This window comes from Coregonus lavaretus, assembly GCF_964263955.1.
Source record: "Coregonus lavaretus genome assembly, chromosome: 15".
NCBI lineage: Eukaryota > Metazoa > Chordata > Actinopteri > Salmoniformes > Salmonidae > Coregonus > Coregonus lavaretus.
The window spans coordinates 1,668,033-1,812,211 of record NC_140002.1 but is presented as its reverse complement, the minus strand read 5'-3'; the positions used below and the strand labels follow the sequence as shown (position 1 = coordinate 1,812,211).

The 144,179-nt window shown below is 42.0% G+C and overlaps 3 protein-coding genes across 3 annotated transcripts; 2 read left to right on the top strand and 1 right to left on the bottom strand.

The window, feature by feature from the left end:
* Positions 1 to 8,635: 8,635 nt before the first annotated feature.
* LOC311142161 (insulin-like) lies at positions 8,636 to 9,683 on the top strand. Its single transcript, XM_084177752.1, has 3 exons — positions 8,636 to 8,682; positions 9,060 to 9,246; positions 9,384 to 9,683. Exons 2-3 carry the CDS (start codon positions 9,072 to 9,074, stop codon positions 9,530 to 9,532), a joined length of 324 nt encoding a protein of 107 aa, XP_084033878.1. The 5' UTR covers positions 8,636 to 8,682; positions 9,060 to 9,071; the 3' UTR covers positions 9,533 to 9,683.
* A 4,381-nt stretch (positions 9,684 to 14,064) lies between these two features.
* nipal4 (NIPA like domain containing 4) lies at positions 14,065 to 19,716 on the top strand. Its single transcript, XM_084177977.1, has 6 exons — positions 14,065 to 14,632; positions 15,865 to 16,125; positions 17,170 to 17,226; positions 17,696 to 17,786; positions 18,066 to 18,226; positions 18,524 to 19,716. Exons 1-6 carry the CDS (start codon positions 14,434 to 14,436, stop codon positions 19,120 to 19,122), a joined length of 1,368 nt encoding a protein of 455 aa, XP_084034103.1. The 5' UTR covers positions 14,065 to 14,433; the 3' UTR covers positions 19,123 to 19,716.
* A 19,502-nt stretch (positions 19,717 to 39,218) lies between these two features.
* On the bottom strand, positions 39,219 to 125,963 carry LOC311142773 (glutamate receptor 1-like; the record flags this gene model as incomplete). Its single annotated transcript, XM_084178442.1, has 16 exons — positions 39,219 to 39,365; positions 43,813 to 43,947; positions 47,660 to 47,774; positions 50,233 to 50,480; positions 50,624 to 50,822; positions 59,402 to 59,892; positions 63,684 to 63,890; positions 68,522 to 68,632; positions 71,824 to 71,928; positions 72,766 to 72,933; positions 73,040 to 73,198; positions 76,292 to 76,345; positions 77,563 to 77,750; positions 97,631 to 97,870; positions 125,547 to 125,681; positions 125,879 to 125,963. 16 exons carry the CDS (start codon positions 125,961 to 125,963, stop codon positions 39,219 to 39,221), a joined length of 2,787 nt encoding a protein of 928 aa, XP_084034568.1.
* Positions 125,964 to 144,179: the final 18,216 nt, after the last annotated feature.

The following is a 144,179-nucleotide window of genomic DNA, read 5'->3' as shown; positions in this document are numbered from 1 at the left end:
GTTGGTAATTATGAGTCAACGGTGACTAATTACAGTGCTATTAGCTTCACAAGACTGACAAGAGTGTCAGATAGATACACACTTGATCATTTAACTTGAATCCCGAGAATGCAAGCGTGGCCAAACAAAGAGTGACACTTTCAAGGCTGCCAAGGACTGAGAATGAATTCAATGACACCAAGAAAGCACACGTACAGTTTGGGCTTAAAGAAAAACAACCCAATGACATCTAATTACATTTTACACATTTAGCAGACGCTCTTATCCAGAGCGACTTACAGTTAGTGAGTGCATACATTTTTCATACTGGCCCCCCCCGTGGGAAACAAACCCACAACCCAGGCGTTGCAAGCGCCATGCTCTACCAACTGAGCTACACGGGACCACCAGTATGACAGTGGCGCTATCATGTACACTTTTGGCTTAGCTAAGGTCATTGAGTGACCTCATAAATTGAGGCAGTTTCAACTTTGGGTCCTTTTTGTATTTCTTTTTTTTACCTTTAAACTGCAGCAGATCTTGAAAAGAGGAAATGTTGACAGAAACCTATCACTCATATTCTGTATGAGTGAGCCATCATCACAAGTCCCTGGCATTGATGAAATGCCAATCACAGTATCCTGCCCACTGTTAAGATTATTGTGCAGAATAACATGATCAACAACATCTCTACAAGTCATTTACTGAAGTAATATGCTGGTAAAAGCAATTTCGTATGAATCACCTTCCCCTCACACCATCTACAATCGCCTTACCCCATCTCTCTATTCTATTCGTCTTTAAACGCTAAGAACACACACATTTTATTTTTGGTTAAACCCCTGGGCAGAATTCAATGATAATCATTGTGTATAAAAATGTCACTCCCTTAAATAGAGAGATACAATGATATGAGATCATAGAATTAAATTATCTTAGTTACTGTGTGTGATGTGGGAGTGATCATTTAGTCAATATGTAAGATGCTTATTAGATGCCCTGCTGTTTCATGGGCTTTCTCTGGCCTGGAATTATATCATGAGTTATCCTCCATCAAACCCCCTTCATCTTCTTGAGCTTGTGTTTTGTTAGAAAACGAAATGTTATCTTTCGCTAAAGTTCAAAATTAACATTTAATTATTTAACCTTTACAGATCGAAGCACTGACTGTTGAGTTTTCTCAAAACCAATTAAACGTCTGGTATTTTCTTCTAAAGCAGAAAACGGTCAACTACAAAGGATGAAAGAGACCACTTCAATGGAGTAATCATCTGTAATTACTTGTGACACAGCACTCTGCAAAGCAAGGTCACTTTGTCCATATCTGCTGCTATCAATGGTAAAATATTCAGATTGTTATATTTTATCAATAGAACTGGGAAAAAAAGCCTGTCAGCATGTTTGGACCACTCAAGTGTTGCTTTAGCAGTATGCTTAGGGTCATTTTCCTGCTGGAAGGTGAACCTCCATCCCAGTCTCAAATCTCTGGAAGACTGAAACAGGTTTCCCTCAAGAATTTCCCTGTATTTAGCGCCATCCATCATTCCTTCAATTCTGACCAGTTTCCTAGTCCCTGCCGATGAAAAACATAATGATGCTGCCACCAACATGCTTCACTGTGGGGATGGTGTTCTCGGGGTGATGATAGGTGTTGGGTTTGCGCCAGACATAGCATTTTCCTTGATGGCCAAAAATCTGACCAGAGTACCTTCTTCCATATGTTTGGGGAGTCTCCCACATGGCTTTTGGCAAACACCAAACGTGTTTGCTTATTATTTTCTTTAAGCAATGGCTTTTTTCTGGCCACTCTTCCGTAAAGCCCAGCTCTTTGGAGTGTATGGCTTAAAGTGGTCCTATGGACAGATACTCCAATCTCCGCTGTGGAGCTTTGCAGCTCCTTCAGGGTTATCTTTGGTCTCTTTGTTGCCTCTCTGATTAATGCCCTCCTTGCCTGGTCTGTGAGTTTTGGTGGGCGGCCCTCTCTTGGCAGGTTTGTTGTGGTGCCATATTCTTTCAATTTTTTAAATAATGGATTTAATGGTGCTCCGTGGGATGTTCAAAGTTTCAGATATTTTTTTATAACCCAACCCTGATCTGTACTTCTCCACAACTTTGTCCCTGACCTGTTTGGAGAGCTCCTTGGTCTTCATGGTGCCGCTTGCTTGGTGGTGCCCCTTGCTTAGTGGTGTTGCAGACTCTGGGGCCTTTCAGAACAGGTGTATATATACTGAGATCATGTGACAGGTCATGTGACACTTAGATTGCACACAGGTGGACATTATTTAACTAATTATATGACTTCTGAAGGTAATTGGTTGCACCAGATGTTATTTAGGGGCTTCATAGCAAAGGGGGTGAATACATATGCATGCACCACTTTTCCGTGATTTATTTTTTAGAATGTTTTGAAGTTATTTTTTTCATTTCACTTCACCAATTTGGACTATTTTGTGTATGTCCATTTCATGAAATCAAATAAAAATCTATTTAATTTACAGGTTGTAATGCAACAAAATAGGAAAAATGCCAAGGGGGATGAATACTTTTGCAAGGCACTGTAAACTAGTGACCCGCAGTGTTTGGCATTATACCCTGATGAAGACAGCTTGTCTGTCGAAACGTTGGTTATTAAATTATTGCATCTGAGCTCCTAAAATTACAATTTCATTTAAATGATAGATATGTAAATATCTGTCTCCACCTGGTTAGTCCCATTTTAAAAAGCCACTGTCCATTTCAATAATGACTAACATGTAACCTTATTCAATCTGCCCTGGAATTAATTAATCAAGTTGCATTCAAGTCCCTCTTTTGTCCCAAAAGGTTTGGAGGGGCTTCCTCTTGTTTTATGCCAAGCAATAAATGAATTAAAATTGGATTTTAAAATTAATCTAAATCAACATGTAGCCCATAACTATTAAACTGTTTCTTCAGGATATTGAGTTGAGCTGTCTCTCAGCCATTTCCACCATTTGCTACTCGGCAGTAATCTTCGGGATACAAAAAAACAGAACAGATATTATTGGGATTGACGTGGGCTGCCATTGGCTGAACTCACATCCACATTACATTAGTGTAGTCTCTCCATACTGCACATTTATGCACACTGTAAGTAACAGGACCGGAGGGTTGAGCTTATTCACAATTTCGTTATCTTTCTGTTCTCGAGCACAGTGATCCAAGGCAAGGCCATTATATTTCACGCAAACAGTGGTGGAGGAGGTAACATCCCTGATAGCATCTCTAAGGATTGCATGTTCTTTACATGTGAATGTTCCATGCACAGCCGAAGAACATTACACATTAGCTACCTAACCGCCTGTTCCCAGAATGCCTCAAAGTGCAACTAGGAAAACATTCAGCTACACATATAGCATTAATGGAAAACACGATGAAGCGAGTCTCACATAGACTGTACTTTACTTTACCTACAGGACTAGTAGTAAGATCAAGATTTCCCCTGAATCCAAATGACTATGGCTGTTTTTACATATTTGCTTATATTTATCGTTTGTTTGCTGTTTTAAAGTTACATTTACATTTTACATTTTAGAGTTCAAGTTACACTTGAGAGTTGTAAGTGAGGACTTTGTGGAATGTATGTTCTTTAGGTTAGGTTTTACTTGATGTGTTCTCTCCCGTGTGCTGGTAAGGGCACTGATGACAGACAGGTAGGATTCCAGTTGAGGTGGTTTAATAACGCTGAATATGCACAGGCACGGAACAGCACCGCACAGTGTATGTAGTATGGATGGGCTAAGGTACTTAGTGGCCCGGCAACTTGCTTCAACCAAAGTGTGTGTGAGTGTGCGTATGTGTGCGTGTGCGTGTGTGTGTGTGTGTGTGTGTGTGTGTGTGTGTGTGTGTGCGCGTGTGTGTGTGTGTGTGTGTGGTCTGCAAGTAAAGAGAGAAATAAAGATAGAAAAGTGAATGACAGAATACAATCTCCAAATCACATCTCTTATAATCAATATGCGTGGCTATAACATGACTATGATGACTTAATGCTTTACAGGACCACACAGCACAATACAACGTGACTGTGACTGCACTAACTTGAGATCAAAGGGGTGCAGCCTCACGAGCAAAGCACCACCATCTTCAGTACAGGGCTACAACTGCACAACGAATACCTCTAAACAGTGAAATACAATGTAATAGCCATATAATGATGTACCATACACCTATACAACTACAGGGCATATAAACGACGCACTGGGGGGCATTATCCTATTCCCTACATGCTCAACTGGGGGACCGCGGACTGGTCGGGCTTCGACCCCCTGGTATCATATAAACACACATAAGACATGGAAGAATGCATAGAATAGCAGGAAATTAGCTTTAAAACAGCAAATAAAATCTCTGCCCCATACAAAATGTGTAGAATTGCGGGAAATGAGCTTTAAAATGGCAGATGTTCTCTCTAGAAACAAAAGGGGTGTGAACAGTTTGAGGTTGCATGGGTTGCGATTTAGGGGTTTGTTACTACGCCGATAAATGACATTATCCATCCCGACCTTTGCCACCTAAGAAATGTGTGTGACGTAAACACCTGAAAGATATGAAATATGTACTTACATATCAACAACGACGCACACTGGCCATGGCTAACACAATGAAAGCTAACTGGCGGGGAAACACAAGGATGGCTGGAACTTTCTCTCACTTGACTCTCGAGCTGAACTTCTTCTCTGAGCTCGAGATCGCCCAGCATGCTCTGCTCCACTTCACCGGTGGCGGAGCTACAGCTCTGATATGAGGAACTACAAATACTTCACAGTCTTTTGTACAAGAGTATATATATATTTTAATTGTTCTTAGAAAAATGTACACTTACTGTATTGTTGAGACAGGTTTATAAGCGCGGATATCGACTACTACAGTCGATGGCGGGCAGGTATGGAACGCCATTTGGGTCTTTGGGCGTCAAAAAAGATACCCGTCAAATAAGCAAACAAGCCACGTGCCACAATGTGCTTACAATACTGCGTTGGTAATAAGGCATTATTTGTTCGATCTAATGGGAAAACGTCTGTAAGATCAGGATCAAACGAGCATGATCAAAAATGTTTGCAAATATCTTTGATACAGATGTTATTAGCAACTTCTGGGGTACCTAGCTAGCACCAATGGAACCAGCCTGAAAACAATGACCAGTAGAAACTGCAGTCATTTTCAATATTCTTAACAATGATTAAGAAATCCATGTGAGTAAGTATTAGCTAGGTAGCCACTTGTTGTTCTCCTATTGAAATAGAACTTCTGTTCATGAAAAGAACTAGCTAGCCAGCTACTTAACTATTTTGCCCAAAGCTAACGTTAAGCAGCCAGCCAGCTTCATCTGGCTAGTGAGACTTGACCAGACCCGGTTATGTGTTGTGAAGCTAGCCACAATAATGATTAGCCACAATAGTGGAATTTACGGTTTGCCTTCAAAATAGAGGTTCCTATTTGAAAGTGATGCAAATGGTTAAAATTGGTGGAATCATGCCATATTTAGTCTAAATAATGTTAAACAACTTTGGAGTATTGGGATGTGGAGCAATGAAATGGAGTATCAGTCTACTCTGTGACACCCTCAGAACACAACTGTGAAGAATTTACGCAAATATTAGCGTCGTAGCTCTTATTGCTGGACTTTGACTGTGGGAAATCACCTCCCCAGTCAGCTTATTGTGTTTATTGACATTCATATTGCACTGTACAGCCTTATCTAAGGATTGGGGATCAATGAGTTTATATAACAACATTCCAACGTCGTTTAGCATGACCTATTCTATTATGGCATGATTCCACTAATTGTATTAATTTGTATCACTTTCAATGCGATACTTTTATTTTGAAGGCGAACCGCAAATTCCACTATTGTGGCTAATCCTTTTTGTGGCTAGCTTCACATAGGTGGGCCCGACCATTATTAATCAAATAAGAACTGCAGGTGCACGGGACAAAACTTTACCAGCATCATTGCATACGTATCGGTGAACCGCTGTGAAATACGTGTGATATTGTAAAACAATGTGTAATAACTATGTAAAAAAATGTATGAACTTTGTTAAATTATTATGTGACGTGCAGTCATATTCAAGTCCTGATTGGTCAACAAGCTTATTTGATGGGTCAAATAGTGTATCTTTTCTGACATGCAAAGACCCAAACGGCGTTCCATAGGCAGGGCCAGAAGATTGAGGGTTTGAGCTGCACTCCTTGCCTGTTTCATTACAGTATAATAGGGATAGTCCCAATTGATCTCCACTCTTCTCTTTATATTGTACATGTCATTACCACACACTAAATCAGCCACACATCACAGGAGTGGTGCTAAATTACAGACATGGCTCAGTTTGACCTTTCAAGACAAAAATAAACATTAAAGATGAGCCTCCGTACTTAATCAACCCGGTGATTATCAAGCACATCTTTCTTGCAGAAGGACATTTATGGTTCTGTCCTCTTTCCAGTATGCTGTTCATTATGTCCATAAGACTGCCAGCACTTTAAAGAGCAAACTATATTAATCATGCCAATTGGTATATCAGACACTGCTTTTGAAACTTATAGCAAAAGTCGACTTTTTGTTCTCCCTCCCTGAACTCATTTCAGAACGTCCATCAGTCAGGCTTAACGGCTTCGGTAAAGTCTGAGCCCTTTGGAAAGCTGAAAGGGACAACCTAATCGGCTTTATTGGTGTCTGTCTGGAAATAAGTGAGCACAAACCTTACTATGATGGTTTGAAAAGATGTCAGTTTTGAGAACTCAACTGAGACTCTACTCCTTGAGCTTTCGACAATGTCTTTAGAAAAGCAAACAAAAAAAATCCATAGCACCTTTATGCATCATTTGTAGCTACTGACAGCAGACTAGAGAGAGGCGTAAAGGAGAGCCCATAATCCTGGCATGTCAGGCTCAAAGAGGACATTTCCTAAGTCTAAGAGATGAGAGGGTGTGAAGTCAAAGGTTGTGTTATGTGAGACAAGTGTAACACCTACTGGTACTTATCTGTACTGCTGGAAGGGATTCGAATGCAGCAGTATTACGGAAAGGGGATCCGGATGCAGTACATGCAGCAGTACTTCTGGAGGGGATCCGGATGCAGTACATGCAGCAGTACTTCTGGAGGGGATCCGGATGCAGTACATGCAGCAGTACTTCTGGCGGGGATCCGGATGCAGTACATGCAGCAGTACTTCTGGAGGGGATCCGGATGCAGTACATGCAGCAGTACTTCTGGAGGGGATCCGGATGCAGCACATGCAGCAGTACTTCTGGAGGGGATCCGGATACTGTACATGCAGCAGTACTTCTGGAGGGGATCCGGATGCAGTACATGCAGCTGTACTTCTGGAGGGGATCCGGATGCAGTACATGCAGCAGTACTTCTGGCGGGGATCCGGATGCAGTACATGCAGCAGTACTTCTGGAGGGGATCCGGATTCAGTACATGCAGCAGTACTTCTGGCGGGGATCCGGATGCAGTACATGCAGCAGTACTTCTGGAGGGGATCCGGATGCAGTACATGCAGCAGTACTTCTGGAGGGGATCCGGATGCAGCACATGCAGCAGTACTTCTGGAGGGGATCCGGATACTGTACATGCAGCAGTACTTCTGGAGGGGATCCGGATGCAGTACATGCAGCACGCACACTTGCAGTAGTTTTAGGTCTGTTAGAATAAGACTGTCACATTTGGGGATAACATTGTGCAATCTAGAGTTTTCTATAGGAAAATACAGGAGACCGGAGAATACAGAATAAATTATTATGCACTGCACAAACGCCTTTTCATCAGAATACTGGAGGTTGTGGTGTCAATATTGCTGTTGCCTCATTAATACTAACAAAATGTAGTTATGGAACGTTAATATCACGTCACACTGACTGATCCAAGAGCATTTCTATAACATTGCCATGACCATCACAACACAGGAGTGCATCATGGAAGAAGTTGTCACAAAAAAATGACTCTTTCCATCTAAGGTCGGCTAATGGCTAATGTGTCAACATGAAACATCCCACTAACATCACAACAGGACACGGTAAGTACCTTCAACACCAAAAAACTGTTGCTCAGGACACTCATTGAGCCACCAGCTGTCCCTCACTCGCTACCTTTTTCAAACAAACACCTACTATCAGGGGCGCAACTTTGGTTTTAGAAGTGGGGGGGGGGGGGGCATTATTTTTTGTTGTTGTTTATAATCCAGTCTGATAAACACTCCAAACAGCCTACCCGACACTCGGAGGCGTCCGCATGATCCTAAAGCACACCGTTGCCTCATTTTGTATCACATTCCAATTATAAAACTGTGGGGGGGGGGTAGGGGGGGGGGGCTACTATACTGTTATACTGTGTGGCTGAAGCAGGAACAGGTGGGTCATACACAGGCCCACCTGTTCTCTGTACATCTCAGACACAGGTCACATCAGTTACGTCCGATTCACCGGTCCTCCGCTCGGACCACTAATGTCACTTAGTAAGACAAACATGCCTAACGAGGCGAACAATTGGATTGCCACTTACCATTTGATTTTATTGAGCGACTTCTCTTTTCCGCTGACACTGGCAAAGACCACAGGCCCTTGTTCCGAGGCCTGTCTGCTCCAGGGGTATAAAAGGGGGGAGGATCTGGTGTTCTGCCTCAACCAACTCTTCCTTCAGCATTTCTGCTACTCTTCTCCAGAGCTTCTTCACCACCACAGGTAAGAGCCGGGGGTCTCTGTGTTTCACTGGAGGGTTGGGAACGACAGTTGGGTTAGGGTGGCAGATCTTGGGGATGTAGATGCAACTACAATCTGAAAACACCTCGGAACTCTTACTCTTTTTGTTGAACAAATGTATTTCTGTCAGTAATAACTGTATTTTACTCCATCTAGTGAGCTATTCCCGTATGAGTGCTTATGGAAATAACGGTCGATTTGTTGATCTAAGGCTATGGTTTCTTTTAGAACATGCTGAATGACAATATTACCACAGGATATGGGTCGTGCCGTCGGCATTACACAGAAGGAGAATAGAGATGTTTCCCACAGCGTAAGAAGTGTTAACATACCTGTTTCATTGTCTTTCCCTCCTCCAGCCCATTATCAACATGGCCCTCTGGCTACAAGCTGCGTCTCTGCTGGTGCTGCTGGCCCTCTCCCCCGGGGCAGAGGCTGCAGCTGCCCAGCACCTGTGTGGCTCTCACCTGGTGGACGCCCTCTATCTGGTGTGTGGAGAGAAAGGATTCTTTTACAATCCAAAGAGAGATGTGGATCTCCTAACAGGTAAGACACCTCTAGCACTGTCTGAATTCAAAGACTTCATATCCGCTCGACAACTCAACTTGATCTAAGACACACAAGCTCCTTTCCTTGATGTTATGATGCAGCACTCACTCAATATAATTTTTCTCCTCTTGCAGGGTTTCGCTCTCCAAAATCGGCCCAGGAGAACGAGGTTGCCGAGTACCCCTTCAAAGACCAGATGGACATGATGGTAAAGAGAGGTATTGTAGAGCAGTGCTGTCACAAGCCCTGCAACATCTTCGACCTGCAGAACTACTGCAACTGAGGCCTGTCACAGCGCTTCGCCTGCTCTTCCCTCTGCCAAGCTCCACTGCTCAGAGGCAGCATCCCCATCTTAGAGATCTGCTTCAAGTGCAAACAAGAAATGGCTTTAGACATGTTTTATTTTTCCTAGAAAATAAAGTTCTATGACATGAGCAAGGACTGAGTTTTCCTTTTCTAAATGGGGCTTTATATTCGGAGTAGGCTACTATGACTTCTGTGCAATTTGTGGTTCTGATTTTCCAAAAGATCCTGGGTGCAAACCAAATTATAGGCCTATTGTAAATGTATATTTTAATGCAGACATAAATGGGTACGAGAAACACTATTTTCACACCACTTCGATAGAGCTACGACCGGAAGTAACTTTTTGTAGCAGGTTTGGAGAATTTACACAGCAGATTAGGAGGTTAGGAGAATTAGGTAACCCCGTTCCTCTGCACTCTCCACTGTCTTCCAGTCGAAGCTAGCATCCACTACAAGACCTTGATACTTGCCTACGGAGCAGCAAGCACCTCCCTACCTTCAGGCTATGCTGAAACCCTACACCCCAACTCGAGGACTCCATTCTGCCACCTCTGGTCTTTTGGCCCTCCCACCCCTACGGGAGGGAAGCTGCCGCTCAGCCCAGTCCAAGCTCTTCTCTGTCCTGGCACCCCAGTGGTGGAACCAGACTCCCCCTAAAGCTAGGAAAGCAGAGTCCCTGCCCATCTTCCAAATATATCTGAAACCCTACCTCTTCAAAGAGTATCTTAAATAATCCCACAGCACCCTTCCCCCCAAAACGTGCCTTTCGTAAACTAACACTCGCACCCCCCATACTAGTGCTGACTTTGCTGATAGCTACTTTATAGAGGAAAATTGTACTTACTATGACTGTGATATGTAGGTGTCCCACTTAACTGTCTTAAGATGAATGCACTAACGGTAAGTCCCTCTGGATAAGAGTGTCTGCTAAATAACTAAAATGTAAAATGAAAAGGTTTAGGGTTAGCAAAAATGATCTTCTAACCTGCTACGAAAATCACTTCAGGTCGTAGCTCTATCGAAGTGGCATGAAAAGAATGTGCCTCAAATTGGTACAGCATCCTGATGTCCACTATAAGGGACAATTACAAACAAGCTGTTATTTAAGTCTTATTTAATGTGAACAAATATCATATTGTTCTGAAAACAAAACCAAACTATTCCTGAGTTATTTACTTTCTAGAAACAATTTTGAATATCAAACTCACAAAAATGATAATTACATAATTACACACATTTACCTTTCTCCCTCACATATAATGTGCTAATTGAGATGGCAGCCATATTTGAAAAACCAGGAAGAGAACGTTATCAACGTCACACCCCCATACATGTGATATCATTGAAAAGCCCAGAATGCCCTCTCAAAGGTACGGACCAAAAACGAATGTCCTTTAGAGTGGGCAAAAATGAATTGTTGGGTCTTAGGAGGATAATATAATGTTTTTCTTCCATACATTGCATTGTGTGATGAGGTCCTACAGGGCTGCGCTTCTCAAAGTGGACACTGGGGGTCACTCTTCCCTTTGATTTACGGAGACGTCCCTGTCTTGCGAGACATAGATGATGATCACATCAAAAATGAATGGAATGAATCGAGAGGTTTTAGTTAGGTAAAGGTTAGTTTATAGGATGGCCGTTAGATGTCGCACATGCAGCAGGTACTCTTCCTGGGGTCCACATTAAACATAAAATACATGACAGAATAGACAATAACAAAATAAGATAAAAAAAAAAAGATACGAGTCATAGATTGTCAAGACACCAAGAGACAACAAAAATACTTCTTACACACTATTCATGTATACATAGTAATATACTAATATACAGTACATTTAAATTAGATCAATATGATTAAATTAGATAAACAACCTAAAATATTGTAAATATAGCTAATTTGATAAAGAAGCCGTTTCTTGCAAAGTATTGGGTAAATCTCCCGCATTAACCAATGGTTATGTGCAACGTCACCAGAGGTGCGTTCAAGTTCGCTTGAACGTTTGCTACGTTGCGGAATGGTTTGCACTGAACGATACGTTTCCCCAAAACTTTCTTGTAAATTCTTGAACAGTACGTTTGCTCCCATTTGGTGGGTGTGGCGAGGTGTGGCTTGACGCATTCAGTGACGTATTTAAAGGGTGGTGGCCATGCTGACAGCCTTCCCCGAACCCCTCCCTGTTTTTTCAACTGGTCCTTCAGTACAGTACAGTACAGTACAGTCCAGTCAGACCCGTCGCCAGACCTCAGTCTTAAGGGGGGCATATGAAATGCATGGGAGGGCAGGGCACAATTATTATTAGCCTACAGTACGTATATTTAATAATAAATTAAATTATTAAAGCATTTTTGGGGGCGGGCCCGGCCCCCTATGGCCCGCCCATAGCGACGGGTGTGAGTACAGTACAGTACAGTACAGCACAGTTTCCGTTCCAGAACGTAGAAACGTACCGAAAGCAGCCCAGATTGCTGTAACATTTCCCCCTACTCAGACGTTGGACGCATCAACCACTGGTTAGCTGATAGGTAAAATACCTATCCAGACGTTGTAAGAACTGGTAGGCGTCACCAACGTCTGAGCAGAGGAACGCGCCATTGATCAGAAGTGAAGCGCAGCGCTGTGGCCTACTCTTCTCGAGGCCAATGAGAGAGCTGCTGACGGAGGTAATGGGCGGGCCAGACATACACCTGAGCAGGTCAGTGTGATTTGTTTGTGTGCCCCACGCCCCCTGTGAATAATCTGTCGGATCGATGCGAAACGTTTTATTTATGCGTGGAATGAGGAACCCGTCCTGTGTGAATAGAGAACGATCACAATTTGGAACGGATAATTGTACAGGTCTCTTTTTATCCCACTACTGCTTTTTCTTCTACTTCGAGATTTGTTGGATAATAGCCTTAATCAACACAATGCAAGATGTTCATTTATCTGAGGATTCATGCCGAAACGGTAAATGTATAGGCTAATACTTCAATATCATCATATTACTGTAGGCTACGCTACTTAATGGGAAATGGAGGCCTGCAATATTTTTGAATGTTTGTGATTTAGCAACAGTAGGCTTATTTATGAAGGGCGTTATTGGCAGAGTTTGCAGACCAGAATAACAGTTGGGTTGGCATCCCTGAATATACTTAATAGCCAAAAACAAAAAGGTTATTGTCAGAAATGATTTTCTAAACGTCTTCATCTGGAGCAGAACACGTTTTGGGACAAAGCCAGCTAAATTAATGATTTTAAAAGCAGTTGTTTGAGAATATTTTAGAAAGTCAAGTGGGGCTGTTCATGTCTTTGAACTACTTTAATATGCCCGTTTGTTTTTCAGGTCATTCCACTTGAAATGACCATATAATTGATGATTTCTAAACTCATGAGAATAGTAATCGCAGCTGTGTGTGAATAGAACACCTTTGTTGACAGAGAAAACATGTCATTGCAACATACCAGTGTGGGGAAATTGTTCAAATGGTGAGGTCATGTATTGAATTACAGAAACTGTCAGTCTCACTAACATGAAATGTCACACGGATTTCTAAAGTAGGCTATCTTCTTAATTTTTTGTCCCAATGAAATCCACATTTTATTTGACCATTACAATCTTTAATTGGGCTTTGTGTAGACAGGCTAGTGTTGATAACAGACAACATGAATACACTGGTATCATTCTGATAATTGCCATGGATATTACTATTGTGATGTAACAACAATCAGTAATCACATGACCTGGTAAAGCATCAAACATAAAGCATCCACATCAAACATAAAATACATGACAGAATAGACAATAACAAAATAAGATAATATTACATTTAAAAAAAAAATAAGATACGAGTCATATATTGTCAAGACACAAAGAGACAACAAAAACACTTCTTACACACTATTCATGTATACATAGTAATATACTAATATACAGTACATTTAAAGTAGATAAATATGATTAAATTAGATAAACAACCTCAAATATTGTAAATATAGCTAATTTGATAAAGAAGCCGTTTCTTGCAAAGTATTGGGTGGCGCAGTGGTCTAAGGCTATCTCCTGAGTGGCGCAGTGGTCACTGCATTGCAGTGCTAGCTGTGCCACTAGAGATCCTGGTTCGAATCCAGGCTCTGTCGTAGCCGGCCGCGACCAGGAGACCCATGGGGCGGCGCACAATTGGCCCAGCGTCGTCCAGAGTAGGGGAGGGAATGGCCGGCAGGGATGTTGGTAGAGCATGGCGTTTGCAATGCCAGGGTTGTGGGTTCGATTCCCAGGGGGGGCAGTATAAAAAAATATATAATGTATGCACTCACTAACTGTAAATCGCTCTGGATAAGAGCATCTGCTAAATTGGGTAAATCTCTACGTTTGCACTGAACGATATGTTTCCCCAAAACTTTCTTGTAAATTCTTGAACAGTACGTTTGCTCCCATTTGGTGGGTGTGGCGAGGTGTGGCTTGACGCATTCAGTGACGTATTTAAAGGGTGGTGGCCATGCTGACAGTACTCACCCCCTATGGCCCACCCATAGCGACGGGTGTGAGTACAGTACAGCACAGCACAGCACAGTTTCCGTTCCAGAACGTAGAAACGTACCGAAAGCAGCCCAGATTGCTGTAACATTTCCCCCTACTCAGACGTTGGACGCATCAACCACTGGTTAGCTGATAGGTAAAATACCTATCCAGACGTTGTAAGATCTGGTAGGCGTCACCAACGTCTGAGCAGAGGAACGCGCCATTGATCAGAAGTGAAGCGCAGCGCTGTGGCCTACTCTTCTCGAGGCCAATGAGAGAGCTGCTGACGGAGGTAATGGGCGGGCCAGACATACACCTGAGCAGGTCAGTGTGATTTGTTTGTGTGCCCCACGCCCCCTGTGAATAATCTGTCGGATCGATGCGAAACGTTTTATTTATGCGTGGAATGAGGAACCCGTCCTGTGTGAATAGAGAACGATCACAATTTGGAACGGATAATTGTACAGGTCTCTTTTTATCCCACTTCTGCTTTTTCTTCTACTTCGAGATTTGTTGGATAATAGCCTTAATCAACACAATGCAAGATGTTCATTTATCTGAGGATTCATGCCGAAACGGTAAATGTATAGGCTAATACTTCAATATCATCATATTACTGTAGGCTACGCTACTTAATGGGAAATGGAGGCCTGCAATATTTTTGAATGTTTGTGATTTAGCAACAGTAGGCTTATTTATGAAGGGCGTTATTGGCAGAGTTTGCAGACCAGAATAACAGTTGGGTTGGCATCCCTGAATATACTTAATAGCCAAAAACAAAAAGGTTATTGTCAGAAATGATTTTCTAAACGTCTTCATCTGGAGCAGAACACATTTTGGGACAAAGCCAGCTAAATTAATGATTTTAAAAGCAGTTGTTTGAGAATATTTTAGAATGTCAAGTGGGGCTGTTCATGTCTTTGAACTACTTTAATATGCCCGTTTGTTTTCAGTTCATTCCACTTGAAATGACCATATAATTGATGATTTCTAAACTCATGAGAATAGTAATCGCAGCTGTGTGTGAATAGAACACCTTTGTTGACAGAGAAAACATGTCATTGCAACATACCAGTGTGGGAGGATATTGTTCAAATGGTGAGGTCATGTATTGAATTACAGAAACTGTCAGTCTCACTAACATTAAATGTCACACGGATTTCTAAAGTAGGCTATCTTCTTAATTTTTTGTCCCAATGAAATCCAAATTTTATTTGACCATTACAATCTTTAATTGGGCTTTGTGTAGACAGGCTAGTGTTGATAACAGACAACATGAATACACTGGTATCATTCTGATAATTGCCATGGATATTACTATTGTGACGTAACAACAATCAGTAATCACATGACCTGGTAAAGCAATCTGCTATGTAGCCCATTACCTCTGTGTGTTTTGGATTGGTTTCTTTTCACCAGATATTCTGATAGCGCCATACTTTATTGTACATAAATGTCCAGTTATTTACTTAGAAATAACATGGTAATCACACAATAAGATCATAATAGCTTTCATAAAGCTATAAGGCCCCAGCAGGTGTAGTGTAGGTGTGGCGACACGGAGTGCCTGGATACAGCCCTTAGCCGTGGTATATTGGCCATATACTACAAACCCTCGAGGTACCTTATTGCTATTATAGACTGGTTACCAATGTAATTAGAGCAGTAAAAATAAATGTTTTGTCACACCCGTGGTATACGGTCTGATATACCACGGCTGTCAGCCAATCAGCATTCAGGGCTCCAACCACACAGTTTTATAAAAAAGCTATAATGTTAAAAGTTATTCCACTCTGCTTGTTTTTTTCAGGTTCCACAATAAGGCTACTGTGTCCATCTCAGACTGCTGTGTGTATAGTCAATGTGGATGCAGGCCTCCTCAACACCTCCTTCACTGACAATCACAATGCCACTGGGACAGGCCTATCAGACGTCGGCGACAACTGGAGCAGCTATAACTTCTGGATTGGTTTGACTTTGGCGGTGCTGTCGGCCTTCCTGATTGGAGGAAGTGTGATGCTGAAGAAGAAGGCCCTGCTTCGCCTAGCCAATAATGGCCAGACCAGAGCAGGTGGGGGGTCTTCTCAGTTAGGAAACACTGTTTTAAGGATGTGGAAAAACAGAAAGACATCACGTTGCACCACAGGAGGGCTTTGTCCTTATTCTGATCAAAGTTTACGTAGAATCAAGTTTTGATGGGTATCAACTGACAGTCGTTTTTTAAAGTAATCACAAGCCGGCCTCCGCCCAGTACCCTGCCCTGAACCTCAGACACTGTCACTAGCTGGCTACCACCCAGTACTCTACCCTGCACCTTAGAGACTGCTGCCCTATTTACATAGAGTAATTGAACACTGGTCACTTTAATAATGTTTACATACTGTTTTCCCCCACTTAATATGTACATTGAGTGTACAAAACATTAAGAACACCTTCCTAATATTGAGTTGCAGTCTGTCATGAAAAGAGCAGGTGTTCATAATGTTTTGTGCACTCAGTGTATATACTGTATTCTAATTATGGCTCATCCTATATATATCTACTGCTATACACACCTTTTCTATTCAGATACTATCCATACTGTCTATACACACCGTTCACATTCATATATATTTATTTATATTCCAGACTCTGATATTGCTCATTCTGATATGTCTTTTAATTTCTTGTTCTTTTTTAAACTTTTAGATGATGTGTGCATCGTTATTGTATTGCTAGATATTCCTGCATTGTTGGAGCTAGAAACATAGTCATTTCGTTGCACCTGCGATAACATCTGTAAAACTGTGTAGGCGACCAAGAAACTTGGATTTGATTTGACTATGACCTAACGGTATGATATTTCAGCATATCGAAAGAGAACAGTACATCAAAGGTTGTTGTAGTATCAGTGAAACGCAGTCTAATAAAGGGCTCGCTCTCGTGTCAGTTATATATAACGTTCGATTAAACAAGCTGTACTGGCATCAAGGTTTCCTGAGGACAAGAAACAACTTTATTGCCTTCTACAGGAGGGTGTCGAGCAATCAATCAACTTTAATTTGTCATTGATTGATGTTATTGATTTGTTTGTCTTCTATTCTAACGAAAGCCTTGTCTGCTGTGTTTTGTGCAGGTGAAGGTGGTCATGGATATTTAAAGGAATGGCTATGGTGGAGTGGCCTTCTAACCAGTGAGTTTATTTTGTCAAATATATCCTCAATGTTCGCCACAAGCACTATAATGTAATGTGGGAAAATGAATAGTTTTATCATAGTTCTGTCGGGTAGCTAGTAGAACTATACGGCTTAACCCAGGGGTGTTGAACCTCATTTTGCCCCGGGGGTCGCATTCGGTCCTTACTGAGGTCCGTGAGGCTGCATTCGGTCTTCACTGAGGTTCAGAATTTTTTTTGGGATTTCCTTGCTGTCAAAATTAGTAAATACAATTCCTCTAGCCATTGTTTTTGGAATTTTCGATGATCTCTGACTGTTTAGTATTCATTAGCGAGCTGGACAGTCAAGAAACTGTATGAATGTAGGTCCATTATCATTTCTACACAGTTTTTAATTTGGTTTTTGTCAAACGTAACCTCTACTCCCCAGAGAACAAAAGGGATTAGGACTACATACATGTATTTATTCATTTCCTGCTTCCCACAGTGGGTGCCGGTGAGGTTGCCAACTTTGTAGCATACATGTTTGCCCCGGCTACTGTGGTGACTCCTCTTGGTGCGCTGAGCGTCCTTATCAGGTACCATTACCTCTCTGTTCTCTATTAACACACAGCTAGCTTTCACATACATGCACTTCCGTTCTCTCTGGTTCTTAATTTTCCATGACTGTGGAAAATCTCACACCATTGTTATAATTTTGTACCCTTATTTTAGTGTACAGTAACGTGGAAACCTATTAGAACTTTCAGGAGCTGTTGTGTGTCTTTTGTGTAAATGTATCCTCACAGCAAGTCATTGTTCAACAGGTTTGCATTAATTTTCAAATGACTGTAATTGTGGCTTCTCTCTGGACACAGTGCAGTGCTGTCCTCCTACCTATTGGGGGAGACACTGAATCTGTTGGGGAAGCTGGGCTGTGTGCTCAGCATACTGGGCAGCACTCTCATGGTGATCCACGCACCTGAAGAAGAGGAAGTCACTACCCTAAAGCAGATGACTGACAAACTGCTTGACCCAGGTACATTATTTCTATTCATTGACATAGGAATTATTCACACAGCAATTTTTTTATTAAGGGTAGCCCAACAATGAGGTAATGAACATGTCATTTAGAGTAGAGAACTTCAAAGATAACAAAATGCTAACGTCGTTATTGAGCAAATATGTAGACAGAAGGACAGAATGTACTTCTGCACCTGGGAATAACACCTGTCTGTTCTCTAATCACCATCCACCACACCCTAGAGAAATGCTTCTCTCTCTCTGTGCCAAGACTAATTTTAATGGCTCCTGTGTATCCGCTTTGTATCTCTAGGCTTCCTTGTGTTTGCCAGTATCCTGCTGTTGGCCTGCCTGCTGCTCATCTTCTACTTCTCCCCCCGTGTGGGTCAGACCAACATCCTGATCTACATCGGCATCTGTTCCCTGCTGGGAGCCTTCACCGTCTCCTCCGTCAAGGGCCTGGGCATCGCCATCCGCACAGTGTTCTCTGACCCGGCCGTGGTGCGCCACCCGCTCACCTGGATCCTGCTGGCCTCCCTGGTCAGTTCCATCGTCATCCAGGTCAACTACCTGAACAAGTCCCTGGACACATTCAACACGCTGCTGGTCTATCCCATCTACTACGTGTGCTTCACCACCGTGGTGCTCACCACCTCCATCGTCCTGTTTAAAGAGTGGGGTACCATGTCTGGGGTGGACGTGGTGGGCACCGTGGGGGCCTTCCTGGTCATCATCCTGGGGGTAGCCATGCTGCACCTGTTCAAAGACATCCACGTCACCCTGGAGGGCCTGGCCAGCAGAATGTGTCAGCCGCTGGAGGTGAAACGGGAGGACAAACACATCCTCATTGAGAACATGGAGAGCCTGCCTCCCATGAGAGAAGACGCACCCAGGGTCTTTATCATCAGCTGAGAGACTGGCACCCAGGGTCTTTATCATCAGCTGAGAGACTGGCACCAAGGGTCTTTATCATCAGCCGAGAGGCTGGCACCCAGGGTCTTCATCATCAGCCGAGAGGCTGGCACCAAGGGTCTTTTTCATCAGCTGAGAGACTGGCACCCAGGGTCTTCATCATCAGCCGAGAGGCTGGCACCTGAGAGGACTCTCACTTATGTAAATATGTATTTGTTAGTCTTTTTAATGGTAGTTTTATGTAGATTTGTGACCAAAGCTGCTGATGACTAAGTCTATGATGCTGCAGGCTGCTAAATAACCTGTTACTGAGGACCTCTGTCTATGAAGGCACCAGAGAAGAGATTACATTTTTATACAGTTGTTTACACTTGTGGGTGTTTTTAACCTCAGTTAATGACACTACGGGTTGCTGATGACGCTGCAGGCCATGTAGACTGCTGCTGAAGACCACTGTTTGTGATGCATCAAGGTATTTCAAAAGGCTAGGATTTTTTGTTGTTGTATACTTTACATTTTAAGACGTTGACTACATTTCATATTTCTGTTGCCTGTCACTAATTTCAATAAATATTTTATATTTTGTGCCAGCCATTACAGTGGAGAGATGAAGAGGTATTGTTGCTGAAGCTCTCATAGTTAAGGCCAGGGTCAGGGATTGAGATGTTTTACTTCAATACTCCTTAAGAACCGTAGGACCTTAAATGATAACAGAGAGATTAAGATCCAAGCTAAAGTCTCACCAAAACAATGGCAGCCGTTGAAGGAGTAAACATTTACTTTTCTGCCACACCCAGAATCCCCATGCTCCCTTCAATAGGCCCATTCTAGCCTAACACCATTGTGCAGAGACACGCAGTTGATGGCCACACAGTAATATGGGTTTGCTTGAGGCTATCTGCTACATGATGTGAATACAATTTTTCCTGTCCCGTGACCGTAGGCGTATTTGGCACTTGCTCTGGAAGGAATGTGACACACCCGATCAAACTGCCATCGTGCTTCAGTTTTAAGACAGTTAGTTTTACAGACAAATGTGATATTAATTAAGACATTCGTAAATTATAAGTAGCTTTACAAATTGTGAACTTTGAACTTGGGAACCTCAATCTTGACATTTTGATATAGTATACTGTATATTCTGTTCCCTATTGGTCATGGCCTGGGAGTCATACTAAGTGACATATGGGAAGGCTGAGAGATGACTAACCGTGAGGAGTGGGGTTTCACTTTTGGGTCACTTCTGTGTGTGTGTACGTTCTGTGTTTTATTACATTTACATTGTTAGTCATTTAGCAGACGCTCTTATCCAGAGCGACTTACATTATTTATTTATTTTCCTACCCCCTGTGGGAATCGAACCCACAACCCTGGCGTTGCAAACGCCATGCTCTATCAACTGAGCTACATCCCTGCCGGCCATTCCCTCCCCTACCGTGGACGACGCTGGGCCAATTGCGCGCCGCCCCATGGGTCTCCCGGTCACAGCCGGCTACGACAGAGCCTGGATTCGAACCAGGATCTCTAGTGGCACAGCTAGCACTGCAATGCAGTGCCTTAGACCACTGCGCCACTCGGGAGACTATGAATTGAGGTCTAATAGTTCGATCCACAGCATGTAGGATCTAATCATTTTGCTACAGTATGAACACTATAATATTCCTCTTTGCCTACAGGATCCAGGACCACTTAACAATCAAATAAGCATTGGAAATGAAGTCATTTATCCTATATCAGCAATGCTTATTATTACAGGCCCATTGATTGAACGCCAACACAGAACACCTGAAAAAGTAACAGTGCAGTTGAACATTAATTAGTATTCAGTAAACTATTCAATGTGCTTGTTCTGGCTTCCCAACTATATGCTCCTTTCAGCCAAACAGGTTCCCCTGCTTTTTTTTCTAGCAAGAAGTGTGCACCGGTATCTGTCAACAAAGAAGTGTCAGGTGTCTGCACAGAGCAGACTAATTATGTGGGTTGGCTATTAACTGCTGAACTGAGAGAGCGAGAGAGAGAGAGAGAGAGAGGGATTATACTCTCTGAGACAGAGCCCAGGGATAGGTTGCCATAGAGCCTCAGAAAGGTAACAGACTAACGTAATTATCAACGGATGAAGGTTTTAGTGTGTCTACACCCTAACTAATCTACCTATCAGACCTGGACAGAAAATAGTTGTATTTTGTAGTTGATTTGAAAATAACAACTTTTCAAATACAGGAGGTAGTCATATATAGTTTGACTTTTTTTTTTTTATAGAGTTTCAACTAAAAGGTAACTATTTTCTTTGATATTAAAATACTGGTCTCAGAAAACCAAATAATATTTGAAGGTATTTCAATATATGCAAGTTATTTGAAAACAAAACAAAAAAATATTTGATGGCTGCCAAATATTTGATAAAGAACCAAAAACAACAGCAGTTAGTTGAACTAGTCTAAATATATGGTCATAAGTACATGGTTTGGAGGGCTCTTAGATATGAATATGAATATAGCCTATAGCCTAGAATTAAATGCATGAGGGACATGGTATCACCTCAACGTTAGAGTGGACCACTTTTGCAGCTTTTAACAAATATATTTATGTAATTAGTGACATAAGGTAATACAGTAACACTTTACATCAAGTTCTTACACGTGTAGTAACTTTGTGATTATTACAATAGCAACATTGTTACATAGGACTTTATAAATTGCTTTATAATTGCATAATAATGGTTTTATTACATAAGTTGAGTAAGAAATAGTCACTTTTCCTCATGTACGGTAGTTACAAAAACTCTCAGCTCATTGCTATGCAATTAAAATGCAATTACCAAAGTATTATGTAACAAAATGCTAATAAAATGTCGCTCCAAAAGTAATTACAGTTTTATTACACAAGCATAGTTTAATGTAAAGTGTTCTATTAATTCTATTTCTATATTCAACATGCATTTCCAGATTCAACCCAGCCATTAGTTGAAGGCAGCCAAACCAATACTAAGGAAAGGGAAAGGGGCATACCTAGTCAGTTGCACAGCTGAATGCATTCAACTAAAACGTGTCTTCCGCATTTAACCCAACCCCTCTGAATCAGAGTCACTTCCTGAGATCTGTATTCAAATCGTTTTTAAAAAGTAGTCATTTTTTGGGGGATCTGTATTCCAATAGTTGTAGTCACCTCCAACGTTACTATTTATTCCCCCCAGAAATAGTTACTTTCCACAAAGCACAGTTAAAATTATAGTTATCCCAGTTCTGGTAGCTATAACCCGCAGGTCATGTTAGGGTTAATGGGAAGACTAGTGTTACTAAGCGCTTGATTCTATTTGGGAAATGAAGAGAGGGTGTGGTTCCTTTGTTTAGTCACTCACTAACCCAGTCTCACCAAGGTGTGATATGGAAAGGAGAGCATGTTTCTCCAGCCCTCTCCTTGCAATCCCTGTTCCCTTAGGAAAATCATCATCATAATAGAGTGATTAAACATAATACCACCAATAATTAGTTAAAATACTTGTGGTTACGTTCTGTTTTTCACATTTATTGAACGCCATTATTCTGTTCATCATATTTCTTTTATGCCATTATAATGACGACTTTTGAAAGATAATCTAAGAAGTTCCTTGGAGTTGTGCAACAATTATGGTTCATGTTCACATTGTATATTTAATGTTAAGCACACAGTCGGAAATTCAGCTTGATGGATAGCCGAGCTATCACAGCTCCAGACACACTAACGAGACATAATAACGGCGCAAGCAATACACACGGTGTCCACTAGATGGCAATATGCACCCATTCACAGAGCAGTCTAACCGTTCCTCCTCCGGTTTAGACTACTAATTTTCCATACTACCATAGATGACAGTAACATATATATGTTAGCTAGGTTAGTAGATCATATGCAAAAACGTCATAACCTAGGGGGTTAAGAGAAATGTCTACTTAGGGTGTATTAGGGACTATTGCACATACTATTGTACCATCATACTTAGACACATTAGTAGTCTACACATTAGTGACATTGTGAACCAGTCAATATCAGTCAAAGGTCAGGGTTGTGGGGATGCATCAGCCAAAGGTCATGGTTGTGGGGATGCATCAGCCAAAGGTCATGGTTGTGGGGATGCATCAGTCAAAGGTCATGGTTGTGGCGATGCATCAGCCAAAGGTCATGGTTGTGGCGATGCATCAGCCAAAGGTCAGGGTTGTGGCGATGCATCAGCCAAAGGTCAGGGTTGTGGCGATGCATCAGCCAAAGGTCATGGGATGAGAAAGGCTTACTCTGTTCTGTAACAGAGAAGAGAGCTATAGCTGTTGTTGCAGTAGCGTTTGCTTCATTGACCATAATGTAGTGTTGATGAAGTTGATTAGTCTCAGTCATTCATCTGCCAGTGCGTTGGTGGGCACATCACATCCTGTACCTCCTCATGTTTATCAACCAGTTGGTTGCTGCCTTTGATGGTCATTTAAATCCCTAATCTTGTCACAGGGATTTGTCTCACTGCCACTCAACTTGAAACAACATTTTGGTCACAGTAACATGGTATGTTGTGCCTCCCTTCCTTCCTCATCATTCTACTTATACAGATGTAGGATCTTTATTTGATCCAGTTTCCTACAGCAAGAAAATAATCCTGCAGCAACAGGAACATTTATTATTATTATGTGGATTATAATTAATGGAAATGTTTGTAGGGGTTGATACATTTTTCGTAAGGGAAATTTCAAAGTGGAAATTACAAACTTCAGAAGCGTTTTTAAACCTCAAATACACTACAAGTTTTACATTTCCTGCATTGCATGAAAGTTCTCCTAAAACTAGGGTGATCAAATTAAGAACCTGTATGCAGTGACGAAAACATGTTATTAACTGGAAGTGGCAAAGGATTAAATGCATATGCCTTCATAAATCTGTGCCCATTTCCTATTTGGCAGATGCCTTTTGTTCATCGCTCATTGTGTGTTGTGTTAATTACTGTGATCACTCGCCACTGAGTCCCGCTCGGGGTTTCAGCTGCCTTCCACGCAAATGAAGGATGCACAGCAACTAAATAATGAACTAAATTACACTATACCAGTTGTCTGCCTCTGGCTAGAGGGTACCAAGTGGAGAAATCTATGCAATACACTCATAAAGAGTACATGCAGCAACTATATAATGACATGAGGCAGCAAAATGTTAGTTTTAATGCATGTTATATCAAGCCTTTGTGGATGTTATAAAATGTATATGTGGCCTGTGTTAGAAAGGCTTGGCAAGCTTCGGAACTCACAGCTCCATTATATGTTGACAAAAGGCTTACTTTCAAGCCTCTCTGGATGCAAGTGGACCTCCAATGCCACTATAATCTGATTCACTCGCTCTCTGCTTCCTGCATTTCCCTCTCCAAATACAATGAAAAGGCATTAGCCGTTGTGGACCTGCCATCCTAAGTACACAAGGAAGGGGCATTATAGAGACTTCAGTTTGTTTATGTGTGATAAGGTCAATGTGCCCAGATGTACATGTCTAGACTGCCGACGGGAGACAACAGTTTGAAATTTTTTTTTTTATTCATGCACACGTTATGGACAACACAACCTGTCCATGGATCAACTGTAGGCTATCAGCTGTTAGGAAATCTGCTGAATACGTGAAATATAACGTCACCTCATCTTTGTGCATAGATTCCATCTGATAGAGAGGAAAAGGTCCTTGTGGCACGTTTGCTACCATACAGTTTAACACTCAGTTTGAATAAATGTCATAATATTGCCTTCTTAGCACATTGGGCTGAAGTGTACCATTGTGCAACACTGTCAGCCTTGATAAAAAAAAATAAGAGAAACACTACTGACTCTGCAGCTAACAGGCACATTCAAAGACTCAAGTCATGTCGGTAGAATTGAATGGTTGGCATGGCAACATTTCTGGGGACTGTTAAATGGAGAGGCAGAGCGTTTACACTTTGAACAATAAAGTTCTCCTTGAGCGTGTAAAGATACTGCAGTGCCGCCTTGGCCCTTTGACACTGTAGTCTTTAAGGCGTCAGCATTCTTCAGTTGGGCTGGCGCCTAGCAGAACCCGGCCAGCCGGACAGAACCAGTGGGCTCCATGCTCCTTTAAAATACCTTCGCTTGAAAAACGAGAAAAAAAGGGACAATGGTACCGTTTGTCCGTTTTGAGACGCCGTAGCCAGAATTCCTCAAACTTCCTCAAAATAGTCAGAATGAATCTAAGGTAGCTCAAGAAATCTGTCATTAATTTAGACGTTTTTGCCGAAGAGATCTTAGTCACGCAATTTTACATCCATCTAAGATGTTCGGTGCAGTATTGTTCGACCAGCCACAGACAGTTGACTTGATACCAGAAGGTTTCTTTCTAGCCTACACCATCCTGTGCTCTGGGAGATCTGCTGCTTTAGCTTCATTTAGCCCTGGGCCCCAGGCAGGGCTCAGTCCACTCTGCTTTAGCTTCATTTAGCCCTGGGCCCCAGGCAGGGCTCAGTCCACTCTGCTTTAGCTTCATTTAGCCCTGGGCCCCAGGCAGGGCTCAGTCCACTCTGCTTTAGCTTCATTTAGCCCTGGGCCCCAGGTAGGGCTCAGTCCACAAGCTTTTGCTAATTTGTTGTGAGCACTGTTGTTGCCAGAGGTTGACAACACATTATAGTCATTGTTTTATGATGAGAAAGCCAAGTGGAGCCAGCACTCCTCTATCCTGGAGGTCTCAGATGAAGAGTCATTGTTTTATGATGAGAAAGCCAAGTGGAGCCAGCACTCCTCTATCCTGGAGGTCTCAGATGAAGAAGATGCTCTAGCTTAGAAGGTGGGTACTGTAAGCATTGCATAAGGGCACAAGAGAGAAAATGTTTGTGTGAAGTCAACAACAACAGATCTCTCAGCTCCTTCTCCTCCGATCAGATTCCCCTTATCAGCTGTAACAATGCTCCCTGTAAAGCTCCCCACTCAGGGATTTATTCAACTGGAAGTGTGATGGAGAGAGATGGAGAGAGATGTTGAGAGATGTTGAGAGATGGAGAGAGATGTTGAGAGATGGAGAGAGATGGAGAGAGATGTTGAGAGATGGAGAGAGATGGAGAGCGATGGAGAGCGATGGAGAGATGGAGAGAGATGTTGAGAGATGGAGAGAGATGTTGAGAGATGGAGAGAGATGTTGAGAGATGGAGAGAGATGTTGAGAGATGTTGAGAGATGGAGAGAGATAGAGAGAGATGGAGAGAGATGTTGAGAGATGTTGAGAGATGTTGAGAGATGGAGAGAGATGGAGAGAGATGGAGAGAGCAAGAGAGTAATAATAAAGTGATTTATGTTGTTATTATTGGGTGGTATATCAGGAATGGCGTCATTATTTTTTGATAAATACCTGCACATATTCCTGATAGGCACCTTTTCATATGAGCTTTATGGTGTCAAGAATCAGCCAGCTCACTCTGAAAATAGTGAATTTGGGATTGCAGCTACAAACCTTTTCAGATGCAAAGGTGGGTGGAAGAGATGAGTGGGGTCAAATCATTATAGTGTTATTATAGCCCATAGTGTATTCACAAACTTATTTTCCTCACAAAGTGCCTCATTTCAAGTCACTTTACTACCTCTGTGAAGATTTATAACACTCAATAGGCTGTCAGTCCGTGTAAAAGCCAATTCATTCAAATTCAGAGGTTGGCAGTGAGGGTAACTGCCGATAAGGTTTTCTTTGGAGGTTGATGGAGATAAATGTCGCTCTCTAAAGCTGAAAATATTAAGTGCTTTAGAAGATCTCTATTGCTTGAAACCGGGAGATTATTGTCAGTAGAATTCTATAATGTGATCAATAGGGAAGAATGGGGTAAGTTGAGCCATTTTTTTACATTCAGCATCACTACGTAAAGGGAAATATAGTATTCTTTCTAACAAATATATCTAAATATATTTCAGGATGTGTATCCCTGGAAATAATCAGAATTCATGTAAACATAAGGTTTAAAAAAATAACAAAATAAAGTATCTTGGAAGCCTCCTTGGGGTAAGTGGGTGGTGTTGGAAGCCTCCTTGGGGTAAGTGGGTGGTGTTGGAAGCCTCCTTGGGGTAAGTGGGTGGTGTTGGAAGCCTCCTTGGGGTAAGTGGGTGGTGTTGTCAAATGGCAGTGGGCCATGGTGCTGCTAGGTCAAAGTTTAATTCATGGAATGGGGGTGTGCTATATTGTATATGTTAAATGTATTTTTACATTCAGTGTAGATCTCTCTGTTCAATATCACTTACCCTTCCATTTCTTGACCAGTTGTCTGGGACAGGGATGTTTTTTTTTTTTTTTTTTTTTCAATTTGTAGGCAAGTTCTCGGCTTTTAAGACTACTAAGCCCATGAAACTGGTCCGCAAGCTCAGACTCCATGTCATCAGATAAGACCTTGAGTGCCTCTGCTGCTCTATCATAGCCTCTCTTTCGAACAGGTACATGTTCATTGTCTTTTTTGTTAATGTACCTCTTCAGTGTCATTCAGTCTATTTTTTTCATCCCTTGCTGCGGCTCTAATGGACTTCTAATGGACTTCTTCCCTTCCCTCACTTCCTTGGCTGCTCTCTCAAGAACCTCAAGGGGGGCTAGACCCCCTGCTTGTTTTATGTTTAATACACGAGGCATGATGATGTCTGCTCTGTAACAATACAAATGCACTATATTGAGTTTATGTGCATGACACATTGCAAAAATACTATGCATATTATGCATAAAACTGACCGAATGTAATTAGCATTTGTATGGGGTATGGTGGTAATTGGCTCAACTTACCCAAAGGCAAACCTTTTGACTATATTAGCCCACACAGCTACAAGGATGCACTTTCATGTAAAAACTTGTGGTGTATTTGAGGTTTAAAATGGCTTCTGAAGTTTGTAATTTCCCATTTGAAATTTCAGACGTTTCCCTTACGAAAAATGTATCAACCCCTACAAAAATGTAAATGTATTATAATCCACATAATAATTAAAATGTCCTGTTGCTGCAGGATTATTTTCTTGCTGTAGCAAACTGGCTCAAATTAAGATCCTACAGTAGAATGATGTGAACATATTGTAGTTTATAGAGACTCCAACTGATGTATAAAACAATCTTAAAATGATCTACTTTGGTTTAAGTACAAGCATCATGAAACCTATAACACAACCTAACTTGCTCACCACATTTTTCTTCAGACTCCATGAAATGATGACCTTTTCCTAAATATTTGGTCACATGATTAATTTTGTGTATGGTTTCCTAGAAACAAGGGGTGGCTCAACTAACCCATTGGCTCAACTTACCCCACTCTCCCCTACTGACAAGACAACTAACCCATTGGCTCAACTTACCCCACTCTCCCCTACTGACAAGACAACTAACCCATTGGCTCAACTTACCCCACTCTCCCCTACTGACAAGACAACTAACCCATTGGCTCAACTTACCCATTGGCTCAACTTACCCCACTCTCCCTTATGGTTTTGGAAACATTTGGAACTTAACTTACATATCAGCGAGAATTTATTTTCAAATACAAAAGATACACTAACTGTATGCAGTTTTAACACAGTTGCACACGGCTGTGTTTTGAATAAAACATCTTCCTCCCCAGTTGTTTCCCAGTTGGAAATGTGAGTGCAAGGTGGGAGGAATTGTGGTATGTCGCCTGCTGAAAGCTTGAGTTATTTCAAACACAGTCAGGTGGAACTATGCTAAAGGTTATCTTTTGTATTTGAAAAAGTATTTATCGCTGATATGAAAGTTGTGTTCCTAAGGTTTCCAAAACTGTATCGCAAGCGATGATTATTAACGTTTCTAAATGTTAAAACAGCGCGTCGGGATCATAGTTCACATTGAGCAAGCTGTGGTCTATACTTTCAACTGAGAACCCAAGAGGGATGGCTGTATGCCCCATTGGGTTCTGGAGAGCTACACTGGAGCCAACCACGCAAATAGAAATGAAAACATCCTATAAAGAATTATGTCACAAATAAATCAGACCTCATAACAGTATAGGATCACAATGCTAAATAAAGTATCTGCTTTAGTCAGCCAACCATGTCTTTGTCCTTCATAGAAAGTAAATGTTCAATTCAGTTGAGTTCAGTTCCATAATGCCAAAATCCAATTGATCCAGATTGGAGAAATTAAAGGATTGATTTTACCAGTTCAGTGTAATAATCCAAAGGAAATAGTCCAAAGAGCAGAACCCCAAAATATATAAGTAGGCTGTAGAAATAGCCTTCCAGAACTGTGATACTCAGAAGTCAGAAGAATTCCACAAAAGGAAACTTCTCTTGATGCTCAATAAAATTCGGAGAAAGATTCTCACTTGTATGGCAGGAGAAAAACTAGGCCTTCAAACTAATAAGTTGCCTAGTCACAAACATTTCTTAACTAACCAGTCAAAATGGCCATTACCTGACACGCCCACTGCACTTCCTATATCACAGGGCTGTTCCGGTCCTGGAGGGCCAAAACACTTCTGGTTTTCATCCTCTCCTTCTAACCAGGGATTGATTCAGACCTGGGACACCAGGAGAGTGCAATCAACTACCAGGTAGAAACAAGTAACAGAAGTGTTTCTGCCCTGGGCCTCCCAATTGGCCCAGCGGGCTAGGGGAGGGTTTGGCAGGGGGCTTTCCTTGGCTCATCGTGCTCTAGCGACTCCTTGTGGTGGGCCGGGCGCCTGCAGGCTGACTTCAGTCATCAGTTGAATGGTGTTTCCTCCGACAAATTGGTGTGGCTGGCTTCCGGGTTAAGCAAGCAGGTGTTAAGAAGCAGCGCGGCTTGGTGGGTTTCGGAGGACGCATGACTCGACCTTCGCCTCTCTCTCAAGCACGTTGGGGAGTAGCAGTGATGAGACAAGATCGTAACTACCAATTCGATATTACGAAATTGGGGAGAAAAGGGGGTAAAATTACAACAACAAAAAATAAAATAAAAAAAGTGTTTCTGCCCTCCAGGACCGGAATTGAACAACCCTGCTATATCACCTCAAACCTGGGATGCGTTCAGTTCGCTTCAACGTTTGCTACGTTGCGTGACGGTTTGTACTGAACGACCCATTCCCAAAAAACGTTCTTCCACATCCTTGAACAGACTTTGGGGTACCTTTTCTCTGTTTGGTGGGTGTGATGTAGTGTGACTTGAAACAATGAGAGACGCATTTAAAGGGCAGTGGTGCACAAACCAGACCCACTACATCTCCCTCTATGGCCACACCTCAGCTGCAGTTCTACAGGGTGTCCCCCAGGGCTCTGTGCTGGGCCCCTTACTCTTCATTATCTACATCCTCACCCTTGGTCAGATCCTCCGTCACTTCAACCTTGACTTCTACTGCTATGCCGATGACACCCAGATCTACCTCAGCACCAAATCCCATGACTGATGCATCCCCACAACCTCAATGAAGACCGAATGCAGCCTCACGGACCTCAGTAAGGACCGAATGCGACCCCCGGGGCAAAATGAGTTCAACACCCCTGGGTTAAGCCGTATAGTTCTACTAGCTACCCGACAGAACTATGATAAAACTATTCATATTCCCACATTACATTATAGTGCTTGTGGCGAACATTGAGGATATATTTGACAAAATAAACTCACTGGTTAGAAGGCCACTCCACCCTAGCCATTCCTTTAAATATCCATGACCACCTTCACCTGCACAAAACACAGCAGACAAGGCTTTCGTTAGAATAGAAGACAAACAAATCAATAACATCAATCAATAACAAATGAAGTTGATTGATTGCTTTACACCCTCCTGTAGAAGGCAATAAAGTTGTTTCTTGTCCTCAGGAAACCTTTAATCGAACGTTATATATAACTGACACGAGAGCGAGCCCTTTATTAGACTGCGTTTCACTGATACTACAACAACCTTTGATGTACTGTTCTCTTTCGATATGCTGAAATATCATACTGTTAGGTCATAGTCAAATCAAATCCAAGTTTCTTGGTCGCCTATACAGTTTTACAGATGTTATCGCAGGTGCAACGAAATTACTATGTTTCTAGCTCCAACAATGCAGGAAACCATGGAATACAGGCAACATCCACACCGAGCAAAACGCTAGAGCTTCCGCTTTCAAGGAGCGGGACACTAATCCAGATGCTTAAAAGAAATCCCGGTATGCCCTCAGACGAACCATCAAACAGGCAAAGCGTCAATACAGGACTAAGATTGAATCCTACCACACCGGCTCTGATGCTCGTCGGACTACAAAGGGAAACCCAGCCGTGAGCTGCCCAGTGACGCGAGCCTACCAGATGAGCTAAATGCCTTTTATGCTCGCTTCGAGGCAAGCAACACTGAAGCATGCATGAGAGCACCAGCTGTTCCATACGCTCTCCGTAGCCGATGTGAGCAAGACCTTTAAACAGGTCAACATTCGCAAGGGCGCGGGGCCAGACAGATTACCAGGACGGGTACTCAGAGCATGTGCTGACCAACTGGCAAGTGTCTTCACTTACATTTTCAACCTCTCCCTGACCAACTTTGTAATACCAACATGTTTCAAGCAGACCACCATAGTCCCTGTGCCCAAGAAAGTGAAGGTAACCTGCCTAAATGACTACAGACCCGTAGCACTCACGTCGGTAGTCATGAAGTGCTTTGAAAGGCTGGTCATGGCTCACATCAACACCATCATCCCGGAAACCCTAGACCCACTCCAATTCGCATACCGCCCCAACAGATCCACAGATGACACGATCTTAATCGCACTCCACACTGCCCTTTCCCACCTGGACAAAAGGAACACCTATGTGAGAATGCTGTTCATTGACTACAGCTCAGCGTTCAACACCATAGTGCTCACAAAGCTCATCACTAAGCTACGGACCCTGAGACTAAACACCTCCCTCTGCAACTGGATCCTGGACTTCCTGACGGGCTGCCCCCAGGTGGTGATGGTAGGCAACAACACATCTGCCACGCTGATCCTCAACACGGTGGCCCCTCAGGGCTGCGTGCTTAGTCCCCTCCTGTACTCCCTGTTCACCCACGACTGCATTTCCAAGCACGACTCCAATAGCATCATTAAGTTTGCTGACGACACAACAGTGGTAGGCCTGATCACCGACAACGATGAGACAGCCTATAGGGAGGAGGTCAGAGACCTGGCAGTGTGGTGCCAGGAGAACAACCTCTCCCTCAACGTGAGCAAGACAAAGGAGTTGATCGTGGACTACAGGAAAAGGAGGGCTGAACATGCCCCCATTCACATTGACGGGACTGTAGTGGAGCGGGCCGAGAGTTTCAAGCTCCTTGGTGTACACATCACCAACAAACTATCATGGTCCAAACACACCAAGACAGTCATGAAGAGGGCACGACAACACCTTTTCCCCCTCAGGAGACTGAAAAGATTTGGCATGGGTCCCCAGATCCTCAAATAGTTCTACAGCTGCACCATCGAGAGTGATCCTGACAGGTTGCATCATCGCCTGGTATGGCAACTGTCCCTCCTAAAGTGTTACTTTTTATTTTATTTTTTACTTTAGTTTATTTAGTAAATATTTTCTTAACTCTATTTCTTGAACTGCGTTGTTGGTTAAGGGCTTGTAAGTAAGCATTTCACGGAAAGGTCTACACCTGTTGTATTCGGCGCATGTGACAAATAGAAATTGAATTGATTTGAGTTGATCCTGGACTCCACCCTCTGCTTTGACCACCACATAAGACAGACTGTCAAATCCTCATTCTTCCACCTCTACAACATTGCCAAAGTCAGGTCCTCCCTCTCCCGTCCCGCTGCTGAAACCCTCATACATGCATTCATCTCCTCCTGTCTTGACTATTGCAACTCACTACTCTCCGACATTAACTCAAGCTCCCTCCATGAGATCCAAATGGTTCAAAACTCTGCAGCCGACTTCTCACCCACAGTAAGTCCTGGCAGCCGTCACCCCTGTCCTCCGTGAACTCCACTGACTCCCTGTCTCCCAACGCATTGATTACAAGATCTTCCTTCTGACCTATAAAGCCATTCACCACCTTGCCCCCCCCCCCCCCCCCCCCCCCCCCCCCTCCAACTTCCTCCCTCCAGCCAGCCGGGACTCAGAGTCCATCACTATCTTTCAGTCCCTCCTTAAAGCCCCCACCTCTTTGACAAGGCCTACCCTTGTCAAAGAGGGTACGGAGTGACCGGGGCGGAGCCCACTGACTATACACACTCAAAGAACCATGGAACCTTGTAGGTTACAGTGTGGCCAAACAGTGTTTGTTAAGGTAACCTGGGTTACAAAACAGCAACTACTATATACCATAATGTAGGAATTGTAACATGCTGTGCATCCAATCTGAGATGTTCTGACGTGAGGTTGATGAAAATATTTCAAAGCTGATACTCATCAAACATGTTACGCCTGGTGCATTAGATGACGCCAGTCTATCTTCAATGCAAATTGGTTCAGTGGTTGATCCCACAGCCATGGATACAGGTGGTTCTTCACACAGGCAGGTAGATTTGAATCTGGGTGAATCTACAGTACTGACGATGAAGTGCCTGCTGAAACATCCAGGAGGGTCAATATCTCCTATGGTTTCATTTGAAACTCTTCCATTTTCTCTGTTTCGCTCTCGGACATGATAAGGCTATTTAATAAGCCATTTCGTTAATGTAGTGCTGCAATACAGTCAGTGGCTGCCATTGAGTACGTTATCTGTGTGCAGAGATACAGCAGGCTCCCTGAATGACATGTATTAGCGATCATCTGAACTTTCTTTTACAGAGTGGAGTAGATCCACTAAACTATTGTAGTTTGGCAGGTATATGTGCAGACATTGTGTGTACTAGGCCTATGAAACATTGACATGCAGGAAACTATTTAGAGTTAAGAGGTTGCATTTGATTAGATACTATATAAATGGTGATGATTCACTAATGAACCAAGTAATGAAACAACATCTCTAAGTAGAGAAATTGTGATAATAATACCATCTTAATTAGCAGACAATCTAATTAAAATATTTTAAGTACCAAGAGCAGATTGAACCAGTGACTTAGCCCTGTGACACTACAAGACTTTTAATGAGGCAACTGTGTAATGTAATGAGCCGATAACTCATAATTAGGGGATTCTCAACTAATTGCCAGCTTCTTTTTAGCGCCTCTCCTCCTGACGCCAGTGGAGTGATTAATGATGTGTTACACTATATGATGCCCCCAGTTCACAAAACAAAGAACAAAAGGTCGTAGACTTTTGAGGCATATGTCAATTTTGTTTATTTATTTTGTTTGACGAGTAAGAACTCTCACACAGAGAAAATAAATGAACAGAGGGAAACGGAGAGAGAAATTCTAAAACACTCTACCAAAAGGGTACTTCGGCTGTCCCCATAACATAATCCCTTCTGGTTCCAGCGAGAACGCTTTTTTGTTCCATGTAGAACCCTTTTGGGTCCCATGTAGAACCCTCTGTGGAAAGGGTCCTACATGAACCCCAAAAGGGTTCTTCCTGGAACCAAAACAGGTTCCTCAAAGGGTTCTCCTATGGGGACAGCAGAAGAACCCGTTTAGGTTCTAGGTAGCCCTAAGTTTGCATTGTGTCTCTGAACCATCAGGATATTTCCTGTGTTTGGTATTAAGTGAAAAAGGTCTGGGGTTTCGTCCGACAGCACATTGCCTGGAATGGTCAGCTTTGTGGGGGAAATGAGACATTTATTGTGCTCAATAGGGAAGAGTGGGGTAAGTTGATTCATTTTAAACATTCAGCGTCACTATGTAAAGGGAAATAAAGTATTATTTCTAACAAAGTTATCTAAATACATTTCAGGATGTTGTGTATCCCTGGAAATAATCAGAATTCATGTAAACATAAGATTTTAGAAAACATAGCTTGTCCAAGAAAGTGGTCTCTTGGAAGCCTCCTTGGAGGGATGCAACTCAATATTAGGAAGGTGTCCTTAATGTTTTGTACACTCAGTGTAGATCTCTCTGTTAAATACCACTTATCCTTCCGTTTCTTGACCAGTTGTCTGGGACAGGGATGTTGTTTCGATGTGCCAATTCCTAGGCAAGTTCTCTGCATTAAATGCTACTAAGCCCATGAAACTGGTCTGTGAGATTCTTAATATGTTTATCAAGCTCAGACTCCACGTCATCAGATAAGACCTTGAGTGCCTCTGCTGCTCTATCATAGCCTCTCTTTCGAACAGGTACATGTTCATTGTCTTTTTTGTTAATGTACCTCTTCAGTGTCATTCAGTCTATTTTTTTCATCCCTTGCTGTGGCTCTAATGGACTTCTAATGGACTTCTTCCCTTCCCTCACTTCCTTGGCTGCTCTCTCAAGAACCTCAAGGGGGGCTAGACCCCCTGCCTGTTTTACGTTTTTATACACGGGGCATGATGATGTCTGCTCTGTAACAATGCAAATGCACTATCTTGAGTTCATATTCATGACACATTGCAAAAATACTATGCATACTATGCATACAACTGACCGAATGTAATTAGCATTTGTATGGGGTATGGTGGTAATTGGCTCAACTTACCCCAAGGCAAACCTGTTGACTATATTAGCCCACACAGCTACAAGGATGCACTTTCATGCTAGGTTTAGGACCTCATATTGCAGCTTATAATCATTTCATTCATTCATTTACGTCATTTAGCAGACGCTCTTTCCAGAGCGACTTACAGTTAGTGAGTGCATACATTATTTTAATTTTTTCATACTAGCCCCCCGTGGGATATAATGACCCCAACTGATGTATAAAACAATCTTAAAACGATCTACTTTGGTTTGGATACAAGCATCATTAAACCTCTAACACAATCAATTCATTTGACTTGGTGAACATCAGTTTTTTGGACCTAACTTTTTCCATGTGATTTCTTCCGTCACAGACTCCATTAAATGATGACCTCTTGCTAAATATTTGGTCTAATGATTAATTTTTGTTCGTGGTTTCCTAGAAACGAGGGGTGGTTCAACTAACCCTTTGGCTCAAATTATCCCACTCTCCCCTACCCCACTCTGGTTCAACAGGAAGACTCACAGCACAGCATGTGAAAAGAACAGCATGGAGATACTGTATCCACTGTAGCGAAAGGCAAACACGCTACCCTTCACGCCAATAGGGTTAACCCACTCGGTGGGAATTGTAAAGTGGCTCATATAGCGAGGATCGCTACACTGTGTACTCAACACCAAATACACGTTCCTGTAACAGTACTCACCTGTGGGGAAATCAAGGGGAGGGAAATGACGAGGAAGTTTTACTCTACGTAGCAACGGATCCACTTGATACCTCCGATTCAAGAGACTCCATCAGGACATGTTTTTTTGTGGACATTCTAAAAGGCAATCTTCGAACAATTACCCTTCTTCAGTTCACTGATTTAATGACACTGTAGAGGTAAACACAAGGGGAGTCTCTCTTTCTCTCTGTCTCTCCAGAACTATTTTCACTCCATAGCCTCACAATCCTATTCTCTCCAGACCAAGCAGAGCGCTGAGCAAATAGAAAAGACAACCAGGAATGTGGTTACAAAAGTTTAGAATTTATTGAGAGCACTGTTATTCAACAAAGTTTTCTTTACCCACCTATTGAAATCCAAATCTTGCATGAGTCTTTTTCTAAAAGCTATCTCGAGACAGAGGTGAACACAAAGACATCAAGGTAGATTTTATCTTGCATTTTGAGACGTAAATTAAACTAAGTGGTGGCAGACCCAAATATTATTTAAAAGGACAATATAAATGTAATCTCACTATAAATGCACAAAATCTATTGGACTGAGAATAGCTTTGAACAAAACTGACTCAACCAGGTCAACTGAATGGAACATCATTTCAACATCATCAGGGTGTCTTACATTACAGTTCTTACCATACAAATGTGGATATTACTTATTTTTTCAAACAACTTGATAAAGGTACAGTACAAAAAAATAACGTTTTAGTTGTGTGACACTTTTTTATGTGCTATGCCAAAGAGGATGACAAATAGGGAGAAAATTCATAGAAGACGATGACTCTTCGAGTCATACAGTAACATATTGGGTGACGGATAGTGACAGATATGATGGATGGCTGCTCAATGGACCATGAGATGCTGTCCCTCACAGTACAATAACATGTTACAGTACAAGCATGACCGTGCAGTGTCAATTGTAAGTGTTCTTGTGCTTGTACTGTTCATGTACTGTAGATCCCAAAAGTTGTGAAATTGTACAATTGTCTTAAATCATATTGCCTTTTTTTCAAAAACACCATCCACATGGTAGGTTTACAAGCCTGAAACATCAGTGGATTTGTAATGTTAAATGAAAATGGCACACCCTAATTTGTGGGCTAATTGTGTCATCTTCTCACACCGTCTCATTTCCAACGCCACTCCGATTAGTCATCTCATTCACGTCAAAGATGTTAAACCACTAGATATTGTACTGCCATCTACTTCCCGGCGCATTGGTTATGGAACATTTTCATCTCTTTATCAATGGCTTTATACTTCAACTCTGAACCACTAATGGCAACATGCATCATGAAACAGCAGGCAGAAATGATATTGTCTGTTCTACCTGCGCTCAGTTGAATCCTTTAATCTCGTGTGGCTCAGTTGGTAGAGCGTGGCACTTGCAACAGCCAGAGTTGTGGGTTTAATTTTCACTGGGGACCAGTGGATCTGGATAAGAGTGCTAGATGACTAAATGGAAATGACCTACAAACTGCTGGTTTAACATATTTGAATGACAGGGGAACACACTGGGGAAAATGGTTGGGAAATATGTCATAGCTGCACAAAAAAAAAAACGTATAGTTTTGTAGTCATTTCAAAATGTAAAATGTTTCGTCCATGTCAGGTGTTGGGCAAATTTAGAGAGGAAATCTGTAAATAGGAATTCAATTTCAATACAGTGACGTTGACAAAGGGGCTCGTACGAGAAATAATACAGAAATCATCCATTCCTATGTGATGCGCGAAAACGTTCAGCGGTAGTTTTATTCAGCATACTGTATGCACCTATAGATAGTGTGCTAAGTGAAAGTCAAATGTTTGGAATTGGTAACGCTTGAATCTTTGTGTCACAAGGAACAAAACCACTGTTCAGTATAAGGCAGATGACATACAGTGGGGTTCCGAAATTATTGACACGCTTCATAAAGATAAGCATTAATGACTGTATAAAATAAATAATTCAAATACTGAGCTATATTGTTCACTCAAAGGTCATACCCCCAAGACATGCTAACCTCGTGTCTTCGGGGTGTAATCTTTGACCCTCTGTAACTTTCTCACTCATCATTATTCACGATTCATTCAGGATTATCCGTAATCATGGTAGCATCCACATTGATGTAGAAGTGTTCACAAACATACTCTCTTCTTATTTATAATAGAAAGGACTCCAAAATGACAATACATTATCTACCATTAATTTCTATTGGGTCCAAAATAATCTAAAACACAACCAAAACAAACTGCTAATGCATCCAACAAGTTTGTAGAGTCACAAGCTTGATGTAGTCATTGCGTGCTAGGAATATGGGACCAAATACTACACTTTTGACTACTTTATTTATAAGAATCTTTAGGGGTGTCAATCATTTTGACCCTTGCCTTTTTGAGAGACAAAATGTAGTAAACTTGATAAACAAAATCTCTTTCTCCGAGCTATTGTATTAGTATAAAATAATATAATTTCCTCTTTTTGTTGTTGCATACAATATAGCTCAGTATTTGAATTATTTATTTTATACATTATTGCTCATCTTTATGAAGGGGTTCAATAATTTCAGACCCCACTGTAGCTGTTCATGACTGTTAATGATAGTAGTAGACAGGACTAACTGAATTGTAGACAGGACAAACTGAATTGACATAGTGCAAAAAGTGTCACTATTCTTGGGTTGGGGAAGAGCTTCTCTTTTTTTAGATACACAAAAGTATGCCTTCCATCAAAGTCCAAGACAGCCTTCTTTATTGCAGCAGAAGAGATCCAAATAAACCATCTGTTTAGAAAAGTGATTTTGTTGGGTTGTTTCCATCTTCAGAGTGAGCAGTCAGTGAATCCTATTGGCAGTAGTTCAGCCGCAGTGCAACACCTTCGCCCCTTCCTCTCTTTTCTTTTCCTCTATTTTGTGGGGTCCTGGCAGAGGAAGGGCTGCCCCGTCACATGCCCGCGGCCTGGCTCATGCAGGGGATAGTCTGTGACGCTTTGGGGAAGTCATGGGCGACCACCCGTCCGTTCTCGCCCCCGCTCCCTGTCCTGGTCATCCGGCTCAGGGTGGAACTCAGCATGGCCGCATCGATGATTTGCTGCATGGGATAACACAGGGAGTTACACAACAACAACACATGATAGTTACCCATTAACTCTACTGAACTCTACTGGGTTAATCTACTGAACTCTACTGGGTTAATCTACTGAACTCTACTGAGTTAATCTACTGAACTCTACTGGGTTAATCTACTGAACTCTACTGAACTCTACTGAACTCTACTGGGTTAATCTACTGAACTCTACTGAACTCTACTGAGTTAATCTACTGAACTCTACTGGGTTAATCTACTGAACTCTACTGAGTTAATCTACTGAACTCTACCTGGTTAATCTACTGAACTCTACTGAACTCTACTGAGTTAATCTACTGAACTCTACTGGGTTAATCTACTGAACTCTACTGAGTTAATCTACTGAACTCTACTGAGTTAATCTACTGAACTCTACTGAGCTCTACTGAGTTTATCTACTGAACTCTACTGAACTCTACTGAGCTCTACTGAGTTAATCTACTGAACTCTACTGGGTTAATCTATGGAACTCTACTGAGTTCATCTACTGAACTCTACTGGGTTAATCTATGGAACTCTACTGAGTTCATCTACTGAACTCTACTGAGTTAATCTACTGAACTCTACTTGGTTAATCTACTGAACTCTACTGAGTTAATCTACTGAACTCTACTGGGTTAATCTACTGAACTCTACTGGGTTAATCTGCTGAACTCTACTGAGTTAATCTACTGAACTCTAGTGAACTCTACTGAGTTCATCTACTGAACTCTACTGGGTTCATCTACTGAACTCTACTGGGTTAATCTACTGAACTCTACTGGGTTAATCTACTGAACTCTACTGAGTTAATCTACTGAACTCTAGTGAACTCTACTGAGTTCATCTACTGAACTCTACTTGGTTAATATACTGAACTCTACTTGGTTAATATACTGAACTCTACTGAGTTCATCTACTGAACTCTACTTGGTTAATCTACTGAACTCTACTGAGTTCATCTACTGAACTCTACTGAGTTAATCTACTGAACTCTACTGAGTTAATCTACTGAACTCTACTGAGTTCATCTACTGAACTCTACTGAGTTAATCTACTGAACTCTACTGAGTTCATCTACTGAACTCTACTGGGTTCATCTACTGAACTCTACTGAGTTCATCTACTGAACTCTACTGAGTTCATCTACTGAACTCTACTGAGTTCATTTTCCTTTACTGAGTTCAATTTATGACAGACATGTCCATCGGTAATGCATTAATAAACAAAAATGTACTTGAAACAGCCGTTGTCATTATTGGTTCAGTTACTTGGTATAAAACAGGGATTTGCAAACAGCCAAACCTGACTTCTGTGCTATGTCACTCAATTTATTTTATTCCTTCGTAAACTCTTGTGAAAGATGAGACTGAACTCATTCTCTCTGCTCATTGCTCTCTGTTTATTTCACACAGTGGAGAGCCATGTGCAATAATTGTACCATGCAAAATATGAGGCCGAACCCATAACAATAGCGCAAGCAGAACCGCGAGGCGCTAGCTCCCAGCCTACTCTCTTCTGCATTAGTTTAACATAATGAAACCCTGTAGGCTTGAAACTGGAGCTAATGATCTGGATGTTGGCTTGTACATCCTCAGTGTATAAATGATTTAAATCAAGCACACTTCAATAGATCCCGAGGATTATGCTCTTTCGGCTGATGCAGACTAATTGGTCTACTGGCAGCAGCGATTTGTGGCTGTGATACGTTAAACACAGCAGTTATGTGAATCTGTCTGTTTATGCTGGAGCTGAACATGTACAGCAGTGATGTATCATATACACATTAAGATATCATCATGACATTAAATCACTTCTGTTGCTCATATGCAAAGAAAGTCCCTGGTTTCATGTCTTCTGATGCAGTAAACAACCCCATCTAATTACAGTCTACTGCGTTTGGATGTTCGTTAATTTTTTTTTTATTATTATAAATAAATACATTGAAAAAAATATGAAGCATTAAGTTCATGAGGATAATGAGAAGTTGTAAATGAAAGTCATACACAAGTCTGAACTAATTATCTGGTAAAATGAAAAGATACCCGCATCTTTGATCTAAATAGGAAATTACTGTATACTGTAGCATGATCACATGCATCTGGCAGCTATTATGCGATTGCTTTCAATCAAATCTAGGTCATCAAAGATGGAGATTACAAACAAAAAGGCAGGTGTCTCTAATACCTCAGACGATACAGTACACAACAGAATAATAAATACTGTATAACTAAGACGTGGTGTGACATATTCTCCTCACACACATAACTCTTCAGCACAATTACCCAAATCACAGTCATCTAGTAGCTGTAGGCTCAGTAGCTGATTGCATGGAACCTTTCATTAAAACAGCTCTCTGCCTGACAAAGTGCTTCAGTCTTCAGTCCTATGGTTCAGAGGGATGTACATTATATCTGTAGTTCAGGGGGATGTACAGTATCTGTGTGTTCAGTATCTCTGTGTTCAGGGTTTTTAACAGTATCTCTGTAGTTCAAGTGTTTTAACAGTATCTCTGTAGTTGAGGGGTTTTAACAGTATATCTGTAGTTCAGGTGTTTTAACAGTATCTCTGTAGTTCAGGTGTTTTAACAGTATCTCTGTAGTTCAGGGTTTTTAACAGTATCTCTGTAGTTCAGGGTTTTTAACAGTATCTCTGTAGTTCAGGGGTATTAACAGTATCTCTGTAGTTCAGGTGTTTTTACAGTATCTCTGTAGTTCAGGGGTATTAACAGTATCTCTGTAGTTCAGGTGTTTTAACAGTATCTCTGTAGTTCAAGTGTTTTAACAGTATCTCTGTAGTTCAGGGGTTTTAACAGTATCTCTGTAGTTCAGGTGTTTTAACAGTATCTCTGTAGTTCAGGTGTTTTAACAGTATCTCTGTAGTTCAGGGTTTTTAACAGTATCTCTGTAGTTCAGGGTTTTTTACAGTATCTCTGTAGTTCAGGGGTATTAACAGTATCTCTGTAGTTCATGTGTTTTTACAGTATCTATGTAGTTCAGGTGTTTTTACAGTATCTCTGTAGTTGAGGGGTTTTAACAGTATATCTGTAGTTCAGGTGTTTTAACAGTATCTCTGTAGTTCAGGTGTTTTAACAGTATCTCTGTAGTTCAGGGTTTTTAACAGTATCTCTGTAGTTCAGGGTTTTTAACAGTATCTCTGTAGTTCAGGGGTATTAACAGTATCTCTGTAGTTCAGGTGTTTTTACAGTATCTCTGTAGTTCAGGGGTATTAACAGTATCTCTGTAGTTCAGGTGTTTTAACAGTATCTCTGTAGTTCAAGTGTTTTAACAGTATCTCTGTAGTTCAGGGGTTTTAACAGTATCTCTGTAGTTCAGGTGTTTTAACAGTATCTCTGTAGTTCAGGTGTTTTAACAGTATCTCTGTAGTTCAGGGTTTTTAACAGTATCTCTGTAGTTCAGGGTTTTTTACAGTATCTCTGTAGTTCAGGGGTATTAACAGTATCTCTGTAGTTCATGTGTTTTTACAGTATCTATGTAGTTCAGGTGTTTTTACAGTATCTCTGTAGTTCAGGGGTTTTAACAGTATCTCTGTAGTTCAGGTGTTTTTACAGTATATCTGTAGTTCAGGGGTTTTAACAGTATATCTGTAGTTCAGGGGTTTTAACAGTATCTCTGTAGTTCAGGTGTTTTTACAGTATATCTGTAGTTCAGGTGTTTTAACAGTATATCTGTAGTTCAGGGGGATGCACAGTATCTCTGTAGTTCAAGGGGATGTACATTATCTCTGTAGTTCAGGTGTTTTAACAGTATATCTGTAGTTCCGGTGTTTTAACAGTATCTCTGTAGTTCAGGTGTTTTAACAGTATCTCTGTAGTTCAGGGGTTTTAACAGTATCTCTGTGGGAGTCATATAGGCGGCAGATGTAGATAATAATGATTGCCAAGTTAGAGTCATACATACTGTATGTTATTATATCATAGAGCCTTTGTCATTGCATAAAGGTTATAATAATAAAAAATAAATATAATTAAACGGGTGCTTATATTTGTTCCATTTCACACATGTACACATGTAGGATATTAATTTTAGACAGTTTGTTACAGCAGGAAAATAATCCTGCAGCAACAGGAAATGTGAATTATTATGTGGATTATAATCAATGGATATTTCTTGTAGGGGTTGATACATTTTAGGTTAGGGCAAATCAAGTCTGATATTTTAATGTGTAAATTACAAACTTTAGAAGCCTTTCCAAACCTTGATTACACTACAAGTTTGCATTTCCTGTTGTGCAGGAAGATTCTCATCAACAAAAGAGAGATCAAATTAAGATCCTACATCTGTACAAGTGTGTATTAATATGCACGTGTGAATTGAAAATCTGTTTTTTGCATATCCCAACTCCCCCTGAGACACCTTCGGCGAGTGGGTTCACGGCCAGGGTTTTGGCTGCAGTCCTCCATTTAGCTTACCTTCATCCTCCTGGACTCAATCCTGGACTTGTAACAGAACTCGACCAAGGCCACAAGCATTGCCAGCCCCAGCCCTCCAATCAGGATGTAGAACACCCCAGCCACATTGCTGAGGCTCAGAGCACTGGTCTTGTCCTACAGGCCCAGAGACACAGGGTGAGAATCACCGAACCACGCCCAAGAGACAAACCACAGCACACTAGGATAAAGGAAGTGTAACGTAACCGTTCAACTACTGGTCTCACTACTGTCATCGTGAACTCCTACGGCACATACCGTTAAGTGCACCTTCATGATAAATCAACAAGTTATTGTTTCAATCTCCTAGAGAGGTGCTGACATATCTTTCTAATTGAAGTTACTACGATCAACAACATACTTGATACAGTACATATCTAAGACTGACAGAAACATGCAGAGTCATGCACATGTAACAGGCTTGGCGTGAACATAGCTTTAGAAAGTAGCTGACTAATGTGCATTTACAGGTAACACGTGTCTTTTATATCAGACATAATGTCCAGTCATTCAAAATCACATTTGCATTAAAAACACTTACGTTCATTCCATTCTATATCCCCTGGTTCGTTTTTTGATCATTTACTGAACCAGGAAGTCCCTTGAGATGAGAATCTCTTTTTCGAGGGAGAGTGCTTCACACTATCAGAATGATACAGTGGGGAGAACAAGTATTTGATACACTGCCGATTTTGCAGGTTTTCCTTTTTACAAAGCATGTAGAGGTCTGTAATTTTTTATCATAGGTACACTTCAACTGTGAGAGACGGGAATCTAAAACTAAAATCCAGAAAATCACATTGTATGATTTGTAAGTAATTAATTAGCATTTTATTGCATGACATAAGTATTTGATCACCTACCAACCAGTAAGAATTCCGTCTCTCACAGACCTGTTAATTTTTCTTTAAGAAGCCCTCCTGTTCGCCACTCATTACCTGTATTAACTGCACCTGTTTGAACTCGTTACCTGTATAAAAGACACCTGTCCACACACTCAATCAAACAGACTCCAACCTCTCCACATTGGCCAAGACCAGAGAGCTGTGTAAGGACATCAGGGATAAAATTGTAGACCTGCACAAGGCTACAGGACAATAGGCAAGCAGCTTGGTGAGAAGGCAACAACTGTTGGCGCAATTATTAGAAAAAAGTTCAAGATGACGGTCAATCACCCTCGGTCTGGGGCTCCATGCAAGATCTCACCTCGTGGGGCATCAATGATCATGAGGAAGGTGAGGGATCAGCCCAGAACTACACAGCAGGACCTGGTCAATGACCTGAAGAGAGCTGGGACCACAGTCTCAAAGAAAACCATTAGTAACACACTACGCCGTCATGGATTAAAATCCTGCAGTGCATGCAAGGTCCCCCTGCTTAAGCCAGCGCATGTCCAGGCCCGTCTGAAGTTTGCCAATGACCATCTGGATGATCCAGAGGAGGAATGGGAGAAGGTCATGTGGTCTGATGAGACAAAAATATAGCTTTTTGGTCTAAACTCCACTCGCCGTGTTTGGAGGAAGAAGAAGGATGAGTACAACCCCAAGAACACCATCCCAACCGTGAAGCATGCAGGTGGAAACATCATTCTTTGGGGATGCTTTTCTGCAAAGGGGACAGGACGACTGCACCGTATTGAGGGGAGGATGGATGGGGCCATGTATCGCGAGATCTTGGCCAACAACCTCCTTCCCTCAGTAAGAGCATTGAAGATGGGTCGTGGCTGGGTCTTCCAGCATGACAACGACCCGAAACACACAGCCAGGGCAACTAAGGAGTGGCTCCGTAAGAAGCATCTCAAGGTCCTGGAGTGGCCTAGCCAGTCTCCAGACCTGAACCCAATAGAAAATCTTTGGAGGGAGCTGAAAGTCCCAGCGACAGCCCCAAAACCTGAAGGATCTGGAGAAGGTCTGTAAGGAGGAGTGGGCCAAAATCCCTATTGCAGTGTGTGCAAACCTGGTCAAGACCTACAGGAAACGTATGATCTCTGTAATTGCAAACAAAGGTTTCTGTACCAAATATTAAGTTCTGCTTTTCTGATGTATCAAATACTTATGTCATGCAATAAAATGCAAATTAATTACTGAAAAATCATACAATGTGATTTTCTGGATTTTTGTTTTAGATTCCGTCTCTCACAGTTGAAGTGTACCTATAATAAAAATTACAGACCTCTACATGCTTTGTAAGTAGGAAAACCTGCAAAATCGGCAGTGTATCAAATACTTGTTCTCCCCACTGTATGTGGTTGGTGTTGTGTATTCTAAAGCATTCCAAGACTGGATTCTCATAGAGCGGAACCATGCAAGAGGAAAAGGTCAACTTTGTTTTAGGTTTACTTCATAGGTAGGGGTATCTTTATAAAATATCATTTGATTTTCAAATAAATGCACCAAATAAGGGAGGGCAATTGGTTCGACAAGCCATGGTTGCCATGACATCACAAGAGGGTTTGTGCACATCCGTGACATGCGTAGTCTAGGTTTGGTGGCCGTGTCTTAGGTCTCATCTAATAGCATGCACACTGTCTAAAGACAGAGACAAGGAAAACAGCACTAAAGGAGAGGAGATCCAGTTCTGGAGGAGGACTCGTATAAAGGGCTTTCTCTCCACACCGTCATTTACCCGTGTGTCTCTTTATTTGACTTTGAAAGTTAAAATCACAAATAAATAAAAATTCTATTAATTCAGAAAACTGTGAATACTTTGTCTGTAGATGTCTGTAGAATATCCCAGACACTGGAAAACAAGTGTATTAGCGCTGACAGTAACTGCGTTTTTTCATACACTATACAGTTAAAATTTTTTGGGCTCATCATCTTTAGCTAGACACATTTTGGAGAAGAGAATACAACCCTAGGTATACTTGTTGGTTTAGACGAAACAAGCTATTTACCAAGATCTAATTACGGGCCACTGACTAATCCATAGCAGGTGAGGACACAGCAATTATCACTAAAATCACTAAAGGTGTCTGAGTTCCAGGGCTGACATGAAATCACAGTTACAAGGACACCAGTTTTAGAATAAATGGCAGATTGGAGAGAAAGAGGAAGAGGAAGAGGGAGGGGACGAGGGAACGAGGGGACGAGGGACCTTACAGAAGTGCTAATGCTCAATCTTGGTGTTAAGTATAGGACCAACACATGGACTGACCTTTCTTCCGGAGTCCTTGCTTCCACACTCTCCCTTATCGTACCACCATTTGTTTTTCAGTTTGTCTAAGACGGCTTGCTCATTGAGTTTCAACACCGCTAGGTTTACGGGGATTCTTCAACCAGGAAATGACATAAATAACATTACCCATGTTATCTTATGTTATTCAGCACATAGTAAACAGACACCCCATTATTATGTCTAGATATGTTCTACGTACATGTCTAGACAGATCCAAAAAGAACAAAAGAACACAATCACAACTTGAAACTGTCACTGCCAAAGTGATATGCATTAATACTCCATCTAGCTTTGTGTCCTTTCTCCCCTACTGCAAGATGTGTATTACTATATCACTTTGGGTAACCGGCAAAATGTAAACACTCGGATATGCAAACCTGTCAATTATTGTTGCTCTATAAAGACAGTACTTGAGAAAACGTACACGAAACGGTGCTACTTGGGGATTGCTAATACAACTAATTTGAAAGTGAACGGCACGTTTTTTTTGAAGAATTCATCATACAATATAGTTCCACGTTTACACAAACTAACGTCAACTAGGACGAAGGGGGGATTTGTGATATTGCAGCCGATGTGTTTTTGAAGTTACGTTGCCGGTTACCCCCCATCGTTGTGGTTACCCTGCTAGGTTTCTCATACTGGGGCTGACCTTGGAATCACCTCCCCCGCTGCCGCACTCGCCCTTGTCGTACCACCATTTGTTTTTCAATTTGTCCAACAGGCCCTGCTCGTTCAGTTTTAACACTGCCAGGTTTACTGGGTTTCTTGAAATGATAATAGAATAATACTGGTCAGCATTTATGGAGATGTGATACGTGGTGTGTGGCAGAGGTAGTTCAGAAATAATGTCTAAATAGTGAAAAGGAGGTACTGTTATCAGAACAATGAAAAATGTATACAATTAAGTCTACTAATAATGTGCCTGCCACTGTAAGATAAAAAAAAATGTTGCTAGTTTTGTATATAAAAATAATACTACATGGCTAGACCATGACAGATTTTACCAAGCAAGACAAGGATTCTAGGTAGGAGAACTATACAAATATCAGTAATGTCTTGGATTGGTTGCGTGGGTATGTATTTCAGTTAAAAATCAACTAAAATAAGTAGCTCCCTTGATAAGGAAAAGGCATAAACAGCCAACTTGTTGATTCACTTTGCAATATTCAATTTTCCGTCAGTTATCATCATTCATTGTGTTATTGTTGTGGTCAAGGAGCACTAATCCAAGGTTTTACTGATATTGGACATTGTCCTCCATTCTCTTGTCTTCACCCTTTGCTGTTGCTGGTCCATTATGGACAACCCTCTCATAACTAACATGGTAGAAGGTGCTGCTGAAAAGTAGGTTAATGGAACCATACGTCAGCATGAACCTCAGCAAGCCAAAGCCCTGAATTCTTTCTTATTCAGAGAGGAATGGAAAGAAAGAGGTCAGTCAGCCTAATGGATGAGTAAAATACATCCTCTATTAGGATTAGTAGCATTTGTCTTTGAGAGCGGCAGTTTTCTTGTGATGCGACTGACAAAATAAAGTGATGTGACCATGATGTGGGAAAAACATGTGAGGAATAAAACATGTCAGGAATAAAAACAGGAAGGAAGAAAGATTAACGTTTCAACAGGCAAGGCACGATAAGGGTGGGATGTAATGATGGGCCACATCAGATGCATCGCAATGAAGGACTCTTGGTCCATTTGTGTTTCATGGATATTATGGAGAACTGACCACAGTTTACAACCATATGATGGCGGATAAAGGGTGTCGTCCGAATCTGACATAGCAACATATTTAAAGCTGATGGTTAAGAGATTTTTCCAAATCATCAAAACCAAAGCTCATATAGAATAGTATGCATCTGATGTGACTAAGTTGTTGCAGTTCATACAGTAGTTATTTCAAACATCATTTTTCTACTTTCAACATTACACAAACTATCATTAAAGTGCAAATATAGGTTATTACACACAGTGGCATGGTGTTCATTGTTTGGTTTAAAGTCGTTTTAGATGGTTATTTTTCAAGAGCTCATTTTATACAACTTTAAGACTATAGAATAGGAAAATATCAATCCCAAAGACGTAAATCCATAAAAACACCAATTCACAGAATTAGCTCAAGATTTTAGAAATGTGCGTAATTTGAACCCACAGCCACAGCGTGAGAAGACAATTAAGTGTAAAGACAATTAATCTCAGAGCATGTATGAGGCAGTAAAGCCCAGTCCGAACCAGCCATCACATTTGGTATTGAGTAACTTTGAAAGCCTTTTGTGAAACACCACTCTTTCTGTCACCTTGATAAAGATATTGGTAGACAATAAACTAGGTAAACGACATGAGTGATCGATCAAAAAAGGCTGCTAGGTTGCTAAAGCCTATGTGCTTTGTGAATGGGCCTGTTAATATGAGGAAAATAAAATCTGATTGAACACAGATGCATTAAAAGTGGTGAAACACATGAGTTCCTAAATGTGAACAGCAGAATCTTGCAAAAAAATTTAACTGGGAATAACTAGTCAAATACTGGGTCATAATTGGTTTTTGGTACTAAAATAAAATGTACATTAAACTAAAACCTAGGATTCTAATTCAAGTGCTATTTCTTAGGAAAATGCCGTTTTGATATTTACTACCAAAGTGTACATTTCTAGAAGTTCTGAGATGAAAAGCTGCAGGTGGTAACATCAGGGTGCAATTTAAAGTTCCTTTTAAATAGCTTTCATTTACTATCTGTCAAGACTTAATTTACATTTTCGTAAGAGTTATTACCCCCAGTTTTCTTAGTTATTCCAAGGAGGAAGACATTGCAAAATGGTATTATAACCAGTGTCCGTCTGAAGAAGTAAGGGCCTGAACAGTCATGCTTCCAACATTATGTTAATGATACTTTATGGACTGAGTTGAGACAGTAGGGACACAAGCGTTCTGGACGTCTGGTGAGAGTGGTTACAAATCAGAAGTACAGAATAGTCATCTACTAGCATCATGACTGAAACAGACACAATTTGCATAATTTGCCCATAGATTGTGAATTTATATATAACATTATGCTACATTTATTAATGCCACTGATTATTATTTACTTTACATTAGTGTGATAATTTGAAATGCAATTGTAAACCTCACTCACCTCAAGGGTGCATTTGGCATTCACATGTAAAACACAACGTGTGTGGTCGATCGTCATGGTGACGTGACAAGCCCTACACACTGTAATACCTTAGTGCTGATCCCTTGGGCGTGGCCACTCCGTAACCCTTGGAGTCCAGGTTTCCCCCGACCTTCATGGTGTCACAGGGTTTCCTCTGCTCGATGTACTCATTCATGGTGGACTCCAGCAGGTAGGCATACCTCCCTTTGGACTTCCTGACCCGCACCACGCCCTCGTCTGTGGTCTTCACGAACACTGACGGGTCAGCAGACTTCATGTAGGACCACATCTTCTCAAACACTGCGATTTTTGATCTCTAGGGTGCAAAAACAATAAATGGGTAAAATACTGTATATAGGTGCTCTATGAGAATGTAACCGCCTCATCAAAAACAATTTGGAGTCACTTCATGACAGTTAATGCTTTTCCAGAGTGATGACATCTAGAGCTTCAGCTTACCCTGAAGAACTCTTTGGTGGAGCCTCCGTCTAGGGTACCATAGGCGATCTCCGTCTGCTTAGCCAGGTCCTCAGCACTCTCTATGGGCGACACCATCCTCTCTACTGTGAGGAAGGCAGCCAGGTTGGCCGTGTAGGACGAGATGATGATGAGGGTGAAGAACCACCACACACCACCCACGATGCGACCAGAGAGGGACCTAGAGAGAAGAGAGAGAGAGGAGTCTCTAACGATCCAAACATTGCCATCTCAGATAGAAGCAAAGGAAAGTGGAAGTGTTGAGTGAGGGAAGTGATAAATCAATGCTTCAAGAGTAACACTAATCATTTGTTGGCACACAATGATACATTGCTTTCTGTTGACACTATACGGATAATCACAATCACTTGGATAATCACTCAGTTTCTCACAATGCCACAGGTATAGAGAGATGTGTAGTAATTGCTTTTCCTTGTTTGATTGAGTGTGAGTGTTGTACAAAACAACGAAACAAAATAAGCTCTATCTGTTCACCGCAACATACACTATACGAGAAAAAATAAGCCCCCCCAAAAATGTGCGATCAATCATCGCAATAGTGATACCTTCAAAATACCTGACCCCATTCCAGGCCTGAATCTAAAAGAACTGACCCCATTCCAGGCCTGAATCTAAAAGACCTGACCCCATTCCAGGCCTGAATCTAAAAGACCTGACCCCATTCCAGGCCTGAATCTAAAAAAACTGACCCCATTCCATGCCTGAATCTAAAAGACCTGACCCCATTCCAGGCCTGAATCTAAAAGACCTGACCCCATTCCAGGCCTGAATCTAAAAGAACTGACCCCATTCCAGGCCTGAATCTAAAAGACCTGACCCCATTCCAGGCCTGAATCTAAAAGACCTGACCCCATTCCAGGCCTGAATCTAAAAGACCTGACCCCATTCCAGGCCTGAATCTAAAAGACCTGACCCCATTCCAGGCCTGAATCTAAAAGACCTGACCCCATTCCAGGCCTGAATCTAAAAGACCTGACCCCATTCCAGGCCTGAATCTAAAAGACCTGACCCCATTCCAGGCCTGAATCTAAAAGACCTGACCCCATTCCAGGCCTGAATCTATGCTCTGCTACAAGTGTGTTCTGAACTACAGCACAGACAGCTGCTGCAGTACGTCTGCTCCAAAGATCACAGTGTCGCTAAGAAACAGAGATCACATTTATGAAAACAGAAACACACATTGTTGGATTGTCCTTTGTAGGCTGCACCCACCCAATTAGTATGCATTGTATGAAACAATCCTCTCAATTTCAGTCAGAGCAGGCGTAAACAAACATGAAAGTTGTGTGGGCTGAGGGGAAAGACAGATAGATCTGTAGAAAATGGCGTTCAGCATTGCAGGACCTCTGAGTGTCAATGCATATTTCTCAAAGACGACACTCCTCTTTTGGAAGCAGCAAAGCACTAACTAAAGCAGAGGAATTGTGTGAAAAAAAATAGCTGTAAAAATAGCAAATTGTTGTTCTGTGTTGTTTTATGCAAAACAGAGGATAAGCTGGCTCCAGTATTTGGATTTACCCTGCAAATTCAGGGAGAAGAACATCCTCACCCACACACCTGTTTCCAAATCCAGAAACCGTTCCTCTTGGAAGATTCGCTGAACAAAACCTCCTTTTATTGCCCTGAATCCCTTCTGCACAATGCAGCTCACACACTAAAAGAGAATTTTAAAGCAGCGAGAACAGAGTTAGCACAGGAGTAGAGGTGGGGGGTAGCATGTGAGAATGCCACAGAAAATTCCAGCAAAGGAAAGCAAAAACAATAAGCCCTATCTTCGACTTCAATTCATGACAGCTAGCAGGCACAGCAATCTTTTGACGCCTCTGCACTAGCCAGCCAACAAGCTGATCTCCAGAGAAAGAGCCTGCCAATAGTTTAAGCCACCAAGAACCGGACAGGGGGATTCTCCAGGTCCAGCCACTACAAGCAGATGGGATAAAAACTCTCCATGGTCGTCCAGTTACACCTCCAGCATGTTAGCAGAAGGGAACGCTTCTAAAATGTTAGTTATAATGCAACTAACTGGTAAACAGGGTTGATATTAACGTGGATAGCTATAACACTTCCTTTAAGGAGTCTCCAGAAAAGATGCTGAACTCCACAACATTGCATTCTGTCAGTCTGTATTGTTTGAACAGAACACTGCGTCTGCAGCACACAGTTCAGATGTGACAGGGATCTCTGTTTTTGACAGAACCGTTGTTTAAACACTGTTAAGCATGTCATAACACGGAGGGCGACTGGGTCACCTCTGTACAGGGAAAGGGATGTGAGGCCCGCAGGGGTTGGGTTTGTGTGTGTATGTGTGTGTGTGTCTGTTTGTGTCCGTGTGTGTGTATGTGCATGCCTAGGTGTGTTTGTGTGTGTGTGTGGTTCAGAGAAACAATGTGTACTGTGTGTACTGTTAAAGGAGTACAACGCGTGAGAGTGTGTAAATGTTTTTAGGGATGGCTGGGCGTTGTGTTGTGTTGTGTGTGTGACAGTAGAGTTGAAGTGACAGACTGTGCCTGGGGCAGGAAGAGGAGCGTTCGGGGCATCTGGTCACACTAATCACATCTGCCTGGAGCCTGGAGCTCTGACCCATACACCACCATGTCTCACTGCAGACACACAGGCAGAGGGAACTGGTCCGGGGTTACACACTGACCATTCCCCACTGTGCACACACATACGTACTGTACATATGAACACACTTAAACCTTTCTCTCCTTAAATTGATACACTTTATAAACAAGTATGTGGACACCCCTTCAAATTAGTGGATTTGTCCATTTCAGCCACACCCGTTGCTGACAGGTGTATAAAATCGAGCACACAGCCATGCAATCTCCATAGACAAACATTGGCAGTAGAATGGCCTGTACTGAAGAGCTCAGTGACTTTCAACGTGGCACCGTCATAGGATGCCACCTTTCCAACAAGTCATTTTGTCAAATTTCTGCCCTGCTAGAGCTGCCCCGGTCAACTGTAAGTGCTGTTATTGTGAAGTGGAAACATCTAGGAGCAACAGTGGCACAGCCGCAAAGTGGTAGGCCACACAAGCTTAGTTCCAGTGAAGGGAAATCTACAGCATCCAATGACATTATAGACGATTCTGTGTTTCCAACTTTGTGGCAACAGTTTAGGGAAGGCCCTTTCCTGTTTCAGCATGACAATGTCCCCGTGCACAAAGCGAGGTCCATACAGAAATGGTTTGTCGAGAACTTGACTGGCCTGCACAGAGCCCTGACCTCAACCCCATCGACCACCTTTGGGATGAATTGGAACGCCGACTGCGAGCCAGGCCTAATCGCCCAACATCAGTGCCCAACCTCACTAATGCTCTTGTGGCTGAATGGAAGCAAGCCCCCGCAGCAATGTTCCAACGTCTAGTGGAAAGCCTTCCCAGAAGAGTGGAGGCTGTTATAGCAGCAAAGGGGGAACCAACTCCATATTAATGCCCATGATTTTGGAATGAGATGTTCGACGAGCAAGTGTCCACATACTTTTGGTCAGGTAGTGTATCACCCTGGCTAGTGTCAAGAGATTATATATTTAAAACTAATCTTAACCCTTTCATAACTCGTCTATCTACAGAAACATCTGTATGGCATGCGTAAGTATGAGATATTGTGTCCAGTAAATTACTTTAATGAGCTGTGAAACGTTACAATAACGTTAGAGGTGCAGCACTCATTCCTCCAGCGGTGAAAGTGGAGCGTATGAGGCTGAGAGTGAGATCCCCTCAGGCAAAACGCAACAGCAAACACACATCCAAGCAGACAGGAGGGCTATCTTCCCTGAGCAGACTCTAGTAGTACCAGGGAGGTATGGAGGGAGGTATGGAGGGAAGCATGGAGGGAGGTATGGAGGGAGGTATGGAGGGAAGCATGGAGGGAGGTATGGAGAGAGGTATGGAGGGAGGTATGGAGGGAAGCATGGAGGGAGGTATGGAGGGAGGTATGGAGGGAGGCATGGAGGGAGGTATGGAGGGAGGCATGGAGGGAGGCATGGAGGGAGGCATGGAGGGAGGCATGGAGGGAGGTATGGAGGGAGGTATGGAGGGAGGCATGGAGGGAGGCATGGAGGGAGGCATGGAGGGAGGCATGGAGGGAGGCATGGAGGGAGGTATGGAGGGAGGCATGGAGGGAGGTATGGAGGGAGGTATGGAGGGAGGTCTGGAGGGAGGTATGGAGGGAGGCATGGAGGGAGGTATGGAGGGAGGTATGGAGGGAGGTATGGAGGGAAGCATGGAGGGAGGTATGGAGGGAGGTATGGAGGGAGGCTTGGAGGGAGGTATGGAGGGAGGCATGGAGGGAGGCATGAAGGGAGGTATGGAGGGAGGTATGGAGGGAGGCATGGAGGGAGGTCTGGAGGGAGGTATGGAGGGAAGCATGGAGGGAGGTATGGAGGGAGGCATGGAGGGAGGCATGGAGGGAGGTATGGAGGGAGGTATGGAGGGAAGCATGGAGGGAGGTATGGAGGGAGGTATAGAGGGAGGCATGGAGGGAGGTATGGAGGGAGGCATGGAGGGAGGCATGGAGGGAGGTATGGAGGGAGGCAATTAGGGAGGCATGGAGGGAGGTATAGAGGGAGGCATGGAGGCATGGAGGGAGGCATGGAGGGAGGTATGGAGGGAGGTATGGAGGGAGGCAATGAGGGAGGCATGGAGGGAGGCATGGAGGGAGGTATGGAGGTATGGAGGGAGGTATGGAGGGAGGCATGGAGGGAGGTCTGGAGGGAGGCATGGAGGGAGGCATGGAGGGAGGTATAGAGGGAGGTATGGAGGGAGGCATGGAGGGAGGCATGGAGGGAGGCATGGAGGGAGGCATGGAGGGAGGTATGGAGGGAGGTATGGAGGTATGGAGGGAGGTCTGGAGGGAGGTATGGAGGGAGGTCTGGAGGGAGGCATGGAGGGAGGCATGGAGGGAGGCATGGAGGGAGGTATAGAGGGAGGTATGGAGGGAGGTATGGAGGGAGGCATGGAGGGAGGCATGGAGGGAGGCATGGAGGGAGGCATGGAGGGAGGTATGGAGGGAGGTCTGGAGGGAGGCAATGAGGGAGGCATGGAGGGAGGCATGGAGGGAGGTATGGAGGTATGGAGGGAGGTCTGGAGGGAGGTATGGAGGGAGGTCTGGAGGGAGGCATGGAGGGAGGCATGGAGGGAGGCATGGAGGGAGGTATAGAGGGAGGTATGGAGGGAGGTATGGAGGGAGGCATGGAGGGAGGCATGGAGGGAGGTATGGAGGGAGGTATGGAGGGAGGCATGGAGGGAGGCATGGAGGGAGGTACTGACACTTTCTCACTGCCTTGATCACGCCAGCTATTAGTAAAACACTATTTAATATTAGATTGTCTCTGTGAATGGGAGGGAATTCCATCGGCTTTGCACATGGGAGAACAAAAAGATTAAAGGGATACTTTGGGATGTTGGCAATGAGGCCCTTTATCTACTTCCTCAGAGTCAGATGAACTCGTGGACACCATTTTTATGTCTCTGCGTGCAGTTTGAAGGACGTTGCTAACAGCTGCATGTCTGTGAGGCTAATCATGTCTAATAACTATAAGATAATTACAGATAATCTGTAATCAGTGTGCATTTAAAATGGCACACACAGACATTTACCTCAGAAGTTAAACTTCTAGCAGCATGCTATGTGAAGAGCCCTCTCTGAGTGGCCGTGGTGACATTTACAGAGATCAGACATGTTATCATTAATAAATAGCTGGTGTCTTCCCACAAAGCTGCTCCTTCCATCTCCCATTGCTCTTGTAAAGCCCTTGTTCTTCAAAGTTATGTTTCGATCTGGTTGTTTGGAGATTATCGTCAACATGGCAGGCCTCCTAGTTACTGCATTCTCTGACAAATAGCATCCTGCCAAACTCAGCTGGCCCGGCCAGTCTTTAAACTGTTCTTCCCTCAGAGCTGCTGTCTATATATGACATTTGAGCTGTTTTACTGCAGGTCTGCTCACTGAACACCCCAGTGTGGGAAGCAAGTTGACCTTTCTATTCATATTGACCTTCAGGTGACCTTTCATAGTCCCCCCACCTCTCTGCTCCAAATTAGACTCCCTCAGAGATACAGTACCCTCACGGCACACGCTTTCGCAATGCTGAAGAAGGTACATGACTATACACTCAGTGACCAGTTTATTAGGTACACCACCCCGTTCACCAAAATGGTTCGCTGCTACAGACAGTGAGTTACGTGGCAGTGGCTTGCTATATAAAGCAGGCAGACAGGCATCGAGGCATTCAGTTGCTGTTTGATTGAACGTTAGAATGGGCAATACGATTGGCCTAATCGACTTTTGGGGTGGTATGATTGTCGGTGCCAGGTGCGCCGGTTCCAGTATCTCAATGGTACAGACTGGTGGCGGTGGTGTAATGGTGTGGGGAATGTTTTCATGGCACACGTTAGGTCCCCTTGATGCCAACTGAGCAAAGTTTACACGCCCCAAATAATTCACACTGTTCTGGAGGCAAAAGGAGGGTCCGACCCGCAGCTAGATGGGTGTACCTAATAAACTGACCGCTGAGTGTAGATTCTCGCAAAATAAAATCCTTTCAGTTGGAGAAAAGAGCAGAGGGCAAGACTCCTCTAAATAATTGGAGAGGTGTTATTATAAAACCCATCCTGTGTAGGCTATAAGTATTACCTAGTGTGATGCATGACGGATTAAGAGAGTCACTATGTGTTTGAGACATGAATGTAACTCATCTGCCCTCTGGCCTTATCCCACTGAGTTTCTCCATCACTGTCTGACCCCCTGAGGTAGCATGGAGGTGAATCACCACTATTTGTCAGGTCTTCCCTCCTCTGACAGCTTGAGAGACGAAGTCAAAATCACCAGCCCACCCAGAGGCTTAGACCATGAAACCCAAATGATTCACACAGGAGAGAGAGAGCGAAAGAGAGAGAGAAAGAAAGAAGAGAGAGAGAGAGAGAGAGAGAGAGAGAGAGAGAGAGAGAGAGAGAGAGAGAGAGAGAGAGAGAGAGAGAGAGAGAGAGAGAGAGAGAGAGAGAGAGAGAGAGAGAGAGAGAGAGAGAGAGAGAGAGAGAGAGAGAGAGAGAGAGAGAGACTGCTCCCAAGTCAACTGAGGAGAGGGGAAACTGAAGTGTTAAAACAGAAAACAGCAGAGAAGAGAAGACAAGATAGAAAATCAAAGCCTTTGTAATGATTTCATTTAGAGGAATCAACTATCTGCAGTTCACATCTGTGCCTCATTGGCCAGTATAGGGGGACAGAGAAATGGGAGAGGAAAATCCGCTTCTACAGCACAAACTAAGACAGACTGCTTGGGATGTCCTTGGAACAGACAGCGCTAAAGAGTTCTTCTCCTGATGCTTCACCATTCTGGCTGGGTTAAATTGGATGCATCTATGACAGAGAAAACAACATCTGTCACAGGCAGCTTTCTGCAAATGTAATCTAATTTGAGGCCATTACGCAGCTTTCTGCAAATGTAATGGAATTTGAGCTCATTAGTTCCCTCAATGCAGAAGGATACACATGTCCGCCTAAACGTCAGGCAGTGGCTGAGGAGCCAGCAGTTAGAACAAGCCAAGCGCCCAGGGGCCTTTCTTTATAATGAGGAGGAGGAGGAGGAGGAGGAGGAGGAGGAGGAGGAGGAGGAGGAGAAGGCAGTGGGCCGTCAGCAGGAATGTCACCAGATTGACCTGCACTAATGATCTGGTAATGAATCGCCACATGACTTTATGAAGGAATAAATTGATAATATACACATGCAAGTGTTAACTAAGCCGAGGGGACAGTGGAACATTAAAGAACAACAGAGGCCAGGCGTGAGTCAAGCTAGGCAGGCAGGCAGGGAGGGGCGCAGGACACCGTACAGTATGGTTAGCTGGAAACAAAGATGCAAGGCAGGGAATTGTGATAATGAGAATGGTACTCCTGCCCTGTGGCAAGGGAACAGTGCATAAGGAGCCACATAGATCTGCAGTAGATATGACCAAAGCAGTTGCAATCCAATGTGTCTGCCATTTCCTTTCTACGAGATACAGGAGGCACAATGTAAAGTTATCCGAAAGGGTTCTTTTAACATTAACTCACTGGAAGGAAGGAATCCTGTAAAAAAACGTAATTTAATCTAATTTCTCCAATTCTTCTTTTGAATTTGACATGTCTACTCACCAAGAATCAACATGAAAAATACACCCTATTTTGTGTGCCAATAAAACTACCCCTATCTTAGGGAAACCTTTGTCTCTCCTCTCTGAGTAGCGTCTGCTGATATAATAATTATATCCATGTCTGTCCTGATGAGAGCACAACAACACGCACCTCCAACAGCAGCCTGGACTGGACCCAGTGCACTGGGCCTGGGGCTTGGCTTGGGCTAGGGAACCCCTGACCAGGGCCTAGACTGGACCCACTGGGCCTGGGGCTTGGCTTGGGCTAGGGAACCCCTGACCAGGGTCTGGCCTGGACCCCATGACTGCTGCCTTGGGTTGTGATATGAACACAGGCTCCTGAAGGCCCTGTCCAGTCATACTGTCAGTCAGTCTGTCACTCTGCTCTTGTTCTGTTCTGATCCGATCCGATCTGATCTTGTTCTGTTCTGATCCGATCCGATCTGATCTTTTCTGTTCTGTTCTGCAGAATGCCTCTATATCCTGTCTGCTGATGACTAATCTTCCCTGTCTTCACTGTGGGGTAACTATTATAGTGAGGAAGGATGTTGTTAATGGAAACACTACAGGTAACAGTGGGGTTAAAAAAAAGGTTTGCCTACCTTGGCGAGATATCACAGCCCTGCTGCATGAAGGCGCCCAGCGAGAACCACAGGCTGTTGAATATCCCAAACTCATTGGTGTGCCCCTCACTCTGGCTCTGGCCCTGGCCCTGTCCTTGGCCCTGGTTTTGGCCCGGTTGGGACTGGGACTGTCCTGGCTCTCTCCTGGGACTGGAGGACGACTGCTGGTTGTGCTGCTGTCTCTGCTGCTGCTCTTGACCCTCCTCCCCCTCTGAATCGTCCCCCTGCCACTCGTACGGGCTGAAGCGGCTGACCAGGAACAGAACCACGCTCACACCGATGTAGGCAAACACGATGCACATCCAGATCTCGTAGGCCAGCGGGTCGAGGAAGGAGAAGACCCCAGGTTTGGACTTGGTGGGCTTCTTGATCATGATGGAGATGCCCAGGGACATGAAGGGCTTGGAGAAGTCGATCACCTCCTCTCTCACCAGGGTGATGGTCAACGGGGCTACTGCCACGTCTGCTTTCTAGGAGTCAAGGAGAGAATTACGTGTTCATCTATGTAGCTCTCCCTCAATGTATCATTCACCAACATTATCCCTACACTCAGAAATCCATCTCTGTATTCGTCCTTCCAACAGTATCCCTACACTCAGAAATCCATCTCTGTATTCGTCCTTCCAACAGTATCCCTACACTCAGAAATCCATCTCTGTATTCGTCCTTCCATCCATAAAGACTTCAAGTGGATATGACAAAAGCATTTCCTTAAAGGGGCAATCAGCAGTTGAAACAATAACAAAGCGTTTTCCCAGCCCGTTTTGGTAAAAAGCTGAGGGATGTGGCTGAAGAAATGTTACCACTCTCAAATTCATAGACAGAGCTATGGATGCGAGGACTGACCATCCATGATATCAACATGATAGTTTTAACCATGTTTTGAGGCTGTTGGTTTACATTTACTTTGTTTACAAACAATGGAGTAAATCAAGCTAATATTTTGGGTTCTGATGGGGTACGACAGTTGAACTAAGCTCATGAGGCATTAATAAGCCATTTTATTCAAGAATCAATGGGTCCATAAGTCTAAAAATGGATGTAGCAACTGCAGATCGCCCCTTTAAGGTGATGTGAAGGAATGTAAATAACAAGGATTAGCATTACGCCTCAGTAATAGTAAACTCTGTTCCCATAAGGCAACTTTCTAAAATCACTCTCTCTAGAGAGCTCTGGCTTACATAAACACAGAGCCTTTTCAAGCTGAATAATAATGGATCGCTTTCAAGAAATGTTAGGCTTACAACACTGAGAGAAAAAAATGAAACCCTCCAAGCGAGACTTGATTTGGTTGAGGCCACCCAGCACCTCTGTCATTGTGAGGACAGAACATACATTCTACTGTACCCTAGACCAAACTGTGAGCGTATCTTTCATCTCAAGTTCCTGAGGGCAGAGAAATAGGGTTTGACATGATTCACATGAACAACGGAAGATATGAGAAGTGACAGTTCTGTAAGGGACGTTTCAATAACAGCCTTCCTGGAATACAAATCCAGATACTGTACTGTTGTCAATCTGTTGCCTGTTGCCCAATTCTTTGGTTACCAGACAACAGATTTTGACTATTTGTTACGCTATCACTTCAACACTGCCAGCCTATCAAGGCCCATCTGCATTGTGTGGTTATATGTTTTGACATTGAGAAATCTGGCTGGACATGTAAAGTGAGAGGTTTAGACCTTTGTCCGAATATATCTTACAACTTGTAGGGACGCGCTGTGTCCTTTCTGAAGCCAAGCTGTGAAATACTTCTACAACACAATGTTATTCTTATCACAAAGAATTTATGTCAAACCTACATAATATTGGAAATAAATAAACTGCGCTGCAGTATGTCCTTTGGCTACGGTAGCAAAGGAATGTACAATGTAGTGTACCAGACTTATAAAATAACACAACGGAACAGTATTTATACTAAAGGCCACATTGAATTTGTTTGATGTATTTAGAATGTGACAAACATCCACTAACAAAATCATTGCACACGTATTTTGAAGAGATTTGTTAGGTTAGGATTAGGCTTAATGTCGTGTCTGTTTGAATATTGAATCTTTAATATTGACTGGGGAAAGGCTTTAGTGAAGGTTGAGATAAAGGATGGTACACCGGTGTGTACTGGAAAACTACATTTTAGTCTAAAAGAAATGTGAGATTATGTCTCCCGAGTGACATAATAACATTATGACCTCCCGAGTGGCGCAGTTGTCAAAGGTGCTGCATCGCAGTGCTAGCTGTGCCACTAGAGATCCTGGTTTGAATCCAGGCTCTGTTGTAGCCGGCCGCGACCGGGAGACCCATGGGGGAGAACAAGTATTTGATACACTGCTGATTTTGCAGGTTTTCCTACTTACAAAGCATGTAGAGGTCTGTCATTTTTATCATAGGTACACTTCAACTGTGATATCACATTGTATGATTTATAAGTAATTAATTTGCATTTTATTGCATGACATAAGTATTTGATCACCTACCAACCAGTAAGAATTCCTGCTCTCACAGACCTGTTAATTTTTCTTTAAGAAGCCCTCCTGTTCTCCACTCATTACCTGTATTAACTGCACCTGTTTGAACTCGTTACCTGTATAAAAGACACCTGTCCACACACTCAATCAAACAGACTCCAACCTCTCCACAATGGCCAAGACCAGAGAGCTGTGTAAGGACATCAGGGATAAAATTGTAGACCTGCACAAGGCTGGGATGGGCTACAGGACAATAGGCAAGCAGCTTGGTGAGAAGGCAACAACTGTTGGTGCAATTATTAGAAAATGGAAGAAGTTCAAGATGACGGTCAATCACCCTCGGTCTGGGGCTCCATGCAAGATCTCACCTCGTGGGGCATCAATGATCATGAGGAAGGTGAGGGATCAGCCCAGAACTACACGGCAGCTGGGACCACAGTCTCAAAGAAAACCATTAGTAACACACTACGCCGTCATGGATTAAAATCCTGCAGCGCACGTAAGGTCCCCCTGCTCAAGCCAGCGCATGTCCAGGCCCGTCTGAAGTTTGCCAATGACCATCTGGATGATCCAGAGGAGGAATGGGAGAAGGTCATGTGGTCTGATGAGACAAAAATATAGCTTTTTGGTCTAAACTCCACTCACCGTGTTTGGAGGAAGAAGAAGGATGAGTACAACCCCAAGAACACCATCCCAACTGTGAAGCATGGAGGTGGAAACATCATTCTTTGGGGATGCTGGACAGGACGACTGCACCGTATTGAGGGGAGGATGGATGGGGCCATGTATCGCAAGAGCATTGAAGATGGGTCGTGGCTGGGTCTTCCAGCATGACAACGACCCAAAACACACAGCCAGGGCAACTAAGGAGTGGCTCCGTAAGAAGCATCTCAAGGTCCTGGAGTGGCCTAGCCAGTCTCCAGACCTGAACCCAATAGAAAATCTTTGGAGGGAGCTGAAAGTCTGTATTGCCCAGCAACAGCCCCGAAACCTGAAGGATCTGGAGAAGGTCTGTATGGAGGAGTGGGCCAAAATCCCTGCTGCAGTGTGTGCAAACCTGGTCAAGACCTACAGGAAACGTATGATCTCTGTAATTGCAAACAAAGGTTTCTGTACCAAATATTAAGTTCTGCTTTTCTGATGTATCAAATATTTATGTCATGCAATAAAATGCAAATTATTTCTTAAAAATCATACAATGTGATTTTCTGGATTTTTGTTTTAGATTCCGTCTCTCACAGTTGAAGTGTACCTATGATAAAAATTACAGACCTCTACATGCTTTGTAAGTAGGAAAACCTGCAAAATCGGCAGTGTATCAAATAATTGTTCTCCCCTTTGTATATGTATGCACTCACTAACTGTAAGTCGCTCTGGATAAGAGCGTCTGCTAAATGACTAAAATGTAAATGTAATGTCTAGATGCTTTTTACAGTGAAGATCAAGTTTATAAATTGCCTGGCTGGGCTGATGAGACAGTCAGATGGAACAGAGTAAATAGGCATTTTACCGTCATAGATTTAGCCGGTAGTAACTTGTGGAATAGACACCGGCTGGAATGCGGTTTTAACCAATCAGCATTCAGGATTAGACCCACCCGTTGTATAAAAGGCAGATATTGTACCACATGTGCACCATTTTGGTTACTGCTACTATATAAACCGAAAGAGTGGTTGCATTAAAAATGAGTCCTTGCTATTGGATGAATTCCATGGACTGCTGTGTTGACTGAGAGTGTACAATTAACACATTTCTCCTCTCTCAGAGCCTAGTGTGTTCATGAGATGGTTACTAACCCCATAAACCAGCTCGCCCACCATCCCGTTCCACATCTTGGACTCAGCGTCTCTGGCTCCGTACTTGCCATCCCCTACAATCTCCAGTTTATAAGTATAGCCCACATGCTTGGCGATCTCGGCGGCCAGCTCCACACAATAGCCCTCATACTTATCATTCCCCACCAGCTGCTCATGATTCTTCTTCAGCATCACATATGGAGATTCCTGGGAAACATGAAGGACAACATTGATGTTTGGTTTTCTTGGTTTCCTTCACTCTGCACGCATTCACCATTCATTTTTCATTCATTTTTAAAAGGGGCATTTATAAAGCTTTCCTTGTCCACCTTTCTCTGGGATAATTTACTCCAGGGGTTCCCAGGGACTTTCCTTGATTTGAGGGGTAAAAAAAAGTATATACCGTATTTTTTTTAATTATTTTTTTTGACAATTCGCGATTGTGTGAAATGCTTGATAATATATGTGATATCAATAGAGAGGTATACTTTCTGGGTGATTTAAATATTGACTGGCTTTCTTCAGGCTGCCCAATCAAGAGAAAGCTTCAAACTGTAACTAGTGCCTGCAACCTGGTTCAGGTTATCAATCAACCTACCAGAGTAGTTACAAACAGTACAGGAATTAAATCATCAACATGTATTGATCATATCTTTACTAATGCTGCAGAAATTTGTTTGAAAGCAGTATCCAAATCCATCAGATGTAGTGATCACAATATAGTAGCCATATCTAGTTCCAAAGGCTGGGCCTAATACAATAATACGTTTTGTAGTGATTCCTATGTTGTTGATGTGAAGAATATTTGTTGGTCTGTTGTCACGAATGTTACATGAAGTGGACCAAGGCGCAGCGTGATATGCGTACATCTTTTAATGAGTACTTACAAATATAACAAAACAATACGTGAAGTCCTAAGGTTAACAAAACACAAACCTCTCCGGAACAAGATCCCACAAATGACAAGTGCAAAACAGGCTGCCTAAGTATGGTTCCCAATCAGAGACAACAAGCCACAGCTGCCTCTGATTGGGAACCACCCCGGCCAACATAGAAACACATGATCTAGAACCTGAACATAGAACACTAAACATAGATACTAACACCCTGGCTCAACATATAAGAGTCCCCAGAGCCAGGGCGTGACATCTGTGGTGTGTAATGACGAGCAAACCAGACGCTGCACTTGACACATTTATGAAATTGCTGATCCCAGTTACTATTAAGCATGCACCCATTAAGAAAATGACTGTACAAACTGTTTAATCACCGTGGATTGATGAGCAATTGAAAAATGGTATGGTTGAGAGGGATGAGGCAAAAGAGATGGCAAATAACTCTGGCAGTACAACCGATTGGCTAACGTACTGCAAAATGAGAAATCATGTGACTAAACTGAATAAAAAGAAATAAGAAACTACACTATGAAACAAAGATAAATTACATAAAGAATTATAATAAAAAGCTTTGGAGCACCTTAAATGAAATGTTGATTCATTAATTGAATCAGATGGCTCATTCATCACAAAACCCACTGATATTGCCAACTACTTTAATGATTTTTCTTTATTGGCAAGATTAGCAAACTTAGGCATGACATGCCAGCAACAAACACTGACACTACACATCCAAGTATATCTGACCAAATTATGAAAGACAGGCATTGTAATTTTGAATTCCGTAAAGTAAGTGTGGAAGAGGTGAAAAAAGTATTATTGTCGATCAATAATGGGAAGCCACCGGCTTCTAACAACTTGGATGGAAAATTACTGAGGATAACAACGGACGATATTGCCACTCCTATTTGACACATCTTCAATTTAAACCTACTAGAAAGTGTGTGCCCTCAGGCCTGGAGGGAAGCAAAAGTTATTCCCCTACCTAAGAACAGTAAAGCCCCCTTAACTGGCTCAAATAGTCGAACAATCAGCCTGTTACCAACCCTTAGTAAACCTTTGGAAAAAATGGTGTTTGACCAGATAAAATGCTATTTTACAGTAAACAAATTGACAACAGACTTTCAGCACTCTTATAGGGAAGGACATTCAACAAGCACAGCACTTACACAAATGACCGATGATTGGCTGAGAGATATTGATGATAAAAAGATTGTAGGGGCTGTTTTGTTAGACTTCAGTGTGGCTTTCGACATTATCGATCATAGTCTGTTGCTGGAAAAACGTATGTGTTATGGCTTTACACCCGCTGCTATATTGTGGATAAAGAGTTACCTGTCTAACAGAACACAGAGGGTGTTCTTTAATGGAAGCCTCTCCAACAAAATCCAGGTAGAATCAGGAATTCCCCAGGGCAGCTGTCTAGGCCCTTTACTTTTGTCAATCTTTACTAACGATATGCCACTGGCTTTGAAGTGTGTCTATGTATGCGGACGACTCAACACTATACACGTCAGCTACCACAGCGACTGAAATGACAGCAACACTTAACAAAGAGCTGCAGCTATTTTCAGAATGGGTGGCAAGGAATAAGTTAGTCCTAAATATTTCAAAAACTAAAAGCATTGTATTTGGGACAAATCATTCACTAAACCCTAAACCTTAACTAAATCTTGTAATGAATAATGTGGAAATTGAGCAAGTTGAGGAGACTAAATTGCTTGGAGGAACCCTGGATTGTAAACTGTCATGGTCAAAACATATTGATACAACAGCAGCTAAGATGGGGAGAAGTCTGTCTATAATAAAGCGCTGCTCTGCCTTTTTAACAACACTATCAACAATGTAGGTCCTACAGGCCCTAGTTTTGTCGCACCTGGACTATTGTTCTGTCGTGTGGTCAGGTGCCATAAAGAGGAGCACGAGCTGTCTGTTTGAACTACTGGCACACAGCTCGGATGCATACCCCACAAGACATGCCACCAGAGGACTCTTCACAGTCCCCAAGTCCAGAACAGACTATGGGAGGTGTACAGTACTACATAGAGCCATGACTACATGGAACTCTATTCCACATTAAGTAACTCATGCCAGCAGTAAAATTAGATTTAGAAAACAGACAAAAATACATCTTATGGAACAGCGGGGACTGTGAATCAACACAAACATAGACACATGCATACAAACACACGATAACATATGCACTATACACACGTATGCTTGGATTTTGTGTTATAGATATGTGGTAGTAGAGGCCTGAGGGCACACACTTAATATGTTGTGAAATCTGTTATGAATGTATTGTAATGTTTTTCAAATGTATAACTGCCTTCATTTTGCTGGACCCCAGGAAGAGTAGCTAATGGGGGGATCCATAATAAATACAAATACCAATCTAAAACGACGCATATATCTGCAATGCTTTAGGCTAGAAACAAGTGGTCAAATGCCAGAGGAAGAAGTGCCGCGGTTGCATATGGGAATAACTTTCTAAAGCTGAGGAGTCAAAGACATCTGACTTTGCTTGATAAGTAATCTTATACAATGTTTGACTCTGTCGCTATTAATTGATCAGATCACTTTCTGTAAAAGAGAATAATATAATTTAATTGAGGGTTCATTACCATAATAAAACATATTTGGTAGCAGAATAACATTTGGGGAAAGCATTTGTGACATTTGTCAAATGTGAAAAAGAGGGCCCTGGGGGAAAAAGTTGTACATGGTACGGTATAATATATGAACTTGTTTACAACCATGGGGCTTCACACCAATTTCTGTCAATTGCTTTGTGTATACGAAGGGGCCTTCAAATGACATTATTCATAGAGAGGAAGTGGTCAGCCCCGGGGGTCTGGACACAATCTCACACCTTCTCCTCAGTGTGGGGTGACTCAGATCTGATGGGCAAGCAGCACTCCTGCTATTTCTGGCTGGCCAGGCCAGGATGACTGTAAAGGGGCTGTGTGGAGCTCTGAGTCTGCCCTCCAGGTAAAGCAGAACAGAGCTTCTGTGAAAACAGCCCTCATGGCTAGTCCACAGGTGAACACAACATAGAGTACAATCTGGGAATAGTGGGGCAGAGATAGTTTCACAAGGACAGTATTTCAGATTTAGCCAGAAGCATTTTGAGACACGCACAGGCACCTCCTCTCTCTCTCTCTCTCTCTCTCTCTCTCTCTCTCTCTCTCTCTCTCTCTCTCTCTCTCTCTCTCTCTCTCTCTCTCTCTCTCTCTCTCTCTCTCTCTCTCTCTCTCTCTCCCTCCCTCCCTCCCTCCCTCCCTCTCTCCCTCTCTCCCTCTCTCCCTCCCTCCCTCTCTCCCTCTCTCTCCCTCTCTCTCCCTCCCTCCCTCCCTCCCTCCCTCCCTCCCTCCCTCCCTCCCTCCCTCCCTCCCTCTCTCTCTCCCTCCCTCTCTCCCTCCCTCTCTCCCTCTCTCCCTCTCTCCCTCTCATGTATTATGACTTGATCAACTGGTAATGATAGCCCATTTTAACAGGGATTGCTTAGATGGATGAATGTGCTGTACGAAATAGAAAACCTGCCATTTGGATATGAAAAGTTAAAATAAATTCACTCTCCAATTGATCTGGGACAGTTGCCACTAATTTCTATCCCCGTGTGAATCCAACCTAAAAATCCCTATTTTCCAATATAGCCATATCAAACACAGCCTCACACAGTCCGTGAAACCCATTATCAGCATCCAAACATTGAGCCTATCAGTTAAGCTAGAAGAAGAATCATCACTGAATTATCACAGTGAATTATTGTAATGTTTGTTTATGTGTCAGTTAATCCCATAAGGGATGGGGTTGCCAACTGGTGATTTGACACGAAAATAAAATGTCATTCATTCCTTCATTCCTTCATTCCTTCATTCCTTCATTCATTCCTTCATTCATTCATTCATTCATTCATTCATTCATTCTAGTGAGACTCACAAGGATACTGGTCACTATGTAGGTCCTGTTTTGCAGTCCGAAGAACTCTTCAACCACCGGCGTGTATACCGCTGTGTTCACATAGTTCTCATACTCATTCCAGTAGCCCACCTGCAGTCAGAAAGGGGTACAGTATATCAACACACATCGCGGAGGAAATCCTACACTTCTATTCATATAGTGTAATAAATATTAATATCACCGGCTTATGAAGCACAATTAGCCTCATACACACGTAGCGCGGGCATAAGGACACTGTCCATATCAGATTTTGCATATCGTTTATGAGGCCCCCAAAATATTTATGAACGGCTTTGCCTGATGTCCTTTGTGGTGGGGCTATCTCGTGAATTGATCCGATGTATTTAGGTGAACGGACACCTGGGGGGCGATTGATTTGTGAGTCGCCCTTGGTGCCCACTCCCGTACCCTATAATTCTGTATATTTTTTGTGACTCATTTGTATACAGGAAGACCAGAAAAGCCACATCCCTGATTGGCAGATGAGTGGCAACCCTGATTAGAAGCACCTGCTGCTCATCTGTTGTTCTTTACAAATGCTGTTTTGAATTCAAAGTAAATTGCAACAACAGACTGAAGAAAGCTATAAAAGCCGAAAAGTCAGCGTACGCTACCCCTGATGCAGTAAAAACATTTACAACAATTGAATAATGAAGTAAACTCTGTGACATATCTTTGATTGTGAACCCATTCCACCTCTCTGTTTGAATAAGAACATCCCTTACCTCGTACGGCTAATCCCCTAGCAAGTCCTTACGCCATACTCAGAGATAACCAACACCTCCTACCGTACGTCAGGTCCAGCCTGCACTACTCTCAGGTTGTAAGACTGTCGGTGATAACATTAAAAGAGAGTCATCTTTATGTACAAATACCCTGCATACCAAATTATATGAGGAATTTGCTCCACATACAGTATGCAAGATCACTGAGTACTATAGCCAATGAGCCGCTGGTTGCATTCATGTATTTACACTGATGTGCTGTGCATTTTCTCGTATGAAATATACAGTTGAAGTCGGAGGTTTACATACACCTTAGCCAAATACATTTAAACTCTGTTTTTCACAATTCCTGACATTTAATCTTAGTAAAAAGTCCCTGTTTTAGGTCAGTTAGGATCCCCACTTTATTTTAAGAATGTGAAATGTCAGAATAATAGTAGAGAGAATGATTTATTTCAGCTTTTATTTCTTTCATCACATTCCTATTGGGTCAGAAGTTTACATACACTCAATTAGTATTTGGTAGCATTGCCTTTCAATTGTTTAATTTGGGTGAAATGTTTCAGGTAGCCTTCCACAAGCTTCCCACAATAAGTTGGGTGAATTTTGGCCCATTCCTCCTGACACAGCTGGTGTAACTGAGTCAGGTTTGTAGGCCTCCTTGCTCGCACAAGCCTTTTCAGTTCTGCCCACAAATGTTCTATAAGATTGAGGTTTTGGAAGACCCATTTGGAAGAACCATTTGCGACCAAGCTTTAACTTCCTGACTGATGTCTTGAGATGTTTCTTCAATATATCCACATAATTGTCCTTCCTCATGCTGCCATCTATTTTGTGAAGTGCACCAGTCCCTCCTGCAGCAAAGCACCCCCACAGCATGCTTCACGGTTGGGATGGTGTTCTTCGGCTTGCAAGTTACTCCCTTTTTCCTCCAAACATAACAATGGTCATTATGGCCAAACAGTTCTATATTTGTTTCATCAGAAACATATTTTCTCCAAAAAGTACGATCTTTGTCCCCATGTGCAGTTGCAAACCGTAGTCTGGCTTTTTTATGGTGGTTTTGGAGCAGTGACTTCTTCCTTGCTGAGCGGCCTTTCAGGTTATGTCGATATAGGATTCATTTTACTGTGGATATAGATACTTTTGTACCTGTTTCCTCCAGCATCTTCACAAGGTCCTTTGTTGTTGTTCTGGGATTGATTTGCACTTTTCGCACCAAAGTATGTTCATCTCTATGAGACAGAACGCGTCTCCTTTCTGAGCAGTATGATGGCTGCGTGGTCCCATGGTGTTTATACTTGCGTATTATTGTTTGCACAGATGAACGTGGTACCTTCAGGCATTTGGAAATTGTTCCCAAGGATGCACCAGACTTGTGGAGGTCTACAATTATTTTTCTGAGGTCTTGGCTGATTTCTTTTGGTTTTCCCATGATGTCAAGCAAAGAGGCACTGAGTTTGAAGGTAGGCCTTGAAATACATCCACAGATACACCTCCAATTGACTCAAATTATTTCAATTAGCCTATCAGAAGCTTCTAAAGCCATGACATCATTTTCTGGAATTTTCCAAGCTGTTTAAAGGCACAGTCAACTTAGTGTATGTAAACTTCTGACCCACTGGAATTGTGATACGGTGAATTATAATCTGTCTGTAAACAATTGTTGGAAAAATTACTTGTGTCATGCACAAAGTAGATGTCCTAACTGACAACTGCCAAAACTATAGTTTGTTAACAAGAAATGTGTGGAGTGGTTGAAAAACGAGTTTTATTGACTCCAACCTAAGTGTATGTAAACTTCCGACTTCAACTGTAAATGGGTATATTCTAAACTCGAAGGGTAATTCGTTTTCTGATTGACAAACAAATTCTTTGCATATTAATAAATAATATGAAAATCCTACAACTGCGCTATGAAAACAAATATGTCACATACTGGCATGATGTGAACATTGGACATTCATTTTTGCAAAGCCAATCTAAGAAGAAGACCGCTAATTTCACTGTTCTTTTTTGCTTGGCTCCAGCAGCTCTTGTTGCTGGGCACAATTCTAGTGAATGACCAGTCAAGTTTTGTTTAACAAACTATCTTAACAAAGGATTTGTAGTTAAGATTAAAACAATGTGTGCAGAAAATTACAGTTGAGATGATGAGTCCATTGAGGGCATCCTGACCGGTTGCATCACCGCCTGGTATTGCAACTGCTCGGCATCTACCCCCTTTATATAGCCTCGTTATTGTTATTTTATTGTGTTACTTTTTTATATATATTTTTTACTTTAGTTTATTTGGTAAATATTTTCTTAACTCTTTCTTGAACTGTATTGTTGGTTAAGGGCTTGTAAGTAAGCATTTCACTGTTGTATTCGGCGCATGTGACAAATAAAGTTTGATTTTATTTGATTTTCTCTGATGGATTGCTCCTACTTTGTCTACTGTGGTAAGGTCAAGTGTCATACATCTATCTAACCTATCTAACAACAGATTTCCCCTGAGGAGGATCAAGATGTTGATTGATAATTATAGAGGTTATGGACAAGTCCCCAGTTCACCTTCAGCGGTCCACTCGGGCTCAGCTCCATGACGCTGACCGTGTAGTTGGTCCGATGGCCTTTCTCGTTAAACTGGACATGTCCAGTCAATCCCTCAATTTGAACCTGTGGGACAAACCAGAACTTGACCAGAATTTGTATGAAGAACTGCTATCTCTCTGAGACTTGTATCTTTGCAACCTGGAATCTGAAGAAGAAAAAAAAACGAATAACGCTCAAGTCGTTTTAAGTAGCTACAGTACGCAAAGAAATCAACACCTAACACAGGGGTGACTAGATTCAGCTGCAGGCCGATTTCTGTCTGAGCGGATGGTCGGGGGAAAAGAGATTTCCTTGATGACATTATCACGTCTCCTTTTTTTTTTATTGGTGGGAATACTTGGAAACAGATTTCCTAAATTAAACTCATTTTTAGCTGAATTCCTGGTGATTTAGTCCTTTTTGACCAAAAGCTAAAATCCTATATTTATTTTTTTACTAAAAACTTGGATGGGCCCACCAAAAAATCACTTGCGGGCCAGTTTTGGCCTGAGGGCCACTTATTGCTGACCACTGATCTAATATATTTTTTTTACACAATACTGTATGATGATATTATAGCTAAGAGCAAAAACAGCATAACTTTCCTTTTCTTATCTCAAGAACACAAGATTGCTATTTCAGGATTCCAATATTACCAGCTGGTTGTGTTGACATTGCGTGATATCCAATATAATATTTGAAATCTAAGTCTACAGGTCACAAGATCACTATTTAAGGATTACATATAGCTCACACGTTTGCATTTAACTGAGGGTTTAACACAATAGTACTTAATAAAGCTAGTATTGTTTTGTATTGTACAGTATTGTACAGTATTTCGTGATTAATTTGCTAGCGTTGAGTTTGAAGCCTAGTCATCCTCGTCTCTGTGGCTGTGGAGTGAGTGGCGTAACTGCCTACCTGCTGTAGGGCTCTCTGGATGTCGATACCCTGGCCCCAGGGAGCTGGTGGGTTGGCCAGACACTCGCCAGCGTTGCCTCGCCGGGAGATGTCAATACGTTGCTTACGGAGGTTCTGAAAGGCGGTTGCCATGACGCTCACTCCGTCGTATGTGAGGGCTCCTGTGTACTAAGAGGGCAAATCCAAGGAGGCAACATTTGAGGCTTACACATTTTATGTTTATTGGAACCTTGAGAACCTGACTGGAAAGATCTCTTAGACAGTTTGATCATACCTTCAGTCTTCTCTTGGGTAGCTTAAGGTCTTTGCTGTCAAAGTCCACCCACTCCTCTATGGCCTTGTTCACGTTTCCGTCTGAGTAGTTCATTAGTTGGAACCCAGTGATGTTGGCACCACTCTTCTGGAACTCAGTGAAGTTCATGTCCAAAAATCCCTGAGAAAGAAGGAATCGACTTCTTACCAAACAGAAGCAAACTTAAGCTAAGTAAACAAAACAGAACCAAAAATGGCCTAGCCGTAACGATGGAGCAGATCATTGGATGACGGTGTCTTTTCAGAGTGCTGGTATTGAACGTTTGGATTTCTCAGAGCTGCTATTCAGCTGTTCAACCCCACTTGAGAAGCCACCCACTGGGCAAAAACTGGTTGAATCAACATTGTCTCCATGTCATTTCAACAACAAAAAGTCAATGTGATGACGTTGAATCAACATGGAAAACTGATTGGATTTGAAAAAAGTCATCAACGTAAGGGAATTTCAAATATTCTAAGCCAAATTTAAACCTAAATCCATTGACATGGTGACATTTTTTTGTTGATTTCACATTGAATTCACGTTCGTTGACAACTCAACCTTAATGTAAATCGAAACTAGACGTTGAACTGACGCCTGTGCCCAGTGGACAGGTCCAGGCAATCACTACAAATCTATGAAGCAGGAGATGAAAACCACTTTTCTACAGTTTGAGAAGCAGATGTCTTTTCAACTGCATTCTTTTACTATTTTGATTTACAAATATGACTTATAGTCATGCAAAGACAGAATAAAAAAAATCTAGTCAAACACAGTACATCACTCCCACAGTCTCCAAGCAATCGAGTAATGTGTGTACAGTATATCAAAACACACAGCCTGACGACTTCAAATTGGAACTTCGGTAACACTTCACCTTAAGTGTACACTAATGAATATGTAACTAAATCGTAAATACATGTGTTTATAACCTAGTAGTTACATGTAATTACTATGTAAATACTATGTAATTATACTGTAATAAGGGTTTAGCGGTTTAGGTTATTACACAAGCGGAACAAGGACATGTAATTACAAATCTGCTTGTCAGAGTTTATTCCGGATCTTCAAATTGAATTGTTCCTAGTGCTATCTTTGATTGACTTAGGATATGGTGGATAACATAACATAACATTTCAACATGGTTTTTGAGGGTCTTGATTGTACAATGCAAGTTTAACTGCACTCCAGGACTCCTATGAATGGAGGTTAGTGTATATGAGGAAGAAGGAGATATGTTTTTTCTTTTTATACAATTTTACATAATTGTGATTCTTTATGAGCCAACAAACCTTTTTTTATAAAAAAGAAGAGTACTTTACTGAAAGTCGTGCACAGGAGGCACTGTTTCTCTACGATAGAAGAGAATGTATGAAAAATGTATGCACTCACTAACTGTAAGTCGCTCTGGATAAGAGCGTCTGCTAAATGACTAAAATGTAATGTAAATGTATAACCAAGTGGGAGAGGCTCCCCTCGCCTTATTTGCATTTAATTACCTGCTCTCCAGAGTAAGAGCATCTAACTACATTAAACCAGCTGGAGTCACGCTGTAGCTAGCCCCTGAAACAGGCTTCAGCAAACATACTTTTAATGCTTTATTTGAATGATAAAAAAAGTCACAGATCACATATTCCACTCTTAGGCTATAAACAACAAGAAGAGTGCTGGAAGTTTAGGGAGTCTTCACAGGCTGATAACTAAAGATCACGTGTCGTTACGTAGACCATACTTAATCAATAAACAGAGGGAGTATGAGTGTGTGTGTGTGTGTGTGTGTGTGTGTGTGTGTGTGTGTGTGTGTGTGTGTGAGTGACCCCCCTCCGGCAAATTTTTCAAATGGTAATGAACCACAGTGTTGCATCTTGCAACCTTTATGATCATCATTAAACTATGTTTCCTGTGGCACAATCCAATTATTAATATAACAATCGTGCCGGTGAAGTCACAGTTTGTGGGGTGATTCTTTTTTTTCTGTATTTCACAGTCCAATTATGAGGTCTACCACAAATGTTTCTAGATCTCTGAGTTGAGCCCTCTGGAGTGCATTTAAAAAAAAAACATGCTCCTTGACACGCAACCTTAAGCCAAACATAGAGCGTCCTCTCCTAACGAAGTACTGTGACAAAAAAACAGGACATACCACTAGAGAGAAAGAGGCTAGCTTGTTGCTTCATGGACGACAGTTGACCTCAGATCTCTATATGAAGCTATACTACATTTACATTTACATTTTAGTCATTTAGCAGACGCTCTTATCCAGAGCCACTTACAGTTAGTGAGTGCATACATTATTATTTTTTTATTATTATTATTATTATTATTATTATTATAATTGTTTTTGTTTTTTCATACTGGCCCCCCGTGGGAATCGAACCCACAACCCTGGCGTTGCAAACTAACGTGAGAACCACTTACGAGGCAATTCTATTTCTATGGAAGCAACTATGCTTCAGTGCAACTGGATATGAGGAAATGCAGAATCATTCTAACAGAGTCCACTCTGCCTACTATTGCTGGGATCTATGAACTCATGAGGTCTGGTGGCCAATGAATATAAACATGAAGCAATGCATTGAGTCCATTAATAATGGAAGACTAACTTCTGTTTAGTTATGCAAAGAAAAAAAGCACACACATTCAAATACCAAATATATATGCACAAGTATAGTGTAAGCATGTACAAGCACGCCCATGCGCGCACACACACACACACACACACACACACACACACACACACACACACACACATTTTCCTACACATAAAAAAGCCCTTCAATGCCTTGCAGGAGTAGAAATTATAATACACTTGCTCAGCGGGTAATCAGCAATCTGTCTACATTGTGTTCTGCACAGACAAGCAGAAGAAATACGGTGTGTCAGATACAGAGAAGATGAAGGGGCACCAATACATTGGAACAACGCCACCATTGATTAGTCTAACCAATCGGTTGCCATCAATTATGTATAAGATGAAACTACAGTTGTGCTTAAATGTTTTTGATCCTTCAGTGGGGATGAAGGTATTATTTTACTTCTCAATGGGGCGTCAGTAGTGTCGTGATCAGAACACAAATTCCTATCAATTTCACAGTAGAGTTCTCTAGACTGGGAGATTCAGCAATATCTACAACGAAGACATTTCAAATAGATTGGAAATAAATTACATTGAAATACAATGGAGCTTGCATGTTGCATTAAAGCTTCCATCGTTTCAGAGAGGGCCAGACTTACCAGGTTTGCCAATATGTAGTGGTAATTTTTGAGGTTCTTCTTCTGAGCAGCGATCTGGAAAGCATAACAGAAGGGGAAATGATGTACATTTTGCAACCCGTCAATCGAGATAAAGCTATTTCATTACAGATGTGGATTGAAGCGTCCCATTAATCGTGGTCCTCCCAAATAGGAGCTAATTGGTCCCATCTTTGAGGAATGAATTGCTCATCTCCGCCTCTCTGCCTGCATGTCTGAGTAAAATACATGTGCTCAGCAGAAAGGGACCAGCTGGAACAACTCGCTGTGGAGGGCTGGGAAGGATTTGACATCTGTCACTGTGGGAAACCCAATTAGAGCTTTAATGACTACATCTTCACAATCTGCATCAAAATCACTAGTACACCTGTGATGGACAGGCCCGGGACCGCCTCTGGGAGACAGAATGAAGCAGCCGTCAGGGTTAATTGAGCCTGACCCTATTTCCAAATGCTTATCTGTAAACTATATGTTTGTACACATACTAATTTCACTATTCAGAAACCATGCCATTTTTACATTTTAGTCATTTAGCAGATGCTCTTATCCAAAGCGACTTACAAGAGCAATTATGGTCAAGTGCCTTGCTCAAGGGCACAGACAGATTTTTAACCTAGTCGGCTTAGGGATTCGAACCAGCGACCTCTCGGTTCCTGGCCCAACGGACTAAAGAGATCTTAAATATTCAAAATAGCTCAAAGGAACTGTTATCCCTCCCAAACAAGATACACTACATTTATAAAAAGGTTTGCTTTGATGTTTCTTTAGATAGGTTTTTGAATAGTTTTAGTTCAGCTCTACTCACTGTGGTGATTACATTTACAGTATAATATATCAACTGTACCAGGGAACAATATTGTCCCTGGAGAACTGGCTGATGGTACGATCTTTCAGCAGCAGCATGGAATCTAAGTCATACACATCTATCTTTGTCTTCATTACAGACCTCCCTCCACTGTCCCCAAAGACTCGCCCAGTATAGAACAGAGACACTAGAACAACATCACACAGTGTTCAGACTTAACCCTTGTAACTGAACCTTTGTTAGTTTGAGTTGAACAACTCAGTGAGAGGAGGAAGGGTTATGTTGTTACTCTAGCTGCAATGGACTTCTTGTTGGAGTGAACCCATCCCATCCAATTACTGAACTATTCTGTCTAGTTTACAGACCATCTCTTCATTCATTAAAGTTCTCAATAGTCACCTACCCCCTTTTTCACTACTGGACTGTCCATCAATCTGATGTTATTTACCAGGTTGAGTATCAGGTTGAGTCTCTCCAGCTCACAGTCCAGGATGATGTTGTATTCCTTCTTCTTCTCTAGGTCCTGAACCACTTTCAGGAAGGCCGCCTGATCCATACCGCTGTCCAGGTTCACTGATGTCACCTGCCACGTCTTCTCTGCTGCCGTGTCCAGAATCTTCTGCAGCACTGTCAGGCCTACAAGACAAACACCGAAGGTACAGGCTAATTAGACTGGGCATATTTGATGGTATACCACATTTCGGTACTTTACTTAGGTAAAGTAAACCACGCTTAGGTGCCGGGGTGGCAGGTAGCCTAACGGTTAGAGAGGCGAGCCCGCAGCCGGAGGGTTGCCAGTTTGAATCCTGGGTCTGACATGGAAAAAAAATGTGTCAGGAAGTGAGCTAGCAACAGAGGGTTGCTGGTATCAAATCCTAGATGCCATTGCCTGCCGTTGTTCCCCTTTAGCAAGGCACTTAACCCCCCACAACAATTGCTCCATGTGCGCCCAATGTGGCAGTCCCCTGCTCCAGTCTCTATATGTATGTAACAGTCCCCTGATCCAACCTCTTCAGCCTCTATATGTATGTAACAGTCCCCTGATCCAACCTCTTCAGCCTCTATATGTATGTAACAGTCCCCTGATCCAACCTCTTCAGCCTCTATATGTATGTAACAGTCCCCTGATCCAACCTCTTCAGCCTCTATATGTATGTAACAGTCCCCTGCTCCAGCATCTATACGTATGTAACAGTCCCCTGATCCAACCTCTTCAGCCTCTATATGTATGTAACAGTCCCCTGATCCAACCTCTTCAGCCTCTATATGTATGTAACAGTCCCCTGATCCAACCTCTCCAGCATCTATATGTATGTAACAGTCCCCTGATCCAACCTCTTCAGCCTCTATATGTATGTAACAGTCCCCTGATCCAACCTCTCCAGCATCTATATGTATGTAACAGTCCCCTGATCCAACCTCTTCAGCCTCTATATGTATGTAACAGTCCCCTGATCCAACCTCTTCAGCCTCTATATGTATGTAACAGTCCCCTGATCCAACCTCTCCAGCATCTATATGTATGTAACAGTCCCCTGATCCAACCTCTTCAGCCTCTATATGTATGTAACAGTCCCCTGATCCAACCTCTTCAGCCTCTATATGTATGTAACAGTCCCCTGATCCAACCTCTTGAGCCTCTATATGTATGTAACAGTCCCCTGAGCCAACCTGTATATGTACTGTATGTGTGTCTTTCGGAGGTTGGGATAAAGCAGTAGTCTCATTTCGGCTGGACCTTGTGTACAATTGACGAATAAAGTGATCTTAATATTAACTTTTCTTTTGATCCTTTGTAAGTCACTAAAATGTCCTTTACGCCTCCTTTCTTTACACCTCATTTCTTTACACCACCTTTATTTACACCACCTTTCTTTACACCACCTTTCTTTACACCTCCTTTCTTTACACCACCTTTCTTTACACCTCCTTTCTTTACACCTCCTTTCTTTACACCTCCTTTCTTTACACCTCCTTTCTTTACGCCTCCTTTCTTGGCTTCACCTGCTGTATGGGGCAAGCCACAATGACGTTGTGACTTACAGAACCACTTGAGTTGACTGAACGTATACAGTGTAGCCTCAGATTATTTCCTCTACTCTCAGCTTCTATAGTACACGTGTGTCCTCTTTCCTTTAAAAGGCAGATTCGTAAATAAACGGGTATTATAAAGGCGTAATGGTTTTTGATCATGAGTGGTTTGTTTATCACAGTGCCACTGCATAAAGAGAACAGAGGATATCACGAGCTACACAGAAGACTGTGTGCGAGGCAGAGCTGCTCCGGTTGTTTTCACGCCAGTCACCTGAAATCACTGTCACCACACCTAAAACTGTGACAGCCAGGCTGAGGTGCTACTGCCTGCATGCCTGTGTATTCTCCTCAGCCAAAGTAAATGTGCTGCTTCATATCTGCTTTCCCAAGGGCCCCGAGTTTGAAAACCACCAAATGTAGCATTTGGTTCCCCCCCCCCCCCTTTCAATACTGGAAATGGAAATGATGAGTATTTTCGCACTGAGTCAATCTGGAGTCTGGGGTGATCATAGTGAGAAGGATCTTTGAAGTGGAGAGAACTTCTTCAGTGACCCCCCTCTCCCCCTTCCTTCCTCGCCTCTCTTCTCTCTTTGAGAAACACGACTTAGAACTTAGACGGGTGATGTGTGAATGTAGCTGAACCATCTGAATTAATGGCATTCCTTCCCCGTATCCATAACCCAGGCTCATCAATATTCCCCCATATACAGTGCATTCAGAAAGTATTCATACTCCTTGACATTCCACACTTTGTAGTGTTACAGCCTGAATTCAAAATTGATTAAATCAATATTTTTCTCACTCATCTACACACAATACCCGATAATGACAAAGTGAAAACTTGTTTTTAGAAATGTTTGCTAATTTATTGAAAATGAAATACAGAAATATCTCATTTACATAAGCATTCACACACCTGAGTCAATACTTTGTGGAAGCACCTTTGGCAGCGATTACAGCTTTGAGTTGTGTTGGGTATGTCTGTATCAGCTTTGCACATCTGGATTTGGGTATTTTCTCCCATTCTTCCTTGCAGATTTTTTCAAGCTCTGTGAAATTAGATGGGGAGCGGCGGTGAACAGCAATCTTCAAGTCTTTCCACAGATTTTCAATGGGATTAAAGTCTGAGCTTTGGCTGGGCCACTCAAGGACATTCACATTCTTGTTCTGAAGCCCTTCCAGCGTTGCTTTGGCTGTATGCTTTCTATGCTTTGGGTCATTGTCCTGTTGGAACGTAAATCTTCGCCCCCAGTCTAAGGTCGTTTGCACTCTGAAGCAGATTCTCATCAAGGATTTGCCTGTATTTGGCTCCATTCACTGCTCCCTCCATCCTTACCAGTCTCCCAGTCCCTGCTGCTGAAAAGCATCCCCATAGCATGATGCTGCCTGCCACCACCATGCTTCACGGTAGGGATGGTGTTAGACGGGTGATGAGCTGTGCCTGGTTTTCTCCAGACATAGTGCTTTGCATTCAGGTCAAAGAGTAAACATTTTGTCTCATTAGACCACAGGATCTTTTGCCTTATGGTCTCAGAGTCTTTCACAATCATTTTTTGCAAACTCCATGTGTCGTGCATTATTCTCAGGAGTGGCTTCTGTCTGGCCACTCTCCCATGAAGCCCAGATTGGTAAAGTGCTGTAGAGACATCTGGCAGGTTTTCCCATCTCAGCCAAGGAACTCTGTAGTTCTGTCAGAGTGGTCATTGGGTTCTTGGTCAACCTCTCTGACCAAGGTCCTTCTTGCCCGGTTGCTCAGTTTGTGCACTTGGAAACACTCTAGAAATTGTTTTATACCCTTCCCCAGATGTATGCCTCATCACAATTCTATCTCTGAGATCTACGGACGGTTCCTTGGACTTCATGGTATAGTTTCTGCTCTGACATGCGCTGTCAACTGTGGGACCTTATACAGACAGGTGTGTTTTTTTTCTGTCCAAACAATTGAATTTACCACAGAATGTACCTGGCGCCGACGAGGATGGCGGCCTATGCGACTAGCTCTTAGGAAACTTTGCGGTATTTAGTTTTTTTTATGTATTATTTTTTATATTATTAACTCAGAAAGTGTTTTGTATCATCACATACAGCCGGGAAAAACTATTGGATATCAGAGCGGCGGTTACTCACCAGCATTATGACCAGGAATACGAATAATCTTTGGAGAGCTCTTTGGTCTTGGCCATGGTGGAGAGTTTGGAATCTGATTGATTGCTTCTGTGGACAGGTGTCTTTTATTCAGGTAACAAGCTGAGATTAGGAGCACTCCCTTTAAGAGTGTGCTCCTAATCTCAGCTCGATACCTGTATAAAAGACACCTGGGAGCCAGAAATCTTTCTGATTGAGAGGGGGTGAAATACTTATTTCCCTCATTAAAATGCAAATCAATTTATAACATTTATGACATGCGTTTTTCTGGATTTTTTTGTTGTTATTCTGTCTCTCACTGTTCAAATAAACCTACCATAAAAATTATAGACTGATCATTTCTTTGTCAGTGGGCAAACGTACAAAATCAGCAGGGGATCAAATACTTTTTTCCCTCACTGTACATACAGGAACTCAAGTCCTTCTGTTCAACCGACCTGGAATATCTCACAATCAAATGCCGACCGTATAATCTCCCAAGATAATTTTCTTTGGTTATAGCCATGGCCGTATATATCCCCGCTCAAGCCGATACCACGACGGCCCTCAAAGAACTTCACTGGACTTTATGCAAACTGGAAACCACATATCCTGAGGCTGTATTTATTGTAGCCGGGGATTTTAACAAAGCAAATTTGAGGACTAGGCTGCCGAAGTTCTATCAACATATTGACTGTTGTTCTCGCGCTGCTAAAATCCTCGACCATTGCTATTCGAACTTCCGGGATGGTTATAAGACCCTCCCCCGAGCCTCCTTTCGGCAAATCTGACCACGGCTCCATTTTGCTCCTCCCTTCCTATAGGCAGAAACTCAAACAGGAATAAGTACCCGTGCTAAGGACTATTCAACGCTGGTCTGACCAATCGGAATCCACGCTTCAAGATTGTTTTGATCATGCGGACTGGGATATGTTCTGGGTAGCTTGCGAAAATAATTTAGACGAATACACTGAAACTGTGACTGAGTTTATCAGGAAGTGTATAGGTGATGTTGTGCCAACTGTGATTATTAAAACCTACCATAACCAGAAACCGTGGATAGATGGCAGCATTCACACAAAACTGAAAGCACGAACCACCGCATTTAACCATGACAAGGTGACTGGGAATATGGCAGAATACAAACAGTGTAGCTACTCACTCCGCAAGGCAATTCAACTGGCAAAACTTCAGTATAGAGACAAAGTGGAGTCGCAATTCAACGGTGCAGACACAAGATGTATGTGGCAGGGTCTACAGACAATCACAGACTACAAAAGGAAAACCAGCCACGTCGCCGACACCGACTTCTCGCTTCCAGACAAGCTAAACACCTTCTCGGCTAGGGATGCCGGCCCTGACGGCATCCCTAGCCGAGTCCTCAGAGCATGCGCAGACCAGCTGGCTGGTGTGTTTACGGACATATTCAATATCTCCCTTTCCCAGTCTGCTGTTCCCACATGCTTCAAGATGGCCACCATTGTTCCAGGTAACTGAACTAAATGACTATCGCCCCGTAGCACTCATCTCTGTCATCATGAAGTGCTTTGAGAGACTAGTCAAGGATCATATCACCTCTACCTTACCTGTCATCCTAGACCCACTTCAATTTGCTTACCGCCCCAAATAGATCCACAGACGATGCAATCGCCATCACACTGCACACCGCGCTATCCCATCTGGACAAGAGGAATACCTATGTAAGAATGCTGTTCATTGACAATAGCTCAGCATTCAACACCATAGTACCCTCCAAGCTCATCATTAAGCTTGAGGCCCTGGGTCTGAACCCCGCCCTGCGCAACTGGGTCTTGGGTCGCCCCCAGGTGGTGAAGGTAGGAAACAACATCTCCACTTCGCTGATCCTCAACACTGGGGCCCCACAAGGGTGCGTGCTCAGCCCCCTCCTGTACTCCCTGTTCACCCATGACTGCGTGGCCAAGCACGCCTCCAACTCAATCATCAAGTTTACAGACGACACAACAGTAGTAGGCTTGATTACCAACAATGACGAGACCGCCTACAGGGAGGAGGTGAGGGCTCTGGGAGTGTGGTGCCAGGAAAATAACCTCTCACTCAATGTCAACAAAACAAAGGAGATGATCGTGGACTTCAGGAAACAGCAGAGGGTGCACCCCCCCTATCCACATCGACGGGACCACAGTGGAGAAGGGGGAAAGCTTCAAGTTCCTTGGCATACACATCATTGACAAACTGAAATGGTCCACCCACGCAGACAGTGTGGTGAAGAAAGCGCAATAGAGCCTCTTCAACCTCAGGAGGCTGAAGAAATTTGTCTTGGCACCTAAAACCCTCACTAACTGTTACAGATGCACAATTGAGAGCATCCTGTTGGGCTGTATCACCGCCTGGTACGGCAACCGCAGGGCTCTCCAGAGGGTGGTGCGGTCTGCCGAACGCATTACCAGGGGCAAACTACCCGCCCTCCAAGACACCTACAGCACCCGATGTCACAGGAAGGCCAAAAAGATAATCAAGGACATCAACCACCCGAGCCACTGTTCACCCCGCTATCATCCAGAAGGCGAGGTCAGTACAGGTGCATCAAAGCTGGGACCGAGAGAATGAAAAACAGCTTCTATCTCAAGGCCATCAGACTTTTAAATAGCCATCACTAGCACATTAGAGGCTGTTGCTGCCTATTGAAATCACTGGCCACTTTAAGAAATGCTACACTAGTCACTTTAATAATGTTTACATATCTTGCACTACTCATCTCATATGTATATACTGTATTCTATTGTATAATATTCTACTGTATCTTAGTCCATGCCGCTCTGTCATTGCTTGTCCATATATGTATATATTCTTAAATTCCATTCCTTACTAGATTTGTGTGTATTGGGTATATGTTGTGAAATTGTTAGATATTACTGCACTGTCGGAGCTAGAAGCACAAGCATTTAGCTAAACCCGCAATAACATCTGCTAAACACGTGTATGTGACAAATAACATTTGATTTGATTTGAGGTGGACTCCAATCAAGTTGTAGTGACACCTCAAGAATGATCAAAGGAAATTGGATGCACATGAGCTCAATTTGGAGTTTCATAGCAAAGGGTTGTAAATTATTTAAATGATATATTTCTGTATTTCATTTTCAATACATTTGCAAAAAAAGTATAAAAACATGTTTAAACTTTGTCATTATGGGGCATTGTGTGTAGATGGGTGAGAAATTGTTTTATTTAATCAATTTTGAATTCAGGCTGTAACATAACAAAATGTGGAATAAGTCAAGGGGTATGAATACTTTCTGAAGGCACTGTAAAATCCCTCGGATTTAAGTTCCTCCATATGTTTAATGATAAGTCGATCTGGTGGAGGGAGTGAGGCTTGGGGTTTCTGTCTAGTGTGGCTTTCTGTTTATAATTGTCATTGTGTTTTGTAGCAAAAGTATTACCATGAAAATAAGGATCTTCTCTTCTGAGACATTGTTTTTGGTATATTGTACATACACAGTAACGTGGGGTAAAGTGTTACAAAAGTTACGCGTCATGTAATCAGATTAGTTACTTTTTCCCCGAATTGGGTAATATTATTGCAGTTACTTTGTCAAACAATGCATGTGTTACTTTCAGAATCATATCTCTACCGGGCGCGTGTTTCCATGATCGATTTCAACTTGTTTTCCTCATTTAGTTCTCGAGCGAGCGGAGAAAGGCTGTTTGGAGAAATGTCATGACAGCTGCTGTCCATTGAAATATATAGAGGGCGCACCTCTGATCTTTGCCATTGATCGCTTCTGTGATAGAAAAGCCCATAAGAGGGCTTTCCCCGTCTAGTGGCAAGTGTGCCCTCTATACAACTCTATGGGTCCGTGCATGTGCGGTCTATAACCAGAACTGGCGACTCGAGAGAAAGATTTTGAATGAAAATATTAGAAATCTGTACAGATGTTTGGCTTACAGTATACTGTATATGGCTAATTAAGCAGCCCATATACGGCACATAACTTGTAGACTAGCACAGGAAGGCAGCGCCACAGATGAAAGGAGACACTAGTGATCAAACCTGAGTTGGTAAGTAGACTATCTTTGGTTGAGTGTGTGCGGCTTGCCATGCTTCCTCCAACAGTCAAACAAACGGTGAGATTGAGATTTTTTTTTCATGAAAGTAACGGAAAGTAATATAACGAGTATTATAAAGCGGGTGGTTCGAGCCCTGAATGCTGATTGGCTGAAAGCCGTGGTATATCAGACCGTATACCACGGGTATGACAAAAAAGTACTATTTACTGTTCTAATTGCGTTGGTAACCAGTTTTATAATAGCAATAAGGCACCTCGGGAGTTTGTGCTATATGGCCAATATACCACAGCTAAGGGCTGTATCCAGGCGTTGCTTCCTGCCTAAGCACAGCCGTTAGCCGTGATATATTGCCCATATACCACACCCACTTGTGCCTTATTGCTTAAATATAACGCGGTACTTTCCTCAAAAAGTAATATTGTAAAGTTACATTTGTGAAGCAACATGTAATATTACTTTCCCAAGTAATTAATCCTAAAACGGGTAATGTATTACTGATAAAAGCATTGAAACATAATAGAAACATGGTTAGGTGTAATTAATGATACGGAGTAGCAACAGATTCATCATTACTGTGAATGTACAGTACAGTGATATGTCCGCATTGATAAATGACAGTGCTTCCTCTGAGCATTCTCTAACAATGATCCTAACAACGGCCTCGGGAAGTGAGAAATCCACTTCTCTGACAGATGTTTAAAGAACACTGCTTTTTGAATACATGTATCCTCCACAAAAGCTTGCATGCAGGGCTCAGCTAGAGTTGAACCATAAGTACTGGGGAAAGATCCTTATTCATGATCAAACTGTAAATTGGATAGTTCTGACCTTGATGAAAGTGTTCAGTTTTAGTGTGTGCTACCCATGACCTGAATGCCTTGCCTCAATGAACTCCTACTGTAGATGCATTGTGCAAGACAGGCATTTCTTCAAGACAGACAACAACGGTTCAGACAGCAGCGCTCTACAGTACGATACTGTACATACCGGTAGGTGTCCTGTACTCTTTGGACAATGTCTTCAGAACAAGATGAAAGCACTTTCATTTCAAATTAATAAATGAAGACACCATAGTGCCATGATCTTCTGTGCCGTAAGCACTTTACTTGTGTGTCAAATGTGCAGTAGCAGCAAAGGTCAGCAAAATTCTGTCGTTCAAAAGAGGCTCCCATTCTGCCTTCACCTCAGGGCCAGAGTGTGGCTATCTTCAAAGCACATTTCTGACCAACACAGACAGCCTCCAACAAAGCGCCACTGCTGAGCAGCAACAACAAAACATCTAAAACAAAAAGTTTCCCGATGCAATTTAAACACACCACCCTGGCATCCTCAGCTCTGACCTGCAAATGACCCACCTGATAAATAACGTAATATTTCATCAGGTAAGTAGGATACACATCATACGTTATAGAGTAGTGATGGGACACACCATACCTTAGCGTCATACTTTATAGTGTAGAGTAGTGATGGGACACACCATACCTTAGCGTCATACTTTATAGTATAGAGTAGTGATGGGACACACCATACCTTAGCGTCATACTTTATAGTATAGAGTAGTGATGGGACACACCATACCTTAGCGTCATACTTTATAGTATAGAGTAGTGATGGGGCACACCATACCTTAGCGTCATACTTTATAGTATAGAGTAGTGATGGGACACACCATACCTTAGTGTCATACTTTATAGTATAGAGTAGTGATGGGACACACCATACCTTAGCGTCATACTTTATAGTATAGAGTAGTGATGGGACACACCATACCTTAGCGTCATACTTTATAGTATAGAGTAGTGATGGGGCACACCATACCTTAGCGTCATACTTTATAGTATAGAGTAGTGATGGGGCACACCATACCTTAGCGTCATACTTTATAGTATAGAGTAGTGATGGGACACACCATACCTTAGCGTCATACTTTATAGTATAGAGTAGTGATGGGGCACACCATACCTTAGCGTCATACTTTATAGTATAGAGTAGTGATGGGGCACACCATACCTTAGCGTCATACTTTATAGTATAGAGTAGTGATGGGGCACACCATACCTTAGCGTCATACTTTATAGTACAGAGTAGTGATGGGGCACACCATACCTTAGCGTCATACTTTATAGTATAGAGTAGTGATGGGACACACCATACCTTAGCGTCATACTTTATAGTATAGAGTAGTGATGGGGCACACCATACCTTAGCGTCATACTTTATAGTATAGAGTAGTGATGGGACACACCATACCTTAGCGTCATACTTTATAGTATAGAGTAGTGATGGGACACACCATACCTTAGCGTCATACTTTATAGTATAGAGTAGTGATGGGACACACCATAACTTAGCGTCATACTTTATAGTATAGAGTAGTGATGGGACACACCATACCTTAGCATCACTGGAGGCTGCTGAGGGGAGAACGGCTCATAATAATGTCTGGACCGGAGCAAATGGAATGGCATCAAACAGCTGGAGACCATGTGTTTGATGTATTTCATACCATTCCACCAATTCTGCTCCAGTCATTACCACGAGCCCGTCCTCCCCAATTAAGGTGCCACCAACCTCCTGTGCTCAGCATCATATGTTATAGAGTATTGATGGGACGCGTGATATCAAAAACTTGGAAGCTTGTCTTACATTTTCAAGGCACTCTGATCTGATAGAAAAGTACCGATGCTTGTATCAACGTAACAATACCACGTGATTGATGACGTTTGCATCTTCGGACGTCACACTACCATCTGACACGTGTAGGAACTGCTGGACAGAGAGCGCAGACTTCTGCTGGAAGCTTTCTGTTTTTATCTAGAAATGTCACCTGCTTGACAGGTGGAAAGATAGCTCAGGGCATAGAGCCACATGGCAAAATAATCTATCTTCAAATCACATAACACTAGTACTGAATCTTAAGAGAACCAATTTCAATTTAAACAGCTCTAGTTGTTATATGTAATGATCAAATTATGGATCCAAAGTTGTTTGTTAATATGTCAAAGCGAGTTAAAAAAAGTTTAATTTAAGTTAAATTAAATTCAAAAGTTGACCGGCAGTTACACGTGATAAATGACGCACAAAGGTCTGTTTGATCCCGCTGTGGCTTTCAAAACATCGACCTGTGCTGGACACTACTTCCAAACTTTCTCTAGATAGTCTTTCAAAACATCGACCTCTGCTGGACACCGCTTGCAAACTCTAGATATTCATCACTTACTTTCACTTGACAGGTGGCTCAGCCTGTGGAGCAGTGGTGAGTGAGATTCTCGCCCTGTGGAGTACCATTATCACGTGATCACATGACGTCCGAAGCTTCCGCTGTTGTTCCTGAACGGTAGCCCAGCAGATAGGGTCGAGGATTAGGAATCATCCAGACACCATAGGCAAGGGATTGAATCCTGGCTAAATTTGGAAAATTATTTTATTTGATACCACACTATCTGGACATTGTTGTTCAAATAATCTGTTTTATTTAGTAAAGCCTATGGTAATGGTTTGTCTTCAGCATCCTAAATAATACCACGGATGCACAGTTTTTGAGAAAATAGTGAACCGGAAGGCAAAGAAGTCCAGCAGGATGTGAACCCCACATTCAAACTACATGTTCTTTATTAAAGCTCACACCAATCCATTGTGCCACAAAAGTTTTAATGAATGCAGATTTTTTTAAAATATAAATATAAAACATGCCGATATTTATTCCTGACCAGCAGATTTCACTGATGTGCATTGTATTAAAAGCGCTGAGTAGTGAACCGTTTTTCGGCACAATTTGGTTTCCCATCACTAGTCGTATATATAGAAACAGATAAAGTTACGTTTTTCTAATTTTAGTGGCGACATGGATTACGCAACAGATGACAAAAGTAGAGTTGTTAGATGTAACAGTGAGGCTGCAAAGGGCATTTCATGTTAATTAAAACAGTGTGTCGGATCCAATTTTTAAACTGCCTCTGCTGGCCTTGCAATACACTTCCTGCCATCTCTGTACAGGCACAGAGAGCTTGTCTCAGCAGCTGTGGAATCGTCTCACACCAGAGAGCAAACCAGCTTTATCACCCACTGAGCAGCATCCCAGCTAACAATTCTAAGGAGAGACAACATTTTTGTAATGTTATCTTAATTTTCCCCTAATGTTTGAGCGTCCAGTTTTCCATTAGTTAGGGGAACATTCTATCTATGTTAACAAAAACCTTCTAACGGCCTTTTAAAAATGTTTTGGTGTTAAAGTTAGGAGAACATTCCCTTACCTTCATGGTAATGTTTTCAGAATATACAACATTCATGTTCTAGACGCGTTTTATGGGACGTTGCAAGAACATTAATGTGTCCAGTTTTCCGAGGGTTAGGAGAATATTCCATCAACGTCACATCAAACATACACAGAACATGGTTGCCACGTTCTCAGAATATAAGATATGAATGTTCTAGACATGTTTCATAGGAACGCTGCAAGAACATTTCTGTGTATCAGTTGTCAGGCCTGATGGTCCCATAGAAATGTTATTCTCCCCAAAAATGTTTTTCATTACATGTCACACCTTGTTGCTGTTGCCAAGCCCATCAAGGCCCTGATTGGTGAACCACAGATCCGTTCACAGCTCCTTTTGTCTGTTGGCAAGGTTATGGAAACTCACACACTATGCTTTTAACATGAAATGTTCTCATTATGTTGAGTTAATCAAGGAGAAAGAGAACAACATTTTTGTCAAATGCAAACTCTGCTAAGGCAGCGTTGATCTCTTGGTCCAGAAACACCACATTAAACCTGAAAAAGCATCTAGAGGTCATGCACAAAGGCACAAAGTTGGTAGCCAAAGTTCCAGAAATGTGTGAAAGAGGAGAAATCCAGTGGTGTAAAGTACTTAAGTAAAAATACTTTAAAGTACTATTTAAGTAGTTTTTTTGGGGTATCTGTACTCTACCTTACTATTTATATTTTTGACCACTTTTATTTTTACCTCACTACATTCCTAAAGAATATAATGTACTTTTTACTCCATACATTTTCCCTGACACCCAAAAGTACTCGTTACATTTTGACAGGAAATTGGTCCAATTCACACACTTATCAAGGGAACATCCCTGGTCATCCCTACTGCCTCTGATCTGGAGGACTCACTAAACACAAATGCTTTGTTTGTAAATGTTGATGTCTGAGTGAGAGACAGAGTTTGCCCCTGGCTTATGGAGGACTAAAAGTGCCACAATTAAATAAATAAATACACCATTAAATAATTACTTAAATGTGTCATTAATTAATTAAAATTAGAATTAAATACATAAATGTGTTATTAAATGTGTCATTAATTAATTCAAATACCGATTCATTTTATGTAAAATACATATATAATAATTTCACTATTTACATTTACATTTCATGGTCCTGCGTTGGAGTGCTTCCTGAATTACTTAAAACTGTCAAACTGACCCATCAAAAGTTGGTAGGCGGAACCTAACGCCTGATTGGTTACCCTCTGCATCAAGCCAAGACAAATCAATTCCGGATAATGTCAGCAGGTCCTGCTTCTACATCCTCTGCTAAGTTTAAAATGTCTCTAACCAACTCCCTGGAAAGTTCACGGAGATCCTCCATTGTCTCTATCCAGGTTGGCCTACTCTACTTCAGACCAAAGCAATGGATCAGACTAGATTCGCGTTAGCCCCGCCCACTGACTTTGATGGGTCAGTTTGACAGTTTTAAGTAATTCATGAATCACTGCAATGCAGGATCATGAAATGTAAATGTAAATAGTGAAATAATTATATATGTATTTTACATAAAATGAATCGGTATTTGAATTAATTAATGATACATTTAATTACACATTTATGTATTTAATTCTAATTTTAATTAATTAATGACACATTTAAGTAATTATTTAATGGTGTATTTATTTATTTAATTGTGGCACTTTTAGTCCTCCATACTGGCTATCAGTACATTTAAAAAAAACAAGAAAATGGTGCCGTATGTTTTGCTTTATATAAGGAATTTGAAATGATTTATACTTTTACTTTTGATACTAAAGTACATTTGAGCAATTCCATTTACTTTTGATACTTAAATAAAAAAAATGTAGAAATCTACACACATTATGATAATATACAAAGATGCATAAATAAAATGTCCAAGTGTTCTAACGATATTTCATTTTCGTCATTTAGCAGACACTCTTATGCAGAGCGACTTACAGTTAGTGAGTGCATACATTATTCTTTTTTATCTATATATATATTTTTTTACTGGCCCCCCGTGGGAATTGAACCCACAACCCTGGCGTTGCAAATGCCATGCTCAACCAACTGAGCTACATCCCTGCCGGCCAGTCCCTCCGCTATCCTGGACGACGCTGGGCCAATTGCGCACCGCCACATGGGTCTCCTGGTCACGGCCGGCTACGACAGAGCCTGGATTCGAACCAGGATCTCTAGTGGCACAGCAATACAGTGCCATAGACCATTGCACCACTCGGGAGATGTTTAGAGTTCCATTTAAACAATCAACATGTCTGATAAATGCAATTCAAAATGGCAATAATGACGTTAACATATGTTGCTAAGAATGTGAGAGTAGGGTTACTCCCCTAGTTTGTCTCGAACACCTTAACCACTGTGCCAATAAGGAATATGCATGTGCTTATTGAGCCAGTATAGTTAGGCCCTGTCCAGAAGCAAACCCTAACCCCTTCTCCCTTGGCACTTGTGTAGATCTGAAACAACTGGATAGGTGTAAGCAATAGGGTGAATGCACTTTGAAGTAAATCTCAGCTCTGTTAAAAGTACACTCAAGAAAAACTATTATTGATCATAGTGATTCATTTAAAAACAGGTTAATATGCCCCACTAACATTAGGCAACTATACAGAAAGCTCTTAAATTTATGAAATTAGTAAATAGAATCAATGATAAAAGAATAGCCAGATTGACTGACATCTGACACGGACATGGTTGCGTAGCAGGAAGATCAGAGTACCATGAACCAAGAATTCAAATTCAAATTCCAGTTGAGGACATCTTGAATAATAATTACTGTATTATTGAACATGCACAATGTAATCATTTATGTCAAAGTGTGTTAAATATTTAAGTTGAAAACACAATGTTAAAAACACAGTGTGTGTGAGTTTCCTTTGCCAACAGACAAAGACCTATGAATGGATCAGTGGTTCACCAATCAGGGCCTTGATATGCTCGTCAACAGTAACAAGACATGATGTGTAATGACATATTTGTTTGATACAAATGTTCTCGCAACGTTCCCATAAAACGTGTCTAGAACATTAATATCTTATGTTATGAGAACGTGGCAACCATGTTCTGTGTATGTTTTGGTGGGACGTTGATGGAATATTCTCCTAACCCTCGGAAAACTGGACACATGAATGTTCTTGCAACTTTCCAATGAAATGTGTCTAGTTCATTAATACCTTAAGTTCTGAGAACATGTTAACGACATTCTGGATAAATTATATTTGACATTAAGAGAATGGTCTCTTGGGAACATTCCTGGCACATCATGGGAACATTCCTATGAAACCGTTAGTTAATGGCCTAATGAGACTCTTAAAAGGGAACGTTCTCTAAAGTTGTGGGAACGTTTGTTGTTAGCTGGGACTAACCTGCAGATAAACTAGGGAGAGAGAGACAAACGCTGTGCTCTATCTGTGTAGTGTTAGCGACGCATCACCACCACTGCAGCAGCGCAGATAAGCAAGTGAAACGTTGGGATTGGCAGGGAAAGCAGCCTGGGCTTCTATCAGCTCCTTTCTCTGCTGGTCTCACAGATCTGCCTATCACAGCTTCTCTCAAATGTCGCACAAACGCAAATTACAGTCCTGCACAGTCTCTATTTGTGTACAGTGTACCTTTTTTAACACCTGTATGCAGCCGTTGTACAAGTGGATCTGGTTCGTATATAGACCGTGTCTAGGTTAAGAGGATGAGTCTTTGTTTGCGAAACGATAGATTTGTCTTTCTTTTTACTATAGCAAACATATGGCAAGGCAGGAAGACAAGGGTTAATCTAATGGAAGACAAGGGTTAATCTAATCAACCCCCCCCCCCCGGACTGCGCTGTGGGATGGAGTCAGTCGGAAGAGGAGCCAGGGAACTCGATTCCAGTTCTAGAGTTACGGAGAACAAAGGATAAAACACAACACGTAGATACATATGTAAAAAAGTCCAAAAACAAGTAAAACCTTTTACAGTCATCTTGTAGTCTGTGAGAGCAATCACACTGTACTACTTAGCACTTAAGGGGAACCATATCCTGTCGTATGGTTACCAAACTGTGCTCTGGAGTCTAGCCTTTAGGTGGCACAATACTGAGCAGGGCAGTGTGGCTTCTCTAGCCCTGGGCCCGGTTGCATAAAACATCTTTAGTTAATTTCCCCCTTATCTTTTCACTTAAAGTTTCCTTAACTTTAAGTCAATTGCACAAATTAAGTGAAAAAGTTAAGGGTGCCCATGAGGTCCCTTAAGTGCTTCATTCAGTATGGGTATCAATGTAAACAGCATTCGTAGAGGTGAATGTTGCTTTCCTCTGCCCTGGTTTCAAAAGGAAAACATCCACCAGCTAGCTAGCTAGGTAGCTAAACAATGGAAGGTGCACAATCCATGGCTACAAAGCTAGCTGGCTAGCTAGCTACATACGCTGTAAGTTAGCTTGACGTGCTAGAAAGTAATGGAGACAAGTTGAGAAAAAAGAAATTAAAATAAATGTGTTATTGTCTTCTCAATCAACTTGTTTCTCCTGTCTTGAATGTAGTCCTGTGTAGCTCAGTTGGTAGAGTATTGTGTTTGCAACGCCAGGGTTGTGGGTTCGATTCCCACGGGGGGGCAAGTTTGAAAATGTATGCACTCACTAACTGTAAGTCGCTCTGGATAAGAGCGTCTGCTAAATGACTGTAATGTAGAAGTTTTATTTTGCGATCTCTTTGATGAGACATTCATTCAGTGAATCAGGTCGTCTCCATTGTAACCAGAGACTCTTTCTGCCTTACATGCCTTCAAACTACTGTAAAATCCTTAAATTATGCCCTTACCTAAGGAAATGTTTGACTGGCTCTATGCAACACCCTTAAACAATTCCCTTAGGTAAGGGAAAATTATTCCTTAAGGTAATCCCTTAAGGGAAACATTTAAGATGCTTTATGCAACCGGGCACTGAACTCTGGCTTCAGTGTTAAACAGAAAAGCAGCAGTGATTAATCTCTGGTCATGTCCTGAAGAGTACATATGTAATGTAACCCCACACACACATGTAACACAGACACAGAGTCACAGACATAAAGATTGGAGTGACGTTTCCTAAAAGGCTTAAACAACCACAGAGTGTGCAGTGCTGTATCCACGCAACAGGTGGCACTCAGATGTGTCATGAAGAAGTCAGCAACCTTGAGTTCCTTGTCCAAGACTGAAGCGCTATGACTAACTAAATAAATCCATGGAGCATTTGTCCCGCTGCATGAACATCTCACCGGAAAAACACAATTTACTCAAATAAACTATCCATGGTCAAAGAAGCCCTTCGGTGCAGATCATATACTGCGTACAATGAAGATAAGCAAGCAAGTACACATTATGTAATTATATTTGTTCATCTTCGGTTCATGCACTTCAGTCTGCGGTCTTTGTTCTGGGCACATCAACTGCTACGACCAGACTCTGCATCATTAAGCAGTTAACATCTCCTACTAGCTGCATCTGTTTCTGATGGCACTGAAGATGAGTGAAGGACACAGTTGAGTGGCTGCAAATTGAAGAGGAACACGCACCAGGGGCTCATTTCCCATTGGAGTCCATTGCAGTCATATATGCCCATCCAAGCACAAAATGTGCATTGAGGACCTACAGTTTACAGAGTACAGCTTACACATCTAGAATACCAAACAATACATTTAACAGCTAAGACTACCAAACAATACATTTAACAGCTAAGACTACCAAACAATACATTTAACAGCTAAGACTACCAAACAATACATTTAACAGCTAAGACTACCAAACAATACATTTAACAGCTAAGACTACCAAACAATACATTTAACAGCTAAGACTAGCAAACAATACATTTAACAGCTAAGACTAGCAAACAATACATTTAACAGCTAAGACTAGCAAACAATACATTTAACAGCTAAGACTAGCAAACAATACATTTAACAGCTAAGACTAGCAAACAATACATTTAACAGCTAAGACTACCAAACAATACATTTAACAGCTAAGACTACCAAACAATACATTTAACAGCTAAGACTAGCAAACAATACATTTAACAGCTAAGACTAGCAAACAATACATTTAACAGCTAAGACTACCAAACAATACATTTAACAGCTAAGAATACCAAACTCAAACACAACCACAGATGATCGGGCAGTACAGCGCCCCCAACAGCGCCCCCTACCCCTCTGCGTACCCTTACAGCGGGGTTGGGGGGTATAGCTAACCCACAGGCCCCACTCTGCCCAACTCTCAGTCCCCCACTGGCAGGCCGCTGTACAGGCCCGGGTTTGGAGTGCCACAGCCCTACTCCTGAACCACCCTCTGCTCTCACCCGCTCCCTCGACGTCTCACCCCGTCACTCGTCTCCCACCACACATTCTCCAGTCTCGCTCTCATTTCTCTCTCTCGCTCTTTTTTTCTCACTCTTTACATCTGTCTAACGCACACTACATCTCTCTCTCTCTCTCACTTTCCTCCCTCTCTTGAGCTGCCTCCTCTCCTCCCCCCTCCCCTCCTGTCATTCTCAAGGGCATAACTGTCTCAGGACCTCCCCTTGTGTTCCAATGTGTTGTCAGAAACACACTCCCATTGGCTGTCGGCCCCTTCACTCTCCCCTCTCTCTCCTCCTATTGGCTGTTGGCCCTTTCACTCTTCTCCCTCCCTTTGTGGAATACTGAGCCAATCAACAAGACCTTGGCCACGTACGTTTCAGATAGAAATGGAGCTGACGTGACTCCTTATTCTACATGTCAGAGAGCCATGTTCTACATAAAATATGTCTACACATCATGTATTCCTTATCACTGGTTTCACCCTGTAGCACACGTTCCTTGTGGCACTGTGTTCGGTATATGCATTGGAATACATTTGACTCGTTCTAACACCCATATCATTCTACACCGGTGTCAGATTACATGTGTTGATCATATTAGTTCGTACACGATGTTAACTTAATACCCACCCGAACCAAAACGTTTTACAGGTGCAGTTCTGTTCAGGAATTCTGTTGTTCTGTAAACTGTCTTTGTTGCTCTTCGTACTGGTTAGGAAGTACTTAAGAAGAAAAATCATATGAAATCATAGCAACTCTAGGATCTGTCCATGTAATCATATTCATTATGATCTAAAAGGCTAAACTGATCCTATATCAGTACTCCTACTTTGAGAGGCTTTATGAATGCGGGCCCTGATCAATGGTCGTTTTGGAGACTTCAATAACCCTATCTTCTTTCTTATTCACCTGGCTTTGCATGTATGATGTTTGTATCTTAGCCAAATCTGGACATCTTTACAGGTGTAGGACCTTAATTTGACCTGTTTCTCTCAACAGGAAAATAATCCTGCATCAACAGGAAATTTGAATTATTGTGTGGGTTATAATTAATGGTGGTTTTTGTAGGGGTTTCTAAAGAAAATTGTCAGGGCAAATCAAGTCTGAAATTACAAATTTTAGAAGCCTTTTTTCAACCTTGACTACACTAGTGGTCCTTTGTAGCTCAATTGGTAGAGCATGGCGCTTGTAACGCCAGGGTAGTGGGTTCGATCCCCGGGACCACCCATACGTAAAAATGTATGCACACATGATTGTAAGTCGCTTTGGATAAAAGCGTCTGCTAAATGGCATATTACATTATTACATGTTGTAGGACAATATATCATACCATATACAGTATGGTAACACTCGCAGTTAGAGACAAAATAGTAAAAGCAGACTTTCATTTGGACAAGTGTGACTGTACAACATTTCAATTAATGTCACCCTGAACTGAGATAGGCTACATCTAACAAGTATCCACAATATATCCACAGAGACTTCAATATTACTACAAACGTATCTAGAATAATAGCTAGGCTACTTGAAAAGTATCCACAATAACAGTTGCAGAGATGATTGAGCTTGGCATTGGTCCACTGTGCTCTGCCACTGTATTATGAGAGTATGCGATGTCTAGCCCACTGTATAGTTTGACTTGCTCAAGAGGTTCCACTTGTAAGTAAGAGCATCTGCTAAATGACTAAAATGTCAATGTAAAGACACAAAACAAACATGAGAGAACGATGACCAGTACCTGAATGTGAGCTGTACATGTAGACAAACTTGGTCCATTTGTAGTGCTGGATCAGGGCAATCAGGGGCTCCTGAAGCTCCGGTCTCAGCTGGATCACAAACTGGTTGTTGGTTTCTATGGGGAAACTGGGTGTCACAAAGCAGACGTGGAGAGCCCCGCAGAACGACATGAGCATGTTCATGGTCTTCCTGTCATACAGTCCGATGATGGCGTAGACTCCTTTGGAAAACTGTGAACAAACTGTAGAGAGAGAAAAAAAAACGAAAGAGGACAGGTGAACATGTGATGTACTAATGGGACACACGTCGTCTATGAAGTTAAACTTCTGACTCATCTGGCCATAGAACATTCCTCTGAGAGTCTTGATGATCATCCGACTCATCTGGCCATAGAACATTCCTCTGAGAGTCTTGATGATCATCCGACTCATCTGGCCATAGAACATTCCTCTGAGAGTCTTGATGATCATCCGACTCATCTGGCCATAGAACATTCCTCTGAGAGTCTTGATGATCATCTGACTCATCTGGCCATAGAACATTCCTCTGAGAGTCTTGATGATCATCTGACTCATCTGGCCATAGAACATTCCTCTGAGAGTCTTGATGATCATCTGACTCATCTGTCCATAGAACATTCCTCTGAGAGTCTTGATGATCATCCAGGTGCTTCCAGGTGCTTTTTGACAAACTTGAGTCAACTTTTTGGACAAGATGGGTCCCATTATGTCTGGCGAAAAACAAACACTGCATTCCACAGTAAGAAGCTCATACCAACGGTCAAGCATGGTGGTGGTGGTGTGATGGTTTGGGGATGCTTTGCGGGAACCATGATTTCTGATCTGTATCAGATAATTCCACAGGAGAATGTCAGGTCATCTGTCTGTGAGCTGAAGCGGAGCTGGGTCATGCAGCAAGACAACGATCCAAAACACACAATCAAGTCTACATGAAAATGGTTAAAAAGCAACACATTTGAAGTTTTGGAATGGCCTAGTCAAAGTCCAGACCTAATCCCAATTGAGATGTTGTGGAAGGACTTGAAACGAGCAGTTCATGCTTGAAAACCCACAAATGTCACTGGGTTAAAGCATGAGTGGACCAAAATTCCTCCACAGAGATGTGAAAGACTGATAAAAAATACTACAGGAAGCATTTGGTTGCAGTCATTGCAGCTAAAGGTGGCACAACCAGTTATTGAGTGTAAGGAGGCAATTACTTTTCACACAGGGGAATTGAGTGTTGCATAACTTTATTAATTAAATAAATAAGTATATATTTGTTTTGTTATTTGTAAACCCTTTATCTAATATTAGGTTTTGGTTGAAGATCTGATAACATTCAGTATAAAAAATATGCAAAAATAGAGAAAATCAGAAAGGGGGCAAATTCTATTTTTCACGGCTATGTATAAAACGGGTTATATTTTGACTTTGATTTCCCCTAGAATGTGCAAAAACAATTGAATATTTAGTGAAGAAATAGCGCTATTTGTATGAGAACAGTGAAAAGAGAAGGGGGTAATTGTCACATCAGGAATGCAACGTGGTGCCATGTTGGTGACAGCTATCTTCACAGCCCTTCATTGATGCTCTTAATATGGTGTTCTTTTTTATCTTGTTCACGTCTCTGTTCGTCTGTGTATATCTTTTCTTTCTTTCCATAGTGAGGCTCAATCATTTCCGCACTGTCACTCATTGTGGCTTCTCTCTGCAGGTTGTTTGCTTGTTATCCAATAGGAGTCTCCTGTAGGGAGTCAGTCTGGAGCCAAAAGCCATCTGAAAAGACAGGAGCTGCTGCCATAAAATTATATAATAAAGAACTGCAGTGAAGGTGTCGTATACCGTATTTAGCACAGTTCCTGCTCGACGCCAGGACAGCGGAGTCACTGACCACCTTCCGGAGACACTTGAAACCCTACCTCTTTAAGGAATACCTGGAATAGTATAAAGTAATCCTTCTTCCCCCACCCCCCATTTAAAAAAAAGGTGGTTGTCCCACTGGCTATTATAACTTGAATGCACCAATTTGTAAGTCGCTCTGGATAAGAGCGTCTGCTAAATGATGTAAATGTAAATGTCAACATACTGTCTATATCTATATAGAACGCTTTGATGTACATCATCTGCGACTCAGCTGCCTTCATTCAAGTAGACATGGCTGTTCATCTGCTAGCGAGTCAGCTGCCTTTATTCATGTAGACATGGTTGTTCAGTGGAGAAAGAAAACCAAAACAGTGATTCAAATCTACAAGAGGGAGACTTGATCTGGAGAGCTGTTCAAAGTTTCTCTGTTGCACCTTTGATCGCGGGGAGAACGCTTTGTTATTGTTTGAACTTAAAAAATAAACCTAATTGGAATTACTCGTATAAAGCGGATTTGAATTTAGTTTGTTTCTGATTATACAGATGTAGGATCTTAATTTGAGCCAGTTTGCTACACAGAAAAATAATCCTGCAGCAACAGGATATGTTAATTATTATGTGGATTATAATTCATGGACATTTTTGCAGGGATTGTTAATTTTCAAAGTGGAAATTCCAAACTTCAGAAGCCTGTTTAAACCTCAAAAACACCACAAGTTTTAAATGTTTTGCTTTGCAGGAAAGTTCTCCTGAAACGGGGTGATCAAATTAAGATACCACATCTGTATTTTGTGCAGATTTTATTAGTCTTTACTGTGTATGCTATGTTGTCCTATTTAAATCACAACCACTGATTCATTTATCTTTGTAACAGCCAGGGCCATTTTTCCTCCAATGCCAAAGATTATTTTCAAGATACACATCTTTCTCGCTAGGAGATACAAAGGCAATACAAGACTCCACAGTTCTGTTATATCCTTGTCCTATGTACCTTTAGTCTCTTTATCATTACCCGCCAGTGTATTTAAGTAGAGTATACTAGCTATATCAAATTACTTTCAAGATACACATCTTTCTCGCTAGGAGATACAAAGGCAATACAAGACTCCACAGTTCTGTTATATCCTTGTCCTATGTACCGTTAGTCTCTTTATCATCACCCTCCGGTGTATTTAAGTAGAGTATATATAGTATATACTAGCTATATCAAATTCCTCCCACTGGGCACACCACGTAATTTAATCGTGGAGAATTGGGTAATGTTTGGTTTGATACGTTGATCAATGAGATTAGAACCTATTTTCACCCACTCAAAAAGACAGGCCAAAGTGTGTTGAATTCCCAATGTCTTATCACTATGCTTTCAACCATCTAAAAGCACAACCAAATTCCAATGGAAAATCAATGTCTGATTTTTTGGTTTAGTTGTCAACTTTCAACCATTTAAAAGCACAGCAAAGCTTAAATGGGAATACAATGTCAGATATTTTGTTTATTTATACAACAACTTACTGTGTTATGACTGTGCTTCATCTAATAGCACAAACAAATAACCCTGGATTGCAATTGATATTATTTAAGTACATGGTGCGAGTGATCAATGCCATTTGAGATTCTGCACAGATTATTGTAGCAATTGTGAAGATCTCCACAGACCTAGGACATTTGCATGCTTTCTTGAACATGCACACTTTCTATTATTTTATAAGAAGACATGTATTGTTACAGTAACCTAAAAATGTGGCATGGGATGTGTTACTCATTTTAAAGTTGAATAAATAAACTGAGTGTACAAAACATTATGAACACCTTCCTAATATTAAGTTTCACCCCCTTTTGTCCTCAGAACAGCCTCAATTCAAAGCATTCCACAGGGGATGCTGGCCCATGTTGACTTCAATGTGTACCATAGTTGTTGTCAAGTTGGCTGGATATCCTTTGGGTGGTGGAACATTCTTGATACACATTGGAAACTATTGAGTTTGAAAAACCCAGCAGTGTTGCAGTTCTTGACACAAACCGGTAGGAAAGCTATGATCCCTTATTGATGTCAACAAACAACAAGTGACATCAATAAGGTATTATAGCTTTCACCTGGATTCACCTGGTCAGACTATGTCATGGAAAGAGCAGGTGTTCTTAATGTTTTGTACATTCAGTATATATGTATTGTCTATTTTTTGTTTAATCCTGGACTGAATTTCAACAATAGCAGTTGATAACTTCCCAAACTGAAATGGTCCACCCACGCAGACAGTGTGGTGAAGAAGGCGCTACAGAGCCTCTTTAACCTCAGGAGGCTGAAGAAATGTGGCTTGGCACCTAAAACCCTCACAAACTTTTACAGATGCACAATGGAGAGCATCCTGTCGGGCTGTATCACCGCCTGGTACGGCAACTGCACTGCCCGCAACCACAGGGCTCTCCAGAGGGTGGTGCGGTCTGCCGAACGCATTACCGGGGGCAAACTACCCGCCCTCCAGGACACCTACAGCACTCGATGTCACAGGAAGGCCAAAAAGATCATCAAGGACATCAACCACCTAACCACTGCCTGTACACCCCGCTATCATCCAGAAGGCGAGGTCAGTACAGGTGCATCAAAGCTGGGACCGAGAGAATGAAAAACAGCTTCTATCTCAAGGCCATCAGACTGTTAAATAGCCATCACTAGCACATTAGAGTATGCTGCTGCCTATTGAAATCACTGGCCACTTTAAGAAATGGAACACTAGTCACTTTAATAATGTTTACATATCTTGCACTACTCATCTCATATGTATATACTGTATTCTATTCTATAATATTCTACTGTATCTTAGTCCATGCCGCTCTGTCATTGCTTGTCCATATATGTATATATTCTTAAATTCCATTCCTTACTTTGTGTGTATTGGGTATTTGTTGTGAAATTGTTAGATATTACTTGTTATATTTTACTGCACTGTCGGAGCTAGAAGCACAAGCATTTCACTACATCCACAATAACATCTGCTAAACACGTGTATGTGAGAAATAAAATGTGACATAAAAAATTTGATTTTGATTTGAAATGCCATATAGGCCTAAATTGCATCATTGATGATATATAATTGAAAAAGTATGATTATATTTAATTTGCTCTGTTCAACCTACCCTTTGGAATGACTTTGATAGGAACAGTGAATCCATTAAGTGGACATTTCTCAACACTCAATCTCACAATAGCACATTGTTAATAGTCAATGACAAATATCAAAGCTAAGCATGGCTGGGATTGGCTTGGTTAAAACACTGTATGGGAGACAATAAGGATAGCTGTAGATAAATCATCTCTCCAGCTGCCCAGTTTATTGTAATTTATTTTTCTTATACTGGATTTTATGTTGATTTGATGTTGTTTCAAATGTACAAATTCAAGATATTTTACACAAGGTTTGTCTATGTTGAAAATTGGTTACCATGATGACATAATCCTGTGGTTGAAATTTCACAACAAAAAAAAACAGTTCCAATGTATTTTCCACGCATAGATTCCACGTCACAATACGTTGACAAATTATGTTGAAACAATGTTGATTTAACCAGTTTGTGCCCAGTGGGCTATTCATGATAATGGACCTTGGATTGTGCTCAATTGAGGTTGTTTCACCACAGCTTGCACTCAGCAGTGAGAAAAACAGGTTTTTCTCATGAGGGGTTTTTGGGAGATGCAGAACACTCCAAAAGTGAATGATCCTCTCTGATTCTCTGGCTCCCCAGTGAAAACCAGCTGAGGGCAGCTCTCGTCAGGCAGCCTGCTCTCTTGCTGGTGAGATTTGCTTTGGCTACAGAGAGGATCAAATAAAGATTGTTCGTCCAGTTGGGACAGTCTTACACAACCTTATCATTGCAGAAGCACATTGTGTTGACAACAGTGATAATGCATATTGACTTTTACGAGCATCGAGACAAGCCACTTTCCTGGGCTGGAACTGGAGCCAGGCCTAATCATGAATCAGAGCCAGAGCTCAATACAATCCACTTCGTGGGCCTAAACTTGGGATCTTTACGTGAATTGTAATGCTAGTAATCGCCCTCATGTTCTGCTGGCTTTGGCACAAAAAAGCTGAATTGTTACTGAGTTTATTGTGGTGAGATTTGGTGCTCTATCATTCCCACAACATATCAGCCAAAGACAGTATCATTAGAGCCAGATTACATTAACATTTTACATTTTAGTCATTTAGCAGACGCTCTTATCCAGAGCGATTTACAGGAGCAATTAGGGTTAAGTGCCTTGCTTAAGGGCACAGACAGATTACACCTGACTATAGCTACACTATCATTAGAGACATATTACACCAGACTATAGCTATATTATTTTAGAGCCAGATTACACCAGACTATAGCAACACTATCATTAGACACACATTACACCAGACTATAGCTTCATTATCATTAGAGCCAGATTACACCAGACTATAGCTACACTATCATTAGAGACATATTACACCAGGCTATTGCTACATTATCATTAGAGACAGATTACACCAGACTATAGCTACACTATCATTAGAGACATATTACACCAGATTAAGGCTACATTATCATTAGAGAGAGATTACACCAGACTATAGCTACAGTATCATTAGAGACATATTACACCAGACTATAGCTACATTATCATTAGAGACAGATCACAGCAGACTATACCTGCACTATCATTAGAGACATATTACACCACACTATAGCTACACTATCATTATAGCCAGATTACACCAAACTATATCTACATTATGATTATAGCCAGATTACACCAGACTATAGCTACACTATCATTAGAGACATATTACACCAGACTATAGAAACATTATCATTAGAGACATATTACACCAGACTATAGCTACACTATCATAAGAGACAGATTACACCAGTCTATAGCTACACTATCATTAGAGACAGATTACACCAGACTATAGCTACATAATCATTATAGACAGATTACACCAGACTATAGCTACAATATCATTAGAGACAGATTACACCAGACTATAGCTACATTATCATTATAGCCAGATTACACCAAACTATAGCTACACTATCATTATAGCCAGATTACACCAGACTATAGCTACATTATCATTAGAGCCATTATACACCAGACAATAGCTACACTATCATTATAGCCAGATTACACCAAACAAAAGCTACATGATCATTATAGCCAGATTACACCAGACTATAGCAACACCATCATTAGAGACAGATTACACCAGACTATAGCTACATTATCATTAGAGACAGATTACACCAGACTATAGCTACACTATCATTAGAGACATATTACACCAGACTATAGCTACACTATCATTAGAGACTGATTACACCAGACTATAGCTACACTATCATTAGAGACAGATTACACCAGACTAGAGCTACAATATCATTAGAGCAATATTACACCAGACTATAGCTACACTATCGTTAAAGACAGATTACACCAGACTATAGCTACATTATCATTAGAGACAGAATACACCAGACTATAGCTACATTATCATTAGAGACAGATTACACCAGACTATAGCTACACTATCATTAGAGACAGATTACACCAGAATATAGCTACACTATCATTAGAGACAGATTACACCAGACTATAGCTACACTATCATTAGAGCCAGATTACACCAGACTATAGCTACATTATCATTAGAGCCATATTACACCAGACTATAGCTACACTATCATTAGAGACAGATTACACCAGACTATAGCTACATTATCATTAGAGACAGATTACACCAGACTATAGCTACACTATCATTAGAGACAGATTACACCTGACTATAGCTACACAATCATTATAGCCAGATTACACCAGACTATAGCTACACTATCATTAGAGCCAGATTACACCAGACTATAGCTACACTATCATTAGAGCCAGATTACACCAGACTATAGCTACACTATCATTATAGCCAGATTACACCAGACTATAGCTACATTATCATTATAGCCAGATTACACCAGAATACAGCTACACTATCATTAGAGACAGATTACACCACACTATAGCTACACTATCATTAGAGCCAGATTACAACAGACTATAGCTACACTATCTTTAGAGCCAGATTACACCAGACTATAGCTACATTATCATTATAGCCAGATTACACCAGACTATAGCTACACTATCATTATAGCCAGATTACACCAGACTACATCTACACTATCATTAGAGACAGATTACACCAGACTATAGCTACATTATCATTATAGCCAGATTACACCAGACTATAGCTACACTATCATTAGAGCCAGATTACACCAGACTATAGCTACACTATCATTAGAGCCAGATTACACCAGACTATAGCTACATTATCATTAGAGCCAGATTACACCAGACTACAGCTACATTATCATTAGACAGATTACACCAGACTATAGCTACACTATCATTAGAGACAGATTACAAAGACTATAGCTACACTATCATTAGAGACAGATTACACCAGACTATAACTACACTATCATTAGAGACAGATTACACCAGAATATAGCTACATTATCATTAGAGCCATATTACACCAGACTATAGCTACACTGTCATTAGAGACAGATTACACAAGACTATAGCTACATTATCATTAGAGCCATATTACACCAGACTATAGCTACACTATCATTATAGCCAGATTACACAAGACTATACCTACATGATCATTACAGCCAGATTACACCAGACTATAGCTACAATATCATTAGAGACAGATTACACCAGACTATAGCTACATTATCATTAGAGACAGATTACACCAGACTATTGCTACACTATCATTAGAGACAGATTACACCAGACTATAGCTACACTATCATTAGAGACAGATTACACAAGACTATAGCTACATTATTAATATAAAAAGATTACAAAGACTATAGCTACACTATCATTATAGACAGATTACACCAGACTATAGCTACATTATCATTATAGCCAGATTACACCAGACTATAGCTAAACTATCATTAGAGCCAGATTACACCAGACTATAGCTACACTATCATTAGAGCCAGATTACACCAGACTATAGCTACACTATCATTATAGCAAGATTACACCAGATTACAGCTACACTATCATTATAGCCAGATTACACCAGACTATAGCTACACTATCATTAGAGCCAGATTACACCAGACTATAGCTACATTATCATTATAGCCAGATTACACCAGACTATAGCTACACTATCATTAGAGCCAGATTACACCAGACTATAGCTACATTATCATTATAGCCAGATTATACAAGACTATAGCTACACTATCATTAGAGCCAGATTACACCAGACTATAGCTACACTATCATTAGAGCCAGATTACACCAGACTATAGCTACATTATCATTTTAGCCAGATTACACCAGACTACAGCTACATTATCATTAGAGACAGATTACACCAGACTATAGCTACACTATCATTAGAGACAGATTACGCCAGACTATAGCTACACTATCATTAGAGACAGATTACACCAGACTATAGCTACAATATCATTAGAGAGAGATTACACCAGACTATAGCTACATTATCATTAGAGCCATATTACACCAGACTATAGCTACACTATCATTAGAGACAGATTACACCAGACTATAGCTACATTATCATTAGAGCCATATTACACCAGACTATAGCTACACTATCATTATAGCCAGATTACACAAGACTATAGCTACATGATCATTACAGCCAGATTACACCAGACTATAGCTACACTATCATTAGAGACATATTACACCAGACTATAGCTACATTATCATTAGAGACAGATTACACCAGCCTACAGCTACACTATCATTAGAGACAGATTACACCAGACTATAGCTACACTATCTTTAGAGACAGATTACACCAGACTATAGCTACATTATTATTATAAACAGATTACACAAGACTATAGCTACATTATCATTAGAGACAGATTACACCAGACTACAGCTACACTATCATTAGAGACAGATTACACCAGACTATAGCTACGCTATCATTAGAGACAGATTACACCAGACTATAGCTACATTATCATTAGAGCCATATTACACCAGACTATAGCTACACTATCATTATAGCCAGATTACAAAAGACTATAGCTACATGATCATTGCAGCCAGATTACACCAGACTATAGCTACACTATCATTAGAGACAGATTACACCAGACTATAGCTACATTATCATTAGAGACAGATTACACCAGACTATAGCTACACTATCATTAGAGACAGATTACACCAGACTATAGCTACACTATCTTTAGAGACAGATTACACCAGACTATAGCTACATTATTATTATAAACAGATTACACAAGACTATAGCTACACTATCATTAGAGACAGATTACACCAGACTATAGCTACATTATCATTATAGCCAGATTACACCAGACTATAGCTACATGATCATTACAGCCAGATTACACCAGACTATAGCTACACTATCATTAGAGACAGATTACACCAGACTATAGCTACATTATCATTAGAGACAGATTACACCAGACTATAGCTACGATATCATTAGAGACAGATTACACCAGACTATAGCTACATTATCATTAGAGCCATATTACACCAGACTATAGCTACACTATCATTATAGCCAGATTACAAAAGACTATAGCTACATGATCATTGCAGCCAGATTACACCAGACTATAGCTACACTATCATTAGAGACAGATTACACCAGACTATAGCTACACTATCATTAGAGACATATTACACCAGACTATAGCTACATGATCGTTATAGCCAGAGTACACCAGACTATAGCTACACTATCATTAGAGACCGATTACACCAGTCTATAGCTACACTATCATTATAGCCAGATTACACCAGACCATAGCTACATTATCATTATAGCCAGATTACACCAAACTATAGCTACATTATCATTAGAGCCATATTACACCAGACTATAGCTACATTATCATTAGAGCCAGATTACACCAGACTATAGCTACACTATCGTTAGAGCTAGATTACACCAGACTATAGCTACATTATCATTAGAGCCATATTACACCAGACTATAGCTACCTATTCTCCCTAGTAAGTGGTTCCTTCCAAGGTGCATCAAGGAGCAAAAATATGTTAGGCAGGACGCTAGATACTCTAGTGGTGCAGACAGTATCGTCAGTGGAGGAGAGAGAGTATCGAGTGACAGACACGGCGTTTGATTTGATTTTAGCTGCCGGTGGTGGACAGGACTCGCAGGAGGTATGTTTGTAAATGAATTTGATCAAGCTATGTAGCCTATTGATTCCTTGTTGATGAATATATCAAACAAAAAGGTTTTGTTGTTTGTCTGTAATACTAGCCACCTAGCAATTTCATGAAGTTGGCTTTAGCGATTCAGCTAGATAGGTTCCCAATCTCCCAACCTCATTACTAGCTACCAAGCCATTTCAGGCTATCAATCAAGTATCTTGTGTAAGTATCTTAGACATTTACATTACAGTCATTTAGCAGACGTTCTTATCCAGAGCGACTTACATGAACAATTAGGGTTAAGTGCCTTGCTCAAGGGCACATCGACAGATTTTTCACCTAGTCGGCGATTAGAACCAGCGACCTTTCGGTTACTGGCACAACGCTCTTAACCACTAAACTACCTGCCGCCCCCCTTAGCTGTCATGCATAGGGCTGTGGCGGTCACACAATTCCACAGTAATTTAGCGTTAATTAACATAAACACATTTAGCATCTCCTGGCTTCCACACATAGCCTACAAGCCATTTTAAAAAGTTGAATAAATCCATGTAATAAAGCCTACACCTTCACAATAAATCCATTATTTATTTTAGACAGGTCGCTCTGGATAAGAGCGTCTGCTAAATGACTAAAATGTAAATGTCTAAAGAAGCATGATATGAAGAAAATGTAGTCTATTTCAGAAGAAAAGAATAGCATACTCTGAGTTGTCCTTATGTTAGGTCCTGATGTGGCTATGCCAAATGGCTGTGGGCTACACTAGTTCATTTAGCAGACAAGATTTGCTCATAATTCCGTGGCATTATTTTATATTATGTTATAGTATGAAGAATACAATTGAACAAATCTGAATAAAATGTAAATATTTTCTCCAAACGATTTGAGGGAGTGTGCACATGCGGCTATTCTGTGTTGAGCGGTTAACAAAGAAATAGGTCCTCCTATATGCTTAATTTAGAGTTATTCGTGTAACTTTAGTTGTTCTACAAACGTTGGGCTGTATGTTTTGATTTTTAATACATTGTAAGGCTGCATGATGCGACTCTAATGATGATTTGAAAAAAGTCGCTTGAAAGGCATAAACTCTGCTTTGTTTTTTTTTTGCGCAGGCACACTACAATAGTCTCTCATTCACAATTTGACAAGCACTTGATAATGCCTCAAATTTCACGGGCGGCATCCCCTTTGTGGCCATAATGCACCCTAAAAATAGGCATGCCTTTTGTGGGGTCGGATTGCTGCGTTGTGCCCTTCTCCCTGAGTGTGCTGCACAATCCGAAGCGCCTCTCTCTCCATCAGGTGATCGGGTCTTTCTCACAGGCTACAAGTGAAGACAGACACACCGGGGACGCAACTGCGCACATCTTTATCCAATTCCGAGGTGCATATTGAAGATATTGGAAGAACTGTTCACATTTACTTTTCGTCAGCCAACAAGATGAGTAGGCCTAACGAACAGCAAAAGTACTAGCCTATGTCAATCTACTATCCCCCATAGTACAAAAGTCGACCTGTTCTATTCTGTGCGAGAAATAAATATTCCAAACATAGTCTGGGACAGTTGTGGGATGCGATAGATCCCAAATTAATACAACCACTAGCATCAAAAAAAACATTTTTATGCAATGTGGCTGACGCAACAGTAGGCTATAATAGTGAATGTTCCATTAACGGAAAACACCATTATCAAAAGTGACCGCAAATGCAATTATGCATGTAATGCTTTTATTATAAAGGTGCATTTCTATGGTGAAAATGATCTTCCCCAAACTTAATGTGCTTAATTTTAAGAAGTTATTTGGCCACTTCAGTTGTGATACAAACCTTATTAAAACATATAGGCCTATGGGCTCGGCTACATGAGGTGTGCGACAATGATTCTAAAAAGTCGGGGGGAAAAAGGCATTGTTTCTTATGCTGGGCATCATTCACAAGGGATAATATATAATTCACAAGTGACAGGCTAATATTGTCACCCATCAGACTATTCTTGATTTAATCTTGTCTTTACATATCCTAAATAATATATGTGTGACATTTGTTTTGATTTAGAATGGACCATTAAAATGCACTTGTATCGAAACAGGGGCAGCAGGAGAAAGAAAAAAAGTCATCTATGCACTTAAATAGCGAATGGAGGATGCTTTTCCCCGTGGTTTATTTTCATGCCAGCCAGGTAGGCTATGCTCCTGTTGTAAATATAAGCAATGTGCTTAATATTAGGAAAGTTGAGAAATAAATATAGTAGGCCTAGCCTATAGAAAGCTGATGGGATCCTCTTTTAATTAGTGGCCGTCACTCTGTTTTCTACCGCAATTGCATAGCCTATAGAAATGTTGCGCAACATGAGCTCATGGACTCTCGTGAAGAGTTTCCTTAGATTTTTGAATACATTTGCATTGATGTCAGAGTGATTAGAGAGGGACAATATAATGCTGAGTACCAGGCAGTTAGCAAGTTTGGTAGGCTACTAATGACCAGCAGCAGCATCAGAGCTTGGAGAAGCCTAATTGTCTTGACTAAACGGTAATGTGGAATTTGACTGCCTTCATGACTCGTGACCGCCGGTGTGGCGGTAATATGGTCACCGTAATAGCCCTAGTCATGCCTGCTGGCAAGGTTGCTAGACTTTAGAAAATATAAAAATTGCTTTAATTCTTGGGTTATGATGCTATATACCAGTGTGGCAGTTGTACTAAACTCCTAAGGCTTAAAAGTTCATAATTAATGAAAATGATAATTGAACAGGTAATGAGGTATGCTTAGATAACCTATGCAGAGAAATATACATTTTTTTTTTTTTACATACAATTAGGCATAGTGATTATGTCTCTAGATTGCAGGAAAAAGCTGATTCAGGTGTTTGAAAAATTCTAAATTCTCAGACTTCCAAACGGGGGAAAGCCCCCCTCCGGACCACCCCACCCTCTATCCTTACGTACTTCGTGCCCCCTCTAAAATAATGGGTGCATAATTCATGGGCATTTATAATTAATGGGCATTTTTGTAGGGGTTGATAAATGTTTTGTAAGGGAAAATCAAGTCTGAAATTTCAAAGTGGAAATTACAAACATCAGAAGCCTTTCTAAACCTTAAATACACTAACATTTTTAAAGTCCTCTTGCAACAGAGTGATCAAATTAAGATCCTACATCTGTAATTCACCCAGCGTAAGAAGGATAGAGACCAAGGTTATTATAGTAAACTAAAACTGAAACTAATACAAAAACGGAAATAAAAGAATTAACAAACCTGTTTGAAAAACTAAAACTATACTAAAACTATTATATTTGACTCCAAAACTAACTAAAATAAAAACCATCATGAATTATGTTCAATTTTAGTTTTTTTCCTAAACTTTGGGCAAAAATCTAATGGGCTTTTCAATGGGGTTTTAGGGGGATTTTCAAGCTACTGAATCTGGTGGTTAAATGCTGCCAGTAGAGGGTGATGTTTCAAATAGGGCTAGCTTGTGCATCACTATCACTAGCTAAACAGGGATAAAACAGCTTTGCAGCTAACTTGATTCTTCTTACAAGTTAAAAGGCATTGGATTGGTGTAAACCCCTATACCTCAATGGTGTAAACACAGGTGAGAGAGAGAGAGAGTTTCCTTCAACCATATATTTTTTTGCACCAGTCTTTTAAATCCAAGTCACATTGAGATTTACTTTATAATTTTAACCTAACCTAACCTGTGATCTGACCCATCACCTTAAGTATTGCTGCCCCCCAGTTGCCAGAAGTGAAATCCCCCAAAACACCCCAAAAACACTATACAACACAAATGTCTCCTAGCCTCCCAGGTAATGTATGCACTCACTAACTGTAAGTGGCTCTGGATAAGAGCGTCTGCTAAATGACTAAAATGTAAAATGTAATGCATGCTTTATGTCCCTGACGCTACAACTTAAACAAACAAATATAAAAACCCAATAGAAATATTTGTATACAACTATAACTAAATAACAACTAGCAACTATGGTCTAAAAAGAACAACTACAAAAAAACAAAAAAAAACTAAAAAACATGAAAAACAAATATAAAAAACACAAAACTATTATAACCTTGATACAGACCTTAATGTACTGCATTCCCCCTCTAGCTCACATCATTAAAGAGGTCTGGAATATGGCCACTAGCCATATTATATATAGCCAAACACTTAAAGAGGTCATATACTGTAACAGTTGACCCTTAGCAGACTGAAGAAACAGACAGTATATCTGAACAACCTAAACACTCTGTGGACCAGCTGTCCTCGTCATGTCCTCTCTGGCCTTGGTCCTGTTGCTGTCGGCAAATTCTATCAAGCTAATGAGATATCTGTCACATACAATCAACACAGAAACCCCCTAAAACAAACCTATTCCACATACAGAGGGATAAATGCCCAAGTGTGACAGCACTTCATTTCTAAATAACCCAGAGCTACTAATAGTTGCTACAGGGCCTGCAGCTGGTCCTAGCTTCAAACACGATGCCTCACAACCTGTAGGTGCTATGTGATTCAGAACCTTCAGTGATAGTTATAATAACAACAACAACAATAATAATAATAATAATAATAATAACAATAATAACAATACCAACAACAATAATAACAATAACAATAATAACAATAACAATAATATTATTAATAATAACAATAACAATAATAACAATAATAATAATAATAATAATAATAACAATAATAATAATACATTGTATATGGCAGATGCCATTCGGGACACTCAAGGACACCTCTCATTAAAGGGTAGTGTGTCGAGAAAGACAGCCAGGAATGACTGTTTGTTGTAAAGACCCCGGGAAGGAGGGAGATGGAAAGAAGGAGAGAGAGGCTTGCTGTTCTCCATCTGAGTGTAATATAAACCCTGTTATCACCATGCAGGCTCCTGGGGGGCCTGTGTTTGAGTGACATGTCTGGGACATCTGGGCTGGCTGCATGTCACCACCAGGAAGGAGGTGACATGAGTTGGGAGGATGACCACAAGCCATCTCTGACCGATGAAACACACTGGACAACCTGGAAACGAGCATGACGTGCTACTAGTGTGGGTCAGTGAATAGAGGGGGGGGGGGGGGACTGAATTGATTGGTGCATGTCTCTTACTGCTGGGATGCATAGTCCTACACATGTATCGAAAAAAAAACATTGTGACTTTTAAAGAAATACAAGGACCCTAAAAAAACGGATGTTATGCGCAAACTGAGAGAGACTGATTGTATACAGGAAAATTGGAATTGCACTTGTGAAGGATTAGTCCAGATGTTCTCTTCATGTGAAAAACACACACACACACACACGCACGCACGCGCGCGCACGCACGCACGCACGCACGCACGCACGCACGCACGCACGCACGCACGCACGCACGCACGCACGCACGCACGCACGCACGCACGCACGCACGCACGCACGCACGCACGCACGCACGCACGCACGCACGCACACACACACACACACACACACACACGCGCACGCACGCACGCACACACACACACACAAACACACACACACACACATTCATAATTTGACAACATTGGCACTTTTTTTATCCAGACATATTGTGTGTGTGTTTCTCTCAGGCCTCAAGAGTTAACCAAAATCAGTTGCTTTTATAGGCATAAACAATGAGGTGTTTAGAATCAACGTAAAACGCTGCTGCACCAGACTCACGTCACTCATTCATCAACACACCTTTAGGCAGCAGGCGAACAACTCACTCACACTGATGAATAGAGAGACAGTAGTCTGAGACCGACATGCGTGGAATACAAATCACCCAAACTATAGGAACAAGCCAGGGCGTTAAGGCCAAACAATATATTTTCCTGGAGTGCAGCACATGTGCATTGTAGAGGGCAACAACATTCGATGCCCTTACTTTTGAGCCCACTGCCCCCCCCCCCCCCCACAGGCTCTGGCTCCTGATCAAGGATGCTGCTCCAACATAATCACATTCTAGTCATTTTCTACCAACAGACAACCCACTGGGCACACACTGGTTGAATCAATGTTGTTTCAACGTAATTTGTCAACGTATTGTGACGTGGAATCAACGAGGAAAATATATTGGATTTGATAAAAATGGGTCTTCTAAATGGACAATGACCCCAAGCATACTTCCAAAGTTGTGGCAAAATGGCTTAAGGACCACAAAGTCAAGGTATTGGAGTGGCCATCACAAAGCCCTGATCTCAATCCTATAGAAAATGTGTGGGCAGAACTGAAAAAGCTTGTGCGAGCAAGGAGGCCTACAAACCTGACTCAGTTACACCAGCTCTGTCAGGAGGAATGGGCCAAAATTCACCCAACTTATTGTGGGAAGCTTGTGGAAGGCTACCCGAAACGTTTCACCCAAGTTAAACAATTGAAAGGCAATGCTACCAAATACTAATTGAGTGTATGTAAACTTCTGACCCACTAGGAATGTGATGAAAGAAATAAAAGCTGAAATAAATCATTCTCTCTACTATTATTCTGACATTTCACATTCTTAAAATAAAGTGTTGATCCTAACTGACCTAAGACAGAGAATTTTCACTAGGATTAAATGTCAGGAATTGTGAAAAACGGAGTTTAAATGTATTTGGCTAAGGTGAATGTAAACTTCCGACTTCAACTGTGTATCTGAAAGTAAATTCAGAGTATTGGGTTTATGTATGCTACATTGACATCTGATTTGCCCAAAGGACAGCATCATTTCAACATGAAGCTAGGTATACTATCATTGGTCCAGTGTGTGCCCAGTGGGAATGTCTTGACACAGCCTTTTAAGGCTGGCTATCATCTGGATACCTGCTACTACCCATGATATAGCAATCTAAAGCATTACAGACATAGAAATAGAATGGATTTCTGTGATTACAGAGCCTAACCACAGGAGAACACTTGTCCTGCTTCTGCTAAATACTGTCAATCCCCTCCTACTTAAATTGATTTTTAACAACTGAACTCCCCTTTCACTCTATACCAGAGTTAATACCACATATTCACTACTCTTAACTGCAGAAAATAATCTGTTTAGTTATGATGCAATGAATAATAGATGAAATGGGTTTGTTAAGGCAAGGCCCCGCTAAACGATTCACATAAAGGACAAACGCTCCACAGAGACAGCAATGTCACTTATATGTAACCGTCTCAAGCTATAACAGAGTAATCACACAGGCTTAGTTCCGTATTTCACACACACACACATACAGTGGGGAAAAAAAGTATTTAGTTATGTTACAGCCTTTTTCTAAAATAGATTAAATTGTAGTTTTTTTCCCTCATCAATCTAAACACAATACCCCATAACGACAAAGCAAAAACAGGTTTTTAGAATCTTTTGCTAATTTATAAAAAATAAAAAACGGAAATATCACATTTACATACAGTGGGGGAAAAAAGTATTTAGTCAGCCACCAATTGTGCAAGTTCTCCCACTTAAAAAGATGAGAGAGGCCTGTCATTTTCATCATAGGTACACGTCAACTATGACAGACAAAATGAGAAAAATCACATTGTAGGATTTTTAATGAATTTATTAGCAAATTATGGTGGAAAATAAGTATTTGGTCAATAACAAAAGTTTCTCAATACTTTGTTATATACCCTTTGTTGGCAATGACACAGGTCAAACGTTTTCTGTAAGTCTTCACAAGGTTTTCACACACTGTTGCTGGTATTTTGGCCCATTCCTCCATGCAGATCTCCTCTAGAGCAGTGATGTTTTGGGGCTGTCGCTGGGCAACACGGACTTTCAACTCCCTCCAAAGATTTTCTATGGGGTTGAGATCTGGAGACTGGCTAGGCCACTCCAGGACCTTGAAATGCTTCTTACGAAGCCACTCCTTCGTTGCCCGGGCGGTGTGTTTGGGATCATTGTCATGCTGAAAGACCCAGCCACGTTTCATCTTCAATGCCCTTGCTGATGGAAGGAGGTTTTCACTCAAAATCTCACGATACATGGCCCCATTCATTCTTTCCTTTACACGGATCAGTTGTCCTGGTCCCTTTGCAGAAAAATAGCCACAAAGCATGATGTTTCCACCCCCATGCTTCACAGTGGGTATGGTGTTCTTTGGATGCAACTCAGCATTCTTTGTCCTCCAAACACGACGAGTTGAGTTTTTACCAAAAAGTTATATTTTGGTTTCATCTGACCATATGACATTCTCCCAATCCTCTTCTGGATCATCCAAATGCACTCTAGCAAACTTCAGATGGGCCTGGACATGTACTGGCTTAAGCAGGGGGACACGTCTGGCACTGCAGGATTTGAGTCCCTGGCGGCGTAGTGTGTTACTCATGGTAGGCTTTGTTACTTTGGTCCCAGCTCTCTGCAGGTCATTCACTAGGTCCCCCCGTGTGGTTCTGGGATTTTTGCTCACCGTTCTTGTGATCATTTTGACCCCACGGGGTGAGATCTTGCGTGCAGCCCCAGATCGCGGGAGATTATCAGTGGTCTTGTATGTCTTCCATTTCCTAATAATTGCTCCCACAGTTGATTTCTTCAAACCAAGCTGCTTACCTATTGCAGATTCAGTCTTCCCAGCCTGGTGCAGGTCTACAATTTTGTTTCTGGTGTCCTTTGACAGCTCTTTGGTCTTGGCCATAGTGGAGTTTGGAGTGTGACTGTTTGAGGTTGTGGACAGGTGTATTTTATACTGATAACAAGTTCAAACAGGTGCCATTAATACAGGTAACGAGTGGAGGACAGAGGAGCCTCTTAAAGAAGAAGTTACAGGTCTGTGAGAGCCAGAAATCTTGCTTGTTTGTAGGTGACCAAATATTATTTTCCACCATAATTTGCAAATAAATTCATTAAAAATCCTACAATGTGATTTTCTGGATTTTTTTTCCTCAATTTGTCTGTCATAGTTGACGTGTACCTATGATGAAAATTACAGGCCTCTCTCATCTTTTTAAGTGGGAGAACTTGCACAATTGGTGGCTGACTAAATACTTTTTTCCCCCCCCACTGTACACTTGGCACCTTTAACATGATACTCTGTCCACCTGTCTCGTTTCACCCCTGCCATGAGGGAAAACAGGTGTGTACTGTAAACATGCTTTCCCCCATGTTCACCACACCACCACACACACACGCTGTAGGCTACCACCACACACACGCTGTAGGCTACCACCACACACACACGCTGTAGGCTACCACCACACACACACGCTGTAGGCTACCACACACACGCTGTAGGCTACCACCACACACACACGCTGTAGGCTACCACCACACACACGCTGTAGGCTACCACACACACACGCTGTAGGCTACAACACACACACACGCTGTAGGCTACCACCACACACACACGCTGTAGGCTACCACCACACACACACGCTGTAGGCTACCACCACACACACGCTGTAGGCTACCACCACACACACACGCTGTAGGCTACCACCACACACACGCTGTAGGCTACCACCACACACGCTGTAGGCTACCACCACACACACGCTGTAGGCTACCACCACACACACGCTGTAGGCTACCACCACACACACGCTGTAGGCTACCACCACACACACACGCTGTAGGCTACCACCACACACACACGCTGTAGGCTACCACCACACACACACGCTGTAGGCTACCACCACACACACGCTGTAGGCTACCACCACACACACACGCTGTAGGCTACAACACACACACGCTGTAGGCTACCACCACACACACGCTGTAGGCTACCACCACACACACGCTGTAGGCTACCACCACACACACGCTGTAGGCTACCACCACACACACACGCTGTAGGCTACCACCACACACACACGCTGTAGGCTACCACCACACACACGCTGTAGGCTACCACCACACACACGCTGTAGGCTACCACACACACACGCTGTAGGCTACCACCACACACACACGCTGTAGGCTACCACCACACACACGCTGTAGGCTACCACCACACACACACACTGTAGGCTACCACCACACACACGCTGTAGGCTACCACCACACACACACGCTGTAGGCTACCACCACACACACACGCTGTAGGCTACCACACACACACGCTGTAGGCTACCACCACACACACGCTGTAGGCTACCACCACACACACACGCTGTAGGCTACCACCACACACACACACTGTAGGCTACCACCACACACACACACTGTAGGCTACCACCACACACACGCTGTAGGCTACCACCACACACACACGCTGTAGGCTACCACCACACACACACGCTGTAGGCTACCACCACACACACGCTGTAGGCTACCACCACACACACGCTGTAGGCTACCACCACACACACGCTGTAGGCTACCACCACACACACACGCTGTAGGCTACCACCACACACACACGCTGTAGGCTACCACCACACACACACGCTGTAGGCTACCACCACACACACGCTGTAGGCTACCACCACACACACGCTGTAGGCTACCACCACACACACGCTGTAGGCTACCACCACACACACACGCTGTAGGCTACCACCACACACACACGCTGTAGGCTACAACACACACACGCTGTAGGCTACCACCACACACACACGCTGTAGGCTACCACCACACACACACGCTGTAGGCTACCACCACACACACGCTGTAGGCTACCACCACACACACACGCTGTAGGCTACCACCACACACACACGCTGTAGGCTACCACCACACACACACGCTGTAGGCTACCACCACACACACACGCTGTAGGCTACCACCACACACACACGCTGTAGGCTACCACCACACACACACGCTGTAGGCTACCACCACACACACGCTGTAGGCTACCACACACACACGCTGTAGGCTACCACCACACACACGCTGTAGGCTACCACCACACACACACGCTGTAGGCTACCACCACACACACACGCTGTAGGCTACCACCACACACACACGCTGTAGGCTACCACCACACACACACGCTGTAGGCTACCACACACACACGCTGTAGGCTACAACTCAGTTTTTCCTATAGCCGAAAGACTTGGCTTCAGCTTAGTGATAGCACTACACCATGTTGGGGATAATCCAACTGGAACGGTTTCTTGCCAAGGTGGAGGCACATTGTTATCCGCTCCACTGTCACTCATCAAAGTCAACTTTTCTCACAAGAAGCAGAAACAGAAGACATTTACATTACATTTACATTTTAGTCATTTAGCAGACGCTCTTATCCAGAGCGACTTACATCAGCAATTAGGGTTAAGTGCCTTGCTTAAGGGCACATCGACAGATTTTTCACCTAGTCACCAAGATCAATCTTTTTTGGGGGGGGATTGCCCAACATTGTGTGACATGATGTATTTTTATGCGAACACAAAACAAATGACTAAAAAGTCCCCAGCAATGTATTTCCATTCTTCACTCACCCAATCTGTAAATCGCTGATAAGGAGAATATTGGCGCAAACATAACATTTAAATGAAACATGGCCTCGCTACCAACAGCACATTGAAAATGTATGAGTTTGTTGCCTTAATTTTAATTATCCTCAATGGCAGATTATGATAATGTGTTTTTTTTTCACTGAAGGGCATTGTGACTAATACCTCAATTTGCATAAATAATCCAATGGCATGTCTGTTTAGCAGTTCATCTAGTGCAGGGGAATTGAGAAGTGATAGGACACCAACTGATGCACAAATTGAGAGTGCATGCCCAGATTCCCATTAAAACCACAGTCAGTTGTTGCTTAGGAAACTTCTTCACTCAAGGAGGATTATCTTCCAGTACAATGTGTAATTTCACAAAAAATACTCCAGCACTGACAAGCCATATTCCATTTAACATTTTCCATATTCATCTGTTTGTGCCTCCAAAATGATTGATCATTCTAGACACCATTGATTACTGAACTACAGTAGTACATTCAATCATTGTAATGGGTTTCTCAACCTTCTCAGGCAAAGGGAAACCAGTCTTTTGAATAAACAGTCAAACGTGACACCCTTAAAAACAGAAACGAGGGAGCAGACTGGGTGATTGCAGAAGGGTAAGATGGCGTTACATTAACTCTAAATTGGCTTGGGGGAATGTTGGGTTTGTCTAGAAAGATAATCATGTCCCTGTTGAACTGCGGTGCCTCTCTCTCTCTCTCCCTCCCCCTCCATTTCTCTCTCTCTCTCCCTCCATACCTCCATTTCTCTCTCTCTCTCTCCCTCTATTTCTCTCTCTCTCCCTCCATTTCTCTCTCTCTCTCCCTCATCACTATTTCTCTCTCTCTCTCTGCCTCCATCCCTCCATTTCTCTCTCTCTCTCTCTCTCTCTCTCTCTCTCTCTCTCTCTCTCTCTCTCTCTCTCTCTCTCTCCCTCCCTCCATTTCTCTCTCTCTCTCTCCCTCCCTCCCGCCATTTATCTCTCTCTCCCTCCCACCATTTCTCTCTCTCTCTCACACCCTCCCTCCATTTCTCTCTCCCTGTATGAGAGTGAGACATGCAGCACTTGGTTTTTCTGGACTAGAATACACTGTAACTATCACCACTTATTTCCTCTTAGCCCCAACACTGCCCTCTATAGGCCTGATGTCAGGATACAGGGCATGACATTATTCAACCAAAGATTGTCTATTATATTGACAAGATAGTCAAGTGACTGCTCTAACAATCGAAATACATGTCCTCAAAGATGGAAGGCAGGCAAGAGGAGGCGAGATCAGGTGGGACCTTTGTAGCCAATGAGAGGGCAGATACGCACGTGAACAACAGTTCCATAATAGCATCAATGACAGCATGGCCAGCGCCATTGAGGCTATCTCCATTTTAAAGTAGTAAATGTTCTTCTTCATCACTGGCTGATTGCTCCCAACTCATAGGAATCCCCACCTAGTTGACTACTTTAAAATGGTGGAAGCTCTCAATGGTAATGCCCATGCTAAAACGGGTTATATCCATGATGAGTCCCCTATCTATCTCTATGACAACAGGCACAACTCCGATATAAACTATTTTTTTTCAAAGTTGCTGAAATGCCACGTGCATCCACTTATATCAGTGCATTCGTAACAACCGAACCACTACGAAAGGTATTTTCGATCAAATAAGCTTCACGTAGCAAATTAGCAATTACATTTTTTGTTGGCCAAATTTGACACTCTCTCATTGACCTCCATGCAGAAATTACTCACTTGGTGACCTTATTTTCGTGAACAGATTTTTGGGCGGAGTCAAACATCTCGCTTCGCCTCTTCCTCTCTGCTTCAACCTATACACTTCTTATGGTTGGCATTTAGGTGGTCAGAGAGTATGCACTGGAGCCATCAAGTGTTCATGGAAATGTTTAAATGTGTTTTTAAGGCTTATTGGTACAGACGTGTAGCTATGTGGGACACCTCAGGTCATTTGTGGCACAAGAAACTGTCCGTTGTCCACTAACTGAATTTGCCATGTGTCTCAGAGCTTTCCACCAGGTGAGTGATGCTGTGCTGCTTGGGAGAAGCAGGCAGCTGTGTCTGCACTTTCTGAGACCCTGGCTGTAAATGGCTGTGACTGTGTGTGTGTGTGACGTAAGCAGACACATTAGCCTGAATAACCTCATGCATTCCACATGAATCCTTCAACTTGGTAGGCATCCATTAACGGTCCTAATATATTAATTGGATGTTGTTATTATTCTACTATATGGTTATTATTGTAACTGTTAGTATGGCTCTCCGTGACTTGCTATTCCTCCCACTCACTCTGGGCAACTCAATTATTTTTTTTATTTTTTATGATGATGGTTGCTAGATTATGGCAACAAAACCATCTGTCTAAAGTAAATATGACAATATCATACTCATGACAAAAGGGTTTCTTATGAATTATTTGCTTACTTTAGAAATATAATTTTATTGCCAAGCCACTTTAGTGTCCTTCAGACGAAATCATCATCAGCCCCCATTGAGAATGCCTGGGGCAGCACATTCAGAATGCCTGGGGCAGCACATTCAGAATGCCTGGGACAGCACATTCAGAATTCCTGGGGCAGCACTGTCAGAATGCCTGGGGAAGCACATTCAGAATGCCTGGGGCAGCACAGTCAGAATGCCTGGGGCAGCACAGTCAGAATGCCTGGGGCAGCACATTCAGAATGCCTGGGGCAGCACAGTCAGAATGCCTGGGGCAGCACAGTCAGAATGCCTGGGGCAGCACTGTCAGAATGCCTGGGGCAGCACATTCAGAATGCCTGGGGCAGCACAGTCAGAATGCCTGGGGCAGCACATTCAGAATGCCTGGGGCAGCACAGTCAGAATGCCTGGGGCAGCACATTCAGAATGGGAGTCAGTCAAGCTGAGAACATCCATAACAATGGAGTGCCGTGTCCATGAAACCCATGAATAGGTTGTCCCCTGTCTGATACAGCCAAGGAAGTATGATGTTGCTCATGACTGTGATCCATTGTGTTGTCTGAATTTTAAATAAAAAAACACTGAATTGCTAAGGTCATTCCAGTACATAACCTAGATTGTCTACGTTTTTTAAAATCAACTGATGCAACACTGCGATTCCTTCCTAATGCAAATCCTGATGTCGTAAGCGGCTCACACTAATGTCTAGAATGAGGAGGCAGGAACAACACTGAATCACTGAGCTTCTATAATAAGAGCCCTGGACCCGGTTGCATAAAACACCTTAAGGTAATTTCCCCCTTATCTTTTCCCTTAAAGGTTCCTTAACTTTAAGTCAGTTGCAGAAAACATTTTAAGGTGAATTTCCCCCTTAAATTAAGTGAAAACGTTAAGGGTACCCACGAGGTCCCTTAACTGCTTCATTCTGTCTGGATATCAATGTAAACAGCCTTTGTGGAGGTGAATGTTGCTCCCACATTCCATCTTCCACTTTCTCATTGCGAGGTTACAATTCTTGGAAGCTTGAGGGAACTCAGGGAGAGTGCCTGGAATGTGTTTAATCTAGGTTACTCAATTGAGACACAGGCTATGTAGTCAATTTGATACGTCTAGTTTTTCAGATAATTTGCTTCTCATATTTTGTCATAATCTTCATATTGGCATTATGGCATTATGGTCCCCTAAAAGTGCTATTTCACATAATTTCCCCAATATGACGCTGATACAGCTCAACGTTTCGTGATCGCTATGATCAATAAAATAACATCTCTCAGTCGTTGCTGGCGCCTAAAATACCCATTATTGCCCAACTGGGATGCGTTTTGAACAGAGCTATCTTATAGGCGACATGAAAGTCAAAAAGTAATTGCACGACGGCAACATATGGTGCCTTAAAATGTTCTAATCTTTTAGAAAACTGCAGATTAGTGGAAATGAGACAGGATCATTTCCTACCGCCAAAAATCATTATGACACAATGTTAGAGAAGAGGTTACTGACACTATCTTTGACATTTAGTAAAGCAACAGATGTTAATGCAATGGAGACAGAATTTGAACAACTCGAACACTAACTGTCATCAAAGTGAAAACACAATTCAGTGCAATTACAAAGAGCTGCAGTCAGTTTTAGAATGGGTGGTAAGTAATACACTAGTAATAAAAGCATTGTATTTGGGACAAACCATTCACCATGGGACAAACCATTCACCATGGGACAAACCATTCACCATGGGACAAACCATTCACTAAACCCTAAACCTCAACTAAATCTTGTAATGAATCATGTGGAAATGGAGGAAGTTGAGGAGACTAAACTGCTTGGTGTAACCTTGATTGTAAACTGTCATGGTCAAAACATTTTGATGCAACGGTAGCTAAGACGGGGAGATGTCTGCCCGTAAATAAAGCGTTGCTCTGCTTTCTTGACATTACTATTAACAAAACAAGTCCTCCAGACCCTAGTTTTGTTGCACCTGGACTATTGCCCAGTTACATGGTCAAGCGCCACAGAGAGGGACTTAGGCAAATTACAGTTGGCCCAGAACAGAGCAGCACGGCTGGCCCTTAAATGTACACGGAGAGCTAACATCAATGACATGCATGTCAATATCTCCTGACTCAAAGTAGAGGAGAGATTGACTGCATCACTACTTGTCTTTGTGAGAGGTATTGACATGTTAAAAACACTGAGCTGTCTAGCACACAGCTCAGACACCCATGCATACCCCACAAGACATGCCACAAGGGGGTCTCTTCACAGTCCCCATGTCCAGAACAGACTCCGGGAAATGCACAGTACTACACAGAGCCATGACAACAACTCTATTCCACATCAATTAACTCATGCGAGCAGTAAAATTGGATTTAAAAAACAAATAAAACTACACCTTATGGAACAACGAGGACTATGAAAAGACTCACACGCATACACACACGCGCGCTTGCACACGCACTCTACACACACATACATTGTAATATTGTTGTATGGTGGTATTATACGTGTTGTATTGTAGATACGTAGTGGTGTAATAATATTATATGATGTACTGTTTTATATTTTGTTTTACATGTAATGTAAGTGCCTTAATGTGTTTGGACACCATGAAGAGTAGCTGCTGCCTTGGCAGGAATTAATGGTGATCCATAATAAATACAAAAAAAATAAAAAGACAAATGCCATATCTTCATTTGAGCCTGTTTCACACAGCAGGAAAATAATCCTGCAGCAACCGGAAATGTGAATTGTTATGTAGATTACAATTAATGAACATGTTTTGTAGGGGTTAGGGAAAATCAAGTCTGAAATTTGAAAGCGGAAATGACAAACTTTAGAAGCCTTTTTTAACCTCCAGTACACTACTAAGTTTGCCTTTCCTGCTGTGCAGGAAAATTCCTGCAACAACAGGATGATCAAATTAAGATATGGCATCTGTACATCTTCTGTTCATTCAGGGAGATAAAGGCTAAACTTACATGCATATGTCATAGCAAAGCTGCTTGCTGTGTCGACCATGTCCACTTGTGGTACCAGTTTGGGGATATCCTGGTGATGAGAGAGTGCAAACCGAAAAACCTCATATTCGTGGGAGCCCGTTGGGAACAATCCCCCTGTGTGAAAGACAAAGGCCATCATTGAAGAGGGTGCACATCAACTGTCATCAAACAACGATTATTTGAATGTAGCCTATTACAAAATAAGAAGAATGGGGACTGTCTTGCAACTTTGGAATTACGCAGCAGTTTAGATGTCAAACTTACAAGAGGCAGTAGTGATATAATAAGCATTCCGTGTTGATAATACTCACCTATATTTATATTACTTGGAAAACTTGAACCAAAGCAAAACCCAACACAAAAACTGACAAAGACCAAGGTAAGGCTTCGCTGCATATTTCCTTTTGCATTGGCGACGAAAAAAGAAACAAATTCCAAATAAAGATCTGCTTCTGTTGCCCACAAGCCACTCACAATGCATCCATAGTTTTAATAGACAAACTGAATTCGCAGAGGTTTAGTCACAACCGCTCTCTCCCTACCCTGGCGCGCTCTCTCGCTGTCTATGCGGTGCGCGCAGAGCTAAAGATAATGCCAATACAAGAGCAGACAGAGCCCTACCTACTTCAGATATAAACTGCGGAGCTTCGATTATGTCAGCATTAAATGGGAGCTCATGATGGTCTTCTGAACATTCTGTCACCGTATCTTATTTACATTTTGGTCATTTAGCAGACGCTCTTATCCAGAGCGACTTACAGTTAGTGAGTGCATACATTTTTCATACTGGCCCCCCCGTGGGAATCGAACCCACAATCCTGGCGTTGCAAGCGCCATGCTCTACCAACTGAGCTACAGGAGGCCCTCTCTTATGAGAATGACGCTTATATAAATCGGTACAGAACTGGGAATGCCCAAATCCCTTGCCCAGACTGTACCACTTTTCTAAGTGTTAAACCAGTAGTGGAGTTGCCAAGACGTTCATGGCATAATGATTGTGCAAGCAGTTCATTACTGGTCTATGATTGGTCGCAAATTGCAACTTAACTCGACTAGTTAATTACATTTTATGTACACAAGTATAGTGAAAATAATGATACATAGAGTTAACTAGTTCAGTACATTTTATGACACATACATGTGTTATTATTATGTTATTACAGATCACAAATGTATAGCCTAGTGAGGCTGTTTTGCGACGGACAGCCCGACAGTAAGATAATAAATAAGGAGTATTTTAACATGCAGTATTTTACATTAATACATCTCTTGAAAGATACAGTAGATAGGCCTAACCCTCACAACTGCTCTGTCACATAATAACATATATAGGACACAGCGTTTATCAGACAACAAGACTGCGGCTTTGTCTTAACTGGCAGCCGACCAGAGATCAACTCTTTGCGCGCGCTCTAATCCAGGACATCGGAAATTAATGAACGCCATAACAGGCGGCGTGTCGACCTGATGGGCCTGAAAATAGTCTCGTTACAGCCTCGTTTGGTCCCACCACTGTTCTCGTGTCTGGAGACATTGACACAGAAGTGATTTTTAGAGACTGCTCTTTTTGGACAGCAGAATATTTCTTTCTGTTTGGATTGGCGCTATAGGTTTTTTGCAAATGGGAGAAACATGTCATGGGCTACTGGCTTTGTGATAGGCCTACTGGGATAAAAAACGAATCTCTTACACATCTTTATCCACAGCGCCGAGTTTAAAGTGTCACCATGCTAGCAGTAAAACAACATTTTAAAAACAACATTGTTGTCACGTGCATCTACTGCACAATCCTATAGCAACCTCACAGCACGAGCTCATACATTGATTAATGTTAAATCCCTAACTTCCCGATGTACAACAGTTGAAAGCCAGAGAATGAATAAATGATGAATGCATTGTGCGTTCACAGCATCTATTAAATGCAGAATGACATAATGCATTACAAACCTGAGAAATTAAACGCTGTTGGAATCAGTCTTGAAAGCTGTGGGAACATTATTTTCTCTAGATCTCGAGACCATTCGTTGTGCTTACATCCATGGCATGTTGTTTTGTGTTATTCCTAACACATTATGCAAGATGCAGTGTCATCCAAACACATTTCCTCACCTTGAAATCTAGATTCAGATTTGATGCATATTGTGGATCATGAGTCATCGGTAAATAAGTGACAGTAATAGTGAGTGAAGATGGCATTTTCACCACAACAATGAATCACAGAATTTCACAACCAGAGAGTCAGCCATTGTTAAAATCAAAATACATAGAAGAAGATACATATTTCTGCAAGATTAACATTTCAGTTTATTTGTTAGAACACAAACAGTACAGTATGTGGAAAGAAGGAATATGTTTTGACTTGTGGATGTGTTTAGAGACAGTGTAGGGTGGGTGTGGATCTCACCTCAACAGGAATGTCACCATTGTAGTGGACAGGATAGAATGAGTGATGAGATGAGTAGGAGGAATACAAGGTATCACTGACACTCCATATGTAGCAGAGATGGTTCGGTGAACAACTCCTGCATGAAGACTATAACCTTAATTATAAACTGGGTGGTTCAAGCCCTGAATGCTGATTGGCTGACAGCTGTGGTATATCAGACCGTATACCACAGGTATGACAAAACATTTATTTTTACTGCTCTAATTACGTTGGTAACCAGTTTATAATAGCTATAAGGCACCCCTCGGGGGTTTGTGATGTATGGCCAATATACCATGGCTAAGGGCTGTATCCAGGCACTCTGCGTTGCGTCGTGCTTAAGAACAGCCCTTAGCCGTGGTATATTGGCCATATATCACATCTCCTCAGGCCTTATTGCTTAATTAAGTCATACTTGAAGACTTGTGTTAGCTCCCAGAGCCAATGCCTTGGCTATACCTCACCAGGCTATACTCTGTAGCTCAGCTGGTAGAGCACGGCGCTTGTAACGCCAAGGTAGTGGGTTCGATCCCCGGGACCACCCATACACAAAAATGTATGCACGCATGACTGTAAGTCGCTTTGGATAAAAGCGTCTGCTAAATGGCATATTATTATATTATTATACGGTCATCTTAAGTTATGCTGATGATAACAGTTTGATGCCTGTCATCGGCAACACATACACACAAGTGACTATGACTTTTTATGTTCTTAGTTGATAATGGATGTTTTAAATCCCCAAATAAATGTTGTTTTAATTGATGTTTTTTTTTTTAAGACACCTGATTTGTTTAATGGAAACTGCAACTAATTATATTACAAACACCCCCTTTAAACCAATAGTATAATGTTCAAGATCTGTAATATTCACTTGGATAAGATTTGTTCCTGGAAAGCGAAACACTCTCTTTCATACCCATGCAACAGATAGAACACTGGGCTTTTACACTATGTTGTTAAGTAATTAAGAGAGCGGGTGCATGAGCACTATCCACTGGGAGATCATTAGAGAGCGGGTGCATGAGCACTATCCACTGGGAGATCATTAGAGAGTGGGTGCATGAGCACTATCCACTGGGAGATCATTAGATTACATAGGGAAAGAAAAAACGTCGCTTTGGAATGCCATTTTTAGTAAACAGTGTCTTGTTGGTTTCCAATACAGGCTTTTACTGATTAAATATTCACTTTACACATAGCAGTAACAACAGGGTGGCGTCAGATGTTTCTATGTTGTGGCTGTTTCAGAGGGAATTCACTGGGCTCTCTCATGGTAACAGTGCTTCTGAAGCAAGTGCCAGGAATATGCCTTATGGGAGTTAGCTACTGTAGTTGTTGAGAGTCAGTTGAAAAACAAAACAAATATGGAATTGATATTCATAAATAATACATTAATACTCTAAATTGAATAATTGAGCTTTGGCTTACTTTTTTGTACCATTTAGTTAACACTGAAAAGCCTCCTATAGCAAGTAAAATAAACTAAGTAATTGTCCATATGGAACCTGGGATATAGGACTGGTGTGTGAGATTTCAACATCAGACCATGTGTTTAGCCCTCAAAACTGGCAAGGACATACAGTAAGCCTCACCATTTCACCCTCTATGCTAAAGATCATGGAAGGTGATGCATCATATGATAATGTGTTTGCTGCTGAATGAACTATCCAGGATTTCAACTGTCTCCTGGGTAAATCCCACTGACCTCTTAGTCTGAATTGATTTAACACTTAGTGTACCAGGGAAGTTGACTAAAAACACATTCTCATTTACAGCAACGACCTGGGGAATAGTTACAGGGGAGGATGGGGGGATAAATTAGCCAATTGGAAGCTGGGGATTATTAGGTGGCCATGATGGTATGAGGGCCATATTGGAAATGTATCCAGGACACAGGGGTTAACACCACTACTCTTATGATAAGTGACATGGTATCTTTAGTGACCACAGAGAGTCAGGACACCCATTTAACGTCCCATCCGAAAGACGGAAAGTCCGTCGTAAGTCATCAGATCCAAAAAATCACACGTTTCTTTTGGGATTACCACATGAATCACTGAGGGGTTGTAAGTGAAATAGTTATGCATTAATCGCACCAGTTGACCACTGCAATCTCTCATGGGAAGACTGGTTGAATCTGAGGCGGCGATCGCCAGGACAAATAGTCGCAGACAGACAGGCCCATTTTGTACATCATGTGCAGTAATTTGTCAAGTCCTGGGACGCGACGCATTTCCATGTGGTGCCCATTTATGTAAAGAGGCCAATGGATGAAATATTAAACAGATGAATAATGGAACAAACCATTCGACATCCAATTATTCTTCAACCATTTGTTGCATTGATTGTGCATTTTTTGTTCACAGCACATTTAAAAGCATTTTAGCTCCCCTCCATCTTCAGACCCTGGCTGTTTTCCCTGGCCTGTGAGAAAAGTGACAAAGCAAGACTCATCCACTGGTGCTCAGAGGTCCCATTTACAGCTCCACTATACTTTGAAAGCTGTAGACCTTTGAAAAGCAGACAGTGAGGCAAGAACCCACTGGACAAAAGCTGGTTGAATCAACGTTGTTTCCACGTCATTTCAACCCCAAAAAAATTGTATGTGATGACGTTGAATCAACGTGGAAAACTGATTGGATTTGCAAAAAGTCATCAACATAAGGGAATTATGTAGCTTTTTCACCCAACTTTTAACCTAAATCCAATGACATTGTTTTGTTGATTTCACGTTGAATTCACGTTTGTTGACAACTCAACCAAATGTAAATCAAAACTAGACGTTGAACTTACATCTGTGCCCAGTGGGAGGTCTCAGTGCCTTCGTACCGTTGAGAAAGCACAAGGGTCATTAACGTCATTATTACACAAAGTAGTGTGTGGTGCAGAACAAGCCTCCCTCCTTTCATAGTAATTTTGTTTTTCGGCATTTTCTCAACTGTCATATCTTGTTATTGCTGGAGGCGAGAGGAAGTGTTTGTCTCAAAAATGAGGCGCACAGGATTGTTTCCGAAGATGGGATGACGGGATGATGAGGGGTAAGAATCAAACTGTCAAATCTGTCTGTGAGGGACTGGCTACATCAGCTTTTCTGGTTCAGTCCTTGACGTGAGAAGGAGAGAGAGAACCTTTGATTGTGCATCTTAGATTTTTAAGTTCAGGCCATTTATACACAAACTGCGGTATATTGAATAACTGAGGATAGATCTGACTACGGCTTTTGTACTGAGTGTACTGCTACAATGAGAGTGGATTAATTTAGTCAGAAAAACACTGTGTGAAAACTCAACTCTCCCAGTGCTTGAAGAATGTTGATTTACCTTATCCCAGAGAACTCTGCATACTCCGGAGACCTGGATACCTGTACACCAGAGGAGGCTGGTAGGAGGAGCTATAGGAGGATGGGCTCATTTTAAGGGCTGGAATGGAATGGTACCAAACACATCAAACACATGGAAACAACGTGTTTGACTCCGTTCCATTGATTCCATTCTAGCCGTTACACTGAGCTATCCTTCTATAGCACCTCCCACCAGCCTCCTGTGCTGAACACGTGTGTTACCCAACAATGGAAGTATGGTGAATTTCACTGTATCATTTCTTGTACTCCCTAAGAATACTAACTCAAATGTTGCACAAGCAGTGAATAGACAGGTCTGTCTGTTGACGTCCTCTAAGTCCTGGCATAGAGAGACATAAAGTTACACAGGGTTACAGCTCTATTCCATGTTGCAAGGGCACTTGAACAGGACAAAAGTGGACAGCTTCTAACCTTTGTGTTGATGTATTTATCTTCCCACATGTAGTTTCATGTTGTCACTGCTTCTGGCAGAAATCTGGTGACACAGGCCCTCAGAACACAATCAAAACAATAAAGAACAAAATCATGTCTTCATGGCCTACATTCCTCAAATGATCCCCCCCCCCAAAAAAAAAAAAAACACAGCGTAGCCCTTTCCTGAAGTCAAATGACCAAGTGGCATCATGGGTGGAATGTTAGTAATATTTTACATAATTTCATAATTAATAAACATTTAAAAAAAGATTAAAGCCAAAAATCGGGTGTTTCTATGTCAAATGGTTTTGTTATATTTTAGTCTTTTGTAATGTACAGTACCAGTCAAACGTTTGGACACACCAACTCATTCAAGGGGTTTTTCTTTATTTTTACTATTTTCTACATTGTAGAATAATAGTGAAGACATCAAAACTATGAAATAACACATATGGAATCATGTAGTAACCAAAAAAGTGTTAAACAAATCAAAATATATTTTATATTTGAGATTCTATTTTATTTATGTATTTATTTGGTAGAGCATGGCGCTTGCAACGCCAGGGTTGTGGGTTCGTTTCCCACATGGGGCCAGTATGAAAAATGTATGCACTCACTAACTGTAAGTCGCTCTGGATAAGAGCATCTGCTAAATGACTAAAATGTAAATGTGAAATTCTTCAAAGTAGCCACCCTTTGCCTTGATGACAGCTTTGCACACTCTTGGCATTTTCTCAACCAGCTTCATGAGGTACAGGTTATTCGAGGTAATTTGTACATGTAGGTAGGGGTGGGCATTGCTCAGATCAGTCAGACTTTAAAGCGGATCAGCGCTAAAGGTCAGAGAAACACCATGAAAGAAACTGTAAATGCTATCCCTCGTCGGAGACCTTTAGGAGCCCAATGTGAGAGAGGATCCTTCGAGAGCTAATTTCTGTTTGCGATGAATGCTGTTCATCGACTACAGTGCAGCGTAATGTCCGATCTGGCAATAGATGTCATTTAGCGGACGCTCTTATCCAGAGCGACTTACAGTTAGTGAGTGCATATATAATTTTTTTTTCTCCATACTGGCCCCCCGTGGGAATCAAACCCACAACCCTGGCGTTGCAAACGCCATGCTCTACCAACTGAGCTACATCCCTTCAATACAAACACTGTAAAATATGGAAAATGTGTATGGAAAATATCAAATAAAAACATAACCATTCGATCAGATCTTTTAAAGTTAGAGTGTAGCAATTATGTTTTTCATCAGTTGTTTTATGACTCTAAAACTTCATTAAATGTAACATAATTTAACCATAATTCATATACTATCTTAATCTATCAGGTAGATGGAGTTGACAGTGTATGGTTGTGACCATGGTGATTATTGTTTGTTTAAATCTATGAAAAGTAGAGCACTTTGCAGGCCATGAGTCGTCTTGTTGTACTACATGTAATGAGGACATTAATAAAGGGGTCCTTATGGTATAGCTGACTGTCCCGATCGTTGAGAGACGGGTCAGACCAAGGTGCAGCGTGGTATGCGAACATGTTTATTTAACTCAAATAATCATACAACAAAACAATAAACCAACGTAACGTGAAGTCCTCAGGCTACACACGGAACAAGATCCCACAAACATAGTAGGCAACCGGGCTACCTAAGTATGATCCCCAATCAGAGACAACGAGCCACAGCTGCCTCTGATTGGGAACCATACCTGGCCAAACATAGTAGGCAACCGGGCTACCTAAGTATGATCCCCAATCAGAGACAACGAGCTGCCTCTGATTGGGAACCATACCTGGCCAAACATAGTAGGCAACCGGGCTACCTAAGTATGATCCCCAATCAGAGACAACGAGCTGCCTCTGATTGGGAACCATACCTGGCCAAACATAGTAGGCAACCGGGCTACCTAAGTATGATCCCCAATCAGAGACAACGAGCTGCCTCTGATTGGGAACCATACCTGGCCAAACATAGTAGGCAACTGGGCTACCTAAGTATGATCCCCAATCAGAGACAACGAGCGACAGCTGCCTCTGATTGGGAACCATACCTGGCCAAACATAGTAGGCAACTGGGCTACCTAAGTATGATCCCCAATCAGAGACAACGAGCGACAGCTGCCTCTGATTGGGAACCATACCTGGCCAAACATAGTAGGCAACTGGGCTACCTAAGTATGATCCCCAATCAGAGACAACGAGCTGCCTCTGATTGGGAACCATACCTGGCCAAACATAGTAGGCAACCGGGCTACCTAAGTATGATCCCCAATCAGAGACAACGAGCTGCCTCTGATTGGGAACCATACCTGGCCAAAAACATAGAAATATAAATCCTAGATCATAAACATAGAAATAATAACATAGAACTTCCACACCCTGACTCCACTAACAAGAGTTCTATACGTCAGGGCGTGACACTGACCCTGCCCATTCCTGATTAATTTAGGATTTTAGATTAATCCGACAGAGTTGACCAAATCTCCGGAGACATCTTTTAGGAATCACAAATGTTGAGGGAAATATTCTTTAATGTCACAGAGGGCTATTGCAAGAAACTACATAATATCATTTTCCAGTTAATATCCATTATTGCCAGTTTTTTTGAATTTTAAACACTTTTTGGAGAGTTTGAAATTGGGATCCTTTGCTCTGGATAAGGGCATTTCTGTATTTATTTATCTGTATATGCTATGTACTGTATGTATGTATATTATTTTACTGCTCTAGGGATGTAATTATTGTTTGGATAACCTTATTTACTATTATGTATTGATTTTTACCTTACATTTTTTCGCTCTTTATGCGATGTGCACTGCAGAGAACACTGGAAGAAGAATTATCACTGAATTATCACAGTGAATTATTGTAATGTTTGTTTATGTGTCAATTAATCCCATAAGGGATGGGGTTGCCATTTGGCGATTTGACAAAAAAATTATAGTTCAAAAAAATTAATTCATTCCAGGCATATGTAATGTGTAATATTGAAACAAATATTTTCCCTTATAAAATTCCCCTAAATGCAACAAAAAATAATAATTATACTATAAAAAATAAAGTTACCCTCCCGGACAAGGATTGTCCCGACTTTCAATAATCTCTGAGCTAATTTCCTGCTATTCTAGACATTTTACCATAAAGCTGAGAGAAAATCTTGCAGTTTTAAAGCTAATTTCCTGTCATTCTTAAAATTTCTTTCATGGCTAATGACGTGTCCATATGTTAACTGGGGCCCGATTTCTGGGGAGACCCCAACCAAAGCTTGTGGGCTGCAGGGGTGTGTGCTACGCCAGTGGACCCTGGGACTGAACACCTCCCTCTGCAACTGGATCCTGCATCGGACCCTGGGACTGAACACCCTCCTCTGCAACTGGATCCTGCTCGGGACCCTGGGACTGAACACCCTCCTCTGCAACTGGATCCTGCTTGGGACCCTGGGACTGAACACCCTCCTCTGCAACTGGATCCTGCTCTGGACCCTGGGACTGAACACCCTCCTCTGCAACTGGATCCTGCGCAGGACCCAGGGACTGAACACCTCCCTTTGCAACTGGATCCTGCTCTGGACCCTGGGACTGAACACCCTCCTCTGCAACTGGATCCTGCGCAGGACCCAGGGACTGAACACCTCCCTTTGCAACTGGATCCTGCTCGGGACCCAGGGACTGAACACCTCCCTCTGCAACTGGATCCTGCTCGGGACCCTGGGACTGAACACCTCCCTCTCCATCTGGATCCTGCCAGAATCTGATAATGAATAATGTGGCTGTTGAGCAAGTGGAGGAGACTAAATTACTTGGTGTTACCTTGAATTGTAAGCTGTTATGGTCTAAACATATTGATTCAATGATTGTAAAGATGGGGAGATGTCTGTCCATGATAAAGAGATGCTCTGCTTTTTTGACACCACACTCCACAAAGCAAGTCTTGCAGGCTCTAGTTTTATCTTATCTTGATTATTGTCCAGTCATATGGTCAGGTGCTGCAAAGAAGGACCCAGAAAAACTGTAGCTAGTCTTTCTCTTCATTGTAATCAGTGGGCTAACATCAATACTATGCATGCCAGTCTTTCTTGGCTAAAAGTAGAGGGTAGAGTTTTATAAGAAACATTAATGTGTTGAATATTCTAAATTGTTTGCACAGTCAACTTACACACAGCGTTGACACACACACTTACCCCACCAGACATGCCACCAGGGGTCTTTTCACAGTCCTTAAATCCAGAATGAATTAAACGAAACATACAGTATTATATAGAGCCATGATTACATGGAACTCCCTTCCATCTGATATTGCTCAAGTGAACAGCAAACCTGGCTTTATAAAACAAATACAGGAACACCTCACGGCACAATGCCTCTCCCCTATTTGACCTAGATATTTTAACTGTATGTACTGATAGATGCTACTGCATGTAAGTGTAGTACATGGAAATGTGACATGATACATGTACTGTAGATCTAGAATAGTAGGCCTGTCTGTGTTTTATCTCAGTATTGAGTCAGTACAGAACTTTTTAGTTATATTTGTCTTGTTTTAAATTATTTTAGTTCCGTCCTTAAATTGTTATTGTCTATTAATGTTCCGTATTATGTCACGTTTCATGTTCTGTGTGGACCCCAGGAAGAGTAGCTGCTGCTGCCATCGCAACAGCTAATGGGGATCGTAACAAAATACCAAATACCAAATGCTGGACTTCCCGACGGGCCGACCCCAGGTGGTGAGGGTAGGCAACAACACCTCCGCCACACTGACCCTGAACACGGGGTCCCCCCAGGGGTGTGTGCTTAGCCACATCCTGTACTCCCTGTTTACCCATGACTGCGTGGCCGCGCACGTCTCCAACTCAATCATCAAGTTTGCTGACGACACGGCGGTGGTAGTCGATGATCACCGACGTCGATGAGACCACCTATAGGGAGGAGGTCAGAGACCTGGCAGTGTGGTGCCAGGACAACAACCTCTCCCTCTCAACGTCAGTAAGACCAAGGAGCTGATGGTGGACTACAGAAAACAAGCTCCTCGGCGGTGTCCACATCACTGAGGACATAACATGGTCCTCCCGCACCAGCATAGTTGTGAAGAAGGTGGTGAAAGCATTTCGACTGGTTGTATCACCGCCTGGTATGGCAACTGCACTGCACTCGAACCGCAAGGCCCTACATAGGGTGGTGCGCACAGCCCAACGCATCAATGGTGGCGAGCTCCCAGCCATCCAGGACATTGATGCCAGGCGGTGTCTGAGAAAGGCCCGATAAATGATCATAGACTCCAGTCACCTGAGCCATGGACCGTTCTCTCTGCTCCCGTCCGGCATTACTGGAGCATCAGGTCTTGGACCAACAGGCTCTGAGACAGCTTATTTCCCCAGGCCATAAGACTGTTGAATAGCTAACTACCACTGCCCTCCCTCTTTCCCACTGACTATCTGCACTGACTACCTGAACTGACTACGTGAACTGACTCTATGCTCTTCCTCAGGTCTCTACCCACTAAGGCACACACACCTACACTAACGCTCTTCTCTCTCTCTCTCACACACACACACACACACACACACACACACACACACACACACACACACACACACACACACACACACACACACACACACACACACCTCCATGGACACCCACTCACTACATACGCTACTGCTATAGTGATTATAGTGATTATTAGTACCGTTAGTATTTATCCTGCTCTCAGCCCCTTTTTGTTTACATTTACAGTAGATACCTACCTCAATCACTCCAGTACATACCTACCTCAATCACTCCAGTACATACCTACCTCAACCACTCCAGTACATACCTACCCCAATCACTCCAGTACATACCTACCTCTATCACTCCAGTACACACCTACCTCAATCACTCCAGTACACACCTACCTCAATCACTCCAGTACACACCTACCTCAATCACTCCAGTACCTACCTACCTCAATCACTCCAGTACATACCGACCTCAATCACTCCAGTACATACCTACCTCAATCACTCCAGTTCATACCTACCTCAATCACTCCAGTACATACCTACCTCAATCACTCCACTACATACCTACCTCTATCATTCCAGTACATACCTACATCAAACACTCCAGTTCATACCTACCTCAATCACTCCAGTTCATACCTACCTCAATCACTCCACTACATACCTACCTTTTTCATTCCAGTACATCATACCTACCTCAATCACTCCAGTACATACCTACCTCAATCACTCCAGTTCATACCTACCTCAACCACTCCAGTACATACATACCCCAATCACTCCAGTACATACCTACCTCAATCACTCCAGTACATACCTACCTCTATCATTCCAGTACATACCTACCTCAAACACTCCAGTACATACCTACCTCAATCACTCCAGTTCATACCTACCTCAATCATTCCAGTACATACCTACCTCAAACACTCCAGTACAAACCTACCTCAATCACTCCACTACATACCTACCTCTATCATTCCAGTACATACCTACCTCAAACACTCCAGTACATACCTACCTCAATCACTCCACTACATACCTACCTCAATCATTCCAGCACATACCTACCTCAAACACTCCAGTACATACCTACCTCAATCACTCCACTACATACCTACCTCTATCATTCCAGTACATACCTACCTCAATCACTCCAGTATCCCTGCACATTTTAATCATGGTACTGACCTGTGTATAACTGTATTCTGTTGTTGTGTTTTTCTTCTGTTTCTCCTGTGTTTTTCTGATCTACATTATTACTTCATTGTTGTTTTATTCATACTTTTTATTCTGCATTGTCACGTCCACATCCTGTGTGACAATAAAACTTTATCCTGCGCGTGTGACATTTCCCTTGAACTACTTAACACCCCCAGAACATACTGACCTCCATCCTCCGTGTTACTGCTGCATCGGAGGGGGAAGACAGTGTCCTTACCGTAGAGCGTAGAGATGTCAAATGACTCTGCTGATTGAAGAAGACTGGGATGGCTTCGTCACCAATCATGGCAGAGAGGAAGTAGAGGAGGACAGCAAGTCACCTCATGAGACAATATCACTGAGTCAGCCAATGAGTGACAGACCTTGGGTTCTCGGGTGCAACATGTTTTCTGATATTTCTTCTCATATTTATTTCCTGCAGGAAATACACAACGTTCAACCTGCTATTAAGAGTTATTCCCTTATACAATGAAAGTGATTGTGATGGCAGTATGAGTCGGTCATTGTATTGTGGTAATGTGAACACTTTCAGTAATTAAAGTTCCTCAATAGATGTCACAGCTGTTGTGCTGCCATGCACAAACAAAATTTAAGCTTAAGACAACATGCCAGGAAAACCACTCTCCGTCTCTTTGTTAATCTATATTTTGATTCTATGTCCATGAGAAGGAAGACTATGATTCATGTCCTCCCCCATAATAAGAGGGAACCTGATTAAGTAAAAGCATGCTGATTTACAGGTTTAAAAAAAAAAAAAAACTGTGTGGATTTCTAAACCAAGATGTGGGGGTGAACACAAGATTACATTAAACTCCCGGTTTAGATAGGACTCCATGGGCTACTTTGAAATTACGGCTCATCGGCTTTTTGTCCTTAAATCATATATAATTCCTTTTATTTAGGTTGTCATGGCAACTGTGGAACTCTTTGTAGCTATTTTTTAGTTTCTCCGGGGGGGGGGGGGGGGGGGGGGGGGGGGGGGGGGAGGGGGGAGGGGGGGAGAGGGGGGGGGGTGTAATGACACTCAGCTTTATAGCACCACAAACACACTCTGCAGAGCTGGAGCATAAACACGGTGCACCCTGGGCTATGCGACACACAGAAAAACTGCCATGCGTAGACGTAGAGGAGGCAGAGGAGGATCAAAATTAGATAAAGACATCATGACAGACAGATGATGTGATGACTTGCTAATGAAGTCCGTACAATCAGACCAGAACCTGCAGTTGGTAGCTAGGGTAACTCTTTTGAGGGTTCTGTTCTTTCATCTTTGTATTTTCTCTGAGATGCTTGGCAAGCAACCAGCACTAGAGGGTAGTATGATATGTTACGTTTCGTATGATATGTATTAATTTTGGGATGTCCATCATCCATTTCATATGATATGTTACGATTGACAATTCGTATGATATGTTACAAATTGCAATACGTACAATATGTTACGAATTTGCAATATTCATGATATGTCAAGAATTCCAATTTGTTGTTGCTAACGTTAGCTAGGCGACTAATGCTAACGTTAGCTAGGTGGCTAAGGTTAGCTAGACCAAGGGTTAGGGTTAGGGGTTAAGGTTAAGGTTAGGGTTAGGAGTTAGGGGAAGGTTTAGCTAACACGCTAAGTAGTTGCATAGTAGCTAAAAAGTAGTAAGTAGTTGCAAAGTTGCTAAAATTATAAACTTGTCCGTGATGAGATTCGAACACTTAACCTTAGGGTTGCTAGACGTTCGTGTTATACACCCACCCATCCACCCTGCTTTAGCTAACCTTCTTCGTCTTGTTTACATTACATTTACAATTGAGTCATTTAGCAGATGCTCTTATCCAGAGCGCCTTACAGTTAGTGAGTGCATACATTTTCATACTGGTCCCCCGTGGGAATCGAACCCACAACCCTGGCGTTGAAAACGCCATGCTCTACCAACTGAGCTACATGGGACATACAAAAGTATTAACATTAACATACACTGTAGGGACTCCGGAGGACATTTTGGTGGGTAGTCAACAGTCCCCCATCTACCCCTTGAGTCTTGTGTAACCATACCAAACGTAACATCCTACTAATTTGAGTGCCCCGGATTTACTTTTACTACAGTGCCTTCGGAAAGTATTCAGACCCCTTGACTATTTCCAAATTTCTGTTATGTTACAGCCTTTTTCTAAAATAGATTAAATTGTAGTTTTTTTCCCTCATCAATCTAAACACAATACCCCATAATGACAAAGCAAAAACAGGTTTTTAGAATCTTTTGCTAATTTATAAAAAATTAAAAACGGAAATATCACATTTACATACAGTGGGGGAAAAAAGTATTTAGTCAGCCACCAATTGTGCAAGTTCTCCTACTTAAAAAGTTGAGAGAGGCCTGTAATTTTCATCATAGGTACACGTCAACTATGACAGACAAAATGAGAAAAGAAAATCCAGAAAATCACATTGTAGGCTTTTTAATGAATTTATTTGCAAATTATGGTGGAAAATAAGTATTTGGTCAATAACAAAAGTTTCTCAATACTTTGTTATATACCCTTTGTTGGCAATGACACAGGTCAAACGTTTTCTGTAAGTCTTCACAAGGTTTTCACACACTGTTGCTGGTATTTTGGCCCATTCCTCCATGCAGATCTCCTCTAGAGCAGTGATGTTTTGGGGCTGTCGCTGGTCAACACGGACTTTCAACTCCCTCCAAAGATTTTCTATGGGGTTGAGATCTGGAGACTGGCTAGGCCACTCCAGGACCTTGAAATGCTTCTTACGAAGCCACTCCTTCGTTGCCCGGGCGGTGTGTTTGGGATCATTGTCATGCTGAAAGACCCAGCCACGTTTCATCTTCAATGCCCTTGCTGATGGAAGGAGGTTTTCACTCAAAATCTCACGATACATGGCCCCATTCATTCTTTCCTTTACACGGATCAGTCGTCCTGGTCCCTTTGCAGAAAAACAGCCCCAAAGCATGATGTTTCCACCCCCATGCTTCACAGTAGGTATGGTGTTCTTTGGATGCAACTCAGCATTCTTTGTCCTCCAAACACGACGAGTTGAGTTTTTACCAAAAAGTTCTATTTTGGTTTCGTCTGACCATATGACATTCTCCCAATCCTCTTCTGGATCATCCAAATGTACTGGCTTAAGCAGGGGGACACGTCTGGCGGCTGGCGGCATAGTGTGTTACTGATGGTAGGCTTTGTTACTTTGGTCCCAGCTTTCTGCAGGTCATTCACTAGGTCCCCCCGTGTGGTTCTGGGATTTTTGCTCACCGTTCTTGTGATCATTTTGACCCCACGGGGTGAGATCTTGCGTGGAGCCCCAGATCGAGGGAGATTATCAGTGGTCTTGTATGTCTTCCATTTCCTAATAATTGCTCCCACAGTTGATTTCTTCAAACCAAGCTGCTTACCTATTGCAGATTCAGTCATCCCAGCCTGGTGCAGGTCTACAATTTTGTTTCTGGTGTCCTTTGACAGCTCTTTGGTCTTGGCCATAGTGGAGCTTGGAGTGTGACTGTTTGAGGTTGTGGACAGGTGTCTTTTATACTGATAACAAGTTCAAACAGGTGCCATTAATACAGGTAACGAGTGGAGGTCTGTCATAGTTGACGTGTACCTATGATGAAAATTACAGGCCTCTCTCATCTTTTTAAGTGGGAGAACTTGCACAATTGGTGGCTGACTAAATACTTTTTTTCCCCACTGTAAGTATTCAGACCCTTTACTCAGTACTTTGTTGAAGCACCTTTGGCAGCGATTACAGCGTCGAGTCTTCTTGGGTATGACGCTACAAGCTTGGCACATCTGTATTTGGGGAGTTTCTCCCATTCTTTAAGTCTGGGCTCTGACTGGGCCACTCAAGGACATTCAGAGACTTGTCCCGAAGCCACTCCTGCGTCTTGGCTGTGTGCTTAGGGTCGTTGTCCTGTTGGGAGGTGAACCTTCGCTCCAGTCTGAGGTTCTGAGCGCTCTGGAGCAGTTTTTCATCAAGGATCTCTCTGTACTTTGCTCTGTTCATCTTTGCCTTGATTCTGACTAGTCTCCCAGTCCCTGTCGCTGAAAAACAACCCCACAGCATGATGCTGCCACCACCATGCTTCACTGTAGGGATGGTGCCAGGTTTCCTCCAGACATGACACTTGGCATTCAGGCCAAAGAGTTCAATCTTGGTTTCATCAGACCAGAGAATCTTGTTTCTCATGGTCTGAGAGTCTTTAGGTGCCTTTTGGCAAACTCCAAGCGGGCTGTCTTGTGCCTTCTACTGAGTAGTGGCTTCCGTCTGGCCACTTTACCATAAAGGCCTGATTGGTGGAGTGCTGAGAGATGGTTGTCCTTCTGGAAGGTTCTCCCATCTCCACAGAGGAACTCTAGAGCTCTGTCAGAGTGACCATCGGGTTCTTGCTAACCTTCCTGCCCAAGGCCCTTCTCCCCCGATTGCTCAGTTTGGCCGGGCAGCCAGCTCTAGGAAGAGTCTTGGTGGTTCCAAACTTCTTCCATTTAAGAATGATGGAGGCCACTGTGTTCTTGGGGACCTTCAATGCTGCAGACATTTTTTGGTGCCATTCCCCAGATCTGTGCCTCGACACAATCCTGTCTCGGAGGTCTACGGACAATTCCTTCGACCTCATGGCTTGGTTTTTGCTCTGACATGCACTGTCAACTGTGGGATCTTATATAGACAGGTGTTTGCCTTTCCAAATCATGTCCAATCAATTTAATTTAACCCAGGTGGACTCCAATCAAGTTGTAGTAACATCTCAAGGATGATCAATGGAAACAGGATGCACCTGAACTCAATTTCGAGCCTCATAGCAAAGGGTCTGAATACTTATGTAAATAAGGTTTTTTAATTTTAATACATTCGCACATTTTTCTAAAACCCTGTTTTCGCTTTGTCATTATGGGGTATTCTGTGTAGATTGCTGAGGATTGTTAAAAAATAGATATATTTTAGAATAAGGCTGCAACGTAACAAAATGTGGAAAAAGTCAAGGGGTCTGAAAACTTTCCGAAGGCGCTGTATGTTATATCTAGTCTATGAGACCAGGCTGTGACAAGAGAAATCATACTGCCCTAAGTGAATCTGGTAGCCAGAACTGAGGCACCCCAGACACAGAGTTTCTAAACCCAGAGGCGCAACATCGCAAGACTTATGGGAACGTTTGTGAAACAGACCAAGCAGACCAGGCCGGGGTTTGGGGTTTGAGAAGTCAATGAGAGAAGTGAAAAGTTATTTCTCAGTTGTTAATTTTCTCGAAAATCTAAAGGCACAACCTAGATTGGAGCCAATGAACACGGTATTACTCCAACCTCATGAAAGTGACAAACTGACACATTTTAGCATTTTCGTCAAAAACAACTTTATATATCGAAGTTTGTGCCTTTGATTTGACGTTGTTTCTGCGTCTGAGCTTAGCTAGCCAACGTCGCCATGACTTCACCTACAAGTCTCCTGAGTGGCGCAGTGGTCTAAGGCACTGCATCGCAGTGCTAACTGTGCCACTAGAGATCCTGGTTCGAATCCAGGCTCTGTTGCAGCCGGCCGCGACCGGGAGACTCATGGGCGGCGCACAATTGGCCCAGTGTCATCCAGGGTAGGGGAGGGAATGGCCGGCAGGGATGTAGCTCAGTTGATAGAGCATGGTGTTTGCAACGCCAGGGTTGTGAGTTCAATTCCCACGGGGGGCCAGTATAAAAAAA

What these genes read in the sequence shown, in the direction of transcription:
- LOC311142161 (XM_084177752.1), top strand. Translation starts at nt 9,072, where the DNA reads ATGGCCCTCTGGCTACAAGCTGCGTCTCTGCTGGTGCTGCTGGCCCTC. An exon ending in AGATGTGGATCTCCTAACAG is followed by an intron (nt 9,247 to 9,383) that starts GTAAGACACCTC and finishes CTCCTCTTGCAG; the next exon opens with GGTTTCGCTCTCCAAAATCG.
- nipal4 (XM_084177977.1), top strand. Translation starts at nt 14,434, where the DNA reads ATGCGAAACGTTTTATTTATGCGTGGAATGAGGAACCCGTCCTGTGTG. An exon ending in GTGGAGTGGCCTTCTAACCA is followed by an intron (nt 17,227 to 17,695) that starts GTGAGTTTATTT and finishes TGCTTCCCACAG; the next exon opens with TGGGTGCCGGTGAGGTTGCC. An exon ending in TGACAAACTGCTTGACCCAG is followed by an intron (nt 18,227 to 18,523) that starts GTACATTATTTC and finishes TTGTATCTCTAG; the next exon opens with GCTTCCTTGTGTTTGCCAGT.